This window comes from Lithobates pipiens, unplaced genomic scaffold, assembly GCF_037356315.1.
Source record: "Lithobates pipiens isolate NorthernLeopardFrog02 unplaced genomic scaffold, aLitPip1_a1.2 Scaffold_16, whole genome shotgun sequence".
In the NCBI taxonomy this organism is placed as follows: Eukaryota; Metazoa; Chordata; class Amphibia; order Anura; family Ranidae; genus Lithobates; species Lithobates pipiens.
Window position 1 is genome coordinate 16,152,464 of NW_027507748.1, and position 118,194 is coordinate 16,270,657.

The 118,194-nt window shown below is 45.5% G+C and overlaps 1 protein-coding gene across 1 annotated transcript; it reads left to right on the top strand.

The window, feature by feature from the left end:
* Positions 1-35,714: 35,714 nt before the first annotated feature.
* Positions 35,715-86,519, top strand: LOC143981629 (uncharacterized). Its single transcript, XM_077479620.1, has 6 exons — positions 35,715-35,824; positions 73,668-74,852; positions 80,838-81,065; positions 81,955-82,182; positions 84,384-84,647; positions 86,137-86,519. The coding sequence occupies exons 1-6, from the start codon at positions 35,749-35,751 to the stop codon at positions 86,160-86,162; spliced, it is 2,007 nt and encodes a 668-aa protein (XP_077335746.1). The 5' UTR covers positions 35,715-35,748; the 3' UTR covers positions 86,163-86,519.
* Positions 86,520-118,194: the final 31,675 nt, after the last annotated feature.

The following is a 118,194-nucleotide window of genomic DNA, read 5'->3' on the forward strand; positions in this document are numbered from 1 at the left end:
TGTTGGAAGATCAGCCCGTTCTGGCTCGAACTTATGAAGGACGAAGTGGAAGTTAAACTAAGCTTAAAAGAGTTTATAGGTTTTAATGCCGGCTCGGCCCCAATGAGCGTGATCTGGGATACCCTAAAAGCGTTTACTAGGGGCGTTTTGATCCAACAGGTAGCTAGAATGAAGAGAAAATCTAGATTATGGGAGGAGAATATTAGGAAGGAACTTCTAGAAGCTGAGAATGCCTATGTCTTGGACCCAACCCCAGAAAACCAAAAAATCTGGCTAAATAAACAACAAGATTATAAAATAGCAATTGTAAAAAAAGAAGAGAGTAAACGAATATTTGTGAAACAGCGCTACTTTGGGGAAGGGGAGGGGGTGGGAAGATTGCTTGCACAGGTGGTTAAGACAAACTCCTCCCCCTCACTTATTTCTAGTATTAGAAATTTAAATGGGGTGATAACATACAAGAGCGAGGAGATAGTAGAAATTTTTGGAAATTACTACAGAGAGTTGTATCAGTCACGAGGCTCAGGGGAGCAGGGGGAAATGGATAGTTTCCTGGAAAATTTAGAAATGGTGACCCTCACTCAGGAGGAACGGGAAATCTTAGATGCCCCGATAACCATTAATGAGCTACAACAGGCATTGGCTGGGATGCCAAACAATAAGGCTCCCGGCCCGGATGGGCTCCCGGTAGAAATTTACAAATATTATGGAGAACTGCTACTTCCCGAGTTGCATAAAACTTTAACAGATTCAGCGGAAGGAAGACACCTTCCGGCTTCAATGACAGAGGCAACGATCATAGTCATCCCCAAAACGGATAAGGACCCGTTGGAAGTGGCCTCATATAGGCCAATATCATTACTGAATGCGGATGAAAAAATCTTAGCTAAAGTACTTTCAAATAGGCTGAATCAGTTCATGTCAAAGCTAGTGCACCCAGATCAAACTGGGTTTATTATGGGAAGATCTACAAGTAGGAACATCAGAAGAACCTTCCTAAATATGCAGATCCCAGTAGAGAATGTAGGGGCGAGGGCCATAATGTCCCTGGATGTTTCAAAGGCTTTCGACAGTTTAGAATGGAACTTCCTATGGCGGGTGTTGGAGAAAGTAGGAATGGGCCCCACCTTTATAGGCTGGATTAAAAAGATGTATAATGGCCCTAGCGCCAGGGTAAGGGCCAATGGTAGGTACTCAGAAAAAATTGAAATGAGCAGAGGGACAAGGCAAGGTTGTCCCCTGTCCCCTCTGCTCTTTGCATTGGCCATAGAGCCATTAGCCATAGCTATTAGGGCCAACTCTGGGATTGAGGGATTTCAAAGAAGCGGAGAGAGACAGGAAAAGATTGCCTTATACGCAGATGATGTGTTATTGTTTTTGGGAGATACCGGACCATCTCTGACGCAGGCAGTAACTTTAGTAGAAGGTTTTGGAAACTTCTCAGGGTTGGCTATTAATTGGGAGAAATCTGAATTGCTTCGAGTCGACCCCCAGGATGCTGCAGTTCCGTACCCGGGGATAAGAGTAAGAGAGGTGGATGTGCTGAAGTACCTTGGCATATACTTGACATTGAACCCCGATCAATATATTAATAAAAATTTAATCCCTCTTCTGCATAAATTTAAGTGCAAATGCGAGGTCTGGAGTAAACTTCCGCTTTCAGTTATGGGCCGCTGCAGCCTGATCAGGATGATCTGGCTGCCACAGCTGCTGTATGTTTTGCATAATGCGCCCGTATGGATATGCAAAAAATGGTTTAAGAAAGTAGACACCCTTTTTCGGGAACTTATTTGGAAAAAGGGTACGGCCCGGATACGACTCCAGACGTTGCAGATGCCAATAGATAGAGGAGGCCTGGCTGTTCCCCATCCTAGGAACTATTACCTGGCGGCGCAGATGCAGCACCTGGCAGGTCACGACTCGGAGCAAGGAAGAAAGCTAAAAGAAGGGATTAGAATGATAGGAGCCCCGCATGAGTTTATAGCTGAGGTCCTGGAGGCTGACTCTTTTCAGTATAGTAATTCGATAACTAAAATGATAGGTAAGGTTTGGAAAGCGGTGAAATTAAAAATGGGTTTCTCAGGGCTGTTAGAAACCACACCCCTATGGGGCAACAAAAACTTACCTGAAATATTTAGTATCGGTAAGATTAAATCTTGGGAAAGGAAGGGTATAACCAGACTGATCCACCTTTATGATGGAGGGGTCTTAAGGACATTTTCGGACTTAAAAAAAGTCTACGATATACCACAACACTCATTCTTTAGCTACGTGCAGATAAGACATGCTTTAGCAGCACAGTTTGGGGGGAAAATGCCACCGTGGGACAAAATACCTCCACTTCAGAAGTTGCTCACCTCAGATAGTATAAAGGGGTCCATCTCAGGTATTTACAATCATTTAGGTATGAATTCTAATGATGAAATAGACCACCCGAATTTGAAGAGGAAATGGGAAGAGGACTTAGGAGAAATCTTAGATACGCAGTGGAGGAGAATAATGGAATTAGGGCCAGTGACCTCGCTCTCTCCTTCTCAAAAGATCTCACAATTGATGCTGGTGCACAGGGCTTATTATACCCCTAAAAGATTACGTCAGATGGGTAGAAGAACAGATGACAAATGTCCTAGATGTCGGGGACAGGGAGATCTCTTACACATGCTGTGGCGCTGCCCGAAGCTCTTTCGATATTGGAGAGAAGTGATGGCGAGTATCAATAGGATCTTTAAGTTAGAATTGGGAATGGACCCGATCTTGTGCGTACTGGGATATAGGCAAGAGCCAAGAGAAGGGAAATATGTCACGGTGGCAGTGGTAAGATGCCTGTTTCAGGCACGCAGATTGATCGCGCAAAGATGGCAAGCTGATAGTGCCCCTACAGTAGGAGAATGGACCCAAAGTATTAATGAATTAGTTTGGAAAGAGAAGACTTTGTTCGTAAGGAGAGGAAATTATAGAGTATGGAAGGGAATATGGTCTCCATGGATAACCGAGATGGGATACCCAATAGATTAGAATGAATAGGAGACATAAGGGTAGCATATTGTTGTTTATGTGCAAACGGGCGCAAGGGAGGGATGTGGAGGGGGGGGCGGGGGGGGTTTGGGATGGGCAGGGGTAGGGCGGGTAAGGGATAAAATTTAGGTAGATTGTTGTTGTCTAGATAGGCCTCAGGAAGGCGGGTAACTTTTTTGTCGGATACTGTAATAGCAATAGCAAAAAAAAAAAAAAAAAAAAAAAAAAAAAAAAAAAAAAAAAAAAAAAAAAAAAAACATTGAAAATAAGAATTATAATCCACGATGATGAGATATGATGCTGAGATAAAAATGAGAGGCAATATGATTGTGTCTCAAGCACAGGTCTTCTGACGTGGAAAAAAAAAAAAAAAAAAAAAAAAAAAAAAAAAAAAACTACTCGCGACTGAAAGGCATTAGATAGTCTAGGGGTGAATTAACTGCGGCTACAATGCACATAAAAGTTCATTGATAAAAACGACATGGAGATTTCCCCACAGGGGAACCCCGAACCAAAGTGTAAAAAAAAAAATGCATGGGGTCCCCCTAAATTCCATACCAGGCCCTTCAGGTCTGGTATGGATATTAAGGGGAACTCCGCACCAAAATTTAAAAAAACATGGCGTGGGTGTCCCCCTCAAAATCCATTTAAGGGGAACCCTGCACCAATTTTTTTTTTAAATGGTGTGGGGGTCCCCCAAAAATCCACACCAGACCCTTATCCGAGCACGCAAACCTGGCAGGCCACAGGAAAAGAGGGGGGTGAGAGAACGCCCCCCTCCTGAACTGTACCAGGCCACATGCCCTCAACATTGGGAGGGTGCTTTGAGGTAGCTCCTCAAATCTCAAACCTCATCCCCACAACCCTTGCACAGTGGTTGTGGGGGTCTGCGGGTGGGGGGCTTATCGGAATCTGGAAGCCCCCTTCAACAAGGGGACTCCCAGATCCCGGCCCCCCCTGTGTGAATTGGTAATGGGGTACAAGTATACCCCTACCATTTCACAAAAAAAGTGACAAAAAGGTTAATAAACACAAGAGACAGTTTTTGACAAGTCCTTTATTCATTTCTTCCATCTTCTTTCTTCTGGTCTTCCTTCCGTGTTGTTCTTGTTCCTCCATCTTCTTCTTCTCCATCTTCTTCTTTATTTTCTTCTTCCTCCACTCGTCCCGCATCTTGCTCCAGGCTTCTTCTCTGCTCCGTCTGTATGATACGCCTCTGTGGAATCCTTCAGCCATATGATGCTTCAATTCATCTGACACTTCTTAAATAACGGAGGGCAGAGCCACCCGTTGACCCCGCCCTCCTCTGGGGCACGGGACTTCCCTATGGCTTTCCCCGTAATGTCAGAGGGGGGTGGGATTACCGTTTACGTAAACGGGTGACCCACCCCCCTCTGACATCACAAAGAAATCCATAGGGAAGTCTCCGTGCATCAGAGGAGGGCAGGGTCACCGGGTGGCCCCGCCCTCTGTTATTTAAGACGTGTCAGGAGAATCAAAGCGCGTCCCAGGGCTGAAGAATCCCACAGTGGCGGATCGTGCGGATGGAGCGTAGAAGAAGCCTGGAGTAAGATGCGGGTTGAGAAGAGAGGAGGAAGAAGAAGATGGAGAAGAAGAATAACAACACCAAAGGAAGACCAGAAGATGGAAGAAGAAATTAATAAAGGACTTGTCAAAAACTGTCTGTTGTGTTTTTTATCCTTTTTGTCACTTTTTTTGTGAAATGATACCATTACCAATTCACGCAGGGGGTGGGATCTGGGGGTCCCCTTGATAAAGGGGGCTTCCAGATTCCGATAAGCCCACTGCCTGCAGACCCCCACAACCACAGGGCAAGGGTTGTGGGGATGAGGCCTTTCTCCCAATCAACATGGGGACAAGGTGCTTTGAGGGGCTACCTCAAAGCATCCTCCCAATGTTGAGGGCATGTGGCCTGGTATGGTTCAGGAGGGGGGGCACTCTCTTGTCCCCCCTCTTTTCCTGCAGCCTGCCAGCTTGTGTGCTCGGAAAAGGGTCAGGAATGGATTTAAATGGTGCGGGGTTCCCTTTAAAATCCATACCAGACCTGAAGGGCCTAGCATGGAATTTAGGGGGGCGAATTTTGGTTCGGGGTTCCCCTGTGGGGAAATACCCATGCCGTTTTTATCAATGAACTTTTATGTGTATTGCGGACAGACAATTCAATATAGCCGCGAGTAGTTTTAAATGACTTTTTTTCCTTTAGAAATGTCATTTTGCTGTCAGACTGTTCTAAACACAGGAAACATGCGCCCCTTTACAGGCATACTATGGACACCCCCCAGGTACGAAATTTAAAGGAATATTACAATTCTATTGTTTCACTTTATGCATTATTAAAATCATTGCTCCCAAAAAAAACTTCAGTTTTTAAAACTTTTTTTGCATTGATACATGTCCCCTGGGGCAGGACCCAGGTCCCCAGACACTTTTTTATGATAATAACTTGCATATAAGCCTTTAAAATTAGCACTTTAGATTATTCATGTCCCATAGACTTTAACGGTGTTTGAACACATTTTTTGCCTGTTCGCATGTTCTGGTGCAAACCAAACGGGGGGTGTTTGGCTGAGGACAGGAGATTAGAACCAGTGATCTCCTCATTGATGAATCCTTTGTTGGTGTGCAGATGTATTCATACTGGTAATCAGGTAACTGCTCCTGTGGTATCCTAACCCTCCTTGTACAGGGATGGTAAAATCAGACTACATAGTTGCATAGTTGGTAAAGTTGAATAAAGACACCAGTCCATCCAGTTCAACCTGTGTGGGTGTGTCTATATTAATAATTCACACATCCCTATATATTCCATTTGCTAAAATGCCCATCTAAAAGTTTTTGAAACTATCAAGACTCTCCGCTGACATCACAAATAGGGATGAGCTTCGTGTTCGAGTCGAACGTACGTTCGACTCGAACATTGGCTGTTCGGCCGTTTGGCGAATTCCGAACGTTTGGGCCGTTCGCATCAAAATTCGAGTGGCCCACAATGCACTGCGATGGCACAGTGCATTGCTGGCTCATGATTGGCCAAGCATGCACTGTGACCCCGCATGCTTGGCCAATCGCAGCGCCAGCAGCGAGGAGAGCCATGATTGGCCACAGGCATCCTGCCTGTGGCCAATCATAGCTCAGGTTGTGTAGTGCACGCCCCACACTATATAAGGCCGCCTTTGAGGCGGCCTCGTGTAGTGTGTTAGCATCTGAAGCAGTGGGTGTTCTGTGTACATTCAACACAGTTACACACCAATCGTTTTTGGCTGATTTCCTATCTTGCTCTTGTGTAGTGGTTGTTGTCTGTGCCCTGACCGCAGTATACACCACTATATTGACCTCACCTATATAGCTAGTGATCTAGCTTTAACCACTTAACAACCGCCCATTGCCGATTAACGGCTTCAGGGCGGTTGTTTAACTCTGAGAGGCCGTTAATTAACGGCCTCCCAGAATTCTGCTCTCGCGCGCCCCCTGGGGCGCGCACTCGAGAGCATCCGTGACCGCCGGGTCCACAGGACCCGGCGCATCACGGTAAACGGCCGCTCGTCGCGGCCATTTACCACGTGATTGCTCCGTCAAATGACGGAGTGATCACTTGTAAACAAACCGGCGTCATGTTATGACGCCGGTTCCTCCCTCCCCTCTCTGTACCGATCGGTACAGCGGAGGGGAAAGAGATCGGTGTCAGCAGCGATGTGGGCTGCATCTGCAGTGCCCACATCGCTGCTCACCGAATTTAACCCCTCAATTCCCTGCCAATACTCTGCAATACCAGTGCATACTCTGCAGTACCCTGCCATTACTCTGCAGTACCCCCTCAATACTCTGCAGTACCCGCCATTACTCTGCAGTACCCCGCCATTACTCTGCAGTGCAGTACCCTGCCATTACTCTGCAGTACCCTGCCATTACTCTGCAGTACCCCCCATTACTCTGCAGTAACCCCCATTACTCTGCAGTACCCTGCCATTACTCTGGAGTACCCCCCAATACTCTGCAGTACCCTGCTATTATTCTGTAGTACCCCGCCAATACCCCACCAATACTCTGCAATACCCTGCCATAAATTGCCATACCCAGCCATACTCGGAGATACCCAGCCATACTCGGTGATACCCTGAAATACCCAGCCATAGACGCCCCCCACCCCTCACCGCCCTCCGGTGCTTCTACCAACTCGCCAGTACGATCAAAGCCAGAATCTTTTTTTTATTTTTTATTTCAGGCTTCCCAGCCTAGAGGTGAGATGTGGGGTCATATTGACCCCCAGATTTCACTGTAAAGAGGACCTGTCACCCCATATTCCTATTACAAGGGATGTTTACATTCCTTGTAATAGGAATAAAAGTGATCAAAAATATATTTTTGGGGAAAAAAATGTCAAACTAAAATAAATAAAGTAAAATGAACAATAAAAAAAAAAAATTAAAGCGCCCATGTCCCCATGTGCTCGCATGCAGAAGCGAACGCATGCGTAAGCCCCGCCCACATATGAAAACGGTGTTCAAACCACACATGTGAGGTATCGCCGAGAACGTTAGAGCGAGAGCAATAATTCTAGTCCTAGACCTCCTCTGCAACTCAAAACATGTAACCAGTAAAAAAAACTTTAAAGCGTCGCCTATGGGGATTTTTTAAGTAGCGACGTTTGGCGCCATTCCACGGGCATGTGCAATTTTGAAGAGTGACATGTTTGATATCTATTTACTCAGCATAACTTCATCTTTCACTTTATGCAAACATTGGGCTAACTTTACTGTTTTTTTTGTTTGTTTTTTAAGCACAAAACTGTTTTTTCCCCCAAAAAAACGCGTTTGAAAAATTGCTGTGCAAATACCGTGTGAGATAAAAATTTGCAACGACCACCATTGTATTCTCCAGAGTTTTTGCTAAAAAAAAATATATATATAATGTTTTGGGGTTCTCTGTAATTTTCTAGCAAATAAATGATGATTTTTACATGTAGGAGAGAAATGTCAGAATTGGCCTGGGTGCTCCAGAACGCCTGATGGCGCTCCCTGCATGTTGGGCCTCTGTATGTGGCCACGCTGTGTAAAAGTCTCACACATGTGGTATCGCCGTACTCGGGAGTAATAGCAGAATGTGTTTTGGGGTGTAATTTGTGGTATGCATATGCTGTGTGTGTGAAATAACCTGATAATATGACAATTTTGTGGAAAAAAAAAAAAGGAAATAGGCTGTCAGTACTTCAGGTGTGATCAATTTTCAGATATTGGCACCATAGCTTGTGGACTCTATAACTTTCACAAAGACCAAATAATATCCACCAATTTGTACTTATTTTTACCAAAGATATGTAGTAGTATGAATTTTGGCCAAAATTTATGAAGAAAAAATTACTAATCTGCTAAATTTTATAACAGAAACGAAGAAAAATTCATTTTTTCGCAGAATTTTCGGTCTTTTTTCTTTTATAGCACAAAAAATAAAAAACTGAAATGTGATTAAATACCACCAAAAGAAAGCTCTATTTGTGTGAAAAAAAGGACAAACATTTCCTATAGGTCCAGTGTTGCATGACTGAGTAATTGTCATTCAAAATGTGAGGGCACCGAAAGCTGAAAATTGGTCTGGTTATTAAGGGTGTTTAAGTGCCCAGTGGTCAAGTGGTTAATAATAGAGCTTGCAGTCAGTAGTGTTATGAGATAGTGCGTGCTGTCTGCGTGCTCTGTACCCAGTACATACCGCTATAATATAGGGCAGGCCCCTACTTTCAAACATCCAACTTACAAACATCTCCTACTTGCAAACGCAAGAAGACAGCAGCAAGTGAGATGAAAAAAGATGGACGACAAAACAAATTATACAGGGGTGATAACCCTTCCCTATGTTTTCCAAAAAGCTTAAAAATAGTTTTTTTGACTGGAGCTACACTTTAAAAATGTACCGGTTGAAAATTACAAACAGATTCAACTTAACACAACAAATCTACACAGTCCCTGTCTTGTTTGCACCGCCTGTATACTGCTGTTCTGAGTATATAGGGCCTGGGGGCCACACGCATTTCCTTTTTTTAATATGGGTACAGGGTTCCCCTTAATATGCGTACAAGACCCAAATAGGCTGGTAATGGGCAGGGAGGGCTACCCATGCCATTTTTCTCAATGATTTTCAACCATATTGCAAGAACCAGATATAACATTAAAACCGCAAGCAGTTTTAAATGATGTTATTTCCGTTTAATGTCATTTTGTGCAGGGACTGTTCTAAACACGGGAAACACGTGGCACTTCACAGGCATACTACAGACACCCCCCAGGCACCATATTTAAAGGAATATTTCACCTTTTTTTTCACTTTAATCGTCATTAAAATCAGTGCTCCCGCCAAAACGGCAGTTTTTAAAACTTTTTTTTGCATTGACCCATGTCCCCTGAGGCAGGAGGCAGGTCCCCAAATCCTTTTTAGGACACTATCTTGCATATTAGCCGTTAAAATTAGCACTTTCCATTTCGAACGTTCGAGTCCCATAGACTTCAATGGGGTTCTAACGTTCGTAACGAATGCGGGGGGTGTTCGGCTCATCCCTAATCACAAACTGTGGAAGGGAATTCCACATCCATACCGCTCTAACAATAGAGAACCCCCTACATAGTTTAACCACTTCAGCCACGGAAGGATTTGCCCCCTTCCTGACCAGGTAATTTCTTTGCAATATGGCACTGCGTTGCTTTAACTGACAATTGCGATGTAGTGCAACGTTTTGCCCAAACAAAATTGATGTCCTTTTTTTCCCACAAATAGAGCTTTATTTCGGTGGTATTTGATCATCTCTGTGGTTCTTATTTTTTGCGCTATAATCAAAAAAAGAGTGTCAATTTTGAAAAAAACACAATATTTAGTAGTTTTTGCTATAATAAATATACCAAAATTATTTTAAAAAACAAAATTTTTTTCCTCAGTTTAGGCCGGTATGTATTCTACATATTTTTGGTAAAAAAATTGCAATAAGCGTAAATTAATCGGTTTGCGCAAAAGTTATAGCGTCTACAAAATAGGGGATAGGTTTTTGTTATTTTTTTTTTTTTTTTTTACTAGTAATGGTGGTGATCTGTGATTTTTATCAGGACTACGATATTGTGGTGGACAGATTGGACACTTTTGACACTATTTTGGGACTATTTTGGGACCATTGATCTTTATACAGTTACTGTATAAAGGTCACTGGCAGGGAAGGGGCTAACACTAGGGGGCGATCAAGGGGTTAATTGTGTTCCCTAGGTGTGTTCTAACTGTAGGAGGGGTGGGACTGTCTAGGGGAGGAGAGAGATCGGTGTTCATACTTAGTATGAACACACAATCTCTCTCCTCTCCCCAGAAAGAACTGGGATTTCTGTGTTTACACACACAGATCCCTGTATCTTTGTCGTGATTACCGGTGCCCAGCGGCCATCACACTAGCTGGGCATGAGCATTGGCTCCGGGGACATGTGGTGGGCGCATGCATGTGCCTCTGACGGCGCACACGCCTGCTCTAATGCCTTAAAGGAGTGACGTAAAGCTACGGAGATTTGAGCAGCCGTGCCAACCTGCCACAGTATAACTGCGACAGCTGGTCGGCTAGTGGTTAAAGTAAGCATTTTTTCGACCAACTTCACAGAGTGGCCATGTTTTGTCTCAAGTGACCTGAGACTAAATAGAAACACCATTTAGTTACTTGTATATTGTGATCATGTCCCCTCTTCTCCAGAGAGAATAGGTTTAATGCTTGTAGTCATTCCTAATAACTGAGGTCCTCCAGTCCCCTTATTAGTTTTGTTGCCCTTCTCTAGACTCTCTCCAGTTCAAGCACATCCTTCTAGAGGACTGGTGACCTGAACTGGATGGAATTCTCCAGATGTGGCCAAATCAGAGTCTTGTAAAGTGTTAGAACTGTACAGGGGTCAAGTCCTGGGGAAAAAAGTGTGGGAACCCAAGATCCACTCCCCCACCAAAAAAAAAAAATTATACGCTCATATGCATGAACACTTCAAAAGTGGTATTTTTCATCCAATTTTCGTATTGCGTGTATGAAGCTTAACTGTTAGTACATGAAAAAAAACAACAATCCTCAATAAACATAAATACGGTAATTCTCTGAATAATCAGCATTTATTCGATTGTGCTTCCATGCAAATGTGAACATCATGTTCTGATCTTTATTGGGGAATTTTATTTTGTATATAGAGTGTTTATGTGGTGAGTTTACACTTTTCATTGAACAGAGTTTGGATAACACAGGGTTAAACGGAAAGGCCATAAATGAACTGCACATTATCTGGACAGAATGCTTGGGGAGATAGTGATGTGTTCCTGCTAAGTAATGTATGTTAGCTTGGGGGGGCTGCAAACTCTGCAGGGGCTCCAACACACACTCGCTGCTATTCCAACCCTTCACATATTTCCACATAAACTTCCCTCCTGGCATTAAACTTTGCCAGGTATTGTGCTCAGATTACCACCCCAAACTGATGTTCCTCCCTCAGCTCACCTCTCTCCCTGCATGTCCTGTGAGCAGAATAGATGTGCTCCTCCTCTGGGTTCTCTCATCATATGGCACTGAAGATAAAGGAGGGGGGATTCAGCGTGACACGCAAAGCAAGTATGCAGGAGACTGGGGGGAAGAGGAGGAGACAGAAATCAGGAGGGGTGGGGAAGAGGAGTGCATCACGAGAGGTCTGACTAAATACAATCTCTTAGCAGCGGGGACCTGATCTACCCATCAGCTAGCTGTGATTGCCAGGTAGATCGAAGCGGAAGCTGTCATGGGGCCCCTTACTGGCAATGCCTGAATGGTCAGGTGTGCGGCACTTACTATTGTGAGCTGTGTCGGCGGCTGCTGGTGTAGCACCTGCCACACAGCTCACATACTTCAAAGTCTTGCAGGACATGGCTGCTAATGGGAACTGAGTTCCTGTTGTGGAAAAAGTACAGGAACTCCGTTCCCATGCGTTCTCAGAGGACTTGAGCCCTGGAACTGTAGTTTTATCCATTGGGTAAATCCCCTTTTTTATATTCTACTGGCTTTGCTTGTTGCAGCTTGGCATTGCATGTTATTGTTGAGCTTATCATCCTGAGGTCTGTTAATATGAGCAGATTCTCAATGGTCTTCAGCTTGTTCCTCTTTTCCTGAGACCTGATCAGCTGTATCTACTTACCTGTGTATGTCCTGGCTTGCCTTTGGAATTCACTTCGTACTCCTGTCCCAACTCTGTTTACCTGACTACCCTGACCCTGGCCTGTTTACTGGACTTGTGTTTGCCTGCTCATTCTGTACTGCTTTTACCAGCTGTTACTGACCTTAGCCTGAATCCTGAACTTGTTCTGCCTTCTGATTTGGTTCCTTTGCTGCCCAGTTGTTGCTGACGTCTGCCTGTCTCCTGGTCCTGCTTCTGTCTCCTGCTCTGGTGCCAAGCTGCTTCTGCATCTGTTCTGAGGACTGCGACTAGCAGCTCTTCCTACTTGGAGAGTGGATATCATCAGCCAGCTACTCTGGCACTCATGCTACTGTTTGTCTTCACACACTTTGGCTTCCAGGAGTGTTGGGCATAATGAACTATCCTAATCGTAACCTAACTTTTGACACAAGTGGAGGGATTACCCGTTACTCCCAACCCCCTGCTCGTGACCTTGGACGTGGAGGCTCTCTACTCCAGCATCCCGCACGAGCAGGGAGTTGGGACAATATGTGAATTCCTCCATGGGGAGGATCACCAACAATGGAACTATAATGATTTTGTACTCAGATTGTTGGAATTTGTCCTCACACACAATTGGTTATGCTTCATGGATTCCCACTACCTCCAGATACAGGGAGTGGCTATGGGCACTTGTTATGCGCCGTCTCACGCCAACCTTTATCTGGGGTGGTGGGAAAGACATGTTTTCTTGAGGGAGGCCTTTGCTGAATACACTGAAAATTTCCTTTTATGGCGTTGCCATATTGACAACATTTTTATTGTATGGCCTGGCAGTCAGATACAGCGTAAAAAATGTATAGACGCTTTGGGCATTAATGAATTCAACCTAAAATTTACCAGCACTAATGATAAAAGACAGGTCAACTTTTTGGACCTAGTCATTTTCAAGGACCATAATAATTTCCTTGCCACTTTTCTATACCGCAAGGACACCGCCGGTAACACTCTATTACATGCCACTAGTGCGCACCCACAGTCTTTGATTCGAAGCATCCCATATGCCCAATACATTCGATTATGCCGTAATTGTACTCTCCAGAAGGATTTTTATGATCAGGCCAAACTACTGAGGACACGCCTGTTGGCAAGAGGTTATGGGAAAACTCTTTTAAGTAAGGCTTATAATAAAGTCGTGGGGAAACAACGGACTGAGTTACTATTCAAAACTCCCAAACCATTAATGTCCCAAACCACCAAGGTAATTATCAAATTCTCCTCACAACATGAAGACCTTAGATGTATTCTGGAGGCACATTGGCCATTACTAAAAGAGGATCCTATTTTAAGCAAATATGTTAAGGATCAGCCAGAGATTGTCTATAGACATGCCCAGTTGCCTAGGGACAAATTAGTCAAGAGTCACTACATCTCTTTTGAGAGTGACAAGTCTCACTTACCACTTGGTACATCTCCATATGGGGCCTGCACTTTTTGGCCCTGGGTATCAACCAGTTCAAGTACTGTACTCCCCAGTGGAGAGACCTACGGTCCAAAATTTGCTGCCACCTGTTCCACACAAGGCCTCATCCATCTTATGACGTGCCAATGCGGCTCATTTTATGTGGAAAAGACGGCCAGGCAGTTAAGACAGAGAATCAATGACCACATCTACTATTCGGGCAATGGCAAGATGCTAACCCCAGTGAGTCACCATTTAGATTTATACCACCGGTTTGACACCTCTGTGGTATCCTTTACTGTCCTGGCTGTCATTCCCAAAAATCCAAGAGGCAGTGAGTGGGACAAATTTATTCTACAAAGGGAAACCCTTTGGATAGAACTTTTAAATGCAACACGGCCACCAGGCCTCAATGAAACTCAATCATATAGGCCGTTTTTGTAGATATTTGATACTGACCTAGAAAATTACCATTCTCTCTCCTTTTTCCCTCCGTTTATATATATAACATTCCCCACAGGGTTCTTTAATCAGCCCCCACTATTTCCTACATATTATATTAACTAATTAAATGGATGTCACATTTTTCAAGTTTCCTTAACACGGTATCTTTATTATTATATTATTCTTACTTGTACGTATATGATTCGCAAAAATGAAAAAGTGTTTTTTTTTGCGAATGTGCATTATATTGCTATTTCTTTTTGTTTTTAACATTATTGAAAGTGAAGAGAGAGGTTTTTTTTCTCTCTTTATTTTCTTTTTAATTCCTTTGTTTTGAATTTTTTCCCCTTTATTCATGTTTGCCCTCTGAGTGCCGCCACTGGGATTTGCCCTTGAGTGTGACTGGCGATGCATGCTGGTTACACGTCCCCTCTGGCACCCATTGGTGATGAGGTATTCGGTGGTGGGATGTGGCCGTGCAGTGCCGCACATCCGTTGGTCTTTCTGACTGGATGTGCGGTGATTGCGGGGCTTGGGGGTCACCTGGTATGGTCCCTCAGTCCCGCCTCTGCTGCTGACGTAGCGCCGGCTTAGGTGGCGTCTTTGACGCCATCCGCTGGCGCATGCGTGGCAGCCTACAGCCAGGCTGAGGTAACGTGATCCCTCCTAGAGAGGCACCCCCACGGCCGGAGTCTGCGATATAAGTGCTTGATGTCACTGCCCACACGCCGTAGGTACAACGCTGGGGATGACAGAGACTAATCTGCCTGTGATGATCACCCTTGTGTTGCAGCGATAGGTAAATAAGCTATTTTTGATCTTGAGTGTTTTACCCCTTCAGATTAATCTGACCATTCAACCAGTACACTGCTGTTGGTTGTATTTGTTTGATTTAAGACCATTATTTATCTGTTCTTTACCATAGATCTCAATACATGTGGCACCTTGATCATCCAGACATCTGACCAAAGGACAACTCTAAATTATTTTTGATATCTCATTTTGTATGAGGAGCTGAACTATGTTTGGCATTGCTCAATTGGTCTCCTACTATTAATATCTCTACAGCATTTCTGCTTGCTTACCAGTAAAGCTGAAGAATACATTTTTTTAAAATAACTGCTCTTAATCCTATGGTAAGGCTCCTTGTTACAACATATATATATATATATATATATATATATATATATATATATATATATATATATATATATATATATATATATATATATATATATATATATATATATATATATAGCAGATCACTTCTCTTTAGTTGTTTCACTGTATGGTGTATACTGTGCATAACCCATTTCTTGTAAAAATTTCCTATCTTGAGTTACTATATACCACTTGGCAGCTTGATAGATAGCACATATTCAACTTTAAGTTTCAGTGTTGATTGCATTGAATTTCCATGTGCACCTACTTGCAGACTCCCATCCTCTGCTTTGCTTTTTACCCTTTGGCCGCCATTTTGGGGTTGTGTCCCTTCTGCTTGTTTGTCTCCTTTCTTGTATAGGTCCTGGTGGTATGGCAATCTCTGAGTATTAATGTGGAAGTAAACTCCCCTATCGTTTTAAGCCAAGGAAGCTGCCATCTTTGCCTGTTTAATCTTCAACTGCTATGGTGCTGCACATGTGATTCGTTATGACACCAGCCATTGGATGGTTTGATAGTTTGGCTGAGAGCACAGCCAATGTGCAGTTAGCATTCCCGGCATGCCTTTTTTTTTTTTTAACTGTTTAAATCCATGGGTTTACTTCCACTTTAACATAGGGTATATCTGACAGACACTCAAGTGTGTTTTGTCGTTCTGTTTTTTCTCTTTTTAAATGATGATTCATGTATTACATTGATTGTTTCTACGTGGTTTTCCTTTTGTTGATTTGTATATGTATATCTTTTTAGTTATGAACTGCTCCTGAAGCAGCGCTGACTAAGCGCGGAACATGTCGAGCTTTCTCGTCAATTAAAAGTCTGGACCCATATGCCTCACATCATTCTTGTGGAATTCTGAATAGCCTCCTGCTATTGGATATTAAACTATTGGCTTTGTATTTCTGATTTCTGTACTATACAGTACGTTATACTATAAGCCTTACTAGATAATAATAATGATTAGGCAGTTTGGGTCACAGTGATACTAAAAAACCTTTTATGTAAACAATTGTTGTACCATATATATGTGAAAGTGTAACAATATTTATATTTGTAATAAAATTGTTTTATAGATATAGATTTTATAGATAGAGTACTCGTGTGCCTTATAAAGTCCACTTAATATTATTTTTTTTCTCCTATAATCCATATCGGGACGATGGCACATTAATTTAGGTGTGTCCGCAGTGTCACCCTGCGATACACACGTTCTTTACACATTTTTCTTTTTCCATTGATGGAGAATGGGCGGCAGTACAGATTGGAAGTGCCCAGCCCAACACTGTAGAATCAGACTCTTCTCAGTAATGAAAGTTGCAGCATCTAAGTCCAGTAGAGGGGAGCTCGCTGAGGGGTGAGGTCCATACAAGGATCTGAGGGCTTCGTAGAACCATTTGCCATTGTTTCCATCAGCAAACTTCTGGATTTCATCTGCTTTGCCAACCAGGAGTCCTGCATCTTGCAAAGCTTGCTCTGTGTGATCCGGCGAGTGTTTTTTAAGGCATTTTTCTTAGCTGTTAACGACAGGTCATTCGGGTGAGCGCGGTGAAAGTGATGCTTTTCAGCAAGTAGGGCTTTGATCTCTTCATTGTTTTCATCAAAAAAAATCCTGCTGTTTCCTGTGTGAGAGTCGAAGAATATTTAGTGCAGAAGAGTTCACAATATCCCAAAAGTGTTCCCATTCCTTCTCAGCATTTTGTGTTGGTTATTAAGATCTTCTGATAATAAAGCTGATGCGTTGGGATTCCTCAGTTTACTGACATTGACCTTTTTCATCATAGCTTTATTTCCCTGTGGACGCCTCTTTGGCCTGATGTGAAAGCTTAATTTGGAGAGTGAAAGGTTATGTTAAGCATCCATCTTGTTTCTGTCAGCCATCTTACTATTCACAAATTTCCATTTTACAATATGTACAGTTTGAACACCCCTTTAACTTCTCAGATAACTGTCTCAACATGAGATTCTTCTAACTCATTTGTTCTCACACACTTATCTATAACTTTCACACAGTTTCTCAGCATTCCTTTAGCTACAGAAGAAATTATGTACCATCTCTTATCTTTTTCTTATATTAATTCAGCTAGCTTAGAAGAACAAAGAACAATAGCGTTTTGTCTTGACCAGCTGTAATCGTCTTGATGTCTACTGCGCATGTCTTATTCTGTGTGACGTGAAATTTACTATATCAATCGCTTTGTAATAACTCAATACAATTAGTTCTCGAAGGACGCTATGGTGTGTGTGTGGTTTTATTTGTCCTTTGAGAATTGATTCCAGAGCGCTCTGAATTTATACAATACATTGGATCTAAGGTCTGAGAGGTTGAAGGGACCACCCTAGACACAGGATTAACCCTTTCAGCACTGGGGGCTTGTCCTGGGATGGATGTTTATTTACCCTTAACGGACTTGGAAAGCTACTTTTAACGGCTCGGTAAGTGAATTCTATTCTTATTGAGTGAAATTGACTTGCCGGGGTCCAGGTGTCAGGTGTGTGACTTGGCTACCATCCCACAGAGATTGCTGTTGGGTTATAGAACCTCTCATAAGTATAGATAAGTTGACCGGTCATGACCTTGGGGGTCATATAGTGTTTTGGGGACACTAGAAAAGGTTTTGGTAATCTTAAAAGAATAGGTTTTGGTAACCTTAGAAAAATTTACAGAGTACTCTAGAGTTTTAGTTCTGTTCGGGACAGAACTGGTGACTGATGATCAATGTATTGTGTAAACTTTGTGTATGATTGTATAACTGCTTTTGCTTTAAATGTATCACGCTGAATGAATTGCGCTGAGTGTGTATATGTGGACTGCTATTTTGTTTCCAGAACCAAAGGGCATACTTGGTGAGTAGTATTCCTGGAGGTTATAAAGTTACAATTTGGGTAAAGCCATTTTGGGACAGGTAAACAGATTAATGTACATTGCAAGTTAAATTCATCTGTGGTTTAAATTTGTCTGAAACAAAACAGCAGCTCCATGAGCAAGATTGTGCATTTATTGTATGTCTGAAATACTCTTGAACTTGTTCCAAATTTATTCTGTTAGGCCGCGTACACACGGGCGGACTGTTCGCCCAACTTTGTCCGTCCAACAGTTTCGGCAAACAGTCCGCTCAAACTTAGCATGGACGGACATGGCCACACACGACGGACGAACAGTTTGCTGAAACCGTGCGCGATGACGTGAACGGCACGTACGACGGGACGAAAAATACGACGTCCTATACACTGCATTATAGCTTTCGGCGTGAAAATCCTTTCTGAGCATGCGCGCAACTTTGTTTGACGAACAAGCCTACACACGGGCGGACTGTTCGCTCAAACAAGGTTTCAGCGGACAGTTTTTCGGAAATTCCGAAAAACCTTGTCCGTCCAACTGTCCGCTGAAACTGTCCGCTGAAAGCCCACACACGAGCGGACTGTCCGCCCAAACACTGTTCAGCGGACAAAGTTGGGCGAACAGTCCACCCGTGTGTACGCGGCCTCAAACTGTCCGCTGAAACCTTGTTTCAGCGAACAGTCCGCTCGTGTGTAGGCTTGTTCGTCAAACAAAGTTGCGCGCATGCTCAGAAAGGATTTTCACGCCGAAAGTTATAATGCAGTGTATAGGACGTCGTATTTTTCGTCCCGTCGTACGTGCCGTTCACATCATCGCGCACGGTTTCAGCAAACTGTTCGTTCGTCGTGTGTGGCCATGTCCGTCCATGCTAATTTTGAGCGGACTGTTTGCCGAAACTGTTTGACGGACAAAGTTGGGCGAACAGTCCGCCCGTGTGTACGCGGCCTTACAGACTTGAAGTGATTGTAGCTGTATTAGTATAAAAAAGTATCACGGACAGTACTGATATTTTTTGTTAAAGGAATCTAAGTTGAGGTATTGTCTAATTGTCTAATTCACACTGTTGTCTGATTGTCTGCACCGCTAGGTGGCAGTCAAGCATGATAAATTGTTTTGCTTTCATGGGAAAATGGAATGTACATCGCTACCTAGTTAACCCTTGGGTGGATCATATGGCAGGATGGACAGAAAGCCGGTTTGGGTATTGTGCCAACTTTGGATCCATTATTGATCCAGACTTTCCTGAGTAATCTCAAACCCCATTTAGTGGTCCCAGTCAAACAAATGATTACTGAATGGTCAACACTTTCTAGAACTGACTTTGGCAAAGCTCTTTCACAGAAAGATGCAGCAGGTTGTTTTGATATACCAAAGCCGTCGCCTGTCTCCACACAACATGTTCAAGGGAATATGAAGGGGAACTTTAGAGGCAGAGGAAATTTTAAAGGCAGAAATGGAAGAGGGATGAGTCGCTCTAGAAACAATGGATGTTTCAATTGCTGTGCTGAGGATCACTGGGTGAGTCAGTGTCCTCACCCCACCGCTCCTCAGACTCCCGATTCCAGCTCTGTCCCTAACCAGACACAACAACCACAGGCATCCATCCAACAAGGTCCAACATTTCCAATCAAATGGGGAAATCAACAATGATGGGGCCCGGAGGGTAGTGTCCCAGCTTTTCCTTTTGTCTCAGATGATTTCACTGACAGTCCAATGGTTGCTATTTCAATAAATGGGAGACTCCTCCCCTATCTCGTTTATAGCGGGTCCACTAGGAGTACTATTTGTGAAGATCATTTCAGAGGCAAGTGGGAACCAGCGGAACCCTCTTTGGAATTAATGGGATACTGACAAAAACATATAGGACTCCACCCCTACCAATAGAAGATGATGAAGGGTACACCATATGCACACATTCTTTTAGGATAATACCAAGGTGTCCTGTAAATTTGTTGGGAAGAGACTTGTTTGGGCCACTAGGAATCACAATTAGAACCAACTCAGAAGGAGGTCTAGACATTTCCTCAGATAAAATCACTATAGTAGCATGCAAACCAGGTTTATTGATGCTGTCACAACAAAATAGTGAAGAAGATTTTGAGGATATAGACCCCCAGGTCTGGTCTACATCAGATCTGGATGTAAGACTTGTTTCATGCACACCATACAAGGCCACTCTCAAAGAAGGTGCATTTCCTATCTATCACAAACAGTATCCACTCTCTAAAGAAAAGATGGATGGCATAGTGCCAATGGTGAAAAAGTTTCTGCAGGATGGAATCCTGGAGGAAATTATTTCTCTATACAACACACCTGTTAACCCTGTAAAGAAGCCGGATGGCTCCTTCAGATTTGTACAGGACTTGAGGGCCATAAATGACCTCATAGTCCCAATAGCACCCATTGTACCTGATGTTCCATCTCTACTGTCCTCCATTCCAGCAACAGCCAAATGTTTTACTGTAATTGATTTAAAGAATGTTTTTTTTCTCTGTCCTTGTTGACAAGGAGACAAGGCCACTCTTTGCTTTTACTGTGTCGATTGACCAACACAATCGCCAGTTTTTTCAGGTGTAGAATGCCCCAGGGATATATAGACTCACCTGTGGTCTATTCTATAGTACTCCAAGCCACCCTCAGGCCTTGGACTGCCCTTCATGGTTCTGTACTGTTGCAATATGTTGATGATCTTTTGATTTGTAGTTCTTAAGAGGACTGCCGAGCTGATAGCCTATCCTTATTGAAATGGTTACATAGGTGTGGTCACAAAGTGTCTAAGAAAAAATTACAATGGTGTAAACAGGAGGTTGAATACCTAGGGTTTGTGCTGTCTCCGGGAGTTAGGAAAGTCAGTCACAAAAGAACTGTTGCTATAGTGGGTCTGCCCCGCCCACTTACCAAGAAAGACCTGCTAACCTTTCTTGGAATGATTGGTTACTGCCGCCAATGGATACCTGACTGTTCTTTCTATGACAATATATTGAGACAAGCAACCCTCTCTGAAATGTCTGATATTGTAAAATGGTCTGATGAAATGTTAAATGCTTTTACCATGTAGAAAAGTGCAATGGTTACCAGCCCGAGCCTCGTCCTCCCTGATTTTAGAAAAATGTTTCACTTGTTTGCTAGGGAAAATTGCAGAACCATGGCAGGAGTACTGGCCCAGGAACATGGTGGGAGACTGCGCCCTGTAGCTTTTTTCTCAAAGGTGGTTCCAGTACAGGTGCAAGGCATGCCTGCTTGTCTCAGAGCGTTGGCAGCACCATTTACTTTGGGCCATAACACTACTTTACACACCTCACACAACGTTACCACACTCCTCAAAACTTTACATACTCAGCATATGTCAGCACAAAGATTGAGTGGTATGAAGTCATCCTCCTGTCCAATCCAAACCTGAAAATAAAAAGTTCAAACATAAACTCTGGCCCAGCTCCAATTTTGAATGCCTTATTAGGTCTTAAAGGAGAACAGGATGACTTACCACCACCTCATGACTGTACACAATCAATACATCAGGACACTTCACCTAGAGCAGATATGCTTTCAGTACCAATTCCTACTGCACAAACAGTTTTTGTTGATGGCTCTTGCAGCAGACCAAGTGATAATGTCTATCATGCAGGATATGCTGTTGTCCAACTGCCGGATACTGTCCTCGAGGCCAATCCAATACCCTATCAGTCTGCACAAGCTGCTGAATTGATAGCATTAACCCGTGCATGCCAGCTGTTTGCAGGAAAAGAGGTAAACATTTACACCGATTCCAGGTATGCTCATGGTGTGGTTTGGGACCATGGTGTAATATGGCTTCGCAGAGGATATGTGGCAGCAGATGGAAGGAGCATCTCACACTCTGACCTAGTCACAGCATTACTAGATGCAATTCAGTTGCCTTCAAAACTAGCTATCATGCACTGTAAGGCACATACAGGCCAAATGACTGATATAGCCAAAGGTAATGCACTAGCTGACAGAATAGCTAAAGAAGCTGCATCTACACAAAAGGCAAACATTCAAATGCCCATGCTAACACCTCAACCATATTCCCTGAAAGAGACACATTGGCTCACGGAACTACAGGCTTTTGCCACCCCTGATGATATTGCGCAATGGAACTGTGATGGGATGGTACAAAAGGATCCTAAAACAGGATTAATCTGCAAAGAGGGGAAGCCAAGTATTCCTGTTGCTAGCGCCCCCCTGTTCATTGCACAATACTATGGACTGGGTCACAAGGGATGGCAGGCCACATGTGAACTTCTAGATGCAGATTTTTTCATTGCAGGATTACCTAGTCCAGTCAAAGCTTTTGTAAGGAGATGTGTCACTTGCATTAGGAACAATCCAACAAACCCAAAGAAATCAAAGCATGAACATCTTGAGTACCCAACAACACCGTTTACCCATTTACAGATAGACTTTACACATATGCCCAAAGAAGGAAAGAAATTTTTGTCACCAACAATGAAAACGCACAAACTGTAGTGAAGATCCTCACACAGGAAATTATTCCTAGATGGGGATGTCCATTGCAAATAAATTCAGTAAATGGCCCAGCATTCACAGCTAAAATCTGCCAAGATATTGTAAAAGTACTAAAAATAGACTGGAAATTTCACCTCCCCTACCATCCACAGAGTTCAGGAATTGTAGAGAGAATGAATAGAACAATTAAAGACAGGATAAGGAAAGCTACGGGTGGGAATTTTGGCAAGTGGAAAAAAGTTCTCCCAGCTGTATTAGCTGAAATCAGAATGACCCCTCACAGTGTGACGGGTTATTCCCCCTTTGAGGTACTCATGGGTAGGCCATTCCCCACACCGTGGGCTAATCATCCCTTGATGGTAGAGAAAGGTGATTTGGAACAAATACAGGAGGAATATGTAAAAAAACTGATTGAAACTCTTGATATTGTTGAAAGAAGAGTTGCTCGCACCTCTCCTTCTTCTTCACAGGTACCAACCCACCCGTTCCAGGTCGGTGATCAAGTTGTGGTCCAGAGGCTTCAGAAAGGTCGAAAGCCGCAAGAGGTTCCATTCGAACCAGTGACCAAAGTGGTAGCCATCACCAGGACCGCCATCCTTACAGAGGAAAGTCCCACTTGGATCCATGCCAGCAGAGTAAAGAAGGTTGATCTAAGCCCAGGAATTGAAGAAAGGCTGAAAAGAGGTGAAGCAGGTGTTTTAAGTCCTCAAAAGACAAGCACAGACATAAAGGACAGTGATGTCACTCATTTCACCACAGACTTCTGGGAAGGCCTTTTGCCTTCTGGTGATGTTTCCACTTCTGATCTTTGTCCCAGTGTGGATAATAACTAACTGTATCTTTCATCCTGATGACTTAGGTGCCTTGAAACTCAAATGTGGTAAAAGCGAAACATACAACAACCATACTGACTTTCACCTCAGAAATCGCAGTAAAACAGATGTCTCTAATGAATTAATCAAAGAAACAAGTTTTTCTGGAAAAATGTTACTGTTAAAATTTAAATATGCTTATGCTAGAAAGTCAGGATATGAAAAATGCTGGATTTGTAGTAAGTTGCATCCAGAAACTGCTAAGATCCCACTTTTAGCTGTCCCTCTAAACCTCAAGTCATTATTGGAAAATACTCTAGTCTTAAGTAATAAGAATGTCTCGGAAGGGTACCGCAATCAGAGTATTATGTTTTACACTTTAGGAAAGACACATGAACCCGAGTGGTGTGTTCAGTTAGGCAATACATCCAACGGAATAGGTATGTGTTCCAAGTCTGTATTTAACATTTCAAAGGGTATTCCCTTCCACACCAGTAACATTATCATAGGTCATATGTGTAGTTACAAAAATCAATCCCTTAACAACACCATTAGTGAACTTACTACATACAGGAACACAACCTCTTGGATACTTGTGAGTAAACTTGTTAGTGCTGCATTTGAGGCTGGAAGTCTACTGCGCATGTCTTATTCTGTGTGACGTGAAATTTACTATATCAATCGCTTTGTAATAACTCAATACAATTAGTTCTCGAAGGACGCCATGGTGTGTGTGTGGTTTTATTTGTCCTTTGAGAATTGATTCCAGAATGCTCTGAATTTATACAATACATTGGATCTAAGGTCTGAGAGGTTGAAGGGACCACCCTAGACACAGGATTAACCCTTTCAGAGATGATAAGTCTGTGGTCAGTCCAGCAGTCAGCACTCGGCGGGGCCTTGGTTACCCTTACATCCTGTCTATCTTTCATCCGCACAATGACACAATGAGATGCCAGTGTTTGAAACGTGGGTGCATCCAGGAGTCCAGGACATCTTTTTGCGATTAGGCAGGTGGAAGATGGTATTGGTGGTGATCACATCATGAGCCTTCAATAGTAAGAGGCCATTGCTGTTACAATTGCCAGTTCCATTTTTTCCAATGACGCCATCCCAGGCAGAGCGATCGGACCCCACTCTTGCATTTTAAAAATCGCCAAGTAGAATCAGTCTATTGGTGTGCTTCACGGATGAGAGTAGGGAATCAAGATCTTCATAAAACTCGTCCTTTACTTCATCTGGATTCGTTATTGTGGATGCATAGGTGGTGATCAGCGTGGCTTGCTTTGTACTATGGACTATATAAAATATCATAGGGCTCCTTTTTTTTTTCAGCAAAAAACTATTTTGTGGAGCCCCCACTAAAATCCATACCAGACCCGAAGGTCCTGGTATGAATATTGAGGAGACTTCACCTTTTTTGCACCGTCCCTGACTGTCAGCTGACTGCTGAATAGGCCAGGTGGGGATACATTGCGGGTTGTAAGGACACTGGCAGCCACCAGCTCCCTAACAACCAGAAGCCCTGAGCAAGAAGCTGTCACATTTAGTGGCGGTAGTAATACTGCTGCTAAATCTTTCAATTCCCATTGCAGCTGGAGGATAGGTTCAGGCAAACACCCATTTAGTTGGGCCATTTGCCATTTCTTCAGGGGATTCTCCTGAGTGACCCGAGAGGCTGTTGTGGCCATTTGTCTCCTTTCTGCCATCATGGGACAAACTAGTGACCATGGTGGATTTTTGGAGTGGATACGGCATTTTTTTTGTGGCAGAACAACGGAATAACCATCAGAGATACAGTCTATAGTTATCTTGCCAGTAGAAGATCTGAGGCCACTATATAAGGAATTCTCATAACCACATATATCTCAAATTATCTACATGGGATTATTTGCTGATTCTATGGACATCCTTGTTGTTCCTTCACTGACAGCCTCCTGTCCTGAGGAAGTGGGAAATATAGTCCATGAAACTGTGTACATTGAGGATTCTTAGAAATCCAAGTATAAATCTGGAATATGTGATACCATTCAGGAGGGACAAAGAGAGAGAAGGGATGGAATTTTTTAGGTTTCCCATTTAAAAAGTCTGTACCAGCCTCAATATTTTAATCAAAACTTTTATGGAGAACAAATAAACTTACAACATTTTTTACAGTATATTATTTTTGTGTATTAGTACCTAAAAAGTTCCACGTTGTATAATATTATTATTATTATTATACAGGTTTTATATAGCGCCAACAGTTTGCTCAGCACTTTACAACATGAGGGCAGACATTACAGTTACATTACAATTTGGTACAAGAGGAATCAGAGGGCCCTGCTCGTTAGAGCTTACAATCTAAAAAGGGAGGGTCAATTGATACAAAAGGTAATAGCTGTGGGGGGATGAGCTGATGGAGGAAGTAAAACAGTGTTAGTTAGAAGCAGGATAGGCTTCTTTGAAGAGAAGAGTTTTCAGGGATCATCTAAAGATGGATAAATTAGGGGACAGTCGGACAGATTGGGGTAGGGAGTTCCAAAGGATTGGAGAAGCTCTGGAGAAATCCTGGAGGTGAGCATGGGAGGAGGTGACAAGGGAGCTAGAGAGCAGGAGGTCTTGGGATGACCGAAGAGAGCGGCTTGGTTGGTATTTTGGGACTAGGTTAGTGATGTAACTAGGGGCAGAGTTATGGATGGCTTTGTAAATTATTGTTAGTACTTTGAATTTTATTTGTTGGGTGAGTGGAAGCCAGTGCAGGGATTGGCAGAGAGGGGTGGAGGACACTGAATGGCTGGTAAGGTGGATGAATCTGGCAGTGGCATTCATTATGGACTGAAGGGGGGATAGTCTATGTAAAGGTAATCCAACGAGGAGGGAGTTGCAGTAGTCGAGGCGAGAGATGACCAGGGAGTGAATTAGAAGCTTGGTGGTGTCATTAGTTAAAAAGGGGCGCATTCTGGAAATGTTGCGGAGGCTAAGGCGGCATGATTTGGACAGGGCTTGTATGTGGGCCTGAAAGGACAGTTCGGAGTCTAAGGTTACCCCTAGCACCCTGGCATGTGGGGATGGACTGATAGATGTGCCATTGATCTTGACAGAGAAGTCAGGCGAAGGGGCATGTGGGGGTGGAAATATTAAGAGCTCGGTTTTAGATAGATTAAGTTTGAGGAAGTGGTGTAACATCGAGGCTGATATGTCTGTTAGTAGATCAGTGATGCGTGAGGAGATTGATGGGATGAGGGTCAGAGAGATAGATTTGGGTGTCATCAGCATATAAATGGGAGTGAATGCCAATGGGAGGCTATCAGCTGACCCAGGGAGGACATGTAGATCGAGAATAGTAAGGTGAGGGAGATGTCTGTAGAGCGGAGATCTCGAGACAAATCGTCTCAGTCTTATTTTTGAAGTGATAAGCAATCTCCTGGGCAGTGAGTAAGTTAGTGGGTGGGGGTAATGGAGGACGAAGTAGAGTGCTAAAGGTAGAAAAGAGTTGACGGGGACTACGTGAGAGGGTGTTAATGAGAGTGATAAAGTAGGTCTGTTTGGCAGGGTGCAGGCAGGAATGGTATTTTTGGAGGGCAGATTTATATTGGCTGAAGTCTTGCTATGACTTAGTTTTACGCCACAGACGCTCAAGAGCACAGCTATGTTTTTTTGAGGCTTCTGGTATTGTCTGTCTGCCAGGGTTGTAGCGGTCGGGGGGTCTGATTCTGTGTGTAGTGAGGGGGGCCAAGGTATCCAGGGTGGATGACAGCGAACTGTTGTAGACAGAAGTAGCCAAGTTGGGGCAGGACAAGGGTGAGATTTTGTCGTAGAGACAATCTGTAGCAGAGAAAAGAAGAGAAGGGTTAAGATGGCGAAGGTTTCTACAGGTAATAGTTTGATAGTTGGAAGGCAAGGAAGAGGCAGACAAGGAGAGGGTGAAACTAATAAGGTGGTGACCAGATAGAGGCAAAGGAATATTGGAAAGGGTGTGCGGAGTGCATAGGTAGGAGAAGATGAGGTCAAGGCAGTTGCCAACAGAGTGAGTGGAAGCACTTGTCCATTGTTTGTTTTAGATCAAAAGAGGAGGTTAGGCTAATAGGCTCAGCAGCTTAGAAGTAGCAGGAGTGTTAAGATTAACAGGGATGTTGAAGTCACCAAGAATGAGTGTCGGAATTTCAGAGGAGAGAAAGTAGGGTAGCCAGGCGGAGTAGTCGTCAAGGAAGTTTGATACCGGTCCAGGGGGCCGATAGATCACAGCAATTCTCAATGAAACCGGAGCAAATAAGCGAATGTTCAAATGAAGAGAGGGACAGAGAAGGGGGGTGGATGAAGTAGCTGAAAAGTGCTTTGAGGGGATAGGAGGATTCCAACACCACCTACTTTCCGTCCACTAGGCCTGGGAGAGTGAGTCCACAGGAGGCCACCATAGGAGAGAGAAGCAGGAGAAGGAAGGTCAGATTCTTGAATCCAGGTCTCAGTAATTGCAAGTAGTGATGGCCGAACAGTTCGCCCGGTGGTCGTTTCGCGGCGAATTTCGGCTGTTCGCGGTCCGCCAGTTCGGCGGACTATTGGCGCCGTTCGCCCAGCGGACTTCCGTGTTTTTACTGTGTAAAGGAACTTTGACCTGATGACACATCCATCATGGGGTACAGGACAGCCAATTGAGACATTACAGCACATGGACATTTGGACATTCCCCCTAACTTATAAATACACCCGATCCGGCGGCCATTTTACATTCTTTCTTCTGTCACTATAGGGAGAGGTTGCTGTGTGGAGTAGGGAGAGATAAATCGCTAGCTATTTGGTACACAAAAGTTCTTTTCAGGACTGGTATAGGTGTTAGGTGTATATAGGTTTGCTGTGCTACTGATTGTTGCAGCAGCCTGAGTGTCTTTTGTCAGTTTAGAGAAAGGGACAGGGCGCTGTGTGCTGCTGTTGTAGGGACAGCCAGATTAGTCATCATCATCATTAGCTGTTACTATCAGGTCCACAAAAGTGCTATTCCAGTAACCAGTTATTGTTCCAGCAGCCTCTGTTTTGCCAGTTTATATAGGGACAGGCAGGAAGCAGTGTGTGAGGCAGTGAGGGTCAGTTTAATCAGTAGCTGTTACTATTAGTTCCACAAAGGTTCTTTTCAGGACTGGTATCAGTGGTATGGTAATAGGCTTGTACACGTATAATATTCTTTCTTCCAAATATAGAAAGAATATTATACTTGACTGCTGCCCTTCTACTGCAGTCTGCTAATCATTCACAACTCACTTGTTCCACAAAGCTCTTTATCAGGACTGGTAACTTGGTCTGTCTAGGGTGCTACAGTACATAGGGTTGAGTGAGGTACAGTCTGCCATTCTATAAGGACTGGTATCGGTCCACAATACATAGGGTTGAGGTGCACTACTGCTGACCGCTGCCCTATACTGCAGCAGTCCTTCAGCAGTATAGGGACTGACGTACAGTCTGCTAATCAGTCACACACAACCTACTTGGTCCACAAAAGTCCTTATAAGGACTGGTAAGGTATATAGGGTGCTACAGTACATAGGGTTGAGTGAGGTACAGTCTGCTATTCTATAAGGACTGGTATTGGTCCACAATACATAGGGTTGAGGTGCACTACTGCTGACCGCTGCCCTATACTGCAGCAGTCCTTCAGCAGTATAGGGACTGACGTACAGTCTGCTAATCAGTCACACACAACCTGCTTGTTCCACAAAGGTTCTTATAAGGACTGGTAACTTGGTGTAGGGTGCTACAGTACATAGGGTTGAGTGAGGTACAGTCTGCTATTCTATAAGGACTGGTATCGGTCCACAATACATAGGGTTGAGGTGCACTACTGCTGACCGCTGCCCTATACTGCAGCAGTCCTTCAGCAGTATAGGGACTGACGTACAGTCTGCTAATCAGTCACACACAACCTACTTGGTCCACAAAAGTCCTTATAAAGACTGGTAAGGTATATAGGGTGCTACAGCACATAGGGTTGAGTGAGGTACAGTCTGCTATTCTATAAGGACTGGTATTGGTCCACAATACATAGGGTTGAGGTGCACTACTGCTGACCGCTGCCCTATACTGCAGCAGTCCTTCAGCAGTATAGGGACTGACGTACAGTCTGCTAATCAGTCACACACAACCTGCTTGTTCCACAAAGGTCCTTATAAGGACTGGTAACTTGGTGTAGGGTGCTACAGTACATAGGGTTGAGTGAGGTACAGTCTGCTATTCTATAAGGACTGGTATCGGTCCACAATACATAGGGTTGAGGTGCACTACTGCTGACCGCTGCCCTATACTGCAGCAGTCCTTCATCGGTATAGGGACTGAGAGTTTTGTCACAGGGTCATTTAAAAAATGACAGGCAGAGGAAGAGGCAGGCCCTTCCGCAGGGGTGGTAGGGGTAGGGCAGGAGCAACAGCCTTGAGCCAAAGTGGGAAGTTGCAGAAGGTGCGTTCAATTACTTTAAAGGACGCACCAGACTTGGTTGAATGGCTCGCTCAGCCTTACTCTTCTGCACCCTCCTCATCCTCTCGATCTGCACCCTCTTCTTCACTCTCTGCTATGTGCACCCCCAAAGACACTACCACCAACAACACCACCACCACATACCTTCCGCTTGAGTCACAGGAATTATTTTCCGATCCATATCAAGACATTTCTGATGCGCAGCCACTCTTGGTATTGGATCAGGAAGAGGAGGTAGCAACAACCGCTACTCAGCAGTCTGACGACAGTACCCAGATCAGCCCAAGGAGGAGGTTGGTCCCCGGTGTTGCTGCCTACTCCGAGATCTCTACTTATAGCGGTGGGGAAGGTGACGTTGATGATGACGTGTCTAGTGATGTCACGTGGGTGCCCACAAGAGAGGAAGAGGAGGGGAGTTCAGAGGGAGATATGGACCAGCAGATAGGGAGGAGAAGCAGGAATAACTTACATTGCACAGGAGGGACAAAGCAGACTGCAAATGTATCAGGAGCGAGTCATCGACCATGTACGGTCACATCTCGCGCTCCCAGGACACCGGCACATGGCTCCGCAGTGCAGGCTTTTTTTAACGTGTCCGCTGCTGACAATAGCGTTGCCATCTGCAAACTTTGCAGTCAACGCATTAGTCGCGGTAAGCCCAACACTCACCTAGGGATGACCGCCTTAAGAAGGCACATGGGCAGCCATCACCGAGCCGAATGGGAGCAACGGAACACACAAAGCCACACTGCAGGCTCTCACCGTCCAGCCTCGTCTTCTACTTCTCCTCTCTCCTCACAATTGTCCTCCACTCCACCTTCCATCACGCCAAGCTCACGTTTTTCTGCAAAAAGGCAGGCTTCCGTGGGCCTAATTGTCAGGAAGATCCTCCTCACGGACGTCCGAGCGGCGAAAGTCGCAGAAGATCTCTTGCCCAGTTCCAGGAGCGTTACCGCGATCGGCGGTGCGCGCGTGCGCGTGCGCGCGGGAGCGCGCACGCGGGTGCGCGCGCGGCCGTTTGACGCAAATTGGCGCCAATAGCGCTATTTAAACTGGATCCATGCCTCACTGCCTTGCTGCCTGATCAACAGCGTTCCTGTGCGTCCTGGTGATCCGTATCTGAATCTGAACCTGAACCTGTACCTGTATCTGTACCTGTACCCTGATCCGTATCGAACCCGGCTTGTTCCCGACTCTGCTGTTTGCTGCCTGCCCCCCGACTTTGGCTTGTACCCGACTACTCTTCTGGATTCCGTTTCTGTACCTGATCTGCCCGCCTGTGCCTGACCTGGACTGTTACACCATCCGTCAACTGTAAGTTGCTTGCTGTTGTACTACAAGGACACCTCCCAGTCCTCCGCAATATTTGGCTGTACTCCTTCTGCGTTTGTAGCCTTCTACCTTTGGCCACAGACTACTGGACTCTTCCGCTTCCGCATATCCATTGCATCTGCATCCGTTGTTGGACTACAATACCCCTCCGTTGTTTGTCACCTCCTGCAATCACTTGTATACCGTTGCTGGACTACAGGAACCCTTCTGCTGTCTGCTGGACCTTATCTCACCTTTGCCTGCATTCAGACACCGGACTACAATACACCTCCTCCTTCAACGGTCTTCTGCCTCTACCATCTGCTATCCAGTCCGGCACTTGTGCCCCTCTGTGCTCCTGAGCCCCTGTCACCACTACCAGGGTCTCTCGAGTCAGAGGTTTACGAGAGGCCACTCCCTGCACTCCGGGCTCTGCTTAAAGGTACGTGACACTAATGTTCGAGCGTAAAAAAATGATGACGCCGGATAACCCTCTTGCCCAACGGTTGACGGCTGGCTTGTCAGAACTCATAGCCCGCCAACTACTGCCATATAAACTGGTGGACTCGGAGGCCTTTCGCAAATTTGTGGCCATTGGAACACCACAATGGAAGGTCCCAGGAAGGAAGTATTTCTCAGAGAAGGGCATCCCAGAGCTATATGGCCATGTTCAGCGGCAAGTGAATGTATCTCTGGCACACAGTGTCGGTGCCAAGATACATCTGACCACAGACACGTGGTCTAGCAAACACGGGCAGGGAAGGTATATCACTTTTACTGCCCACTGGGTGAACCTTCTGACGGCCGTCAAGCATGTAACCCGTGGCACCCGTGTAGATTTGGTTTTACCGCCACGGATTGCATGCAGGCCTGACTCTTCTTCTCCTCCTCCTCCTACTCCATCCTCCTCCCTCTCCTCCTCAGCTGACTCCTCCTTTTCCGCTGCTAGCGTCTCTTCCGCTGCACCGCCCAAGCTCCCCAGAACCTATTCCACATGCCAGGTGAGACGTTGCCATGCCGTGCTGCGTCTCTTGTGCCTGGAAGCCAAGAGCCACACTGGCCCGGCACTCCTTTCAGCTTTGCGTTCACAGGCAGATCAGTGGCTGACACCGCTCAATTTGACAGTTGGTAAAGTGGTGTGTGACAACGGTGCCAATCTGCTTAGCGCATTGAAACAGGGCAAAATCACGCACGTGCCATGCATGGCACACGTCTTAAACTTGGTTGTGCAGCGATTCCTTGTCAAATACCCTGGGGTCCAGGACATCTTGCGGCAGGCAAGGAAAATCTCGGCCCATTTCAGAAGATCTTACACGGCCATGGCTCGCCTTGCTGACATTCAGCGGCGACACAATCTGCCGGTCAGACGTCTTATTTGCGATTGCCCGACGCGATGGAACTCAACCTTCTATATGCTTGATAGGCTGCTCCAGCAGAAACGTGCAGTTAACGTCTACCTGTATGAACTCTGCGGCAGAAACGGTTCTGGGGAGCTGGGTTTTTTTTCACCGCACCAGTGGCTGCTCATGCGCGACGCATGCAGACTTCTGCGGCCATTTGAGGAGATCACCAAACTGGTCAGTCGCAGCCATGGCGCCATCAGTGACATGGTACCTTTTGCCTTCTTTATGGAGCGTGCATTGCGTCGTGTCATTGATCAAGCTGTGGAGGAGCAGGAGCGGGAAGATGAGGAAGTCGCAATGCTGGATGAATTCCCAGGGGGGGCTACTCTATCTGAGACAAGTCAACAACAGGAGTCTGAAGAGGAGTCAGAGGAGGATGGTGCCGGGGCGGATGAGGAGGAGCAAGAAGAGCATGCTTTAAACCTTTTTTGGATCCCTGTTGTGCGTGGATGGGGAGAGGAGAATGAAGAGGACGACATTATCCTGGATGATGAGCAGGAGCCAGGCCACCACACCGCTTCCACTTTAGTGCAAATGGGGGCCTTCATGCTCCAGTGTTTTAATAGGGACCCCCGTATAAAAAGCATAAGGATCAAGGACCAGTACTGGGTGGCAACGTACTTAGACCCCCGGTACAAACACAAAATGGTGGAAATGTTACCGCCGTCGCAGAGGGCTGTCAGAATGCAGCACTTCCAGGCCTTGCTTCGAGAAATGCTGCATTCTGCTTTTGCGTGCGCTGGCAGAGGAGCAATTCCCACTCCCAGAGAAGGAGTTGCGGGAACCAATCCAACAGCGCCTGCAAGAAGAGGCCGGTTTGAAGATGTGTTGGTGACTTTGGATATGAGGTCATTCTTTCAGCCGACCCATCGACAGGTGTCATCCGGATCCAGCATCAGGGAACGCCTAGACCGCCAGGTGTCCGACTACATCGGGTTAACGGCCGATGTGGACGCTCTGAGGAGTGATGAACCCCTGGACTACTGGGTGGGCAGGCTTGACCTCTGGCCAGAGCTTGCCCAATTTGCAATTGAACTGTTGACTTGCCCCTCATCCAGTGTCCTGTCCGAAAGGACGTTCAGCGCAGCAGGGGGATCGTGACCGATAAGCGTACTCGCCTAGCTCACGACAGTGTTAACTACCTCACATTTCTAAAAATGAATGAGGCATGGATCTCGGAGGAATTCAACACATGTGACCAGTAGACCATGTATATGTCTATAAACAATTTTTTTAATCAAGCACACAGACCTTCTTTCTTCATTTGGCTCACTTCCTTGTCCAAAAAAAGCACACCGTACTATATGCCCCTACCCTCCTCTTTGAAGAGGTTGAGTGGTGTCATATTTCTACTGGGGCTGCTTATTATGAGGGGCTCACACCATCCCTGTGCTATGCTGACATCCTCCTGGGGCTGCTTATTATGAGGGGCTCACACCATCCCTGTGCTGTGCTGACATCCTCCTGGGGCTGCTTATTATGAGGGGCTCACACCATCCCTGTGCTATGCTCATTATGAGGGGCTCCCACCATCCCTGTGCTATGCTGACTTCCTCCTGGGGCTGATTACGGTGAAGGTGTCAGTGCTGTATATCACGGTGCTGATGTCAGTGCTCTCTGTCACAGTGCTGCTGTCAGTGCTGTATATCACGGTGCTGGTGTGAGTGCTTTATGTCACGGTGCTGATGTCAGTGCTCTCTATCACGGTGCTGCTGTCAGTGCTGTATATCACGGTGCTGGTGTGAGTGCTTTATGTCACGCTGCTGATGTCAGTGCTCTCTAACACGGTGCTGTTGTCAGATGACTATCACGGTGCAGGTATCATTGCTGTATGTCACGCTGCTGGTGATCATCTCCTGCACCCTCTTCTTTGCCTACCCTGGTCCCTGACCTTCCGTCTCCTCCATTGCCTTCATGCGCTCCACAGTCCTGAATTGTCACAACAATTTCCCATATAAAAAAAGAATGCTTGTAGTTGTCGATCCCAGATTCACCTCATACATGTGTTATGTCATTGGCCATGTGGTGGGACTATGTTTGCACAGCTAATAATTATTTTGTGGCTGCAAATTTGACCTATAGGTTTGCGAAGTTCGCCTCCCATTGAAGTCAATGGGGCCCGCCGCGAACGTTGCGGTTCGCGAACTATCGGCCGCGTTCGCGGTCCGCGTTCGCGAAACGTCCCGTTGGAAGTTCGTCCATCACTAATTGCAAGTAGGTTCAGGGAGTTAGTGATAAATAGGTCATGGACGGTGGTGAGTTTGTTACAAACAGAGCGGGCATTCCAAAGGGACCAGGAGAAGGGGAGGCTGGCTCTAGGCTTAAGAGGAATAGAAATGAGATTGTGTGGATTGCTGCTGCTAGCAGAGGATGGGTTGTGCCGGGTATGTTGGCCAAAGGTAAATGATTGTGGTCCAGGATTTGGGGAAATATCTCTAGAAGTTAGGAGAAGAAGAAGGGTGAGAGAGGTGATATGGGAGTGTGACTTATGTGGGGGGACACGTCCCAGTGGCCTGCAGGCTTTATTGGTATATGGATTTAGAGTTAGCAGGAGCTGATGAGTGCAGTAATAAGGTGAAGACAGGAGTGAGGGTGATATATATAAGCTGTGGGGTGGAGAAGGCGGGTGAAGGAGTGAGAATTTAAGCAGAGAGGATGCAACTGTGAGAAGGAAAAATAGAGAGTGCATGATACAGAGTGGTGAGATTGAGAGGAAGCATGAATGAGAGAAGAAAAAGTTTGGAGAATCAGGTCACCTGTAGTCTGTTTAATGTTCTACAGAAGTCTGTTGTGTATTTTCGCTTTGTGCAATCGCTGAAGTGCTGAGCGGAAGTGCAATACTTAATCCAATATGAATACTTTATCCAAGATGATAGTGGCCAATGCAACCCCTGCCTGAGCAAACCCCTGTATATTGATATAACTCCTGATAGGGATGTTCGTACTTATTGTATAAGACAGTCAGATACCCTCCTTAGGTCATAATCTCTTACAATAGAAAAAAAATTAGATTTGAGATGTTCAGAGCCATGAGAAGCCAAGAACTCATCTTTTCCCCCATCTACCAAACAGAGAAGTGTTGGTTGTGGGTGGATTAACACATCAGGTTTATAAAGAAAAGGAAATACAAGTCACACAAAGCAGCATCTTCTTCCTCTTTTATTATCTTCTACAAATTCTCATTCTTCATCCACACAGACCAGAGACCCCGACTGCAGCGATGTGCTCCCTCCGTGTCCTCCTCGTGTGTCCCCTCCGTGTCCTCCTCCTGTGGGCTCTTCTCTGTCCGGGCACAGGTATGTAAGAACATTATAAAGAGGTGATGATAGAGTACTCTTTCCTTCTTTTGTTTTATTTGACTAGTAATACTTGACCTTTTCCATTATTTGTACAGTATTCTATAACAGTAGCAGCTGGTGCTTAAAATTCTTTGGGGGGGGGCACAAACAAACTAAAAAATATTGAACCCCCCCATCAAATGCAGCCATTGTGCCCAACATATGCAGCCACTGTGCCCATCATATGCAGCTACTGTGCCCATCATATGCAGTCACCTGTGCCTATCAAATTCAGCCACTTGTGCCCATCATATGCAGCCACTGTGCCCATCATGCAGCCATATGTGCCCATCATATGCAGCCACTTGTGCCCATCATATGCAGCCACCTGTGCCTATCAAATTCAGCCACTTGTGCCCATTATATGCAGCCACTGTGCCCATCATATGCAGCCACTTGTGCCCATCATATGCAGCCACTTGTGCCCATCATATGCAGAAACCTGTGCCCATCATATGCAGCCACTTTGCCCACCAACCCCCCCACTTGTGTCTCTGGCAGCTCCCAACCCCTACTCCCATGTGCGGCTCTGGCAGCACCAAACCCACCCACGCATTTCTCTGACAGAGGGGACTTCCTGCAGCGTGCCTCCTGATTGGCAGGGAGGAAGGTTAGTGTGAAAATAGCGAAAATGATCCTTGCCCTTCGCACCCGCCGCAGTGCCCTGGGCATCCTTAGGCGTCTCCAGGTGACACCCCTGACCGCTCTCCCTGCTCCCTGACATTGTGTATCGGCGTCCGGCCACCATCTTGGGACTCCTCAGCACTACTTCCGCCGCCTCCGACCTCAGTTCCTGTGACGTCATTGGGCCGCACTGCGCTCTCCGCTCATGCACGTGCGTGTGCCGCCCCAGCCCTCCCTCCCAGGCCCCGACCTAGGCCTGGAGGTGGGGCCTCCCGGCTGCCGCTCTGCAATGGTCCCGACTCCACACACCATCAAAAAAATGGCGTCCCAAAGTGGAGAGCCTCCGGCCATTCCACTAGCCGGACTGGCACTCATGGCCCCCTGCCTCCCCCGTTAGGCAGCCCCCCCGACCAGAGCATCACCAGGGGCTGCTGCCATGTGCACATCCACTCGGGTCATTCTGCAAGGGGCCTGTTTCCTAGGCTGGTGAGTGCCCCCCCCTCCTCGCGTACAGGGCCGTGGATGGGGATTCCTCCCAGGCCCCCTGCTTGCAGACGGAGGTGTCTGCTTCGCAGGGGGCCTGAAGGGTCCAAAACGGCGCCGCGTCCTGGGGGTAAATTCGGGGCTCAGGCGCTCCGGAGGCCTAGACCTCCGAGCACGCAGGGGGTACCCTGCGTGCTCGGTCCCACGGGCCCTCTAAACCACTCATCTTTCTCTTGTAGGTGGGGTACAGCTTCTTTCCTATCCTGCTGTCTCTGGACTGCTGACCTACAGTCCTCCCCTAACCACCAACTGACCTATACTCCTCACACACATCATTCCTCCAATAAGCTAAGTTCCTAAGTTCTTAACCCCACCTCAAAACTATTACCTAGTAAGACTTGCACCCTGTCATGTCTGCACTCTGCCTACACTATGTTACAGCTACGTGCATGTCTTAAAAGGGTTAAAGGTTTTTACCTGAATATAGAAAATACACATTAAAATTAACCGTATGGTAACTGTAAGACATAATATAAAGTGAAAGTAAGGTCGGAATTTGGGGCTTTAAATGAGGCACATATGTGGTGTGCCTCCATCCCGGGTTCAGGTAAATGAAAAAGGAAATTGGAACTTTAACCCTTTCATGCCTAAACCTATTTTTAACATTTGGTGTTTACAAGTTCAAATCCGTATTTTTTGCTAGAAAATTACTTAGAACCCCCCAAACATTATATATATATATATATATATATATATATATATATATATATATATATATTTTAGCAGCAAATCTAGAGAATAAAATGGCGATCACTGCAATATTTTATGTCACACAGTATTTGTGCAGCAGTGTTTTAAACGCAACTTTTTGGGAAAATGCTACAGAACAAGTAAACAATATGTTGGATCATAAAAATACGCATAAAATACACATATAACAAGGACATCAAGGATACATGATATATATCAACATGGCAACACATGATAATGTGGAAAGGATTGATGAGTAATTCCCATGAATTCATATATATATATATATATATACATGTCATTGGGGTGGCATATTGCAGTATAAGTAACATGAAGTGAAGTACTTTGAAAATGATTGCTTAGTAGACAATAGACTGGATTGATTGCTGATACAGGCATGTGTCTGCATACAATATGCCCGACACGTTTTGTGTGAAAAACACTCATCAGGGGCGGATGGTAGAGGATATCTATAAAGAACGAAATAAAATGAATCTAGTGTGGCACTAAACATAACAGGAGAAGGCAAATTTGCCAGTCCTGGATACTTACATGCAATGAGTTAGCGATGGAATACAGTGTATGTGGGACCAGGAGGGTTGTCTGTCCCGGGAGCTGAGGTATTATGGAGCCGTGCTGCCAATAGGGAAAACACACAGAGCAACCCTCCTGGCTGAGGTCATAGAGGTCCATAGAAGCATCGGGCACATACACAACTCTTCCCAGAAGGATGAAGGTTGCCATATTGTGCTAAGTAATAGAGCCAAATAACGGCTCCAAAGCGATCTATAAGAGATGAATGTAGATGAGTGTGACCAATCAGATGCTGCCACCTCAGAGTGATAGATAGAGCTCATACCCATCAGGAATGGAGAAAAACCAGAACATGTGAGTTGGAGAATGTCACCTCGTGTCAGAAGAAGGTGAAGCTAGAGCACTGAGAGTTCCATGGAGAATTACCTCTCTCCAAAAGAAGCAGGAAATAGAATGAGAGATGTGAATGAATGAAAAGGGAACCCAACGCCCAAGTGAATTCCCTTCTGGTACTACGTGATACCATGCTCCCAGGGGCGGATGCAGAGCCTAGTCTCGGGAGGGGCACAGCTATAAAATATGTTTTTTTGGGGGCAATTTATATGGGAAATGGCTGGTGTTGGCGCTTCAATCATTACGGCTCCATGGTTGTTATGGTGTCAGGATGATTGAAGCACATTATTTCTATTATTACATTTTAATATAAAATTAAATGGTTCAACTCACCATGATGCAGAATCAGTGGTAGCTCTGAGGGTGTCAATTGCCATGTCGCCTGCCACCAAATGTGGATTGTCACTTGCCACGTCACCTGCCACCAAATGCGGATTGTCACTTGCCACGTCACCTGTCACCAAATGCGGATTGTCACTTGCCACGTCACTTGTCACCAAATGCGGATTGTCACTTGCCACGTCACCTGTCACCAAATGCGGGTTGTCACTTGCCCCGTCACCTGCCACACACTGTGGATTGTGACAAGCCACGTTACTTGTCACCAAATATGGAATGTCACTTGCCACATCACCTGCCACACATTGCAGATTGCCACTTGCCACTTAGCCTGCCACACATTAGATTGTCACTTGCCACGTCACTTGTCACCAAATGCGGATTGTCACTTGCCACGTCACTTGTCACCAAATGCGGATTGCCACTTGCTACGTCACCTTCGGTGGATGGAGCCAACACTAACTCAGGGGCGGCGGAGGCCTGTAGCATGGACAAGATGGAGGGAGGAGGTTGTGTGCTGTGGGTGTGGCCAACACAGTCAGGGGCGGATCCGGCGGAGAAAGAAGAATGCTGGCTCTGCAGTCACAGAATGACTGTGGATGTGGATGCCAGCCGCTGGATATGTGACTGCAAGTAACTTCTCTCCTCTCCCTCCCTGGTCTGTTCTCCAGCAGCTCCAAAGCTCCATACAGTGACTGTGAGTCACGTCGGCTCTGAGAGTGAGACTGGAGTCCGACGTGACTCACTGACGTCACTCGTTGCTAGACGCCAGGCGGCCCAGGCGTTAGCAACGAGTGCAGGGGAAGAGGCTCCACCCACCTTTTCCTCCTGCTGTTATCAAGTCTCTCTCTCTGCGCCACTGATCAGCTCATGTGAGTGAGACTCAGCAGAGGCAGCCACAGAGCACCCGAAGTGCGACTCAGACATGTCATGTCACTGTTGTCACATCAGTCAGTGCTATTTCGGGGGGGGGGGGGGGAATTGCCCTGTTGCCCCCCCCCCCGGTTCCGCCCCTGCATGATCCAAGTATGGAATACAAGACCATCAAATAGTGCAGCAGGGAAGACTATCTGCTTCATGTGGGGATGTATATATGACATCGACATGTCCCCTAGGTAGACATGGGTGGTTTGTATCATTCCAGATTGAAATTCGGATGAAATGTAATTTTTCAGAAGTTCGGATGTATCAGAATTACAATAGTACAGAATTTAACTACTTAAGGACTAGATGGATTCGCCCCCTTCATGACCGGGCCATTTTTTCGAATTCGGCACTGTGTCGCTTTAACTGACAATTGCGCGGTCGCGCGACGCTGTACCCAAACAGAATTTACGTACTTTTATTTCCCCACAAATAGAGCTTTCACTTGGTGGTATTTGATCGCCTCTGCGGTTTTTATTTTTTGCGTTACAAAACAAAAAAAACTTAATTTTTTAAAGAAAAGCAATATTTTTTACTTTCTGCTATAATAAATATTCCCCAAAAAAATTTAAAAAAAAAGATTTCTTACTCCGTTTAGGCCGATACGTCTACAAAATAGCTGATAGATTTATGGCATTTTTATTATAATTTTTTTTTTACTAGTAATGGCGGCAATCTGCGATTTTTATTGGGACTGCAACATTGTGGCGGACACATCGGACACTTTTGACACTTTTTTGGGACCAATGACATTTATACAGTGACCAGAGCTTAAAATAGCCACTGATTACTGTATAAATGACACTGGCAGAGAAGGGGTTAATACCAGGGGCGATCAAGGGGTTAAATGTGTGTCCTAGGGGGTGATTCTGTGGGGGGATGGGACTGACTGGGGGAGGAGACCAATTATTCATACTTAGTAGAGATGAGCTTGGTGTTCAAGTCGAACGCATGTTCGACTCGAACACCGGCTGTTCGCCCATTCGGCAAAGCCAGAACTCTGGTGGGCCATTCGCTCCAAATTCGTGTGGCACTCACGGCTCACAATGCACTGTGCTATCGCAGTGCATTGCTGGCTCATGATTGGCCATTCATGCACTGTGACCCCGCATGCTTGGCCAATCACAGCGCCGGCAGCGAGGAGAGCCATGATTGTCCACAGGCAGGATGCCTGAGGCCAATCATAGCTCAGGCTGTGTAGTACACGCCCCACACTATATAAGGTCGCTAGCGCGGTGGCCTTGTGTAGTGTTCCGGCATCTGCAGGAGTTAGTGGGTGTTGTCTGTGTACCTTCAGCGCAGTATACACCTGTATCTTAGGGTGACCACATTCCCAAACTGCCATTCAGGGACAACCCCCCCCCCCCCCGCACCCGCCCAAAAAAGATGGTTTTTGATACCTTTTTTGCCAATTTTTTGGGGGAAAAAAAGCAAACAGTGGTAACCAGTTTAGACAGGTATGCAATGTACACCTGCTTTAACTAAGTCACTTAGTGACAAAGGTGTACTTTCACTTACTCTGGCAAGTTCACTGCATCAAAGTTATGTTTAAGATTGCTATAAACATATCTGCCTGTGCATTGTTCAGTATTTGCCCTGCACACTATCACAGGTCATACTTTTAAATATGTTAGACATATCTTAAGAAATAGAAAAAACAAAAAAAACAAACAGAACAAGTTGCAATAAATTAACAGATTATTTTTATGGTCTCAACCGGCTCTGGACCAAGCCGAGCGTCACAGCCATATTTTTTACTGGCAACCTTTTACTTTTACTGGCATTTTTTTTACATTTACTTGCAGGAGAAAATTGTCTGTTTTTTATTGGCTGCCACTAAATACTGACGGTTGGCAACACTGATGTGGGGGCTGAAGGAGAGGTCAGAGTCAAGGATGACACCCAGCACCCTGGCATGTGTGGAGGGACTAATGGTTGTGCTGTTGATAAAATCATGAGGGGGGGGACCGGGAAAGAGGAAATGTAACAAGCTCCGTTTTAGTAAGACTGAGTTTGAGGAAGTGGTGTGACTGTGACATCCATACCAATATGTCATTCAGTAAGTTTAAGATCCATGAGGAGATCGAGGAGGTTAGTTGAAGAGGGGAGAGAGATCTGTGTGTCATCGGCATATAGGTGGTATTGGAAGCCATATGAGGTATCAACTGACACAGGGAAGAGGTATAAAGAGAGAATAGGAGAGGCCCAAGGACGGAGCCTTGGGGTACCCCAACAGAAAGAGGAACAGAGGAGGAGTTGTAAGTGACACTGAAAGTGGAGGAAGAATGGAGGGGGCAGCCGAACGGAGGGGGACAGCAGCAGAACGGAGGGGGACATGGAGGAACACTGGAGGGGAGGCAGTAGCAGAACAGAGGGGGACAGGGAGGAAAACTGGAGGGAGACAGCAGCAGAACGGAGGGGGCCACGGAGGAAAACTGGAGGGGGACAGCAGAAGAATGGAGGGGGACACAGAGGAAAACTGGAGGGGGACAGCAGCAGAACGAAGAGATAGTGGGGGACAGCAGCATAATGGAGGGGGAGTATGCTCACTGTAACAAAGTGTATCACTAACCTGGAAGTTTGTCAATGTCTGGCGGGAGGCAAACTCACGGACCTCGGCGCTGCTGGCAATGCACTGCAACGGCTGCGGGAGTAGTCGGCGGCCCCAGGACTGGCACTGACTGGGCACAGGCTGGATCTTTACCAGCAGTAAGTCTGGCTCTGTCTGGTGGGGATTAAAAATACATTTTATTTATGTTAGAAAGATGTTTTCTGTAAGAGTTTTTAAATAAGGAAAAAATAAAGTATGGGGGCACAGAAGAACAGAGGGGGACAAGGAAGAACGGAGGGGGACACCAGCAGAACATAGGGGGACACGGAGGAAGAACAGAGGGGGACATGGAGGAAGAACAGAGGGGGACATGGAGAAAGAATGGAGGGGGACAGCAGCAGAACAGAGGGGAACAGCAGCAGAACAGAGGGGGACATGGAGGAAGTACAGAGGGGGACACGGAGGAAGAATGGAGGGGGACACGGAGGGGGACAGCAGCAGAACAGAGGGGAACAGCAGCAGAACAGAGGGGGACACGGAGGAAGAACAGAGGGGGACATGGAGGAAGAACAGAGGGGGACATGGAGGAAGAACAGAGGGGGACATGGAGAAAGAACAGAGGGGGACATGGAGGAAGAACAGAGGGGGACATGGAGGAAGAACAGAGGGGGACATTGAGAAAGAACAGAGGGGGACATGGAGAAAGAACAGAGGGGGGTCAGCAGCAGAACAGAGGGGGACACGGAGGAAAAACAGAGGGGGACATGGAGGAAGATCGGAGGGGGACACGGAGGAAGAACGGAGGGGGACAGCAGCAGAACAGAGGGGAACAGCAGCAGAACATAGGGGGACACGTAGGCAGAACGGAGGGGGACACGGAGGAAGAACGGAGGGGGACACGGAGGAAGAACGGAGGGGGACAGGAAGGAAGAATGGAGGGGAACAGCAGCAGAACAGAGGGGGATACAGAGGAAGAACGGAGGGGGACACGGAGGAAGAACGGAGGGGGACAGCAGCAGAACAGAGGGGGACACAGAGGAAGAACAGAGGGGGACACAGAGGAAGAATGGAGGGGAACAGCAGCAGAACAGAGGGGGACACGGAGGAAAAACAGAGGGGGACATGGAGGAAGATCAGGGGGGGAGACGGAGGAAGAACGGTGGGGGACAGCAGCAGAACGGAGGGGGACACTGAGAAAGAATGGTGGGGGACATGGAGGAAGAACGGAGGGGGACACTGAGAAACAACGGAGGGGGACACTGAGAAAGAATGGTGGGGGACATGGAGGAAGAACGGAGGGGGACACTGAGAAACAACGGAGGGGGACACTGAGAAACAACGGAGGGGGACACTGAGAAACAACGGAGGGGGACACGGAGGAAGAACGGAGGGGGACACGGAGGAAGAACGGAGGGGGACACGGAGGAAGAACAGAGGGGGACACGGAGGAAAAATGGAGGAAGAACAGAGGGGGACACGGAGGAAAAACGGAGGGGGACACGGAGGAAGAACGGAGGGGGACACGGAGGAAGAACAGAGGGGGACACGCAGGAAAAATGGAGGAAGAACAGAGGGGGACACGGAGGAAAAACGGAGGGGGACACAGTGGAAGAACGGAGGGGGACACAGAGGAAGAACGGAGGGGGACACAGAGGAAGAACGGAGGGGGACACAGAGGAAGAACGGAGGGGGACACGGAGGAAGAACGGAGGGGCGCACGGAGGAAGAAGGGAGGGGGACAGCAACAGAAAAGAAGAGGACACAGAGGAAGACTGGAGGGGGACAGCAGCAGAAAGAATGGAGGGGGACAGTCAGCAGCAGAATGGAGGGGGAGGGGGACAGCAGCAGAATTGTACACTTACTAACCTGGACTCCTGGAAGTTTGTCAGTGTCTGTATTTTAACTGCAGGACCTCGTGGGCGGGAGGAGCCTGGGCTCTGGAGGAGGAATCTGAGGAGGAATCTGAGCGAGAGCACTGAGAGGACACGAGACTGAAGCTGCTGGCTGGCCTGGAGACCAATTTAAGTGAGGCGCTCTGTGTCGTCAGTGGCGTCACTCTGGCTGGGGTACATTACTGTGCGGGGCCTGCGGGGGGGTGCATTGCCCACACTCACTGCCAGTGCCACCAGCTCCTTCTCAGCCCGCCCCTCAGGCTGACGTCACTGGTTGCTAGACGCGGGGCGGCCCCTAGCCTAGCAACCAGACTGCCAGCATATGACTCATCCTCCTGTGCGCTGTGTAGTGAGTGTGACACTGACACTGTGACTGTGTGTGGCGGCGCCGCGGCGGCAGACAGGGAGAGGGAGACTCGCGGAGCAGACTGTGTTTTTTTTCATTCCGGGACACTGTATTGTCCCGGAATGAAGGTGCCCGGGACACGGGACAAAAATGTGAAATCAGGGACAATCCCGGGCAATCCGGGACACGTGGGCACCCTACTGTATCTACCTATTTTGCTTTATTGCTCTTCTAATTGAGCTATCAGCCATCTTCAGGAGTTTGTGGGTGTTGTCTGTGTGCCTTCAGTGCAGTATACACCTGTATCTACCCTTTATTGCTGGTGTTCTATAATAAAGGCATCTGCAAGAGTTAGTGGGTGTTGTGTGCCTCCAGCACAATATACAGTACCCAATTGCTGGTTTTTCCATCTCCGTTCAGGCCATTACCATGTCTGGAAGGCCAACAAGGAGAGGCAGACAGGCGCGAGCCGACAAAAGAGGGCAAGCAGGCTCTGTGTCTAGAGACAACAGTGCTGGTTGTGGACGCAGTGCATCATCATCATCAGCACGTGGCCATGGGACACGCTTGTCCTTGTTTTCAGCAGCTGGACGTGTTGAGCCACATCATGCCGAAGACTTGGTAGAGTGGATGACCAAGCCCTCTTCATCCTCCTCATCCTCTCTCCCAGGCTCAGGGTACTAGCAAAGCAGCTGCCAACGCATTGTCTCACGGCCCACAATGCACTGCGCCTTGTGTAGTGTGTTGGCGTCTGTAGGAGTTAGTGGGTGTTCTCTGTGTACCTTCAACACAGTATACACCGTTCGTTATTGTTATATATGAAATATGAAATATATTACGATATTTCAAAGTCTTACGTATATGTTGAAATCAATCAATTCTTGTGAGACGAATTTCCTTAATTAGATCTGAGTCAGCGTAATTCAAAAATGTGTATTTATTTGTACACATTTAATTACAAAAGGATGCTTACAAAAAATAGTACAATGATAATCATTTGTATAAAGTTATTGCATGTATGGAATAACCCTTTGTCTGCAGTGAAAAGAGATGTTTTAGCTTGCCTGCTTTGGTCTTTCAAGCACATCTGCCTCGTGGCAAGGGCAGGAAACAACAGGACCTTCTCCTTATGTGTGTAAAATTCAAGAGCCCCCCTCCTCCCAGCACTCATTATATTAACCAGGCTCTAATCTCCCGCCCGAAAGATAACTCCTCCTCCACAGAGGTGGGAGGCCTAAGAGTGGTTGTAACAGAGCTGACATGTGTTAACACTTAAATCACAACTCCACAGTCTAATGACAGGATGTGAGGGAGAAGGAATAATTTAGACTTAGAGTCTAGAAAAACATTGTCTCAACTTACATAGACCTTCTCACTTACACATAAAATAACTTTCTAAAAACATATATATAATGAACTAGATAAGTTTACATAAACAATATCACTTTACATAGCCCTTGAAAGTATATATAAAATATACAATATTCATCAAAATCCTGACAGGTTTTAAATATTTACTTTTCCAGCTATGCAAGCCATAACACAGAATTAATTGACTCAAGGTTTTTTCATTCACACAGTATGAGAGTATGGGAATATTATTATCCTGAATAAGTATAATAAAGCCAATTAAAATTTAGATATTAAGAATATAACATTCCCCTCTGAAATATGAATACTAATCATATTTTTCAGATTAAAATTCATCCATCATCATTCATGTCACATTCAAACAAACTTTGATTCAATAACTCCAAATGTCTTGTCCTGCACAATTGGATTCATACCTTCAAAACCCAATTTTCCTCTTTAATTTACTTTGTAACAAATCATCTCCTTTCTTAATATCACTTCTAATTCGATTATATAATTTTTTCATTCTAAACATTAAACATAACTGGAATATAAGGAATAACATGATAATAATAAAAATAATTACAATAGGATGTGATAAAATATTTCCTGCTGCTGAAGTTATCGAAGTTTTTCCCCACATGGATACACTATTACTAAATCTTTTCCACCAATTACTTCCTGAAAATTCTGACCATTGATGTGATATTTCTTGCAAATTACCTTGTTCATGTTTAAACAATACTTCTGCATTCTGCAATTCCTTAGCCAAAGCTATTAATAAACCTTGATCCTTTTGAATTATATTTGCCCATTTTTCCCATGGAAATTCATCTATTTGAGAAATATTATACTGTGTAGGAAGAGCGCTAATATTTTTCATAAACATATTTGTTAAATTTGTTCTCAACCCATTAATACTTATTGCAACAATATCTCCTTCTATACAATACAACCCTTGATTTAGGTTTTCTGTATTTGTACAAGAAGAGAAAAAAGTTTTAACCCTTTCTGTATCTGACATAATTTGAAAACAAACCTTCTTTTTATCTACACGAGTAACTAATTCAGAATTAATTTTATTTTCAATTCTTGCTGAACATAATGTATGATTATGATAACAAGAATGAAATATGCTTTTATCTTGATTAGGTAAACATATAATTTTAGACTGGAATTGTAAACATGATGACAAATCTAATTGTTCTAATTCAGAATTTTCATTGTTAAATACAAAATCTGTATACTGTAATTTATAGTATAATAATTGTGTATTACTGACAGGTAATCCCAAAACAGTGATTGGAACCAAAATTTGTTCTTTTCCGGCTATTGGAATCATAGAAGAACTATAACATATGTCCTGCTTGCATCCTATCCATTTATTTACCCATAAATCTGTATGATTTATCGCATATAAATATTCTTTGGGCAAATACTGTAAAATGCCAAGAGGAGTTATTCCACTCTGAAATGCTTGCGCAATTATTTTAAAATTAGTGGAATATTCCGTTTGAATCTCTAAACATGCTCTGGCTATATGAGAATGTTGTTCACTTCTCATCAAATCAAGAGTAATATTTTGAAGATGTAAAATAGATGGACCCATTATATTAGCAGTTTTAATTACCATATTTTCTAAAATCTGATTTAAATGTCTTTGTATTTTAATACCATTACTTCCCACTAAACCAGCGGTTTCTAGATCAGACTTTAAAGTACTAATATCCATACTATTTGTTATACTCCCGATTGTGCCAATCCCTCCTAAAATACCTTCAACAATACCACGCTTATTCCTGTTATAATTTCTATTATTAATTCCAAACCATCTCTCAATACCCAATTCCATATTAACCAGATGTCCTTGACATTGTGGAAACCTTGTAGAAATTTTCCATTCTGAAACATTAAAGTTCCACAAAACAATGACAAACTTTCCCTCTCTCAAAAGAGTTCTGGATTGGAAATGGTTAATCTGAAAAGGGCTTGCAGAGAAACTTTTCTTATTGACACATGGAGTTTTCCTTGGAGACATAACAACAACACTTGCCTTTGCACATTTCACCGGATAATTTTCTATTGATATGCAACATTTATATATACCAGTATCATTTAAAGATACTCTCATTTGTTGATAAACAAATGTATTATTAATCCAATTCACATTACCAAAAATTCCTTTATGAATTATGACAGTAGAACTATAAAAAAAACTACCCAAAAACTCATCATTCCTTTTCCAAGTCAACAATGAATTTTGAGGTAAAGATATTTTTGTATCACATATCAAATGCAAATTATCTTTATCTTCCATAATTTTCAAAGATTGTGGGAAAATATTAATTTCTGGAACAATCTTATCAACTATAAAGATATCAATTTTGACCCTTATTTCAGTAAATTTTCTTATAACTTTAAAATCCCATGTTCTTACAACGTCTCCTTTTTCATCTCCAATGATGTCTAAATGTTCTGGATCCAATATTTTTACAAAACTTTGAAAAAGATAAAAATATTGATCTAATGGATAAAGTGATTTTCCAGATCTTGACATACTATTATCCACATCTCCTGACCAAATTGTTGACTCATTACCCTTTAAAAATATAGACCAGGAACTCCTCAACAATATGTTACATTCAAAAGTTCCGGTTTTGTTATTTAGTCTATAAGATCCTTGCATTTTAACAAAATTTGTTTTGGATTCTATTTTAACTTTGATATCAATATTATTGCTGTGAATGAAATACAATTGCAAACAACAATCATACCCTTGACTAATACAAATATATCCATACAAATCTTCTGCTGTATTTATATCAACATATCTAAAATCATGGTTTTTATCATGAGCATTAATATCAATATCATTTTTGTCCTTTGTAATGATCTCAGCATTGTTATCTTTTTGTTCATCTGTAATGAGATCAGTGTCTACATCTCTCTTATTTCTGAATAACATGTGACCTTTGTTGTGTAATCCTTCAATGTTGTTAGTCTTTGCATAACTTGAGCAGTTCTTGATATATATTATCACAAATAAAATTGTCATTAGGAAAAAGATGATTCCTGTCATGAGGATAAATTTTCTCTCTTTTACACTTTTCATTTGCTGTGCTGACATCTTTTTCTTTTGGAATATGCACTTTCTTCAGGTTCAATTTTTATTTTTAATTCCTGAAAAAAGAAAGGCAGCATCATTATCTCGGAATATAAAGTTTACATTGATCAGTGTGTACCCACGTTTTTTGTTGTCTACGTGCGTTTTTCACTGAATTAAGAGGTCTTTGTACCTGTACCATCACCCCTCGAACGTCCAAAATGTCAAATGGACCTTCCCAATTACTTTGCCATGGCCCACTTTTTCTGAAACTCTTTACCATGAGCTGACCTCCTTTCTCAAACTTAGAAATGTGAGGAGGAACCATTTTTTGCATACATGTAGCTGCATGTGGCAATATACTATTCAAATTATCTTGTAACATCTGCAACCATTTTGACTTTTCTATCGCCTCTCTTTGAGGTGTAGACAAAAAAGGTTCATGGGGAAATACAAGTGGCATTTTCCTTCCTGTCATTAATTCAAATGGAGAATACTTTGTAGCAGCAGAAATTGTGCTTCTTACACCCATTAAAATAAAAGGAACAACATCAACCCAAGTATTTCCTCTGTCCAACAACATTTTTGCAATTCTAGATTTAATTGTTCGATTCATCCTCTCAACAATACCTGCAGACTGTGGATGATATGGCACATGAAATCTCTGTTCTATACCCAAAATTTTACACATTGCCTGCATGATTTTACCTGTAAAATGGGATCCTCTGTCACTACTAAGATGTGCTGGTATACCCCAAACTGGAAAAACATGATTAATCAACATCCTAGCAGTTGTTAAAGCATCATCTTTACGTACTGGGATTAGTTCTAGCCATTTTGAAAAAATGTCCATCAAAACCAAAGCAAATCTGTATCCATATTTCCCTGATGGTAATGGCCCTATATAATCTATTTGGATAGAAGACCAAGGTCCGTCTGCTGGAGGAATTCTTTGCAATGGAGGTTTCTGACCCTTTGGTCTAGGATTCACCTGTGCACAAATTAAACAAGATTTTATTACACTATCTACTGTCTCCTCCATTTTATCCCAATAGAATTTCTCTTTAAGAATTTCAAGTAATTTTTGCTTGCCAATGTGACCTAAACTATCATGGTTAAATTTAGTGAATTCCACCTGTAGGTGTTGTGGTATAACTGGACACAGAATTCCGTCTGAGTCATGACATAAGATCCCGTTTTCATAAACCAAAGAGCCTGTGTCAACCGGTGAGGAAGAAAAAAGTGACGTGTCCCTCTTCTGTTCCTCTGAAAATGAAGGAATCTGTGTGTCTGTTTTCTTCACAACATTAATTAATACCATTTCAGGTTGAACTACTAACTTCCCATGCAAAGCTGCTTCCTTTGCCAATGAATCTGCTGTTCTGTTACCTACAGATAACTCACTATCATCTTTTTTATGTGCTGGAATTTTTACAATAGCATATGCAAGAGGATTACTCTCTGCAAGGTCAAAAACTGCTTCTAATGTCTCTTTCTGCACAAGAGTCTTGTTGGATGAATCCACAAAACCTCTACGTTTCCAAATAGGTAAGTAATCGGTGAGAGAACGTACAACATATGAACTATCACTATAAATCGCTAGTGAACCTTTCTTCTCTTCCTTGTCAATAATCAATGCGGTTTTTACTGCTTCAAGTTCTGCTCGTTGAGCTGAAAAATGTCCTGGCAACTTGTGTTGTATGGCAAAATTACGTTTTGGATACCAAATTGAATACCCACTATAATAATTACCTGCCACACAATATCTCGAACCATCAACAAATACAGGCTCATCAATTTTCTCTGCCTCTCTACGAAAAAGAGGAGAATGAGTATCATGGACTTCACACAAACATTCATGTTCTAGCCCATTGTATTCCATCAACTGAGGAAGGATATACTTAGCATTGTGCTCAACCTGTATTTGTTTAGGTGACAGAGCCAACAACCATTGAGAAAATCTTTGATTGGAGACTCCAGGAACATTTTTCTCAAAAAGGAACTTCAAGGTACTATGTGGGGTTTGTAAAATGATTTTGTTAAATCCTACAATATGCTCTGTTGCTTTTACTGCATAATGCACACCCACTAATTGTCTAACACATTCGTCTAATCCCCTCTCCACTGGGGTAATTAAACGTGAAAAATACCCTAGAATTCTCCAATCTTCTCCCTGTTTCTGAAGCAAAACAGCTGAGATGGCAATCTCTGAAGCATGCACTTGCAAAGCAAATGGTGCTTGTTTATCCACTGTTGCTAATGCAGGAGCTGACTGCAAATCATTTTTCAAAATTTCAAAAGCTTTTTGTTGAACTTCTGTCCAAGGACCAAATTCATTATCCTCTGTATGTTTTAATAAGTCATATAGTGGTTTCGCCTTCTCTGCTAATGACTCAATAAAATCTCTGGAAAAATTCACCAATCCCAAAAATTGTCTCAATGCTTTAAATGTAGTTGGTACAGGTAAAGATGCAATAGCCTCTATACGTTCCTGCAAAGGCTGCTTTTTCCCTGGACCAATCAAAATTCCTAAAAATTTTACCTCACTTTTCATGAGCTGAACTTTGCGTGTATTCAGCTTTAGACCTTCTTCCTGCAGAATTGTCAGCAATTCTGCCAGAAGAGTCAAATGCTCCTCCTCATTTTCACTGGAAAGAAGTATGTCATCTACATACTGAATCAAACAATCAGGTCTAGAAAACCTTGATAAAACATTTGCCAACGCCTGATGAAATATAGATGGGGAACTATGAAAGCCTTGTGGAAGTCTTGTGAAAACATACGATATATTTTTAAAAACAAATGAAAATTTATATTGACAGCTTTTGGCCAAAGGAATGCTAAAAAATCCATTCGCAATATCTAATACAGAAAAAACTTTTGCATTAGCATTTAACTGTGCCATGATATCTGGTGTTTCCGCTACAATAGGCGAACAACAGGGTATGTATTTGTTTAGCATTCTTAGATCAATCAAAAGTCTGTATGCACTAGGGTCATCTCGTTTAGCCACTACCCATAAAGGATTATTTGTTACCGAATTTGCTTTCCTGATAATACCCTGTTCCAAAAACTCTTGTATGATCAATGAAACAGGTTCATCAGAATCTGGTGGTAATTTATATGGCTTCACAAAAGGATGATCCCTTCCTTCGATATTTACTAAAATATCCTTAAATAGGCCAACATCATTCTTTTTTTGACTCCAAAGTTTTTTGTGTGACTGTATCACTTGTTTTAACTTCAAATTATCTCCTGTATCAGGCCATTTATAATCGGTGTCAACTGCTTCTGTTAAACAAATGCTTCCCACTTCTGAATAATCAGCTGGATCAATTACCACAGGCTTACGATTAGCTGAACCCTTCCAAATCACTCCATTGCCTAAATCAATAATCCATCCTCTTTGGTACAAAATATCAGTTCCGATAATATTTTCAGATCCCTTACAACACCACATGTCTATTTCAGTTTGCAAATAACCTGGGATTTCAAAAGAAACATTTTTACACATTTTAGCTTGAGAATCACCTGTTCCATTAAACCCGACAATTGTACAGACTGCCGCATCCGATAAAACAGGTAAATTCAAACCAGTGACACTAATCTGAGCACCTGTATCTAAAAGAGTTTTCACCTTTTGTCCATTAATTTTAGCTTTTAAATAAGGGCGTCCACTTTTGTCTAAAAATATAGGGGCAACATGTACTAAAGAATGATAAATTATTTCCTTTTCCTCTATCTGTCATGGGGCCGATAACAAAGGTTGTCTCCCATTGCTATCACCGTTTGAATGAGCATTCATGTTCATTCCAATCTCTTTCAATTCCCTTCTCAGAGGGGCATAAGGAGAAAAATTTCTAACTTCTTCTGTTGAAGGTGGGGCAGAAGGTTTATTGGATACTAATCCATTTTCTTTTCCAATGTTTTTCAACTCAATATGTTTTAAATACTGTCTACATTGAGATTTATAATGACCAAGCTTTTGACAAAAAAAACAAGTTACTGATTTTTTATTATCAAATTGTCTTACCCTGCCATTCCTGACGGTGGCAGTATTGCCTGCTTTAACCTCTTTCTGATTATCTAATTCAGAATTGCTATCCTGAATGACAGAAATTTTTGATTTCAAATTACTTCTCTTTAATTGTCTCCTTACAAGATCTATAACTGAAGTAGCATCATCCAAAGTTTCCTTTTGACTAGCTAGCGCCATTGATGCAGGGTCTAAATATGTAAATTTGCGAACAAATGCCTTTATTAATGCAGAAGTCTCTTCATCCACTGCATACACCATTTTAAATGCCTTCGCAAATGTTTCACTAAAATGAAATGGATCATCATGTATTGTTACTTTTAAAGAATCCAATAACTCAGCTGTTGGGGTTTCTTCCCCAGTTATACACTTCAACAACTGACGCAGTCTTTCAGATGCATCACTATGAACATCAGCGCCATAATTATCAAGATAGGGTGTTTTGACTAAACGTCTTGCAATGTGACTAGGAACCCATAAACAAAATATTTTATTCCTTTGTTCATCACTCAAGTTGAAACGATCACAAAAACTTTCAAAGACATCCCCGTTGAAAAACACATCTGCTCTTGGATCATAACGAGGGATATCTTTCAAAATCTTCATCAGCTGATCATGTATTTGCAACTTAAGTCTAGACGCTCTTTCTAACAATTTCTGTTTTCGAACATCATCCAAAGAAGGATCCTCTATGTCAACCGGATTGTCCGGTATAAATGAGGATTTTGCTGCATCTGACTGTTTTTTCTCAGCTTTCTTTGAAATTACCGAAATATGCTTGTCTTTTGAAGTTACATTATTCTGCAATTCTACTTCATTCTCCAAATGTTCAATATACGTACAAAAAGTTTCACAACCTGAACAGTTAGGTTCAAAAAATACATTTTCATGTGTTTGTATATTTTCAGTTACATTTTTACTTGCTGCTTGATTTACTACACAAATCATTTGTTTTTCTGGCTCATCAAATATCATATTATTAAAAACTGAAATTAATTTCATTACATTACGTAGTTTCCTCTTAGTTTTCGTTAATGAAAATTTAGCTTTCTCAATTTCAGTATTTGCTTGTAAGCATTGACTATACATAGATTTCCATAAAACAGCATCAGAGACCTGTTTCGATAAACCTGTAAATTCTAATTTACTTTCATCAGCTAAAACATCTACAAATTCCATAATTAATTTTCTACTCACCAAATATCAATTTTCCGCTGTCCTCGAAATTCACATTTGTCAAGACTTCTGTATATCTGAAATTCTCCGGTCTTTCACAATCAATTGATCGATTTTTCTTCTAGGTTCTTTTTCAATCTTTGCGAAGTTTAATCTCTGTTCATCAATTCTTTCCCCTCTGATCACAAGGAGTGAAGTTGAAAAAAAAACTTCCGACTTAAGATTGACTGGCTGCAGATCGCCAATTGTAATATATGAAATATGAAATATATTACGATATTTCAAAGTCTTACGTATATGTTGAAATCAATCAATTCTTGTGAGACGAATTTCCTTAATTAGATCTGAGTCAGCGTAATTCAAAAATGTGTATTTATTTGTACACATTTAAATACAAAAGGATGCTTACAAAAATAGTACAATGATAATCATTTGTATAAAGTTATTGCATGTATGGAATAACCCTTTGTCTGCAGTGAAAAGAGATGTTTTAGCTTGCCTGCTTTGGTCTTTCAAGCACATCTGCCTCGTGGCAAGGGCAGGAAACAACAGGACCTTCTCCTTATGTGTGTAAAATTCAAGAGCCCCCCTCCTCCCAGCACTCATTATATTAACCAGGCTCTAATCTCCCGCCCGAAAGATAACTCCTCCTCCACAGAGGTGGGAGGCCTAAGAGTGGTTGTAACAGAGCTGACATGTGTTAACACTTAAATCACAACTCCACAGTCTAATGACAGGATGTGAGGGAGAAGGAATAATTTAGACTTAGAGTCTAGAAAAACATTGTCTCAACTTACATAGACCTTCTCACTTACACATAAAATAACTTTCTAAAAACATATATATAATGAACTAGATAAGTTTACATAAACAATATCACTTTACATAGCCCTTGAAAGTATATATAAAATATACAATATTCATCAAAATCCTGACAGGTTTTAAATATTTACTTTTCCAGCTATGCAAGCCATAACACAGAATTAATTGACTCAAGGTTTTTTCATTCACACAGTATGAGAGTATGGGAATATTATTATCCTGAATAAGTATAATAAAGCCAATTAAAATTTAGATATTAAGAATATAACAGTTATCGGCCGATTTTGCGTTCTTGCTCTTCTGTAATTGAGCTGTTAGCAATCTGCAGGAGTTTGTGGGTGTTGTCTGCGTACCCTGACCGCAGTATACACCATTATATCCACCTATATAGCTATCTATATTGCTCTTCTGTAATAGAGCTTGCAGTCAGTTGTAGGAGATTGTGCGTGTTGTCTGCGTGCCCTGACCGCAGTATACACCATTATATCCACCTATATAGCTAGCTATATTGCTCTTCTGTAATAGAGCTTGCAGTCAGTTGTAGGAGATTGTGCGTGTTGTCTGCGTGCCCTGACCGCAGTATACACCATTATATCCACCTATATAGCTAGCTATATTGCTCTTCTGTAACAGAGCTTGTGTCAGGTCACCTAGAGGCGAGGTGACAGATGCACACCGTAGGGATCAGGAGTGCCCTGCAAGGTTGTGGACCCTACGGCTGACTGCTGCAGACAGGGGACAGATCCCACTGGGGTTAGAGCGTAAGATTCCCTGGGGCGCGGAGTCTAAGAGCCAGCAGGTGTTCACCAGCGCCTCTAGTTGTGAGGATGGACTTGGCTGCAACTGGCTCCAGGTCGCGACCCCCAGGGTCCCCCAGCTCACACCCACAGTAGGCAACAGAAGGATAATGATGGTGAGGGACAAAGCCAAGGTCGGGGCCACAAGCAGACAAGAATAGTCGGGGACACGCCAAAAGGTCAGGATCACAGGCAAACAGGAATAGCTAAGCTAAGGAAGCTAACACACAAAGGTTGATCAGCAAGGCTGGCGTGCAGTGCACAGGTTAATATAGAGCTCCCTGATAGGAGCTAGGGTGGAGCCATGCCAGAGGATGGATACAAAAGCAGTGAGGGTCGGCTGGTCTCTAGATGAACACATGGGAACAGGTAAGCAGACAAACTATTGCATAACCATGACAGCTTGCAGTCAGTTGTAGGAGATTGTGCGTGTTGTCTGCGTGCCCTGACCGCACTATACACCATTATATCCACCTATATAGCTCTTCTCTAATTGAGCCATCTGCCATCTGCAGGAGTTAGTGGGTGTTGTGTGCCTCCAGCACAATATACACTACCAAATTGCTGGTTTTCCCATCGCCCTTCAGGCCATTACCATGTCTGGAAGGCCAACAAGGAGAGGCAGACAGGCACAAGCCGATAAAAGAGGGCAAGCAGGCTCTGTGTCTAGAGACAACAGTGCTGGTCGTGGAAACGGTGCATCGTCATCATCAGCACATGGCCATGGGACACGCTTGTCCTTCTTTTAGACAGCTGGACGTGTTGAGCCACATCATGCCGAAGACTTGGTAGAGTGCATGACCAAGCCCTGTTCATCCTCCTCATCCTCTCTCATCCAGACTCAGGGTACTAGCAAAGCAGCTGCCAACGCATCCTCTTCCCTAGTCTCAATGTCATCATCAGTGACTCCTTCCCTAGACCCACCACGTCCTCCTGAGGAGTTCCCTGAACTCTTTGAGCACAGTGTTGGGTACATGCTCCAGGAGGATGCCCGGTGTTTTGTAGGCTCTGATGATGATACTCAGCTAGAGTAAGGCAGTAGCCTTAAGAAGGACAGCAATCTAGCAGTCATGTTCCACAAGCTGCAGCATACTGCCAGGTTTGCTCCAGCGATGAAGAGGTAGGGGATGATGAGTGCACTGACTCCACTTGGGTGCCTGGTAGGAGAGAGGAGGAGGAGGAGGAGTCACATCTCCAATGAGGCAGGATGCCATTCAGGGGCCAGCTTAGGGGCAGCACACTGACTGAATCACACCGCAGAGCTCCGCCTGTGCAGGACGCTGCCTCTCCGTGTTATTCTAAAAGTTCTTTGGTGTGGGCCTTTTTTGAGACGAGTGCATCAGATCGCACCGCTGCTATTTGCAACATATGTCTCAAGCGTATCTCGCGTGGCCAAAACATCAGCCGCTTGGGCACCACATGCTTGACCAGACATATGTTTACCTGCCATGCAGCTCGTTGGCAAGCTTACCTCAAAGACCCACACCAAAGAACAAAGTGGACCTCTCCTTGCTCCTCATCAGCTGGGATCTCCAACCCCACTAGACCTTCAGTCCTCTCTGAAACCTGCACTGAGAGGAATGATGGTGTAGAATTAGGTGTGTCACAGCCAAGTGCTTGCGGGCACTCTGCTAGCAGTACAGCCACGTCCGATTGTAGCAGGCAAATTTCCCTGCCCCAGCTGCTGGAAAGAAATTCACTTCCAGCCATCCACATGCCCAGCGGTTGAATGCTAGCTTGGCTAAATTGCTAGCACTTCAACTGCTACCTTTTCAGTTGGTAGACTCGGCCCCCTTCCGTGAGTTTGTGCAATGTGTGGTTCCTCAGTGGCAGGTCCCCAAATGCCACTTTTTCTCACGGAAGGCGATTCCGGCTCTCTACCGGCATGTGGAAGGCAATGTCCATGCCTCGCTGAACAGGGCGGTCAGTGGTAAGGTGCATATTACCTCTGACTCATGGTCCAACAGGCATGGACAGGGACATTACCTATCATTCCCGGTCCATTGGGTCACTCTTCTGGCAGCTAGGAAGGATGCAGGCCAAGGTGCAAGTAGTGTTGGAGGTTGTTCCACCATCACGCCTCCAAAATGCTACTACTGGTTGTGACACACCTCTCTCCTCCACCCCCTCCTCTTCTTCTTCCTCCATGGCCTCTTCCAGTGCTCTGTCCTCTGAACCAGCGGTCCTCCATATGCGTTCAAGGGGCTACGCAAGTACGCAGGCAAAACAATGCCATGCCGTTTGTTTTGGTTTGTTTGGGGGACAGGAGCCACACTGAGGCAGATATTTTGTCAGCTCTGCAGGGGCTGGCCAAGAGGTGGTTGACACCACGCCAGCTTAAGCCAGGATTGGTGGTTTGCGACAATGGCACCGACCTCCTCTCCGCCCTCCGACAGGGACAACTGACCCATGTGCCCTGTGTGGCTCACGTCCTTAACCTGGTGGTGCAGCAGTTCTTGGGCAGGTACCCGGGCTTACAGGATGTCCTGAAGAAGGCCAGGAAAGTCTGTGTGCATTTCCACAGATCATTTAATGCTTGTGCTTGGCTGGCTGAGCTCCAAAAGGAGTTGAACCTGCCCAAGAACCACCTTATATGTGACCTGCCCACCAGGTGGAACTCAATGTTGGCCATGTTGCAGCGGCTGCACACGCAGCAGAGGGCCATCAATGAGTACCTGTGCGACTACGGCACCAGGACAGGGTCAGGGGAGCTCGGTTTTTTCTCACCAGTGGGGCATGATCAGGGATGCATGCACTGTCCTGTCACCATTTTAGGAGGCCACAAGGATGGTGAGCAGTGACAGTGCATGCATCAGTGACACTGTACCTCTTGTCCACCTGTTGGAGCATACGCTGCATGGAATAGTGGACAGGGCACTTGTGGCAGAACAGAGGCAGGAAGAGGAGGACTTCCTTGCCTCTCAAGGCGCCCTTTATCCAGACAGTGTTCCTGCTGTCCCACCCATCACACAGGAAGAGGACAAGGAGAAGGAGGAGGATGATTGTGTCAGCATTGAGGTGGAGCCTGGCACTCAGCATCAGCAGCAGCAGTCTTGTAGGGATGATTTACAGTCCCAAGAAACCCGTGGACTTGTATGTGGCTGGGAGGAGGTAGCTGCGGATCATGTTGTCCTTAGTGACCCAGAGAACTCTGGACCAAATGCCTCAGCTAACCTACGCTGCATGGCCTCCCTGATCCTGCAAAGCCTGCGGAAGGATCTTCGTATTCTTCGGATCAAGGAGAGGGACCATTACTGGCTGGCCACTCTCCTTGATCCACGGTACAAGGGTAAGGTTGCGGACCTTATCTTGCCATCGCAGAGGGAGCAGAGGATGAGACATCTCCGGGAGGCCTTACAGAAAGGTCTATGCAACATGTTCCCAGAGACTGGGAGGTTACAAACTCCTGGTCCTGGACAGCGTGTTGCTGAGGCATCTGTCAGAAGGAGCGGTGTAGAAGGTGGCCATCTGACCGATGCGTTCAGACAATTTTTTAGTCCGCAGCCCCAAGGTATGATCGGTTCCAGCAACCATTGCCAGCATCTGATTTACATGGTGCAGGAATACCTAGGGGCAAGGTCAGACTTGGACACCTTTCCCACCGAAAATCATCTGGCTTACTGGGTCTTGAGGATGGATCACTGGGCAGAGCTTGCACAGTATGCAATTGAGCTACTGGCCTGTCCTGCATCCAGCATTCTTTCGGAACGCACCTTCAGCGCTGCTGGTGGCTTTGCAACCGATCACAGGGTGCGCCTGCGACCTTCATAAAGATGAATCAGTCTTGGGGCGCGCACGTCGTCCCGTCAAAGCAGGTCCGCGCTGTAGCCGTCATTTGGCTATAGCGCGGATCTCAAGAAGTTAAGTTGATCTAACCGAATAATTTTTTTTGAAATATCACATCCGTTCAAGACTGCCTATGCTGATGCTGAATGACTGCCCTATTATGTTGACTGTCTATCCTCTTCCTCCTCCGCTGATATCATGGAATAAAATTTTTGGTTCTGAGTGATGCCACCAGTCCAATTTTTCAGCCCCTGTTTAACAGGGGCGTGTAATTAAAATTTTTGATGCAATGCTTTGCAGCAGGGCTCATTCCTGCACTACAACTAGAGTATATGGGAGAGGTTTCAGTGTCGTGGCACCAGCACCAGTGCCTAAGACCCAATTTTTCAGCCCCTGTTTAACAGGGGCATGTAATTACAATTTTTGATACAATGCTTTGCAGCAGGGCTCATTCCTGCACTACAACTAGAGTATATGGGAGAGGTTGCAGTTTCCTGGCACCAGCACCAGTGCCTAAGGCCCAATTACAATTCTTGATATAATATTTCACAGCAGGGCCCGTTCCTGCACTCCCCGAGAGTAACTGTGAGGACTTACAGTGTTGTGGCACCACTACCACCACCACAACCACCAAAGGCCCTATTTTTCTACCACTGTTCAACAATGGCATGTAATTACAATTCTTGATATAATCGTTCACAGCAGGGTGCTCCAGCGCCCACCAAGGTCTCTTTGAGGGCTTACAATGTTGTGGCAACACTAACACCTTGTTCTGCCATTTCTGCAGAGCATATAGGGCAGGCCCCTACTTTCAAACATCCAACTTACAAATGTCTCCTACTTGCAAACGGAAGGAGACAAAAGGAAGTGAGATGAAAAAAGACGGACGGCAAAAAAAATATACAGGGGTGATAACCCTTCGCTATGTTTGCCATAAAGCTTAAAAATAGCTTTTTTGACTGGAGCTACACTTTACAAATGTACCAGTTCAAAATTACAAACAGATTCTACTTAACACAAGAAACCTACACAGTCCCTGTCTTGTTTGCACCGCCTGTATACTGCTGTTCTGAGTATATAGGGCCTGGGGCCCCCACGCCTTTCCTTTTATTAATATGGTTTGGGTACGGGGTTCCCCTTAATATCCATATAAGACCCAAAGGGGCTGATAATGGGCAGGGGGGCTACCCATGCCATTTTTCTCAATGATTTTCATCCATATTGCTGGAACCAGATATTACATTAAAAACGCAAGCAGTTTTAAATGACTTTTTTTCCGTTAGATGTCATTTTGTGCAGGGACTGTTCTAAACACGGGAAACACGTGGCACTTCACAGGCATACTATAGACACCCCCCCAGGCATGATATTTAAAGGAATATTTTACCTTTTTTTCCTCTTAATCGTCATTAAAATCAGTGCTCCTGAAAAAATGGCCATTTTTAAAAACATTTTAGGCATTGACCCATGTCCCCTAGGGCAGGAGCCAGGTCCCCAAACCCTTTTTAGGACAATATCTTGCATATTAGCCATTAAAATTAGCACTTTTCATTTCGAACGTTCGAGTCCCATGGACTTCAATGGGGTTTAAAAGTTTGCACAAATTTTAGGTCCGTTTAAAAGTTGTGGTGCGTACCGAACCGGGGGGTGTTCAGCTCATCCCTAATACTTAGTAGGAACAGCAGATCTGTCTCCTCTCTCCTGACAGAACGTGGATCTGTCTGTTTACATTGACAGATTTCTGTTCTGTTTCTCTCTCAGGAGCGATCTTGTGTGCCTGGTGGCGTCGTGGTCCCTGGGCACCGTTGTTGCGCTGCGGTCATGCGCGTGCCTCCTAGGGGTCTTATAGCAGCCAACATCTAGCTATGCCGATTTTCTCAGGAGAGCCAACCTGGTGGCTGGTCTTCTAGTGGTTAAACGAATCCAAAATAACAAAAAAAATTCGGATGAAATTCGCATTCAAATTGTTTTCAAATTTAACTGGTTTTCACATTTCCAAAGAGAATAAATTAGAATAGAAAGTAAAGGAATAGAATATAAAAAAAAATAGAATAGAAAAGAATATACCTGAAAATAAAAGAATAGAATATAATAGCACAACAAAATAGAATAGAAAATAAAAGAAACTAATAGACTAGAATATAATATAAACAAATAGAAAAGAATAACATAGTGTATTAAGGGGTTAAATCTCATGTTACATTTAACCCTAGGTTCATTCATATATTTACCCTTTCAGATATGTGGTCAGTAAATGCAAGGATTAAAACACAACAACACACAAAGAATTTAATAAAAAGATTTACTTAGCTCTGATTAAAGATGTATACAGATGATACAATACAGAATAAATACAGCATATTCAATCCAGGGGAGTCACTAGCTCATTTTATAAATGAGCTACCTAGATTAGACAGTCAGGCTTCCACCTTCCTCAAAACTCGAACCTAGTCTCCCAGTCATATTTATATGGTAGTGAAGACAATAGCTACAACTGATGAAAAGAAAAGGTCAAAGGTTCCCAACTTCCCTTAGCATAATGAAGCAGATGCCTCATGCATTAAACATGTTGTATATAGATATAAGTAATCACTCTTAACTATTCTTGTAATTCAATAACTAAAGTTATATATGAATATAGACCCATACTACACATAGAATATAATCATCTTCTGAAATTTGAATTCTAGCAGTGTCCTCCCCGCTCCGTGTCTTTATCTCCATACATTATATAGTAGAAGATCTGGGAGAGACGTATGTACAATGTCCTCTGATTACTGCCCCATCCTCACCATTCCCTGTGGAGTCACATCTGCAGTGCTCAGCCCTCCTGAAGTTGCTGTGATCTCAACTGTGCTGTGCTTTCTGCTCGGGGTCCCCATGTGGTAGATGTGACCATTGATGGCGAGGTGACAAATCCCCAATGAAGGGCGGAACTTCTGCCAACACCAACCAATCAGCTTTCACCTCTTAGGAAAGAGTCATCTCTAATAGGATTTTCTGTCATATTTCAGGTTGTCAGTAAATTCTAAAGGTTTTGCCAGTAAATAAAAGTGTGGGGGTGACAACCCTGTTGGGGGTCACATGACTGAAGAAAATGGGTGTAATGTTAGGGGGGGGATTTAGTGTTGGGGGAGGGGTGCACACAGACAAAATCTATCTCCTCCAGTCTCCACGAAGATGTCTGCACACCTGATTATAGGTAAGGATGGGGGAGGGGCATGCTGTGTATATATTGGATCTGATCAATGGGTCACTGGGGCCCTGGAACGTCACCTGTACTGTGGAGAATGGGGTCAGCCGGTCGGAGGAGAGCAGAACCGGGGTCACCTGTCCAGGTGAGGAGACATCAGAAGTGGATGGAGAAATGTCTGTAGATGACAATATAAAGGGATTTTCTTCCCAGAGAGTAGGTGTAGATACCCCCTCCTTCTGAATTACCCCTTGTATCCATCCCCTACCCACCTCCAGGCACCGTCCCTTGGTTCCACCCCCTACCCACCCCCAGTACTCCCCCTTTTAGAGAATACAGAACCATTCATTTTGGGATGCCATGTAATTTGTATGAATTTATCATTTGTATCTATTTGTATCCCCCAGCAATAATAGACCCCTCCTAACAACAATAGACTCCCGAGTAACAATAAATTTGCTTGTGTAACAATAGACCTCCACCAGCAACAATTGCTCTCCCCACAGCCAGCAACAATACACCTCTCCCTCCCAGCAACATAAGACCCCCACAGCAACAACAGATCCTCCATTAGCAACAATAAACCTCCCCAGCTACAACAGACCCACCCGAAACAATAGATCCACCGTGACAATATATGTCCCAGCAGACAGCAACAATAGACCCTCCAGCACTCCCCGGCATCCCTTCCATTACACACATTCAGTGCTGGAGATTCCCCCTGAATAAAATATATATTTATCTGCAATCCAGTAAATGAGATTTATATCAATAAAAAGGTCCTTTGTCTCCAATCTGTGGAATAGGACTACCCCCCCCCCCCCCACGTCTCCACTCTTCATTGAAATTCTGTTTTCTTTAACCTCTTCGCACCCGCCCTATAGCCGAAAGAGGCCAATCACAGCGGCCGTTTGCAGTGCGATCAGCGTGTCCAATGAGAGAAGATCTCATATGTAAACATATGAGATCATCTCTCAGCGCCGCTCTCCCTCCTCAGACAGCGTGTGAGAAGGGAGAGATGAACGGCTGCAGCGGCCTTAAGTAAAAAAAGTTTAAAAAAGTGCCATCCGCCCCAGTGTCATCCTCCCCCAGTGCCATCCGCCCCAGTGCCATCCTCGCCCAGTGCCATCCTTGCCCAGTGCCATCCTCCCCAGTGCCACCTGCCCCCAGTGCCACCTGTTAGTGCTATCTGTCCCGAGTGCCACCTGTTAGTGCTATCTGTCCCCAGTGCCACATGTTGTCAGTGCCATTTGTCCCCAGTGCCATCTGTCATCAGTGCCATGTATAAGTGCCATCTGTCATCAGTGCCATGTGTCAACAGTGCCACATAGTGCCATCTGTCATCAGTGCCACGTATCAATGCCATTTGTCATCAGTGCCACCTGTCAGTGTCACGTGCCCCTGTTGTCAGTGTCACGTGTCCTCAATGCAAATTATCAGTGCCATCTGTCATCAGTGTCACGCGTCATCGGTGCCACGTATTAGTGCCATTTGTCATCGGTGCCACGTATTAGTGCCACGTATTAGTGCCATCTGTCATCAGTGCCACGTATTAGTGTCATCTGTCATCAGTGCCACGTATTAGTGCCAGGTGTCATCAGTGCCACGTATAAGTGCCATCTGTCATCAGTGCCAAGTATAAGTGCCATCTGTCAACAGTGCCACATATTAGTGCCATCTGTCATCAGTGCCATGTGTCATCAGTGTCACGTATAAGTGTCATCAGTGCCACGTATCAGTGCCATCTGTCAACAGTGTCACGTGTCATTGTCCTGGTGCTCCAGGGCCTTCAAAAGTGTAATAGGTAGTCAACAATTTAGATGTGTCATTTATGCTCCTAGAACACGTGATGGCGCTCCCTGCATGTTGGGTCTCTCTAAGTGGCCAGGCTGTGAAAAAGTCCCACACATGTGGTATTGTAATACTCAGGAGGAATAGCAGAATTTTTTGGGGGGTGTCATTTGTGGTATACACATGCCATGTGAGAGAAATAACCTATTACAATGACAATTTTGTGGGAAAAAAATCTTAATTTTGCAAAGAATTGTGGGAAAAAATTACAACATCAAAAACCTCACCATGCCTCTTACTAAATACCTTGGAATGTCTACTTTCCAAAAAGGGGTCATTTGGGGGGTATTTGTACTTTCCTGACTTGTTCGGGTCGCAAGAAGTGAGATAGGCCACCATTACATCAGATGTGATCAATTTTGTATGATTCGCACCACAGCTTGTAGACTCTCTAATTTTCACAAAGACCAAATAATATCCACTAATTTGGGTTATTTTTACCAAAGATATGTAGCAGTATAAATTGTGGCCAAAATTTATGAAGAAAAATTAATAATTTGCATAATTTTGTCACAGAAACAAAGAAATATGCGTTTTTTTTTCAAAATTTTCGGTCTTTTTTAATTTATAGCGCAAAAAAATAAAAACCCCAGAGGTGATCAAATACCACCAAAAGAAAGCTCTATTTGTGGGAAAAAAAGGACAACAAATTTATTTGGGTACAGTGTTGCATGACTGAGTAATTGTCATTCAAAGTGTGAGAGCACCGAAAGCTGAAAATTGGTCTGGGCAGGAAGGGTGTTTAAGTGCCCAGTGGTCAAGTGGTTAAGTTTCAAGTCATCAAGTTATCTGTAGAGAAAGTAAATTTATAAACAATCATCTAATTCACCACCTCCATCCATAAAGGAAATTGCATTTAATTTAATTCGAGATAAAGCAGTAGAGATCTATATCGATATATCGATCCTTTGGATTCATCATATTCAATAAAGTGTCTCATTAGGTGGATTTACTAAAGAAGTTGAGCATCTTCACTTTGTACAGTCAATTCCACTTATCTTAGTGATTGGGTGTAAGGAAATATCCTGTCGTGTGGGTTTTTTTGTTTTTTCCTTGCACATGATTGGATAATCTTTGCACAATACATTTTAACTTATCTTTACTTCATTCACTACGCTAATTTAAAATTTACCTTGTAGAGAGAATATGCTCTACTTCCTTAATAAATCAGCTCCGCCATGCCTCCCCCACCATGTCTCTTTTTTCGTGTCCCCTCAACCCCTGTCCCCCTCACCATATCTCCTCCACAATGTCCTCTCCACTGTGTTTCCTCCATCAGGTCTCCTCCACCATGTCCCCTCCATCTTATCATCTCAACCATCTCCCCTCCAACCAGGGGTGGACTGACAACTGATGGGGCCCCTGGGAAATAGAAGATAATGGGGTCCCCTGCATCCCAAGCCACACCTGCACAGGGGAACACTGGGGGGAGCACACAGGGGGACACTGGGAGGGGAGAGCACACAGGGGGACACTGGGAGGGGAGAGCAAATAGGGGGAAACTGTGGAATGGGGAGAGCACACAGGGAGACACTTGGGGGAGCACACAGGAGGAAACTGTGGAGGGGGGAGAGCGCACGGGGGACACGGGGGGAGGGAGAGCATACAGGGGGGACAGTGTGGGGGGACACTGTGGGGGGAGAGCATACGGGGGACAGTGTGGGGGGAGAGCATACAGGAGGACACTGTGGGGGGAGAGCATACAGAGGGGAAATGTGGGGGGACACTGTGGGGGAGAGCATACAGGGGGACACTGTGGGGGGAGAGCATACAGGAGTGACAGTGTGGGGGGGGAGCAAACAGGGGGTCACTGGAGGGGAACACTGGGGGGAGAGCACACAGGGGAACACTGGGGGAGAGCACACAGGGGGACACTGTGGTGGGAGAGCATACGGAGGAACAGTGAGGGGACACTGTGGGGGGGTAGCATACAGGGGGACACTGTGGGGGAGAGCATATAGGGGGACATGGGGGAGAGCACACAGGGGGACACTGTGGAGGGAGAGCATATAGGGGGACACGAGGGAGAGCACACATGGGGACACTGTGGGGGGGAGAGCATACAGGGGGACACTGTGGGGTGAGAGCATACAGGCGGATACTGTGGGGGGAGAGCATACAGGTGGACAGTGTGGGGGGGAGCATACAGGGGGGACAGTGTGGAGGGACACTATGGGGGAGAGCATACAGGGGACAGTGTGGGGGGAGAGCATTCAGGGGGGATAGTGTGGGGGGAGAGCATTCAGGGGGGACAGTGTGGGGGGAGAGCATTCGGGGGGGCAGTGTGGGGGGAGAGCATACAGTTGGACAGTGTGGGGGGGGCATACAGGGGGGACACTGTGGGGGAGAGCATACAGGGGGACACTGTGGGGGAAGAGCATATGGGGGGACAGTGTGGGGGGGACGCTGTGGGGGAAGAGCATACAAGGGGACAGTGTGGGGGAGAGCATACAGGTGGACAGTGTGGGGGGAGTGCATATAGGGGGAGGGGGAGTGCACACTGAAGTGTGGCCTGGGCCCCATACGTCTGTACTGCCTCCTCCCTCCGATGTCGGCCCTCCAGTAAAAAAAAGTTTCACTCACCCGATGCCTGTAATAATACCGCTATTGGCACGCTACTCCCTGCCGGCCCCTTCCTCTCTTCTTGTCCATCCTAGGTGATGTTGCGTACAGTGCAAGCACCTGCAATGGATGGGAGGGAGGGAGGGGCCAGCGGGGAGCAGCACGCCATTTGCGGTATTATTACAGCCGATTCAAGGGGCCTCTCATTGGGCCGGGCATGGGCCCCTAACGGCTCCGGGCCCTTGGGCGGCACACGAGTGCCTGATGGGTCAGTCCGCCACTGCCTGCAACATATCTCCTCTACCAAATCTTCTCCACCGTGTCTGCTCCTTCATGTCTCCTTCAGTTTGTCTCTTCAACCATGTTCTTCCATCGTGTCTTCTCCATTATGTCTCTGTGATGAAAAGTCCCTACACTCCGCTTGAGTGCTTTCGTCATATACCAATTCCTCCCAGTCTAAATATAGATTTCAGATATTCCACCCGCTCCCAAGCACAAAACAAGATGAGACTTGATTCACTGCTAACATGGACTGATTTATTAGAACCAAAATGATAAGTATTTATAATACAGTAGAAGAGGAGGTCCTCCCTCCTGCTTATATTATTCTACCAAATAACCGTTGCCAGGAACAGAATTAACCTGAGCTAATTATCTAAATCAACACTGGACTCCTTCATTCAATTACAGGGTTAATTAGCACAAACAACAATAGGTGAAATACTCTTTAGAATCAGTGTCAAGCCAGACTAGACTCATTTACATTATACAAGACAACAGACAGGTGGCTGGAGTTGATGATATTAGCATCTAACAGTATGTTTCAGTAACTTTTGCTAATATGGCATATACATATCCAGAGTCTGTGTGTCTTGGCTAGTGATGGACGAACGTTTCGCCCGGCGGTCGTTTCGCGGCGAATTTCCGACATTCGCGGTCCGCACGTTCGAACGCCTTTTTCCGTCGTTCGCCGCGGCGGACTTACGTGTTTAATGTATACAAGAACTTTAACCTTTGGTGACACGTTTATCATGTGATACAGGACAGCCAATTGAGACATGACAGCACATGGACACTTGGACATTCCCCCTAACCTATAAATACACCCGATCCGGTGGCCATTTTACATTCTTTCTTCTGTTACGATAGGGACAGGTTCCTGTGTGGAGTAGGGAGAGATAAACCACTAGCTATTTGGTACACAAAAGTTCTTTTCAGGACTGGTATAGGTGTTAGGTGTTGATAGGTTTGCTGTGCTGCTGATTCTTGCAGCAGCCTGAGTGTCTTTTGTTAGTTTAGAGAAAGGGAAAGGACGGTGTATGCTACAGGGACAGCCAGATTAGTCTTTCATCATCATCATCATCATCATCATCATTAGCTGTTACTATCAAGGTCCACAAAAGAGCTGTTCCAGTAACCACTAATCGTTCTCTTTTTTTGCCAATTTGTATAGGGACAGGAAGGAAGCAGTGTTGTCAGGCAGTGAGGGTAATTTTAAAGACTTGCTGTTATTATTAGTTCCACAAAGGTTCTTTTCAGGACTGGTATCAGTGGTACAGTAATAGGCTTGTACATGTATAATATTCTTTCTTCCAAATATAGAAAGGATATTATACTTGACTGCTGCCCTTCTGCTGCAGTCTGCTAAACATTCACAACTCACTTGTTCCACAAAAGTTCTTATAAGGACTGGTAACTTGGTATAGGGTGCTACGGTACATAGGCTTGAGTGCGGTACAGTCTGCTGTTCTGTAAGGACCGCTATAGGTCCACAATAGATAGGGTTGACGTGCACCACTGCTGACCGCTGCCCTATACTGCAGCAGTCCTTCAGCGGTATAGGGACTGACGTACAGTCTGCTAAACACTAATACACAACCTGCTTGGTCCACAAAAGTTCTTATAAGGACTGGTAACTTGGTATAGGGTGCTACGGTACATAGGCTTGAGTGCGGTACAGTCTGCTGTTCTGTAAGGACCGCTATCGGTCCACAATAGATAGGGTTGACGTGCACCACTGCTGACCGCTGCCCTATACTGCAGCAGTCCTTCAGCGGTATAGGGACTGACGTACAGTCTGCTAAACACTAATACACAACCTGCTTGGTCCACAAAAGTTCTTATAAGGACTGGTAACTTGGTATAGGGTGCTACGGTACATAGGCTTGAGTGCGGTACAGTCTGCTGTTCTGTAAGGACCGCTATCGGTCCACAATAGATAGGGTTGACGTGCACCACTGCTGACCGCTGCCCTATACTGCAGCAGTCCTTCAGCGGTATAGGGACTGACGTACAGTCTGCTAAACACTAATACACAACCTGCTTGGTCCACAAAAGTTCTTATAAGGACTGGTAACTTGGTATAGGGTGCTACGGTACATAGGCTTGAGTGCGGTACAGTCTGCTGTTCTGTAAGGACCGCTATCGGTCCACAATAGATAGGGTTGACGTGCACCACTGCTGACCGCTGCCCTATACTGCAGCAGTCCTTCAGCGGTATAGGGACTGACGTACAGTCTGCTAAACACTAATACACAACCTGCTTGGTCCACAAAAGTTCTTATAAGGACTGGTAACTTGGTATAGGGTGCTACGGTACATAGGCTTGAGTGCGGTACAGTCTGCTGTTCTGTAAGGACCGCTATAGGTCCACAATAGATAGGGTTGACGTGCACCACTGCTGACCGCTGCCCTATACTGCAGCAGTCCTTCAGCGGTATAGGGACTGACGTACAGTCTGCTAAACACTAATACACAACCTGCTTGGTCCACAAAAGTTCTTATAAGGACTGGTAACTTGGTATAGGGTGCTACGGTACATAGGCTTGAGTGCGGTACAGTCTGCTGTTCTGTAAGGACCGCTATCGGTCCACAATAGATAGGGTTGACGTGCACCACTGCTGACCGCTGCCCTATACTGCAGCAGTCCTTCAGCGGTATAGGGACTGACGTACAGTCTGCTAAACACTAATACACAACCTGCTTGGTCCACAAAAGTTCTTATAAGGACTGGTAACTTGGTATAGGGTGCTACGGTACATAGGCTTGAGTGCGGTACAGTCTGCTGTTCTGTAAGGACCGCTATCGGTCCACAATAGATAGGGTTGACGTGCACCACTGCTGACCGCTGCCCTATACTGCAGCAGTCCTTCAGCGGTATAGGGACTGACGTACAGTCTGCTAAACACTAATACACAACCTGCTTGGTCCACAAAAGTTCTTATAAGGACTGGTAACTTGGTATAGGGTGCTACGGTACATAGGCTTGAGTGCGGTACAGTCTGCTGTTCTGTAAGGACCGCTATAGGTCCACAATAGATAGGGTTGACGTGCACCACTGCTGACCGCTGCCCTATACTGCAGCAGTCCTTCAGCGGTATAGGGACTGACGTACAGTCTGCTAAACACTAATACACAACCTGCTTGGTCCACAAAAGTTCTTATAAGGACTGGTAACTTGGTATAGGGTGCTACGGTACATAGGCTTGAGTGCGGTACAGTCTGCTGTTCTGTAAGGACCGCTATAGGTCCACAATAGATAGGGTTGACGTGCACCACTGCTGACCGCTGCCCTATACTGCAGCAGTCCTTCAGCGGTATAGGGACTGACGTACAGTCTGCTCACTTCCTTGACCCAAAAAAGCACACCGTACTATATGCCCCTACCCTCCTCTTTGAAGAGGTTGAGCGGTGTCATATTTCTACTGGGGCTGCTTATGATATCCCTGTGCTGTGCTGACTTCCTCCTGGGGGTTCTTATTATGAAGGGATCACACTATCCCTGTGCTGTGCTGACTTCCTCCTGGGGGTTCTTATTATGAGGGGATCACACCATCCCTGTGCTGTGCTGACTTCCTCCTGGGGCTGCTTACGGTGCTGCTGTCAGTGCTGTATGTCACGGTGCTGCTGTCAGCGCTGTATGTCACGGTGCTGCTGTCAGCGCTGTATGTCACGGTGCTGCTGTCAGCGCTGTATGTCACGGTGCTGCTGTCAGCGCTGTATGTCACGGTGCTGCTGTCAGCGCTGTATGTCACGGTGCTGCTGTCAGCGCTGTATGTCACGGTGCTGCTGTCAGCGCTGTATGTCACGGTGCTGCTGTCAGTGCTCTGTATTACGGTGCTGCTGTCAGATGCCTCTATCACGGTGCATGTGTCATTCCGGTATGTCACGCTGCTGGTGATCATCTCCTGCACCCTCTTCTTTGCCTACCCTGGTCCCTGACCTTCCCTCTCCTCCATTGCCTTCATTAGCTCCATAGTCCTGAATTGTTAGAACAATTTCCCAAATAAAATAAAAATGCTTGTAGTTATCGATCCCAAATTCACCTCATACATGTATTATGTCATTGTCCAGATGGTGGGACTACGTTTTACCCCCTAATAATTACCACGTGGCCGCAAATTCGACATGAAGGTTTGCAAAGTTCGCCTCCCATTGAAGTCAATGGGGCCCGCGGCGAACGTTCGGTTTCGCGAACGTTTGGGTCCGTTCGCATTTCGCTTTCGCGAAACGTCCCGTCGGAAGTTCGTCCATCACTAGTCTTGGCTTGACTCCAAAGTAACACCACCTCAGGGGTCCCCAGGCATACAGCTCACAAAGGGAACTGTTCCCCCAAATGGCAGGGACCATAAACGCAAGGCAAGAGGCTGGCATTCAGTCCTCTCAAAAATCCTCTTTCCCGGGTGAGTCTGTCACAGTCTCCTCCATCACCTTTACTCTATCATGTCTTCTCTAGAATGATCCCTCCATCATGTCTACTCTACAGTGTCTCCTTCACCTAGTCTTCTTCACCATGCCCCCTACAATGCTTCTCCTCCATCATGTCTCCTCCACTATGTCTCCCCCATCATATCCATTGTGTCTATTCCATCATGGCTTCTGTATTATGCCCCCTCCACTGCATATCCTATACCGCCATGTCTCCTACATTGTGTCTCCTCCATCATGTCTCCTTCCACCATGTTCCAGAAATGTGTCTCTCTGCTGTCTCCTCCGCCGTGTCTCCTCCACCATGTTCCTTTATCAGTTCTCCATCACCATGTCACCTCCACTTTGTTTCCTCCAACGTGTCTCCCCCACAGTGTCCTTTTATATCAGGAACCGCTAAGCCAATCACTATCAATTACCGGACAGCACTGTCTTAGATGAGATTTGCTCAGTCTTAAAGGGACAGCCCTGGTACTGACATTACCCCCCTTCTTTGAGGGGGAGCTCCTACAACTCCATACCTGCCATTAAAAATGTAACAAGCCGGGTCATACACAAGTAGATCAGAGACGATGTCAGCTGGGTCAAACACACAAAGGTAGGTATGCTACCACAAGCACTGGTGGTGTTTTGACACAGGTGTTTTAAAGGTGAACAGTGATTAGCTGGCCAATCACCATCACTTCCCATGCCAGGGCTGTCTCATGTGAGATTTACCTAGTCTTAAAGTGGAGTTCCCACAAAAAAAATTAAAAGTCAGCAGCTACAAATACTGGGGAAGTGACGTTAGGAGCCCAGGCGCCGAAGGAGGCAGATTACGATGGACCCCCTAGCAACAGGCATTAAAGAGGTTAATAATAAAAAAAATTCTCCAAATTTTTTGTATTTCTTTTTTTCATGCACATTAATGATTTTTTTTTGTGTGGAACTCCACTTTAAACTGACAGCACAAATCCCGGTACTGAGACTGACTATGTTTTTGTTCAGTATTGTTGCCAACTTCTGCCTCTTCCTGATTTATTCTTCTCACATCCTGCTGTCTTTCTATACGGCTATTACCAAAAGCTCTACATCCGATTCCTCAGATATCAGTGCTCCCAAGTTCCTGCTCACAGTGTCTATAACTGGGTACTGGCATTTATAGGTAAAGTTGATCCAGGGAATTGCCTCTCGGTGGATTAGGAAGGACATTTTTTCCCTTCTGTAGCAAATTGGATCATGCTTTGCTGGGGTGTTTTCGGCTTGTGTATATGGGATTGTATGATTTATTTATTTTTTATTGGTTCAACCAGATGGTCTTGTGTCTTATTTCAACCTGACTAAATATCTAACTATGTAACTATGAAATGTCCTTGAACAAAAATCTTCTTTTTGTTTAGTGGAATATGTTTTTTTGAGGAGTGTAGGTAGGTCTACTTGGGTAGTTTAGTATAGCTTATTTCGTTTTCTTTGAATTTATGTTTTTTATGTTATGCTTTTTTCTTTTTTTCTTTTTTTTTTGTTGATCTTATCTGTGTAAATAATGAGAGATAATTTTCTGGAATCTATCTCTTATGGAACTGTCTTATACATTTTACAGGTGGAGCTCAGAAAACCTTCATTGTGGTATTTATGGAAAATCATCGCCCAGAAACTGCTTCAACATTTCGGCTCCATCTTGTTGCTTACAATGAAGCAGCCAAAGTCAATGTCACTATTGAAAACTCAAAATTCCATCAAACAGTATATGTTGGAAGTAATAACTCCGCCATGTTGTCCTTGGACAACCAATACATAACCACTGGTAATGGATTGGCAACTGGTAAGGTTGTGACAATTAAATCAGATGTTGACATATCTGTAATTGGGTTCAACTTTGCTAACGCAACTGCTGATGCCAGTTTCATTCTCCCTGTAGAAGACCTGGGCACAGAGTATTTCATATTCACCCCTGAATCAGGACTTAAAAAGCAGTTTGCTGTAGCCACAGGTGTGAACAGAATAGAATGGGTAAATGTTACAGTCTCAGGATCTCTCACATATAACGGAAGGTCCTACAGTACTGGAGACACTTTTTCCTTTTCTCTTGCACCCCATCAAGTCATCCAGTTTCAAAATTCCACCGATTTAACTGGCACCAGAATTGTGACCTCGGCACCAGTGGCTGTTTTCACTGGTCATGTCTGTTATAATGCTCCGGGTACAACATGTGATGTCCTGTTTCAGCAGCTATATCCTGTGAGGGACTGGGGGAAATCCTTTATTGTGGTTCCACTCGCTAATCACACCAAAGATATCATCGATATAATGGCAGCTTATGCAGATACTACTGTGAAAGCAGATCAGAAAGAGTACACTCTTCAGCCAGGTTCTCACATCAAGCTTACAGTAGACAAAAGCATTTTTCTAAAGTCATCAAAACCTGTTTGGGTTTCATATCTCTCTCAAGACAAAAATGACCCGTTTCTTACAACTGTTCTACCACTCCAAATAGCAAGTCAGCACTACAAATTTGTAACAGACTCTTTCTTTGACAATTATATCACAATTGTGTCTCAGGCATCTTCACCCGCAGAGTTTTTCCTGGACCAAAAGCCTTTGAGTCAATACAGCGTCTTCACCAAAGAGATGAATGGATTCAGAAGTTGGGAAGTCTCTTTAGGCAAAGTTCATGGAGTACATGAAATATTTCACAAAAGCTTGCCATTCAGCGTATATGTTTATGGATTTGAAGCTTCCGTTTCCTATGGATATACAACAAGTGGGCTGCAACCCAAGAATCCAGGTAATAAATTGCATATTCTTTACTAGTATAAGTGTAGTACTATCCAGGAGGGGCTGCTGGTAACTGGCTCTCCTACTCCTGCACAGCTAGGCACACCGCATTCTCCGCTTGCATCCAAACACAAGAACTCAGTCCCTTTTTGTTTTTTTATGTTTTATTAGGGGTAACGACTTCAATAAGTGAAGGGCTTTATGGGATGCCCAACTTGAATCAAGAACAACAGGGGACAACTTCCTTCATCTGTACAAAAAATATCCCGTATCTGTTTTCTCTCCTGTTTACACACACAGTCCTTAGTGGATTTAGAAGGAAAAGTCCATTACAGACTAGGAGCTCCCAGCCCCTCTTGGAAATAACATAAAACTTTGGGCAAACTGCATGCAGGAGTGTATCCTCTCCTTGTGTAAAATTGATGCCAGCTGCACTGCTTGCAGGCAATACCAACCCTCCTACACCTTGACACTTGTGCCTTTCTTTCAACCCTGTAGACTAGGGTGCCTATGTGTCCCGGATTGCCAGGGACATTCCCGCAATTAGCAGGTCTGTCCCGGGTCCTGGGCGCCTTCTGGTACAATACAGTGTCCCAGAATGAAATTGACAGAGCAAGCAAACCTCGCTATAGTGCTGGCGCTCACTCTGCCTCCAGCTCCATCAGCATCCAGCCGAGGGGAGCTGAGACCACCTCTCCGCCTGAGCACAGCCGAGCCCGCCTGAGCCGAGGGGAGCTGAGACTTCCCCCTGCCAGAGGGGAGCTGAGACTGCCCCTCGGCCTGAGCACAGCCGAGCCCACCCGAGCCGAGGGGAGCTGAGACCGCCCCTCCTCCCAAGCACAACCGAACCCACCCAAGCCAAGGGGAGCTGAGACTGCCCCCCCACCTGAGCACAGCTGAGCCCACCCGAGCTGAGGGGAGCTGAGACCGGCCCCTGCCCCAGCACAGCCGAGCCTGCCCGAGCCGAGGGGAGCTGAGACCACTCCCCGCCCCAGCACAGCCGAGCCTGCCCAAGCTGAGGCGAGCTAAGACTGCCCCCTGCCTGAGAGGAGCTTAGACCGCCATCCCGCCTGAGCACAGCTGAGCCTGCCCGAGTCGAGGGGAGCTGAGACAGCCCCTGCCTGAGAGTAAGGGGGGTCTGTACTCAGCGGGGGTCTATTCTGAGGGGGTTTGTAATTTTTGGCGCGATATAACGGCAAATCCCTGTGGCTGAGCGGACCTGTGAGCAATTGGGATTTGAATCTGTTTACAGATGCCGCGGGGTCGACCAGGCATGGTGTCTACTATCGGGGCTAGTGAGTGGAGGCTGGATTGTGCAAAAACCTGGCGCTGCTGGAGTTGTTTTCAGTGGTTCTGGCTGTTGAGATCTGGGGCAGGGAATTTCGGGATTCGAAGGTTAGGCTGAATTGCAATAATCTGGGTGTGGTTCAAGTCATTAACCGCATCTCGGCGTCATCACTGCCGGTCGTGAGGCTGCTGTGGCACTTGGTGCTGCGCTGCCTGGAATTGAATATATTCTTGTATGTTGTGCATCTCCCGGGGGTGGACAGTACGTTGGCTGACGCCTTGTCTTGTTTTCAGTGGGACAAGTTTTGGGAGTTGGCGACAGCGGCGGATCGGTAAGGGGTTCTATGTCCCCGCTGGCTGTGGTCGATTGTCGAGGAGTCCTCGCTGGATGGATTAAGGGGTCAGTGAGTGACTTGGGGGACTTGGTCAGACAGGTCGGCGGAGATCCTTTGGCAGAGGAGGTGAGGCTGTTAGTTCTTTATTTTGTGTCCAGGAATCTGGAGCGGGGGTGTCTGTTTCGGTGATGGACCACAAGCTTGTGGGGCTAGCTTTCTGGCTCAAGTTGCAAGGGTTGCAGAGGGATGCCAGGAGGCCGGTGACATTCGGCAACCTGAAGGCTTTGGCGGGTCAGTTAGGGTCTGTGTGTGCATCTGGGTACGAAGCGTATTTGTTCCGGGCGGGGTTTTTCGCTGGCCTTTTTTGGCGCCTTCAGGATTAGTGAGCTGGTAAGTCCGTCCAGGAGGATTCCTGGGGGACTGCAGGTAAACGATGTAGTGTTGACGGAGGCGGGGGTGGAGGTCTGGCTTCGGAGATCGAAAACGGATCAGTTGGGTTAAAGGGGTGCAGATGAGCTTATATCGCTTGCCAGGATCTCCTCTGTGCCCGGTGCAGGCGGTTAGGGAATTTTTGGGAGTTCGTCCGGCGGTGGATGGGATTTTGCTGATCCATGCGGACAGTTCATTGCTGTCCAAATTTAAATTTGTGTTGGTTTTCAAAAAGTGTTTGAAGGCAGCCGGATTGGAAAGCTTGCAGTATGCTTCGCACTCCTTCCGTATCGGAGTGGCTACGGAGGCTGCCCGTTGCGGGTTGGACGAATCAGCGGTTAGAAGGATCGGGCGGTTGGACTCTCTTCAGTTTCAGTCTTACATTCGGCCTGATCTAGTGGTTCAGTTGGGGGCGGCCCACTGATTGGGGCTCCTGGTGGGGTGGAATGGTGGTGTGTGAGGGTGCATGTTGTTGTGCATTGGTGAATTTAATTGTTATCTGTGGTCTTTTCTCCATGTCTTTCAGGTGGAATCCAGATGGGTCTCATCTGGATACTGGGTCACTCTTATATGTTCAGGGGGGCCAGGAGGGCGGACATGAGATCTAATGGCAGACAGTTGGGGATTGCTAGGGAGGAGGCCTGTGTACGGTGGATTGGGAGGCCGGGCATGCATTGGGCTAGGGTTTTGCCGGAAGTGTTGCACGTGGTGCGCCTGGATAGGCCGCCTGATGTGCTGGTATTGCATGTAGGGGGCAATGACCTGGGAGGACGGCCGGCCAGGGAACTCATTCGGGATGTTAAGCTGGATTTCCTTTGTTTGAGTACCCTTTTCCACAGAATACTGGTCGTCTGGTCTGATATAGTGGCCAGGACGAGTTGGCGACTGGCTAGGTCAGTTGATTGCTTGAATAAGACCCGTATTAAAGTTAACAAACCGGTGGGGCAGTTCGTGATAAGGAACGGGGGTTTGGTGATCCGCCATCGGGAGTTGGAACGTGCTGTGGGTTTGTACCTCCTGCAGGAGGGGGTGCACTTGTCGGATGTAGGGATAGATCTGTGGGCCCTGGGTTTGCAGGAGGGGATACAGCAGGCTCTGAGAGTGTGTCGGGGCTCCCAAGGGTGAGGTGGCCCCCCTTGTGGGCTGGTGGCGGTGGTCTTGTATGGTGGTAACTGGAGGCAGTAAGATAGTTTAGGAAGAGGAGGAGTCCAAGGCAGCAGTAGGGGGCGAGAGAAGGAGAGGAATTTCCTGCCCACCCTACCTGAGTGTTGTTGGTGTTTGTCTGGTACTTATTTTCTTGCCATTTAGGTGTGATGGAAGATTCGTCATGGTAGCTTTCAGTGAGGCGTTGGTGGTGGTCTTGTATGGTGGTAACTGACCCAGGAGATGGAAGTGTGGGGGACTCCTTAGTGACATGGGCTCCCTTGGTTACAGCTAACACGGGTTAGCTGAGGATGGGAAGGTGGACACTGCGGGTAATGAGTTATCTCTGGGCTGAAGTTATTATGGCCGGAGGCCTAGTACGTTAGCTTGCCCGCAGTGTAAAAGTGGAACATTATTTGGGGAAGTGCCGTACAAGACCACCGAGTAAAACTGATATTTCTGAGTTTGTTATTTATGGTTAAAGTTTTATACATGTTTTTATATTTTATAACTAAAAGGCTGCTGTGGCCAGTTATACCCCAAAAAGAAAGTGTGGTCTCAATCTTATAGGTAAGAGGATGGGGGAACAGGTATGGGGTATAATGATGGGACAGCAGGTTGGGAGAAAAGGAGGTGTACCTCTTATCTGCACGGGTCATGAGGGTGGGGGGTCTATACTGAGGGAGGGGAGTCTATACTTAATGAAGGGGGGTCTGTACTGAGGGAGGGGGGTCTATACTGAGGTAGGGGAGTCTATACTTAATGAAGGGGGTCTGTACTGAAGGGGGACTTTACTTGGCAGGGGGTGACACCATGTTTTCCCGCACCGGTGGGGTGACGCCAACTCTAGCAAAGCGACTGCCACCCCCTCCTCTATCTTCTCTGGGCCCACTCCAACATGCTCTAAAACAGGTCCCCGGGCCACACTGCCACAGTGGCAAGTGACACACTGCATCTGGTAGCAGGCGACAGTGGCATGCTGCTTCTGGTGGCAAGTGACAAGCTCAGGGTTCCCAATGATTTTGCATTATGGTAAGTTGAACTATTTCATTATATATTACAATGTAGTAATATAAATAATATGATTTGATCACCCTGACACCATAACAAGCATGGTGTTGGGATGATGTAAGTGTTAAAACTAGCCATTCACCTGAGAAATCACTCGCCCCTGAAATCCCTGTCAACTCTGAGACTACATTCAACCCCCCCGGTCCTTGGCAAAATTGCCCCCGAATGGCAGTTTGGAAATGTGGTCACCCTACTGTAGACCCTGCGTCAACGTCCACGGGTTCTCAGATGGGAACTGTACAAGAGACCTTCCTCATCATCTCATGGTCTGCATACAGGTAGGTGACAGTACCATTTAGCTAAATGGAGCCTGAAAGGAGGGCCTTACCTATGGATGGTCTCTGTCAGCAAATAACAGCAGGTCTTAGCCTGATGGCTGGTAACATGTTCCTGACATCTGACACGAAAGGACATAGTGGAGGAGACACAGTTGATGAGCAATGTAGGAGGAGACATGGTGGTGGAGACACATTGCAGGAACATGATGGAAGAGGCACAGTGAAGGAGACATGATGGAGTCAATTCCATTAACTTGTTTTATCCCCCCAAATATATCCCTTTAGAAAGGCTCGGAGTGAAAAGAAAGAATGCACTGGATGTAGGAATGCACTGGATGTAGGGCTGGCATGACAGGGGTTAAAAGGGGATTTTTAGGACCTAGTTAAGGGCACAGGATAGATCAGTAGTTGTAGGGGGCAGGCTTTGAGCGGGGAGGAGAATAAGTTTTATATTTTTACAGAAAGGGGAGGGCTTCGGTTAGCAGAAGAAAGTGAAGGAGCAACTTCCCGCCCTGTATAAGGTGGTTTGGACTGATTACGGACTCTGGGGGTCTTTCTAAGTAAGATGGGTTGATGGCGGGGTGCAAGGTCCTTTTTAGGTTATCTGGGCACCAAAAGGTACGGTGTAGGGACCCGTCTGAGGCACGGCTCCCAGGTGGTGGATGTGTACATGCTAGTTGTCTCTGAGTTGGTATTTGCAGCTGGAAGCCGGTGAAGTGACTAGCAGGTACTGTCCTGTTTTTTATGCCTATTAGGACCTTGCATCCTTTGCTCTTTAAATAGTCTAATCTGGTTTGTTATGTAATTAATGTTAATTATTGGTTATTTATATTTGTTAATAAAAGGCTGCTATGGTCAATTTACTCCAATTGGTGTAGTGTGGTCATTAAGGGAAAAGTTTTTTTTTTAGTATAGCAGTAACAAGACATATTTAATAACATAGTCATGGATTTGAGATTTGAGTAATTCTTGGCAAAATGGCCCAATGCATTGATTGTTATTTATAAATATACACAGTACATACAGTATATACTCATACCTCCCAACTTTTTGAGATGGGAATGAGGGGCACCTATTAGCAAAAGTATGTAGCCATAGGACACACCCACTGCCACACCCCCTTAAAGGAGAATTCTACAAAAAAAATGATTAGTTAAACCCACAAGTGCTTTTTTTCTTACCACTACTATTCCTTTATATTGGCGTTTGGAATTTACAAATGCAGAAATGTAGAATTTGGATGAAAGGTTTAGCTCTGGGAAACACTTTTTTAAATAATACATTTTATATACAATTATATAGATCAGACCAAAATGAGGGACAAATGAGAAGGACAGAGGGACACTCCCTCCAAATCACGGACAGTTGGGATCTATGTATACTTCATTCATTTCTGCTTTTCTTTTTTTCTGCTTTTCTAATCTTCCCATAATGTGATTTCTCCTCCTCCAGCCCCCCTCTCTGACATCACTGTGACCTCCTCCTGTCTCCCGGATGGCAGCGCAGAGGCCGAATGTTCAGTGAATGGTTCAGATCCGCGTTATTCCTGGAGTTTGGATGGAAGATCCATCTTCTCAGACAGCCTGGTAACTCTTCCTCCTCCGGTCTCTGGAATCCTTCACTGTGATGTCACCAATCACATCAATAATCTAAGTAGATCCATCAACATCTCCTGTGCAGGTGAGTGAGATAAATGTCTCCAGGCTGAATTTACTACTAAAGATTTTACTGAGAGATAAACTATTCCAGACACAAACATTACAATCCAGGAAATACATAACATGACAGAATGATCAGCTTCCATCAGAGCCTTTTACCTTCCCATATAGATCACACCCAGTACGCGATGGCAGGGCAGCATATAAAAATGGACGTACCTCTAATCCAATATGCCTGCCCGTGCCATTCTGCAGACGTACATCGACGTGCGCCGGTCAGGAACTGGTTAATAAAAAGGCTACTATGGTCAATTTATTCCAATTAGTGTAGTGTGGTCATTAAGGGAAAAGGTGTTTTTTTTTTTTTTTTTTTTTTTTTTTTTTAGTATAGCAGTAACAAGACCTATTTAATACCATAGTCATGGATTTGAGTCATAGTTCCTGGCAAAATGGCCCAATATATTGATTGTTATTTATAAATATACACAGTACATATATACTCATACCTCCCAACTTTTTGAGATGGGAATGAGGGACACCTATTAGCAAAAGTATGTAGGCATAGGACACACCCCCTGCCACACCCCCTTAAAGGAGAATTACACAAAAAAATGATTAGTTAAACCCACAAGTGCTTTTTTTACCACTACTATTCCTTTATATTGGCTTTTGAAATTTACAAATGCAGCAATTCAGAATTTGGATGAAAGGTTTAGCTCTGGGAAACACTTTTTTAAATAATACATTTTATATACCATTATACAGATTAGACCAAAATGAGGGACAAATGAGGGGGACAGAGGGACACTCCCTCCAAATCAGGGACAGTTGGGATGTATACTTCATTCATTTCTGCTTTTCTGTTTTTCTGCTTTTCTAATCTTCCCATAATGTGATTTCTCCTCCTCCAGTCCCCCTCTCTGACATCACTGTGACCTCCTCCTGTCTCCCGGATGGCAGCGCAGAGGCCAAATGTTCAGTGAATGGTTCAGATCCGCGTTATTCCTGGAGTTTGAATGGAAGATCCGTCTCCTCACACCGCCGGGTAACTCTTCCTCCTCCGGTCTCCGGAACCCTCCGCTGTGATGTCACCAATCACATCAATAATCTAAGTAGATCCATCAACATCTCCTGTGCAGGTGAGTGAGAGAAATGTCTCCAGGCTGAATTTACTACTAAAGTTTTTACTAAGAGATAAAATATTCCAGACACAAACATTACAATCCAGGAAATACATAACATGACAGAATGATCAGCTTCCATCAGAGCCTTTTACCTTGCCATATAGATCACACCCAGTGGTGTATCATGGATGGGGCCACAGGGTTGGTTTCCCTGAGTGAAAAATTCTTAGAGGGCACAGAGAAGCTGTCCAAGCTGATAGCAAATAATGGGCAGTGAGGTATCCCCCGCCCCACAGCATGCCCATTGCATACATGCAGTTGCGGGGCAGGCAATTCCTCCAACATCTATGATTTGTTGTCAGCTTTGATAGCTTTCAGGCAGGATAGCTTGAGTGGTTTTGGACTTGTGTCACCCCTACCTAGGAGGGAACCCTGGACACTGGCAACCAACCCTTCACCACTGAGCACACCACAGAACAAGTCCTAATATAAAATACAGTTTTGATGCAGAGGGACAGAGATAAAAAACTTAAACAGAGACCCAACATTCAGTAGAAGAGGTCATACACGTACATAATGTGAGGAGGACACAGAATGAGCTGCTTCATAATCTCACAATTTATAATTGCGAGACCTTCTATTTTTCCCCCAATAAATCTACCAGGACATTTGTAGATGAAGCCCAATTCCAGCTAAGACTTTTTATAAAATATTATAACAGAGATAAGTAGAGTTAGAACTTCTGGCAGTTTTTTTTATTGCTGTCTTGTTCCATATTGGGAGGATTTCTATTCACTTCCTGTGTGGTCACCATGATAGGAAATGAGGGGAAATCTCCCCAATGGGTAATAAGGAAGACACCAGCAAAGGAGAATTTTATTATGAAGATATATTTTTACAGTATTGTCAAAAACAATATTGGTCAAGGTAAAGACAAACAAACTACAAGTATACTATATTGTCCTATCAAGTTCCATGGTGGGGACAGGGAGCCAGTGGCCGGAACTATAAGGGTCGCTGCAGTCGCACTTGTGACTGGGCCCTGTCGTTCTGCTGCTGTGGAGGGGGTCCAAGACCCGACATCTCTCCCTGCACCCCTGGCTGTCCGTTTAACATGTGGGGAGAGCGAAGAGCAGGAGGAATAGCTGATGTAGGTAAGTAATTTGTTCTGAAGGTTTAACAGTTTCTGGTATGCCCTTAAATGTGATATTATTCCTTGTGGAGCTCTCCTCTAAATCAGCCACTATCACTTGGAGGAATCGGATTTCTTCAGTGTGATGGTCATAGGCATCCGCCATTTTGTTATAAACTGAGGTATGTTCTGTCACCACTTTTTCCAGGTCGGTCGTGCATTACTCTACCCGATCATTTCTTTTTTGTAAGGTAGATATAGAGGAGCGCAGTTCATTACTAAAGTCTCTTTGCAAAGAAAGCAGAATGAGCTTTGGTGTGTGGTCAGATGCTTGCTAGTCACTGGCAGGGAGGGCTGCTAGGCAGTCTGAGCTATTTTCCTCAGGGTTCGTGCGTGTCTGGACATCCCAATACTGCTTCTTAATCAGAGGTTCCTTAGCAGGGGAAAGTGCTGGGGACAGTGCAGCCCGCTCACCTCTATCTAAAGGTGATTGCTGGGGAGAGGTAGGCTCTGATGTAAGATTTTCTATGGGCTCCGAGTTGTCTGCAGGTCCCTGCATGATGCCTGTGTCCTATGAGGGATCACAAGGTGCTACACTGGCACCATCTTTGGATGATTGCATGGCCGGCTGTGGGAAATAGTCAGTGAGGTGGTGCAGCTTGTGGAGGCTGAGGTATTTCTTCTTGGACATACCGTTCAGTTGCTGAGGATGAGGGCTCCCCTCCGGTGCATCAGGGAGAGGGAGCTGCTGCTGGTAAGTCCTGGGAGCAGCTGTTTGTCCCGGGGCTGAGCAGAGCTGGGTGGTTAAGCAGACATCTTGCTCCATGGCTGGCCACGCCCCCCAGGAAGGAATAGATTTTTATTGGCTGCTGGTCTCCTCCTTTAGAGATCAAACAAAGCCTAGGAATCCCAATTACACAATTGGCCCCTTTAGGATCTTGAAATCAAAGTTTCTGCAGCAAAGATATTTCAGGAATTCTGTGACTTTTTATGACTGTAATGGATTGGGGTGGACGGGGTATTGAGGAAATCATATTTCATTATAGTACAATGTTACAGATCTCCCCATCTCTGTGTCTCTCAGTTCCGGTATCAGATCCAGTCCTGGATGTGAGGTGTCTCCAGAATGACAGCGCTGAGATCTCCTGCTGGGTGGAGAACGGGACTGACCCCTCCATCTACCTGACTGTAAGTGGAGGATTGGAGGTATATAATGTCACCAGCTCAGAGCAGACAGTCCGTGTCACTGTGCCTCCTGTGTCACCACCCGATTCCTGGAATATCAGATGTTCAGCAAAGAACAACATAAGTGAGAAGTCCACCAATCAGACACAAGACGCTTGTCCAGGTGAGTGACGTGTGTCCTTTCCCTTCCCTTCAGAAAGGCCTGGAGTGAAAAAAAAGAATGCACTAGACGTAGGGCCTGCATGATAGGGGTTAAAAGGGGCTTGTTAGGACCTAGTTAAGGGCACAGGATAGGTCAGTAGTTGTAGGGGGCAGGCTTTGAGCTGGGAGGAGAATAAGCTATATTTTTACAGGAAGGGGAGGGCTTTGGTTAGCAAAAGAAAGTGAAGGAGCAACTTTCCAACTTCCCCCATCCTTAATCATGTGGTTTATATTTTTACATTCTTAGCTGTGCTTCATATAAAGTCCCAACTTTTCTTTTAGATATTGTATATACATTAGGGATGGAGGCAGATGAACGTATCCATTCATTGCCTCATACAAAGTCCCAAATCCCATTTTCCCCCCTTTTTTGATGACATGATTCAGGGATGGAAGCACATTAGCTAAGGTAGCATACGGTCTATTAATTGTATTAACTATATTGAGGTTTCACTATTGCAGGGAGACTTTTGCTGGAGATTTTAGATTTTTTGCTATTAGTTTTGTGTTTTGTTTGTGGACTCCTGGGTTCTGCATCCTTGGGAGCTGAGATGTTTGATATGGCCCCTCCCTCTGCCTCCCCCCTTTGGTTGGGGTGGTGGGCGGTGCCACCTACACATCGATGCCACGCCCATGCACCGAGTGCGTGGAGTCACATGATGCCATGCGTCCACGTGCGGCATTGTCATGGTGCCGCGTGCTGTTGTGCTTGTTTGTCTATCAGGTTTTGACACGAGGGAGGACTTTGAGCCCCAACTGTTGAGTGACACTGTGCGCCCGGGTGGTGGCTCCGCCTTCCTTCCCTCGGTTTCATAACGCAGCGTGGCATTGGTGGCATACTGCGGTTATCCTTGGCCATTGGGACTGCATGCTGGTGGAGCACACAGCTCACTTTGATTTTGAGATACACACACACACCGGCTCCCATGATCTCCTTTCAAGAGCTAAGGTAAATATACATTCTTATTTTTTCATTCATTTTTTATTTCTCCTCACATTCGTTTTGGATGTCACACTATAGCCCTCACTTGGCTTGGGCAGGTTCTGCCCAAGAACGGCAATTTTTAAGCACTTAACACAATCACACTTTTACATTTCATTTTTATAGTTTTTTTACTGTTTATTATTTCTTACAGTACATCTTATGGGACTGGTACACATACAGCATCATTTATTCTCTTATTACCAACTGTGAATCACAACGTCACTATCGCTCCACATGCTGCATCCCCGGGCCTTGATGTGGCTGTGTTTATGTTGCCTCAGCTCCTATGGGAGGTATGACTTCCCCATGGCGTCCGCAACCTCTAATACTATTATCTTATAACTAGCCTGTATTCTCTGGTAAGAGTGTTATACGTTATGTATACACTTGTACTTTTGCTTTTGTTTTCCTCTGTGTCCAGTGATTGTTCACCCTGTTAACCCTTTATATTATTTTATTATTATAGATGATTATGTATGCGACTGCTCCTGATGAATGGGACTCCCCCACGAAACGCGTAGAGCCCTAGCCTTATGCTACATCTATTAATCACGTGATCTTGAGATGCCGCAATAAGTGATATCAACTTATTTTTTGCTAATGTTTATCAATTGATTATTATTGCTATGGTCGTGTTTATGAATCAGCATAATCGCATTACCGTGCTACCAGGTTTTTACTATTTATAGACTGATTTTGAATTATGTTATTAACCTAATCATGCTGTTCATGAACTAGTATAAACTAGTATAATTGTGCTATCATGTATCAATATTCTTTTACTTATAGATTGGTTATCAATTGTGTTATTATCATGTATAACAAATTATTAAAGATTTATGAATTTTATTATTTTGTTTATTATTGATTTTTTTTTATTTAATGTATATGCTTTTTGGCATCCTTAATCATGTGGTTTCTATTTTTACATTCTTAGCTGTGCTTCATATAAAATCCCAACTTTTCTTTTAGATATTGTATTAGCAAAAGTATGTGGCCATAGGACACACCCCCTTAAAGGAGAAATATACAAAAAAAATGATTTGTTAAACCCACAAGTGCTTTTTTTTTACCACTATTATTCCTTTATATTGGCTTTTGGAATTTACAAATGCAGCAATTCAGAATTTGGATGAAAAGTTTAGCTCTGGGAAACACTTTTTTAAATAATACATTTTTTATACCATTATACAGATTAGACCAAAATGAGGGGGACAGAGGGACAGATGGACACTCCCTCCAAATCAGGGACAATTGGGAGCTATGTATACTGCATTCATTTCTGCTTTTCTTTTTTTTCTACTTTTCTAATCTTCCCATAATGTGATTTCCTGGACCTACCCATGGCAGCCTACTATGGGTCAGCTCCACCCCCTCTGACCCCACCAGGACCACCTTTTTCCTAGCCCATAAAGGGCGGCTGTCTGCCCACACCAGTGTTCTTTTTTCCTCCTCACTCCGGACCAATTGTCAGCCTAAGGACCAGAGGTCTTTTTACAATTTTGCACTGCACTGCTTTAACTGGTAATTGTGCGGTCATGCAATGTTGTACCCAAACAAAATTTGCATCTTTTTCTTCCCACAAATAGAGCTTTCTTTTGATGGTATTTTATTGCCTCTGCGATTTTTTACGATATAAAAGGAAAAAGACTGCAAATTTTGAAAAAAAAAAGATATTTTCTACTTTTTGTTATAAGAGAAATCGAATAAACTCAATTTTAGTCATACATTTAGGCCAAAATGTATTCAGCCACATGTCTTTAGTAGAAAAAAAAATGTCAATAAGCGTATATTTATTGGTTTGCGCAAAAGTTACAGCGTCTACAAACTAGAGTACATTTTCTGGATTTTACACAGATTTTCATTTATGACTGCCTATCTCATTTCTTGAGGTGCTAAAATGGCAGGGCAGTACAAACCCCCCCCCAAATGACCCCATTTTGGAAAGTAGACACCCCAAGGAAATTGCTGAGAGGCATGTTGAGCCCATTTTTTTGTCCCAAGTGATTGAATAATGACAAAAAAAAAAAGTTTACAAAAAGTTGTCACTAAATGATATATTGCTCACAAATGCCATAGTTATAAGTGGAATTGCACCCCAAAATATATTCTGCTGCTTCTCCTGAGTACGGGAATACCACATGTGGGGGACTTTTTGGGAGTCTAGCTGCATACGGCACCCCGAAAACCAATCACTGCCTTCAGGATTTCTAAGGGTGCAAATTTTTGATTTCACTCCTCACTACCTATCACAGTTTCGAAGGCCATAAAATACCAAAATAGCACAAAACCCCCCAAAATGACCCCATTTTGGAAAGTAGACACCCCAAGCTATTTACTGAGAGGCATGTTGAGTCCATGGAATATTTTATATTTTGCCACAAGCTGCGGGAATATTACAAACTTTTTTTTTTGCACAAAATTGTCACTAAATGATATATTGCTCACACATGCTATGGGCATATGTGAAATTACACCCCCAAAACGGCAAAACGCAGGTGCTAGCAGGTATCTGGGCTGATCCCGCTAACAATGCATTTTTTTGGAACCCTAAACTGCTGGGCACGCTAGTATAGATCTGATCAGATCAGATATTGATCTGTTCAGATTCTATACCACTACGGGAGGTGTATGCTTTGCGCATGGTTATTAGCGGTACTGGCACTAACCTAGCGCTGCCTGGGGCGATGCAGACCCTATCCGACCCTAAAACTTAATTGATATCACCCGCCGGGTGATCAGGGGGTTAAACCTTTATTGGATAATAAATGGTGGGTGCCCTGATGCTATAAGGCAAACTAACTAACCAGAGTCAGCCGTAACACTTATACGGTGATCACTGGTGAAAGGGTTAACTAGGGGAAATCAGGGGGTTAAAATCTTTATTAGGTAGTATATGGGGGTCCCTGACGCTATATAAAAACCTGACGGGGAACCTAAATAACTAACTGGCTAACCAGCGTCACCAGTGACACTTATACGGTGATCGCTGGTGAAAGGGTTAACTCTAGGGGCAATCAGGGGGTTAAAACCTTTATTAGGTAGTATATGGGGGTACCTAGCGCTATAAAAACCTGGCGGTGAACCTAAAAAATAACTAGCTACCTAGCGGCACCAGTGACACTAATGCAGCGATCAGAAAAACGATCGCTTAGTGACACTGGCAAAAGGGGTTTAAGGGTTACCTGGGGGCAGTCAGGGGGTTAAAACCTTTATTGGGTATTTATATGGGGGTCCCTGATGCTATATAAAAACCTCACGGGGAACCTAAATAACGAAATAACTAACTGGATAACCAGCGTCACCAGTGACACTTATACGGGGATCGCTGCTGAAAGGGTTAACTCTAGGGGCAATCAGGGGGTTAAAACCTTTATTAGGTTGTATATGGGAGTACCCAACGCTATAAAAACCTGGCGGTGAACCTAAAAAAATAACTAGCTACCTAGCGGCACCAGTGACACTAATGCAGCAATCAGAAAAACGATCGCTTAGTGACACTGGCAAAAGGGGGTGAAAGGGTTACCTGGGAGGGCAATCAGAGGGTTAAACCTTTATTGGGGGGTTAGGGGGCTACCCTGGACCTAACACTAACTGCCCTGACGCTTTTTACAGTTACAACTGACACTAAATGCAGTGATCAGTAAATAAATGATCACTGCAATCAGTGACACTGTGACTGGGAAGGGGGGGCGTGATCGGGGGGGTGACTGGGGGTGATTTGTGTGCCTATGTGTACCTATGTGTCAGTGTAGTGTTGGTGCACTTACTAGGATGTCTTCTCTCCTCGCTGTCCGGTCAAAAAGACCGCCCCGAGGAGAATGACATCACTTCCTCCCTGCCTGTGTTTACACTACACAGGCGGGGAAGCTTCTCATTCGCCAGGAGCGATCGTGAGGGGATGGCCAGAAACCAATGACCATCCCCTCATCCCGGATCGCTTCTGAAGCGAAACCACCGCAGCCAGCGAAAGGGGGTCCGATCGGACCCCCCACCCGCTGGGAGGCAGGCACATACGGGTACGTGCTTGTGCCTGTCTGTGCCATTGTGCCGACGTATAATTACATGCGGCGGTCCTAAAGTGGTTAAGTGGCAGCTGTGCACATCATTATAATGCCCTGTACACACGATCGGAAATTCCAACGGAAAAGGTCCGATCGGATTACGTTGTCGGAAAATCCGATCATGTGTGGACTCTATCGGACTTTTTTCGTTTTTTCCGACGGAAAAAATTTCAGAGCAGGATCTAAAATTTTTCAACAAAAAAATATGATCTGACTTTTTCCGATCGTTTGTAGAGAATTCCGATGGACAAAGTGCCACGCATGCTCAGATCAAATTACGAGACCAAAGCTATTGGCTACTAGCCTCTACATAGTCCCGTGGTACGCAACGAACGTCACCACGTTCTGAATGATCAGATTTTCCAACAACTTTCTCCGATCATGTGTATGCAACACCAGTTTCAGACAAAATCAGTCGGAAAAAAAACAACGGATTTGGTGGTCGGAATGTCCGACCGTGTGTACAAGGCATTCGTTTGTTCCTAGAGCGCAGAGTTTAAGTGTGGGGCAGTTTATCTTGAAAACCATAAGTATATGATATGTTTGTTATTTAAAAAAAAAAAAGCTTTACAATCACTTTAACCACTTGCCTACCGGGCACGAACACCCCCTTCCTGCCCAAGCCATTTTTCAGCTTTCCGTGCTGTCGCATTTTGAATGACAATTGTGCTGCCATGCTATGCTGTACCCAAATAAAATTTTTATAATTTTTCCCCCATAAATAGAGCTTTCTTTTGGTGGTATTTGATCACCTCCACAGTTTTTATTTCTTGCGCTATAAACAAAAGAAGAGGGACAAGTTTGAAAAAACACAATATTTTTTACTTTTTGCTATAATAAATATCCAATAAATTTTTTTCTTAAAACAATTTTTTCCCTCAGTTTAGGCCAATATGTATTCTTCTACATATTTTTGTTTAAAAAAAAAAAATGCAAGAAGCGTATATATTGATTGGTTTGTGCAAAAGTTATAGCATCTACAAAATAAGGGATACATTTATAGCATTTTTATTATTTTTTTTTTTACTAGTAATGGCGGCGATCTGCGATTTTTATGATGCCTGCGATATTGCGGTGGACATATCGGACACTTATGACACATTTTTGGGACCATTCACTTTAAAAATGCATTGATTACTGTATAAATGTGACTGGCAGGGAAGGGGTTAACACTAGGGGGTGATCAAGGGGTTAATATGTTCCCTATGGGAGTGATTCAAACTGTGGGGGTGACTGACTGGGGGAGGTGACAGATCGGTGTCCCTATGTCTCCACTGACAGCATGTGGATCTGTGTGTTTACACACAGAGATCCACGTCCTGCTCAGTTACTGGGCAATTGCCAGGCACGCGCATTGGGTCTCCAGAGAAGTGGCGGGCACACGCCCCCCAGTGGCCGCAAAGGAAATGCCGTCATATGATAGCGGCCCAGAACAACAGATGCTTCTTGCCGCCGTCATATGACAGTGGGCAGAGGTTAAGCATTACTATGAGAGTATAACTCCAAGATGGTGAAAAAGTGCAGTGTGGATATAGCTCTATTTGAAATACAGCAAAATGGATCTAGAAAGTAACAAATGTTGACAACCAGTTGACCCATTAGCCAATCGGTATCGCACAAAATGGTACGTGAAAAAGACTTATAAGAGGGCAAATTACTTACTTCCATGCAAGATATGCAAACACAGCCCTCTTTAGGAGAGGATGTTATATGTATAGTGTGATGTTGTTGTTCATCTCTAAAAATGGGCCAACACTCAGCAACCCACAAGAACAATGTGAAATACCCATCAAAACAATAACAATAATCAATAAATTAAAAACCATCTTGCCAATTAGAAAAGATATCCAAGCCATGGGTGCATATACGAATGACAATAGCATAATTACCTGCAAGTGCCCCCAGAGAGCCCACCCAAAAAAATGGCCTGGTCATGAAGGGGGGGGGGGGGGGTAAATCTTCCAGATTTCAAACATATTCTACATACTGACATCGAACATTGGAGAAGAGGAAAGGCTAGAATAAGAAGTGGCCAGTAGAGGGAGGTATAGAGCTAAACTTTCACAAGCGAAGAAGATTATATAGAAAAAAGGATACAATTAGGGAAATAAAGTGTCATTTTGTAGCCAAACAGTGAAAGATGATGTATATAGGTCAGGGGTTGGCAACCTTTTGAGCACAGTGCGCCGAAAAATGTTTTCAAAGAAATTGAGAGTGCCGATTTTATAACAAAAAATGTCAACTTCACACTCTCAATCGTGAAAAGGATTTTTTATAAAGTAAATTCTGTATACTACTTGAGTAGTGAGAAATTAACATCCTGCACTCTCTCACACCTCAGATCATTGCAAATCAGCCCCACCACTGTAACCCCCTGCACATCTGCCCCACCACTGTAACCCCCTGCACATCTGCCCCACCTCTGCACCACCCTGCACATCTGTCCCACCACTGTAACCCCTTTCTCATTTGCCCCACCACTGTACTACACTGCACATCTGCCCCACCACTGTAACCTCTTTCTCATCTGCCCACCACTGTAACCCCTTTCTCATCTGCCCCACCACTGTACTTCCCTGCACATCTGCCCACCTCTGTACCACCCTGCTCTTCTGTCCCACCACTGTACCTCTTGCACATCTGTCCCACCTTTGTTGCCTCTACTACCCCACCACTGTAACCCCCTGCTCATGTGTTCCAACAATGTATGTTCTTTCTCCTCTGTACATCTGCCCCACCGCTGTAACCCCCTGATCATCTGTCCCACCTATGTACCTCCTTTCTCCTCTGCCCCGCCACTGTAACCCCTGTACATTTGCCCCACCCCTGTGCCCCTACTCTTCTGCCCAATCACTGTATCCCCCTGCTCATCTGTCCCATCAATGCACCTCTTTTCACATCTGCCCCATCGCTGTACCCTCCCTGCTCTTCTGTCCCACCGTTGAACCCCCTTCTCATCTGGCCCAACACTGAACACTCCCCTGCTCATCTGTCACACCACTGTAACCCCCTGCTTTTCTGTCTTACTGCTGAACCCCATGCTCATGTGTTCTACCAATGTACTTTCTTTCTCCTCTTCACATCTGCCCCATCTCTGTAACCCCCTGCTCATCTTTCCTATGTACCTCATTTGTCCCCTGCCCCACCATTGTACCCCCCTGTACATCTGCCCCACCTTTGTGCCCCCTGCTCTTCTGCCCAACCACTGTAACCCCTTCTCATCTGGCCCAACTCTGGACACCCCCCTTCTCATCTGCCCCATCACTGTACCCCCTGTTTTTCTGTCCCACTGCTAAACCCCCCTCGCATCCCTCCCGCCACTGTACCTCCTGCACATATACTCCACCACTGTACCCCCTTGTTCTTCTGTCCCATCACTGTAACCCCCTACTTATCTGTCATATCAATGTACCCCTTTTCTTATCTGCACCACCACTGTATCCCTTGTACATCTGCTCCACTGCCGTATCCCCATGCTCTTCTGTCTCACTAATGAATCAATTTTCATGTGTCCTAACACTGAACTCATCTGCTCATCTGCCCCACCACTAACCCGCTTTCTCATCTGCCCCACCAATGTACCTCCTGAACATTGGTCTCACCTCTGTACCGCTTGCTCTACTGCCCCGCCACTGTAACCCCCTGCTCATCTGTCCCACCAATACACTTCCTTTCACATCTACCCCACTGCTGTACCCCCTGCTCTACTGTCCCACCACTGAACCCCCTTCTCATCTTCCCCAACACTAAATCCCCCTGCTAATCTGCCCCATCACTGTACCCCCCTGATCTTCTGTCCCACTGCTGAACCCCCTTCTTGTCTCTTCCACCACTGTACCTCCCTCTACATCTGCCCCATCAATGTACCCTCCTGCTCTTCTGTCCCACCTCTGAATCCCTCCTGCTCATTTTCGCCACCCCTCTACCCTGTTCTCATCTATGTGTAGCGCTACACCCCAAGGAACCGCTTAATGTATGTTGGGTTCTGTACTCTGCCTCCCTACCCCAAGAATGGTCTCACCCCCTCCGGCACACCTGTTTGGTAATATTAATGTGGGACCCAGCTAGGGATGAGCTTCGTGTTCGAGTCGAACATACGTTCAACTCGAACATCGGCTGTTCGCCCGTTCGGCGAATTCTGAACGTTATGGGCCGTTTGCACCAAATTCGTGTGGCGCTCATGGCCCACAATGCACTGCATCTTCGCAGTGCATTGCTGGCTCATGATTGGCCAAGCATGCACTGTGACCCCACATGCTTGGCCAATCACAGCGCCAGCAGCGAGGAGAGCCATGATTGGCCACAGGCAGGATGCCTGTGGCCAATCATAGCTCAGGCTGTGTAGTACACGCCCCACACTATATAAGGCCGCCAGCGCGGCGGCCTAGTGTAGTGTGTTGGCATCTGAAGCAGTTAGTGGGTGTTCTGTGTACCTTCAACACAGTACACACCGATCGTTATCGGACGATTTTCAATCTTGCTCTTCTGTAGTGATGTTGTCTGCTTGCCCTGACCGCAGTATACACCGCTATATTCACCTCACCTATATAGCTAGTGATCTATCTTTTATAATAGAGCTTGCAGTCAGTAATGTTAGGAGCTTGTGCGTGCTGTCTGCGTGCTCTGTACCCAGTACACACCGCTATATCCACCTACATAGCTCTTCTCTATTTGAGCCATCTGCCATCTGCAGGAGTTATTGGAAGTTGTGTGTGCCTCCAGCACAGCACAGTATACATCTGTATATACCCCTTTATCTCTGGTGTTCTATAATAAAGGCATCTGCAGGAGTTAGTGGGTTTTTTGTGCCTCCAGCACAATATACACCTGTATCTACCCTTTATTGCTGTTCTCTAATAGAGCCATCTGCAGGGCTTAGGGGGTGTTGTGTGACTCAATTACAGTATACCCCTTTATCTCTGGTGTTCTATAATAAAGGCATCTGCAGGAGTTAGTGGGTGTTGTGTGCCTCCAGCACAATATACACTACCCAACTGCTGTTTTACCCAACTCCCTTCAGGCCATTACCATGTCTGGAAGGCCAGCAAGGAGAGGCAGACAGGCGCGAGCCAATAAAAGAGGGCAAGCAGGCTCTGTGTCTAGAGACAACAGTGCTGGTCGTGGACGCGGTGTATCGTCATCAGCATGTGGCCATGGGACACGCTTGTCCTTCTTTTTGGCAGCTGGACATGTTGAACCGCAACATGCCAACGACTTGGTAGAGTGGATGACCAAGCCCTCTTCATCCTCCTCATCCTCTCTCACCCAGTCTCAGGGTACTAGCAAAGCAGCTGTCAACGCATCGTCCTCCCTCCTCTCAATGTCATCATCAGTGACTCCTTCCCTAGACCCACCACGTCTTCCTGAGGAGTCTCCTGAACTCTTTGAGCACAGTGTTGGGTACATGCTCCAGGAGGATGCCCAGTGTTTTGTAGGCTCTCTTGATGACACTCAGCTAGAGGAAGGCAGTAGCGTGAGCGCAGAGAGAGGGGATGCTCAAGAAGGACAGCAATCTGGCAGTCATGTTCCACAAGCTGCAGCATACTGCCAGGTTTGCTACAGCGATGAAGAGGGAGGGAATGATGAGGGCACTGACTCCACGTGGGTGCCTGGTAGGAGAGAGGAGGAGGAGGAGGCACATGTCCAATGAGGCAGGATGCCCTCCGGGGGCCAGCTTAGGGCAGCACACCGACTGAATCACACCGCAGAGCTCCGCCTGTGCAGGGCGCTGCCTCTGCGCGTTATTCTAAAAGTTCTTTGGTGTGGGCCTTTTTTGAGATGAGTGCATCAGATCGCACCGCTGCTGTTTGCAACATATGTCTCAAGCGTATCTCGCGTGGCCAAAACATCAGCCGCTTGGGCACCACATGCTTGACCAGAAATATGCTGACCTGCCATGCAGCTCGTTGGCAAGCGTACCTCAAAGACCCACACCAAAGAACAAAGCGGACCTCTCCTTGCTCCTCAACAGCTGGCATCCCCAACCCCACTAGACCTTCAGTCCTCTCTGAAACCTGCTCTGAGAGGAATGAAGGTGTAGAATTAGGTGTGTCACAGCCAAGTGCTTCCGGGAACTCTGCTAGCGGTACACCCACGTCCGATTATAGCAGGCAAATGTCCCTGCCCCAGCTGCTGGACCGGCGAAAGAAGTTCACTCCCAGCCATCTACATGCCCAGCGGTTGAATGCTAGCTTGGCTAAATTGCTAGCACTTCAACTGCTGCCTTTTCAGTTGGTAGACTCGGCCCCCTTCCGTGAGTTTGTACAATGTGCGGTTCCTCAGTGGCAGGTCCCCAAACGCCACTTTTTCTCACGGAAGGCGATTCCGGCTCTCTACCGGCATGTGGAAGGCAATGTCCTTGCCTCGCTGGACAGGGCGGTCAGCGGTAAGGTGCATATTACCGCTGACTCATGGTCCAGCAGGCATGGACAGGGACGTTACCTGTCTTTCACGGCCCATTGGGTCACTCTTCTGGCAGCTGGGAAGGATGCAGGACAAGGTGCAGTAGTGTTGGAGGTTGTTCCGCCACCACGCCTCCAAAATGCTACTATTGGTTGTGACACACCTCTCTCCTCCACCCCCTCCTCTTCTTCTTCCTCCATGGCCTCTTCCAGTGCTCTGTCCTCAGAACCAGCAGTGCTCCGTAGGCATTCCAGGGGCTACGCAAGTACGCAGGCAAAACGATGCCATGCCGTGCTTGCGCTGGTTTGTTTGGGGGACAGGAGCCACACTGGGGCGGATGTTTTGTCAGCTCTGCAGGGGCAGGCCGAGAGGTGGTTGACGCCACGCCAGCTTAAGCCAGGAATGGTGGTTTGCGACAATGGCACCAACCTCCTCTCCGCCCTCCGACAGGGACAACTGACCCATGTGCCCTGTGTAGCTCACGTCCTTAACCTGGTGGTGCAGCGGTTCTTGGGCAGGTACCCCGGCTTACAGGATGTCCTGAAGCAGGCCAGGAAAGTCTGTGTGCATTTCCGCCGATCATTTAATGCCTGTGCTCGGCTGGCTGAGCTCCAAAAGGAGTTGAACCTGCCCAAGAACCGCCTTATATGTGACATGCCCACCAGGACAGGGTCAGGGGAGCTCGGTTTTTTCTCACCACGCCAGTGGGGCATGATCAGGGATGCATGCACTGTCCTGTCACCGTTTGAGGAGGCCACAAGGATGGTGAGCAGTGACAGTGCATGCATCAGTGACACTGTACCTCTTGTCCACCTCTTAGAGCATACGCTCCACAAGGCCCCCTTTATCCAGACAGTGTTCCTGCTGTGCCACCCATCACACAGGAAGAGGATGAGGAGGAGGAAGAGGAGGAGGAGGATGATTGTGTCAGCATGGAGGTGGAGGCTGGCACTCAGCATCAGCATCAGCAGCAGCAGTCTTGTAGGGATGATTTACAGTCCCAAGAAACACGTGGACTTGTACGTGGCTGGGAGCAGGTAGCTGCGGATCATGTTGTCCTTAGTGACCCAGAGGACTCTGGACCGAATACCTCAGCTAACCTATGCTGCATGGCCTCCCTGATCCTGCAAAGCCTGCGGAAGGATCCTCGTATTCTTCGGATCAAGGAGAGGGACCATTACTGGCTGGCCACTCTCCTTGATCCACGGTACAAGGGTAAGGTTGCCGACCTTATCTTGCCATCGCAGAGGGAGCAGAGGATGAGACATCTCCGGGAGGCCTTGCAGAAAGGTCTGTGCAACGCGTTCCCAGAGACTGGGAGGTTACAAACTCCTGGTCCTGGACAACGTGTTGCTGAGGCATCGGTCAGAAGGAGCGGTGGAGAAGGTGGCCGTCTGACTGATGCTTTCAGACAATTTTTTAGTCCGCAGCCCCAAGGTATGATCGGTTCCAGCACCCATCACCAGCGTCTGATTTACATGGTGCAGGAATACCTAGGGGCAAGGTCAGACTTGGACACCTTTCCCACCGAAAATCCTCTGGCTTACTGGGTCTTGAGGATGGATCACTGGCCAGAGCTTGCACAGTATGCAATTGAGCTACTGGCCTGTCCTGCATCCAGCGTTCTTTCGGATCGCACCTTCAGTGCTGCTGGTGGCTTTGTTACCGATCACAGGGTGCGCCTGTCCACCGAATCAGTTGATCGACTGACCTTCATCAAGATGAATCAGTCTTGGATCACCCACAGCTACCAAGCACCTGAAGCTGATGTAACAGAATCATTTTTTTTTAAATATCACATCCCTTCAAGACTGCCTATGCTGATGCTGAGTGACTGTCCTGTTATGTTGATTGTCTATCCTCTTCCTCCTCCGCTGATATGTTGGAAGAACATTTCTGGTTCTGGTTGATGCGATCAGCCCAATTTTTCTGCCTCTGTTTAACAGGGGCGTTTAAGTACAATTTTTGATGCAATGCTTTGCAGCAGGGCTAATTCTTGCAATCAAACAAGAGTATATGGGAGAGGTTGCAGTGTGGTGGCACCAGCACCAGTGCCTAAGGCCAAATTTTTCTGCCCCTGTTTAACAGGGACATTTAATTACAATTCTTGGTATAATATTTCACAGGAGGGCCCCTTCCTGTGCCCACCCAGAGTAACGGTGAGGACTTATAGTGTTGTGGCACCAGCACCACAACCACCAAAGGTCAATTTTTCTACCACTGTTCAACAAATGCATGTAATTACAATTCTTGATATAATCGTTCACAGCAGGGCGCTCCAGCGCCCACCAAGAGTCACTTTCAGGGCTTACAATGTTGTGGCAAAACCAACACCTTGTTCCGCCATTTCTGCAGAGCATATAGGGCAGGCCCCTACTTTCAAACATCCAATTTACAAACATCTCCTACTTGCAAACGGAAGGAGACAACAGCAAGTGAGATGAAAAAAGATGGACGACAAAACAAATAATACAGGGGTGATAACCCTTCCCTATGTTTTCCAAAAAGCTTAAAAATAGTTTTTTTGACTGGAGCTACACTTTGAAAATGTACCAATTGAAAATTACAAACAGATTCAACTTAACACAACAAACCTACACAGTCCCTGTCTTGTTTGCACCGCCTGTATACTGCTGTTCTGAGTATATAGGGCCTGGGGGCCACACGCATTTCCTTTTTTTAATATGGGTACAGGGTTCCCCTTAATATGCATACAAGACCCAAATAGGCTGGTAATGGGCAGGGAGGGCTACCCATGCCATTTTTCTCAATGATTTTCAACCATATTGCAGGAACCAGATATAACATTAAAACCGCAAACAGTTTTAAATGGTGTTATTTCCGTTTAATGTCATTTTGTGCAGGGACTGTTCTAAACTCGGGAAACACGTGGCACTTCACAGGCATACTACAGACACCCCCCAGGCACCATATTTAAAGGAATATTTCACTTTTTTTCACTTTAATCATCATTAAAATCAGTGCTCCCGCCAAAACGGCCATTTTAAAAAACATTTTAGGCATTGACCCATGTCCCCTGGGGCAGGAGCCAGGTCCCCAAACCCTTTTTAGGACAGTATCTTGCATATTAGCCGTTAAAATTAGCACTTTTCATTTCGAACGTTCGAGTCCCATAGACTTCAATGGGGTTCTAAAGTTCGTTCGAATTTGGGGTCCGTTCGAAAGTTCTGGTGCGAACCGAACCGGGGGGTGTTCGGCTCATCCCTACTATGCATGATTACTTAACATAGACCCAATGCAAGACCTATGTGGACAGGTAGACAGAGTAGTACATACCCAACACTATAGCTCACGTGTCGAATCTCTCCTCTCTATATCCTCAACACACACAGCAGCAAACTGTAAAATATCAACAACAGTATAAACCCAAATAATATCCTATAGGGTGGCTCCCTGTAATAGTTCAATGCAATGTATGCAACTGAGCAGAGGAAGTTGTGCACAAAAAGAGAGTAAAAATAATTGTTCCTTTAATTCCAGTTATCTTCAGCTAACCTGCGTTCTTTGTATTGTAGTTCATTGTAATCCAAGAATAAGAACTAAACTGCGCCTTATCCAAAGAATTGATAACCAGTGTATATACCTCCTTTAGCTGTAACAAAAAGGGTGTTCACAATACTGATTATAAAGCACAATGGGTGTATCGATCCCAAGCGCCTGCTGTGTGTGGCCTGTGTATAAGTAGATTCACATCTGTGGAACTACAAATATCACCAACCAGTCTGTATAAGTATTACCCAGCAATACTGTTGTTAACTATCACAAGGGCTGTGCCCGCTCACCACTATGAACATCAGATGAATGGATCAGATGAAAAGAGGGTTCCAGACGGAAATTTCCTGTCTTTGTAACTTTGTCCTGCAGAAATGGCTGCACCACGCCGTGCCACGCTGCAGCTCCCTGTAGACTGGATTGCAGGTACCACCGGATGGTCCGGAACATACGCTGGTCCACTGTATTGGAATAGCAATGCTGTCCTCAGAGATCCCTCTAGGGCTGGTTACCCGGTTCCCCACTGTGTAGGCCGCAGATTCTCAGCACTCCCTGTCACAATGACCTCCTGCTGGCAGGGTCATAATGGCATCCAGAGAGAGTGAATCAGGCCGCACCAGCCCTTTTTATTTCCTCTCCCAGCAGGCTGTTCTGCGCACACAGCATTCTGTTACCTGTAGTCCAGATTGATCCTGCTAAAAGTGTCACTTCCTCATTCCGGACTACATGTTCCACGATGCTTTGCTCTGAGCCTTCACAGAGAAAAGAACACACAGAGAGTCCGGCATGCACTAGAGGGAGCCAAACCCATTATAACTGTAGCACTAACCCCCGAAGGAGCTGCTGAAATTTGTATTGGGTCTGCACTCTGCTATTGAACCCCCCTGAATTGGCTCAGTCCCCGTGACACAGCTGTGTGCAATACAATGGCGTACAATATAATACATTACAATATACCTGTATTGTAACCTCAGGATTCACTGGCTCCACCTGCTGGGAGAAAACAATACTCCACACAACTGGATACTTAACCAAATGTATTTTACTGTGACTATGTTTCAAAAGGTGGTTACAGTAATTGTGCTGTCATCCCAACATAGGAGGACAGTACAATGGCTTTCAACATAAACAATTGCAAACAATATATATAATACCCGGGAGCTCCCCCTACTTTTAAAGCTATGCGTAAGATCTAATTTAAAGTACTTAGTCTTTGGTCTTCTTGTCTTCGCTAAAGTAACTCCTTGTGATTTGTAATCCACAGGTTAAAGTAAGTTAAGTTGAGGTGACGGTGCTCTTTGTCTAACTTCAGTAACTATATTACGAGGCTTAAAACATCAGAGTAGGTAGACCTCAAGCCTGCTCAATGTCAGTTGCTCTGCTCCTCCTCCGTGGAACTATAAATATCAGCGAGGCCTGTGTATAAGTCTAACTGCATGTGAAAGTTAAACTGTGGGCCATGACCCGCTCACCAACTGGATCGGAACTCCGCATAGTAGCTTTGGTCCGGTGACTGCAGCTTGCTTCTCTGTAAACTGGCTCGTCACTCCGTCCCACTATGCTGGATGAACCTGGTCCTCCGATGCTCAAAACGAGTGTCTCTGGATCTCTCCAATCCAGTCACCGTGTCTCTGGCACCATCAGGTCACTCACACAAACTGTAGGAGTTGCGCTCTGCGATTGCTGTAGGCCCCTTCTCATGGGAGGCCTCCTCACAGATCCTCACAGGCAGGCCACGCAATCCCAAGAGACCTAAGATGGCCGCTCAAGGTCCTTTTATGTCCTACTGAGCATGCAGTGCAAGAGAGGGTGTCCATGGGTAGATCACCAAGTATCCTGGGTAAAAAGGTGAACCTTCCAATGTAAATAATCAGTCACTTCCTGTATTGTGTTCAATACTTAAGAAAAAACAAAGTTATCACAGTCCACTTCCTGTATTTGACCGCTAGATGGCGCCACATACTAAGCCATAGAATTGTCCATAGGCTTACATTGTAGAACATTAACATCACATTAATAGGCAAAATATGTCAGCGCTACATACTCTCCCTACTTTTAGTCTTTGGTCCCCAAAGATATCTAGAATCTTGGTCCTAACAAACATTTTTGCCTGTTACATGCTATCATTTGCCTGCAGAGAGAACAGGTTAGTATGATAACAACCAAGTTGCATTTCCATAACCGGAGTCTAAACTCAAAAGCTTCATCTTACAACACAAATCTGACAGAGGAGCTTCCCACCAATTCACATATGATGGGGAGCTGTCCTGTGCACTCACAGCTGACACTATAGTGTCTGGTACAGATGTGTCAAGGGGTGAGCTAGGGTTGTCCCTTACTGAATCAGCAGGCACTTCAGGATTTCTCTTGCTGGTAATTTGAGTCACTTCGGAGCATTCGCTTAATTTATCATATGTCAGTCTTTTTGGTGGGCGAATGTCTCTCTTAGCTCTTTGTATTTTTGGTGTGTCCATCACTATTGGACAAGTATCCTCATTCCTCATCTCAGATGCTGGTAGTGGAGAGTAAACAGGAGTATTTTGCTTCTTCTGTGTGATGGGTTATCGGCACAAACTCTGGGGCCTCTGCCCTAAGAGTTCCATTATTATCTTCCCCTGTCTTTGGGGAGGCATCAACGTCTGTCTCTGATGCCTCAGGAGGCCACAACCAACTAATTTCAGCTTCTTCCTCCTCATCTGCAGAGGGTGTAGGCAGTGGCGTAACTAGAACCTTCAGGGCCTCGATGCAAGAAAACATGAAGGGCCCCCCTGAACCCCAGCCAGGGCCCTTCCCTCCGAGTCCGGCCGTGGAACTCCAGGGCATGGTCACAGGTATGACCTTTGTGAGCCCTGTAGTTCCACCACTGGTATCAGTAGTTTTTTTTTTTTTTTTAGGTGCCCCATTGGGGGACTGTCCCTAGGCAGGATGGGGTCCCCGTCCCCAGAAGAGATGAGGTCCTTTTCTCCAGGGCAAATGAAGTTACTGCCCCCAGGTGAGAAGGGGTCCCTGTCCCCATGTGAGAAGGGGTCCCTGTCCCCAGGGGGAGATGGAGGGGGTATGTAATGGTTTGTGGGGGGTGGGGTCCTCTCACCATGACCAGGCTGCAGGCCGCGCACTCATCCATGTTGGCCTGGGCTCCATCCAGTGTGCTGGACGGGTGATCAGCATATCTCCCAGAAAGACCTTTCATCATCTGTGTATGACGAGGGTGGAGGGGGGCTGGCAGACAAGCCTGCAGTGTCCTCCGGGGAGCTCTCATAGGGCTGCACTGCATCTGTGTGCTTAAAGTTTGTTTACCCTGGAGAAGTTTGCAGTGCAGTGTGGGCCGGACTCTGGGGGGGCGGGACTCTGGCTGGGGAGAACAGACATCGGACTGAGCGGCAATGCATGGAGCAGGAGAGGGGTACTCTGAGGAGCCGGCCGAGGACACAGGTCATGCGGGGAATGCACAACTAAAGAGCAGCCAGTGCGATAGTCGAGCATGGAGCTCTGCTAGTCACCCTCCACCTCCAGCCACCCGTGTGCATGGTGCACTGGTACCCCTAGCTGCCTATGCTGCTGCCGGCCATATGTAGAGGGGGCTGCATGGGCCCCCTGCATCACAGGGCCCGGTTGTGGTTGCGACTGCTGCACCCCCTATAGTTACGCCCCTGGGTGTAGGCTGGGACCTGTTTACTGGCCTGCGCACAACAGTGGATGTGGAGGAGAGTTCCTCCTCTGGAGTCATCCTGACTGCTTCTGTGAGGGGTAAGAGGTGATTGCGATGCCAGGTTTTTACCGGCCCAGTGTTTCCTTCTGGCTTGATTTCATACACTGGGAGCTATGGGAGTTTCCTGCACACAACACATGGCTGTGATCTCCAGCGGTCAGCCAACTTATGTTTGCCTGGAATGCCTAAATTCCTCAGTAAAACTCGGTCACCTGGTTGAAGATCCTGAACTCTTACATTAAGATCAAAGTTCCCTTTATTCCTAATTTTCTCTGGAGTTGGAGGTGGCTCTAGCTTGTTCGTAAGCTATCTTCAAATTCCTCCACAGTCTGTCCACATACCCTCGATGAGAGGTCACTCATGTGTGACCCAAGGAGGTCCCAAAGGCTAGATCTACTGGTAGCCTGGCTTCACGGCCAAACATTAGTCTGTAGGGCAAATACCCAGTAGCATCACTCTTGGTACTGTTGTAAGCATGGACCAGTGCAGTGATATGCTTGCTCCAATGGGGTTTCTGCTCTGAAGTTAATGTCCCCAACATCTTCATTAGAGTCCTGTTGAACCTTTCCAGTTGAGGGTCCCCTTGTGGTTGGTAGGGAGTATTCCTGGACTTTTGTATGCCGAGTAGATCCAATAGTCTTTATCAGCCTGCTCTCACAGTCTCTTCGTTGGTCCAAATGTATCCATTGAGGTAAGCCATAGTGGACGAATAAATTTTCTACGAGAGTCTTTGCTACTGTGGCTGCTTGCTGGTCTCTAGTAGGGAACACCTGGGTAATAGTGGGTGAAATGATCTGTAACCACTAAAATGTCCCCTTGCTCACTCAGGTTAGGTTCCAGGCACAAAAAATCTATGCAGACTAGATCCATCAGGTGGTAGACCACCCCTTGTTGTAACTGCAACCGATCCCACTCTTTCAATAGTAGCCGGGCTTCTTTCCGGGGACTCTTCCGCAGCAGATCAGGCTGCTTGTTCTTCATTGCCTTCAGCACTAATCCACAGAGCGAATCTTCCTCCTGATCTCTTCTGAGATCCTTTTTTGATAGCTTGGGAAGATTCTCTTGCATAATCTGAGAGATGTTACAATAGCACCTGGGTACCCCCGCTGAGGTCACTCCCACTTCTTCAGCTCTGGGCCCACCTTTCCCTTGCTGGCTTGTCCCTTCACAGAGGGCTCTTACTCCTTGCGGGGTAAGTTGAATCCAGTCTTCTGAAGGGCTTTGGGAGTCATAGGGCCTTCTTGACAAGGCATCCGCATCTCGGTTACCAACTCCTGGTCTGTACTTCAGGCTGAAAATAAACGCTGAGAGAGCAGCCAACCACCTGTGACCGGTGGCGTCCAGCTTCGCAGTGGTGAGCAAGTATGTGAGAGGGTTGTTGTCTGTCTTGACTACGAATTCGTAGAGGTAGTCCTACTTGTCTACCACTGCCCACTTCAGAGCCAGAAATTCAAGCTTGTGAGTCGGGTAGTTACTTTCGGCAGGAATTAAGCTTGTACACACAATAGGCGACTGGCCGCAGGTGCCCATCATGTCCCTGGTAGAGTACCCCTCCTAGGCCGTCTCGGCTGGCATCTACGTGTAATTCATAGGGTTTGGCAGGGTCTGCATAGGCCAAGACTGGAGCAGTAGTAAGGCTCCACTTCAATTGTCTGAAGGCTTCCTCACACTCTGGAGTTCACTGGTCCTGAATGGACTCCTTTTTCTTCCTGGGCCCTTCTTTTGGCTTTCCAGGCATATTTGGGTTTATGGCGGTTTCCTCTTGATTCTTCAATAGCTCAGTAAGCAGGTGAGCTATCGTGGCAAACCCTTCTACGAACCTTCTATAATATGAACAGAAGCCTAGAAATGATCTAAGCTCAGTCACATTTGTGGGTCTGGACCAAGAAGTGACAGCTTCCAGTTTCTTTGGATCTGTTGTTACTCCTTCTTCAGACACAATGTGCCCAAAGTAGTTCACTGAGGGTTGGTAGAATTTTTCCATTGAGAGTTTCAGGCCTTCATCATGAAGTCTCTTCAGGACCTTCTCCAGGCACTCTTCGTGTTCTTCTAGCGTTCTTCCAAACACTATGACATCATCCAGGTAGACCAGCACTTCAATCAGGTTTATGTCACCCATTGTCTTCTCCATCAATCTCTGGAAGGTTGCTGGGGCTCCAGACAGACCTTGTGGCATCTGATTGAACTCGAAGAAGCCCACAGGGGTGATAAAAGCGGTCTTCTCTCTATCTTTGGGGTACATAGGGATCTGATAGTACCCACTCTTTAGGTCCAGCACACTGAACCACTTTGCCCCCAAGAGGCTCTGTAAGGCATCCTCTGTCCGAGGTGTGGTGTAGTGGTCAGGGATGGTCCTCCTGTTCAGGGTCCTATAGTCAATTCATAGTCGTAGGGACCTGTTTTTCTTTCATACTACCACTATTGGGGATGCGTAAGGACTCCTGGACTCTCTGATAATGCCCATCCTTTTAAGTTCAGCCAGTTATTCCCTCAAGTCTTTCAGATCCCCCAGTGGGATTCGCCTGACTCTCTCCCGAAGGGTTTGTCTTCTTCCAACCAAATTTTATGTTCAGCACTCTTTGCAAGCCCCACATCAAACTCATTTTTTGAGAAAACTGTCATCCATCTCAGGAGTTGGGCTTTATCTCTCTCCTTCCACGCAGGAGTAAGAGGTGTGTTTTTCAGGCAGAATTCTTCCGAAGGAATCTCTCCTGCTTGCTCTCCCATAAAATCACATGCAGAGACTGGGGTGGCTGGGCTGAGCTGTCTTAACAGTGTCCTGGCTGGTACCCTCACTTGCACAGCTGCTGTGTTGCGGACACTGACTGAAATCTTGCCTCTGTTCCTCTTCAATGCTCTAGTTTGCAACACTTCAGGGATAAGTTCCAGTCCTCTATGTTTTTCTTGACTTGAAGTCTCGAGGACAATGAATGGGCCTGGCTTTTCCCAGCTTAACTTGATGGAGGCTCTCAGGCAGAGTACTTCACCTGGCTGGACCAGTCTCTCCTTCTTATCCAGAAGACAGATTTTTCCCACTCCCTCTTTTGGTGCCTTCGCTTCTTGTTTGAGATCTCGATACACCTGGGCAAGCATAGGGTGTATTTTTGTGGAGGGAGTTCTTCCCTGCAGTACAAGCGGTGTAAGTAGTCTTCTCACCAAGTCAGTGTTTGTCCCAATGAGAGAACTTTTGTCAGCCCCTGGGGGACGAGAGCACACCATGACCAAGGTGTCAAAGGTCTCAGCCTCTCCTGCTGTACTTGGGTCAAAATTGAGTTTGACCAGCAGGTAGCCATCATATGGGAAGTTCTGAGTATCTCCCCCCATATACCTAGTTCCTCCAATTTCTGTAATGGCAAGTGTTTATGATGTTTGTCATAGATGTCCCTGTAGAGTCACTTGAGCTCCAGTGTCTAGCAGGGCTCTTGTGTATATCCCTTCTACCTGGATAGGGACAATTGGGGAAGGCCCCACTAGCTTGGGAGGAGGCCTATGGGAGGTGGTACTTTTCTCCTGTTTGGTGGCTTGCACCTTCACTCTTGGCTTCCATGGATTCTTTTTCTTTTGCTTTGGCTCAACCAAGGTCAGAGGGGTCTGGCATGTATGGGTGGGTTTGGAGTTGACTGTTGTGACAGGGCGCCCAGCTGACTCCTTCACTAGGGCCCTCTGAAGTTTTCCGCCGGCTTCTTGGCAGGTTATTTCTTCAGGACTTTGGCAACTTCCACTGCTATATCTGCTACATTTCCCTTATTTGGGCACTGTGCAATAAAATGCCCAACTTCCCCACATTGATAGCACTTCGGAACTGGGGGCACGGTCACGTCCCTTCTTCCAACCGCAGAGGTGGGTACAGCGTGCTTCACTTCCGAGAGTGACTTTTGTATATCAGCTTGCGTTTTCATCACCTTATCAACTTTCTGCTGAAACCCACAGAAGGTTTTTTGTAAATCAGCCTGTGATTGTGCCAGTTGAACTATGGCTTGTTCCAAGGTAACCCTTGTGTTGGACTGCGCAATAGGACTCCTGGGGTGTTCCTTCCACTCATATTCCTCATCACTTTCTTCCACCTGTACTAATTGCGCAGCAACCATCTCTTTCTTCGCAACAACCCCTGTGGCATGCCAAGCCTCTTTATCCTTCTCCTGTAGAATAGCCTCTTCTTCTCTCACCAGCCAGATCAACTCTGGGTAAGAAGGGGCCTCTTCAGTGCCTTTCAGGAGTAATCGAAGAGCAATTTGGCCTAGCTCCTTGTAGAGCCCGGTCCAACCTGGTTTTGTCCACCTCCCTGGGATCAATGCCCTTCTTCAAAATGATCTGGTGCAGGATCTGGTCTATGCGGACAATGTAGGCCAATAGCTTCTCTCCTCTCATCTGATGGGTATTTTCAAACTGATACATCAGATCAGATAGTTTTTCCACTCTTCCATAAATGGCATAAAGGGCTTCAATGTAACCCTCGGCTTCACAGTCTGGTTTTCTCCTTCTAAAGTTTCTGATAACATCTGCTGCTGGGCTCAACAAGCTTTCACTAATTCGCCGTCTTCCCACTAGCTTTGGCACATTCCAGTCTTCTAGAGCTTGCATGGCCTGATCTCTCCAACTCTCAAATCCTTCCTCCCCTTCAGGTCTTGGTATCCGACCTGAGAAGGTCAGTAGCTTCCGATATCTCTCATTGGTGGATGTCTGGTGGCTATGTACTCGACTATCCACTAGGCGGCTCATGTCCAGGTGGAATGATGCCAGTGGCATCCCAGTCACAGGGCTTTCTCCGGTGGCCTGACGCATGGGGTTTTCGACTTTCCCCTATCAAGCTTCTTGCCATGGGGCTTTCTGGCGGTGTACTCGGTGATTTCTCTTCTTCCTCCACTGACTCTTGTACTGGAATCACCTGACCATCAAGACCCTCTGTTAGGCTCACCACTCCCTAGGACTCTAGGACGACGCAAGTAAAATCCTCCAGCCCATCTTGTTTCAGGTCCAAAAGGTAGGACCCCTGGTCTGGCACTGCCCTCCTTAACTGCCGCACCTCTTTCTCAAACCACTGATCTCCTGGCAACTTAAGAATTGTGGTCCTGTACAATTTACTCCTGTATTCTTGGCTCCATTGGGTAGCCATTACCGAATCCATTCTGGTACTATAGGGGTGTCCTCTAGAGGGGGGGTGTGACTGCAGAGTGACAGTTATCCCGGACAAGCCCCCACATGTAGCACTTACCCCTGAAGGAGCTGCTGAAATTTGATTCTGGCCTGCACTCTACTATTGAACCCCCCTGAATTGGCTCAGTCCCCGTGACACAGCTGTGGTGCAATACAATGCCGTACAATATAATATAATACAACATACCTGTATTGTAACCTCAGGATCCACTGGCTCCACCTGCTGGGAGAAAACAACACTCCACACAACTGGATACTTAACCAAATGTATTTTACTGTGAATATGTTTCAAAAGGTGATTACAGTAATTGTGCTGTCATTACAACATAGGACAACAGTACAATGGATTTCAACATAAACAATTGCAAACAATATATATATATATATATATATATATATATATATATATATATATATATATATATATATATATATATATATATATATATATATATATATATTTATACCCGGAAGCTCCCCTACTTTTAAAGCTATGCGTGAGATCTCACTTAAAGTACTTAGTCTTTGCTCTTCTTGTCTTCGCTAGCTAAAGTAACTCCTTGTGATTTGTAATGCACAGGTTAAAGTAAGTTAAGTTGAGGTGATGGTGCTCCTGGTGTAACTTCAGTAACTATATTACAAGGCTTAAAATGTCAGAGTAGGTAGACCTCAAGCCTGCTCAATGTCAGTTGCTCTGCTCCTCCTCTTTGGAACTATAAATCCCAGTGAGGCCTGTGTAGAAGTCTAACTGCGTGTTAAAGTTAACAAACTGTGGTCCGTGACCCGCTCACCAACTGGATCGGAACTCCGCATAGTAGCTTTGGTCCAGTGACTGCAGCTTGCCTCTCTGTAAACTGTCTCCGCCACTCTGTCCCGATATGCTGGATGAACCTGGTCCTCCGATGCTCAAAACGAGTGTCTCTGGATCTCCACAATCCGGTCACTGTGTCTCTGGCACCGTCAGGTCACTCACACAAACTGTAGGAGATGTGCTCTGCGATTGCCGTAGGCCCCTTCTCATGGGAGGCCTCCTCACAGATCCTCACAGGCAGGCCACGCGATCCCAAGAGACCTAAGATGGCCGCTCGGGGTCCTTTTATGTCCTACCCAGCATGCAGTGCAAGAGAGGGTGTCCATTGGTAGTTCACCAACCATCCTGGGTAAAAAGGTCAACCTTCCAATGTAAATAATCAGTCACTTCCTGTATTGTGTTCAATACTTAAGAAAAAACAGTTACCACAGTCCACTTCCTGTATTTGACCGCTAGATGGCGCCAAATACTAAGCCATAGAATTGTCCATAGGTTATCATTGTAGAACATTACCATCACAATAATAGGAAAAAATATGTCAGTGCTACATAACAACAAGGAAACTGTCCCTTAATCATAAGCACAGTAGCAAACCTTGGCTACACAATAAAATTGTAATGTAAAACAAAAAAAAATAGTAAAAATATAAAAAAAGTTTTCAACATTTAAAGAAACACATAAAAAAAACATTTTAGAGCCCCCTACACACATATACAGTGGTGTGAAAAAGTGTTTGCCCCCTTCCTCATTTCCTGTTCCTTTGCATGTTTGTCACACTTAAGTGTTTTGGAACATCAAACCAATTTAAACAATAGTCAAGGACAACACAAGTAAACACAAAATGCAATTTGTAAATGAAGGTGTTTATTATTAAAGGTGAAAAAAAATCCAAACCATCATGGCCCTGTGTGAAAAAGTGATTGCCCCCTAAACCTAATAACTGGTTGGGCCACCCTTAGCAGCAACAACTGCAACCAAGCGTTTGCGATAACGTGCAATGAGGCTTTTACAGCGTCCTGGAGGAATTTTGTCCCACTCATCTTTGCAGAATTGTCCTAATTCAGTTACATTAGAGGGTTTTCGAGCATGAACGGCCTTTTTAAGGTCATACCACAACATCTCAATAGGATTCAGGTCAGGACTTTGGCTAGGCCACTCCAAAGTCTTCATTTTGTTTTTCTTCAGCCATTCGGTGGTGGACTTGCTGGTGTGTTTAGGATCATTGTCCTGCTGCAGAACCCAAGTTCGTTTCAGCTTGAGTACACGAACAGATGGTCGGACATTCTCCTTCAGGATCTCTTGGTAGACAGCAGAATTCATAGTTCCTTTTATCACGGCAAGTCTTCCAGGTCCTGAAGCAGCAAAACAGCCCCAGACCATCACACTACCACCACCATATTTTACTGTTGGTATAATGTTCTTTTTATGAAATGCAGTGTTCCTTCTACGCCAGATATACTTGGACACACACCTTCCAAAGAGTTCCACTTTTGTCTCATCGGTCCACAGAATGTTGTCCCAAAGTCTTGGGGATCATCAAGATGTGTTGTGGAGAAATTGAGACGAGCTTTGATGTTCTTTTTGCTCAGCAGTGGTTTTCTCCTTGGAACTCTGCCATGCAGGCCATTTTTGCCCAGTCTTTTCCTGATGGTGGAGGCATGAACGCTGACCTTAACTGAGGCAAGTGAGGCCTGCAGTTCCTTGGACGTTGTTGTGGGGTCTTTTGTGACCTCTTGGATGAGTCGTCGCTGCGCTCTTGGGGTAATTTTGGGCGGCCGGCCACTCCTGGGAAGGTTCACCACTGTTCCATGTCTTCGCCATTTGTGGATAATGGCTCTCACTGTGGTTCGCTGGATTCCCAAAGCTTTGGAAATGGCTTTATAACCCTTTCCAGACTGATAGATCTCAATTACTTTCTTTCTTAATTGTTCCTGAATTTCTTTGGGTCTCGGCATGATGTGTAGCTTTTAAGGATCTTCTGGTGGACCTTACTGTGTCAAGCAGCTCCTATTTAAGTGATGCCTTGATTGTGAACAGGTGTGGCTAGTAGACATGTGCAGAGTAAAATATTTCGTTTCGGAATTTCGTTTTCGTCTGAAAACTTAATTTATTTAGTTACTCCCGAAATTCGTTTTTATTTATTTCGTTTTTCGTTCAAAAATTGCATTCGTCCGAAAATCCACATGAATCACGGTCGAATCTGTCTTTGAAGGCTTATGGTGTCTGTCGAATGTATAAAGAAGATTCGACGGAGCTAGTATACAGCATACTTTAGAACCCTATTAAAGTCTATGGGACTCCAACGTTCAAAATCTAAAGTGCTCATTTTAAAGGCTAATTTGCAAGTTACTGTCCTAAAAAGTGTTTGGGGACCTGGGTCCTGCCCCAGGGGACATGGATCAATGCAAAAAAAAGTTTTAAAAACGGCCGTTTTTTCGGGAGCAGTGATTTTAATAATGATTAAAGTGAAACAATAAAAGTGTAATATTCCTTTAAATTTCGTAGGGGGGGTTGTCTATAGTATGCCTGTGAAGGGGCACATGTTTCCCGTGCTTAGAACTGTCCCTGCACAAAGTGTCATTTATGCAGGAAAAAAAGTCCTTTAAAATCACTCGCAGCTATTATGAATTGTCGGCTCCCGTAATACAGAGAAGACTCATTGAAAGTCATTGATAAAAAAATAAATAAATAAATTTAAAAAAAAAGCGTGGGGGTCCCCCAAATTCAATTACCAGGCCCTTCAGGTCTGGTATGGATATTAAGGGGAACCCTGCCTCAAATTTAAGAAAAAATTTGACGTGGGGTTCCCCCTAAATATCCATAACCAGACCCTTCAGGTCTGGTATGGATATTAAGGGGAACCCCGCGTCAAATTTAAAAAAAAATTGACGTGGGGTTCCCCCTAAAAATCCATACCAGACCCTTTATCCGAGCACGCAACCTGGCAGGCCGCAGGAAAAGAGGGGGGGACGAGAGAGCGGCCCCCCCTCCCTCCTGAACCGTACCAGGCCACATGCCCTCAACATTGGGAGGATGCTTTGGGGGTCTGTGACCCCTCAAAGCACCTTGTCCCCATGTTGATGAAGACAAGGGCCTCATCTCCACAACCCTGGCCGGTGGTTGTGGAGGTCTGCGGGCGGGGGGCTTATCAGAATCTGGAAGCCCCCTTTAACAAGGGGACCCCCAGATCCCGGCCCCCCCCCTGTTTGAAATGGTAAGGGGGTACAAAAGTACCCCTACCATTTCACAAAGAAAGTGTAAAAAATGGTTAAATAAAACAAACACACTTTTGAAAAATTCCTTTATTAAAAATAAAAAAATAAAAAAAAGATTCCAGCGGCGGTAATCCACTCTTGCTATCCAGCGACGGACGGTCATCTCTCCAGCGATGTCTCATGTCATTCAGCGCAGCGAATCCTCCGTCCTTCTTCTGTCTCCGTGGAGGAGACACTGCAAGGATTCCGGCGGGTGACGTTTCTTATATACGGAGGGTGGGGCCACCCGTCACCTGACCCCGCCCCCCTCTGACGCAAGGGGAAACCCGGGGTTCCCCGTGACGTATAGGTGACCCCGCCCCCCTCTGATGTAACGGAAACCTGCCTGTGTTACATCAGAGGGGTGCGGGGTCACCCATACGTCACAGGGAACTCCGGGTTTCCCCTTGCGTCAGAGGGGGGCGGGGTCAGGTGACGGGTGGCCCCGCCCTCCGTATATAAGAAACGTCACCCGCCGGAATCCTTGCAGTGTCTCCTCCACGGAGACAGAAGAAGGACGGAGGATACGCTGCGCTGGATGACATGAGACATCGCTGGAGAGATGACCGTCCGTCGCTGGATAGCAAGAGTGGATTACCGCCGCTGGAATCTTTTTTTTATTTTTTTATTTTTAATAAAGGAATTTTTCAAAAGTGTGTTTGTTTTATTTAACCATTTTTTACACTTTCTTTGTGAAATGGTAGGGGTACTTTTGTACCCCCTTACCATTTCAAACAGGGGGGGGGGGCCGGGATCTGGGGGTCCCCTTGTTAAAGGGGGCTTCCAGATTCTGATAAGCCCCCCGCCCGCAGACCTCCACAACCACCGGCCAGGGTTGTGGGGATGAGGCCCTTGTCTTCATCAACATGGGGACAAGGTGCTTTGAGGGGTCACAGACCCCCAAAGCATCCTCCCAATGTTGAGGGCATGTGGCCTGGTACGGTTCAGGAGGGAGGGGGGGCCGCTCTCTTTTCCTGCGGCCTGCCAGGTTGCGTGCTCGGATAAAGGGTCTGGTATGGATTTTTAGGGGGAACCCCACGTCAATTTTTTTTTAAATTTGACGCGGGGTTCCCCTTAATATCCATACCAGACCTGAAGGGTCTGGTTATGGATATTTAGGGGGAACCCCACGTCAAATTTTTTCTTAAATTTGAGGCAGGGTTCCCCTTAATATCCATACCAGACCTGAAGGGCCTGGTAATTGAATTTGGGGGACCCCCACGCTTTTTTTTTTTATTTATTTATTTATTTTTTTATCAATGACTTTCAATGAGTGTTCTCTGTATTACGGGAGCCGACAATTCATTATAGCTGCGAGTGATTTTAAAGGACTTTTTTTCCTGCATAAATGACACTTTGTGCAGGGACAATTCTAAGCACGGGAAACATGTGCCCCTTCACAGGCATACTATAGACAACCCCCCCTACGAAATTTAAAGGAATATTACACTTTTATTGTTTCACTTTAATCATTATTAAAATCACTGCTCCCGAAAAAACGGCCGTTTTTAAAACTTTTTTTTGCATTGATACATGTCCCCTGGGGCAGGACCCGGGTCCCCAAACACTTTTTAGGACAGTATCTTGCAGAATCTTTTCTCTCTGTCAAATCTTTTTTCTCTGTCGAATATTTTCTCTATATAATCTTGGACTAATAGAGGTAAGGTTAAGCACATTCGACCACAGGTTCTATAGACACAGATTGTTGTCAGAGTCATGTCGAATCTCCTATTCTATATCGAACTGTTGTAACAATGAAAACGAAAATAAAGCATTTATTTATGTCGGATTTTTCGTTTTTCGGATTTTGTGCTTTCGTTATCGTTTGTCAAAACGAAAACGAAAATAGCTGAAATTCGGACGAAAATGCATTCGGACGAAAACGAATGCACATGTCTAGTGGCTAGAGAAATTGAACTCAGGTGTGGACAACCACAGTTATAGTATGTTTTAACAAGGGGGGCAATCACTTTTTCACACAGGGCCATGATGGTTTGGATTTTTTTTCACCTTTAATAATAAACACCTTTATTTACAAATTGCATTTTGTGTTTACTTGTGTTGTCCTTGACTATTGTTTAAATTGGTTTGATGTTCCGAAACACTTAAGTGTGACAAACATGCAAAGGAACAGGAAATGAGGAAGGGGGCAAACACTTTTTCACACCACTGTATACAAAAATGCATTCACTTTGGCGCCTGTGATTGCTCTACACATGGTTTGTATCACCGCACACACACCAGAATGAGAGCAATGATTCTAGCATCGGAACCCCTGCATAACGCTGGTGACCTATAGGGGGCTTTTAAAGGGCTGCCTATGAAAAAATATAGGGAACTGAAGTTTCCTATTTTGGTGGGGGCGCAAGTAGTTGGTCTTGCCTAGGGCACAAAATAGTGTTGCACTGGATCTGGCAACATTTTTTGTATAGCTGTTTTATACAAAAAAAATATTTTATTGTTAAAGCTTAAAAGCTTATCTCCAGGAATTGTAAAACATAAAAATAAAATGACCCTTTTAGTGGGACCCCCTGCTCTAGAAAGGCTAAATGCTCCATATGTCTGGGGGGTTACAGGAACATGCATTGGTACTTATCCATCCTCCCCACTCCAGCCAGCTCTAGTGCTGCCTTCTTCTCCCTGAAGCTCCAGTCTGTGGGTTCCTTGGCACCATCATGTACAATGTAGGGCCATTAACCCCATATTGTATGTGCTGGGAGCATGTTACTGTAGCTGGGAGATACTTACAGAGGAGGCTGAAGGGGCCTGAGCTAGAGGGTCCTGCTGGAGCTCAGAATAAGGTACATGTGCAGGAGCCCTTGCCACCAATTTGGAAAGCCAGGCACAGATGATTGCTGTTCATAGGCATTTGATTTTCTAACCCTGCAATATGAAAAATAAACACCAAAGGGCACCAACTAAGCGTAGTATTAACCGCTTCCCGCCCGCCCTATAGCCGAATGACAGAGTGGACGCTCTCGCCCGGAAGGCCGTCCCTGGACGTCCTCGTGTTTACTTCCGCAATGCGCGCCGCCGCGGGCGCGCATCTGGGAAGTTTTGTGTTTGTCGTGTCCCCCGGAGACAGGCAAACACAGATCGCTGTAAACGGCCAATCAAAGCGGCCATTTACAGCGCGATCGTAGCTGCCAATGGGAAATGATCTCATATGTAAACATATGAGATAATCTCTCAGCGCCGCTCTCCCTCCTCACACAGACAGCATGTGAGAAGGGAGAGATCAACGGCTGCAGCGGCCGTAAGTTAGAAAAAAATAAAGGAAAAAAAAGTGCCATCTGCCCCAGTGCCATCTGCCCCAGTGCCTTCCTCCCCCAGTGCCTTCCGCCCCAGTGCCCATCTGCCCCAGTGCCATCCTCGCCCAGTGCCATCCTCGCCCAGTGCCATCCTCGCCCCGTGCCACCTGCCCCCAGTGCCACCTTTTAGTGCTATCTGTTCCCAGTGCCACCTGTTAGTGCTATCTGTCCCCAGTGCCACCTGTTGTCAGTGCCATTTGTCCCCAGTGCCATCTGTCATCAGTGCCACGTATAAGTGCATCTGTCATCAGTGCCACATGTCATCAGTGCCACACAGTGCCATCTGTCATCAATGCCACATATTAGTGCCATCTGTCATCAGTGCCACGTATCAGTGCCATTTGTCATCAGTGCCACCTGTCAGTGTCATGTGCTATCTGTTGTCAGTGTCACGTGTCATCAATGCCACTTATCAGTGCCATCTGTCAACAGTGTCATGCGTCATCGGTGCCACGTATTAGTGCCACCCGTCATCAGTGCCACGTATTAGTGCCACCTGTCATCAGTGCCACGTATTTGTGCCACGCGTCATCAGTGCCACATATAAGTGCCATCTGTCATCAGTGCCACGTGTCATTGTCCTGGTGCTCCAGGGCCTTCAAAAGTGTAATAGGTAGTCAACAAGTTAGATGTGTAATTTATGTTCCTAGAACACGTGATGGCGCTCCCTGCATGTTGGGCCTCTCTATGTGGCCAGGCTGTGAAAAAGTCCCACACATGTGGTATTGTAATACTCAGGAGGAGTAGCAGAATTTTTTTGGGGGTGTCATTTGTGGTATACACATGCCACGTGAGAGAAATAACCTATTACAATGACAATTTTGTGGAAAAAAATAGAAAAAAATAAAAAATCTTAATTTAGCAAAGAATTGTGGGAAAAAATTACAACATCAAAAAGCTCACTATGCCTCTTACTAAATACCTTGGAATGTCTACTTTCCAAAAAGGGGTCATTTGGGGGGTATTTGTACTTTCCTGACTTGTTCGGATCGCAAGAAATTAGATCGGCCACCAGTACATCAGATGTGATCAATTTTGTGCGATTCGCACCACAGCTTGTAGACTCTCTAACTTTCTCAAAGACCAAATAATATCCACTAATTTGGGTTATTTTTACAAAAGATATGTAGCAGTATAAATAGTGGTCAAAATTTATGACGAAAAATTAATAATTTGCATAATTTTGTCACAGAAACAAAGAAATATGCGTTTTTTTCAAAATTTTCGGTCTTTTTTCATTTATAGCGCAAAAAATAAAAACCCCAGAGGTGATCAAATACCACCAAAAGAAAGCTCTATTTTTGGGGAAAAAAAGGACAAAAAATTCATTTGGGTACAGTGTTACATGAATGAGTAATTGTCATTCAAAGTGTGAGAGCACCGAAAGCTGAAAATTGGTCTGGTCAGGAAGGGTGTTTAAGTGCCCAGTAGGCAAGTGGTTAAAAGTGCATTTTATTATTTAAAAAAAAGAAAGAGACAAGCGGTTAATTACAAACCAGGTAAGTAAAAGCATGTTACGTCATTCTGCTGATCAGTTTTATTTTCTCCTTCAGTTTCTGCAGTAGCTGTCAGTGCAACCCTATTCACTTAAAGGGTAACTCAATTTTTGTCAGGAAAAAAAATAAATATATAGCGTATGCAATTGCTACACAAGTCATATATAATTGAATGTTATGAAAAATAACCTTTCCTTTTCAATCTGCAGCACTGTAATTTTTTTTTTTTAGCAAAATGCAATATGGCCACCTGGAGGCGCTTTGTACACAGATTGTATACAGAATGCCCTACCTCCAGAAATGTCATTTCCTGACACAGCATGACAGCATATACGTATGGGTAGGCTCCGCCCCCCGCCCTATCACAGGACCGGTTATACTATAAGATTAGGTCTCCTCCCTACCTGCAGTATTCTCTTTTTTTTCCCCTCACCTTGTCAGGCACTTCTGACCAAGCCGCACAGGTCCAAGCCTCTCCTGTGTCGAAGCTCCCCGCTGTAAAGGCTGACATGAATGCCTATATGGGGGAGACCTCCCCCCCTAAAGGATCCATGAAGAAATGGTGGTGAGGACATCTGGTCTCCAGGGATTGCTCCTTTATCATAGGGTGACCAGATGTCCCCGGTTTCAGGGGACAGTCCCCAGATTGAGGACACTGTCCCCGGACCAAGTCTGTCCCCGGTTTTGTCCCCGGATTTGACTTCAATAGGAGCCGGGGCGATTTTCAAAGACAGTCAATGCAGAATAATAAAAAATAAATCTGAATTACACACCCCCCCTCCTACTAGCTTAGGGGGGTGTATTTTTTCC

Excerpts from the sequence above, each read along its gene's own strand:
- LOC143981629 (XM_077479620.1), top strand. The coding sequence starts at position 35,749 with ATGTGCTCCCTCCGTGTCCTCCTCGTGTGTCCCCTCCGTGTCCTCCTC. Across the intron at positions 35,825-73,667 it reads TCTTCTCTGTCCGGGCACAG|GTGGAGCTCAGAAAACCTTC; the intron begins GTATGTAAGAAC and ends TACATTTTACAG. Across the intron at positions 81,066-81,954 it reads CATCAACATCTCCTGTGCAG|TCCCCCTCTCTGACATCACT; the intron begins GTGAGTGAGATA and ends CTCCTCCTCCAG.